We start from the raw sequence: 144,179 nt of genomic DNA, 5'->3' as shown, positions 1-144,179 counted from the left end.
TGAACTCTGTCTCCAGCACCACTACTGTAACACCACTCTCCCCACCCTTAACTGTGTCTGTATTTAAGCAGACAAGACAAACAAAAAAACACTGAGACCATTATTTTTGAAAATTGGAACAATACAGCCATACATAAATACAACCATAAAGCATACTGTGTACATCAGCATATATTTTGATAGGTTGAAGAGCACTAAATGATAGACATGTATCAAATTGCACATTTGCATTTCTGTTTCTTAACAGATCCTGCAGGGTGAGATAGTAGGTTTAAATGCTTTGAGATTAGACTCGCTGAAACTATTCCATCACCAATCGAATGTTAAAATGTCTCATCAATCATCACATGTATGGATAGAATCCTCTATCATTCAGAACATTAAATGAAGGGTCTAATGGTGCAGTGGTAATGACCCTACCTCTAAGCCTGGAAGTGTGGGCTCAAGCCCCAATGCTCCAGAGATAAGACCATACGACATAGGAGTGGAAGTAAGGCCATTCGGCCCATCAAGTCCACTCTGCCATGGAGACCCATGTTTAAGACCCACCAACTCCAGAAGTGTGTCATAACATTCCGAGACAGGTTGATTAAAAGAACTAAGAGAGTTAGATGGGCGAGTAAATCAGAACCCCAAGTTAATGCTGTGAAGGCACACATTCAAATTCCACTGTGGTAGAAACTGTGAAATTTAAAAATGATCATAATGGAATTGAAGGAGGTAAAAGGGCTCTTGTGGTACAGTAGTAGTTTCCTTACTCTAAGCTAGGAGGCCTGGGTTCAATTCCCATCTGCACTAGTTTTGGGTATCCTAAACTGTATTAAGGTAACGAGTCCCCAGAGCTAGATGAGATCTATCCCAGGTTGAGTGTGACAGACAAGGGAAAAAATAACTGGGGCATTAGTAGATATCTTCACATGTGAGTTTGCTCGCTGAGCTGGAAGGTTCGTTTTCAGACGTTTCGTCACTTTTTTTTATTTGAAAAAATATACTTTATTCATAGAATGTACAAAAAATAAAACATTTATACACCTACCCAGTCATGCAAGCCACTCCGGGTTACCTGGGGGTACGTACACCAACTAAAGGAAAAAAAAACAAAACTGAGAAAAAAAAAACAAAGCAAAGAAACCGCCCCGGCAGTCGTCACCCCGCACAGTCCCAGTTGGCCCCCTGACCAGTTGGGGAAGGCGCCAGCTGGGCCCAGTTACCAGATAGGATTCTTTTCCCTTTTCAGGACGAGGGGGCTCATACGGTGGTCTTTCCCCACCGCGCCTTGGCGGCGGCTGCCCCAAGCTTTAGCGCGTCCCTCAGCACGTAGCCCTGGACCTTGGAGTGCGCCAGTCTGCAACACTCGGTCGGGGTCAGTTCTTTCAGCTGGCAGACCAGCAAGTTGCGGGCAGACCAAAGAGCTTCTTTCACCGCATTGATGGTCCTCCAGGCACAGTTGATGTTGGTCGCGGTGTGCGTCCCCAGAAACAGCCCGTAGAGCACGGAGTCCCGCGTCACGGAGCTGCTGGGGACGAACCTCGACAAATACCACTGCATCCCCCTCCAGACCTCCTGCGCATAGGCACACTCCAAAAGGAGGTGATCGACAGTCTCGTCCCCCCCGCAGCCACCTCGAGGGCAGCGTGCAGTGGTGCAGAGATTCCGGGCATGCATAAAGGATCTCACTGGCAGAGCCCCTCTCACCGCCAGCCAAGCAATGTCCTTGTGCTTGTTTGAAAGTTCTGGCGATGAGGCATTCTGCCAAACGACTTTGGCAGTCTGCGTGGGGAACCGCACGACGGGATCCACCCTCTCCTTTTCCCGAAGGGTCCTGAGGATACTACGTGCTGACCACTACCTGACGGCCTTGTGGTCAAAGGTGTTTCCTTTCAAAAATTTCTCCACGAAGGACAGGTGGGACGGAACGGCCCAACTACTCGGAGCGTTCCGCGGCAACGAGGCCAGGCCCATCCTTCGCAACACCGGGGACAGGTAGAACCTCAGTAAGTAGTGACACTTGGTGTTTGCGTACTAAGGATCTACGCACAGCTTGATGCAGCCACACACAAAGGTAGCCGTCAGGGCGAGGGTGGCATTCGGTACGCCCTTTCCCCCATTTTCCAGGCCTTTGTACATGGTGTCTCTGCGGACCCGGTCCATCCTCGACCCCCAAATGAAGTGGAAGAGTGCCCGGGTGACCGCAGCGGCGCAGGTCCAGGTAATAGGCCAGGCCTGCGCCACATACAACAGTACTGAAAGCCCCTCGCACCTGACAACCAGGTTCTTACCCGCGATGGAGAGGCACCGGAGCGTCCATCTGCCCAGCTTCTGCTTAAATTTGGCGATACGCTCCTCCCAAGTCTTAGTGCATGCCCCAGCTCCACCAAACCAAACACCCAGCACCTTCAGGTAGTCTGTCCTGATGGTGAAGGGGATGAAGGAGCGGTCGTCCCAGTTCCCGAAGAACATGACCTCGCTCTTACCCCTATCGACTTTGGCACCCGAGGCCAGTTCAAACTGGCCGCAGATGTCCAATAGTCTACTCACCGACCGACGATCGGTGCAGAAGACGGCGACATCATCCATGTACAGGGAGGTCTTGACCTGAAGGCCTCCGCTGCCTGGGATAGTCACGCCCTTCAGGCTCACGTCCTTCCTGATGGAGGCGGCGAAGGGCTCCACACAGCACACGAACAAGGCAGGAGAGAGCGGGCAGCCCTGCCTGACTCCAGATCTAACAGGAAAACTGTCTGATTCCCACCCGTTGATCGAGACTGCGCTAACGATGTTGGCGTAGAGCAGCCGGATCCAATTGCGGATGCCCTCCCCGAACCCCAATTTGGAGAGGACGTCCCTCATGTAAGCATGAGAGACCCTGTCGAAGGCCTTCTCCTGGTCGAGGCTGACGAGGCAGGTGTCCACCCGCCTGTCCTGTATGTAGGCGATCGTATCCCTGATGAGCGCGAGGCTCTCAGCGATCTTCCTGCCCGGCACAGCACAGGTTTGGTCAGGGTGAATCACTGACTCCAGGACAGACCTGACCCGGTTGGCAATGACCTTGGCCAGGATTTTGTAGTCCACGTTCAAAAGTGAAATGGGACGCCAATTCTTAATTTCTTCCCTCTCCCCCTTCCTCTTGTAAATGAGGGTGATGATGCCCTTCCTCATGGACTTGCACATTTCCCCTGCCCGAAGCGCACTATCGTACACCTCCAGCAGGTCCTGGCGACCAGGCCCCACAGAGCAGAATACAGCTCGACCGGTAAGCCGTCGCTTCCGGGAGCCCTATTCCCCTGCAAGGACTTGAGGGCTCTGGCCAGCTCGTCCAGGGATATCGGCCGGTCCAGCCACTCCCTCGTGCCGTCGTCTAAGACCTCCGTGATAGACGACAGGAACGACTCGGAGGCCGTGCTGTCCGTGGGCTTCGTGTCGTACAGTCCGGCATAGAAGGATCTGCTGATCCTCAAAACGTCGGGCCGAGACGACGTCACCGAGCCGTCGTCCTCCTTCAGCCGGCTAAGCACAGAGCTCTCTTTGTGCACCTTCTGAAAGAAGAAACGCGAGCACGTCTCGTCCTGCGCCACGGAGCGGACCCTGAACCGGAAGATTATCCTGGAGGCCTTCGCGGTGAAGAGCGAGGCTTGCTGGCCCCTCACCTCGCGGAGGTCCTCCGTGACATCGACCCCCATCAACTGCAGAAGGAGCAGGTTCTGCACCCTTCTCTGGAGTCGCGACAGCTTTCCCCGCCTCTCTCTCGCCTTCTGAACACCCTTGAGGACAAAGAACCTCTTGATGTTCTCCTCCACCGTCTCCCACCAGTCGCCTGGAGACTCAAAGAGGGGTTTCACAGTTCTCCAACCTGCGTACTCCCTCTTAAGCTCCTCGACGTTCTCTGGGGTCAACAGAGTCGTGTTGAGCTTCCACGTCCCCTTGCCGGCCGGCTGGTCGTCCTGTAAGTGACAGTCAGCCAACAGGAGGCAGTGGTCAGAGAAGAACACCGGCTCGACACCGGTGGATCTGACCGAGAACGTCCGTGACACAAACAGGAAGTCTATCCTTGAGCGGATAGACCCATCTGGCCGCGACCAGGTGTACCTCTGCTGCGCTCCGTCTGCAGGGGTGCTGAAGACGTCGAGCAGCTTGGCGTCCTTCACCGTGCCCATCAGGAATCTGGACGTGACGTCCAGTTGAATCCCCCCACCCGCTGTCCCCATGCCGGATCTTCCATCTGCATCAATGATGCAGTTGAAGTCTCCGCCTAGGCTGACCGGCCTGGACGTAGCCAGCAGGGGTGGAAGCCGCTGCAGGACGGCCAACCGTTCACTCCGTACCGCTGGGGCGTACACGTTGATCAGCCTCAGGGGAGCATTCCTGTAGGTGATGTCAGCCACTAGGAGGCGCCCCCCCACCACCTCCTGAGCTTGAGAGATGGTGAAGTTGTGCCCCCGCAGCAGAATAGCCAGGCCCGAGGAGCGACAGTCGTTACCCCCCGACCAGATCGAAGGCCCACAGGTCCAGGCGCCCAACCATTTCCCGTACCTGCCGAGGTGCGGTATCCCGCACTCCTGCAGAAACAGGAGGTCCGCCTTGATGGTGGTCAGGTAGGCCAACGTGGACACACATCTCGCGGTTGACTTGACGCTGCGCACATTAATGCTCGCAATTCGTACCCCTATTGTGGGCAGTGACCGCAGTACCCTCCCCAAGTCCAAGGTCCAGCCCCTCCATCTGTCCCTTCATGCCCATTGCCCGGGCTAACTGCTGGACGCTCTCTGGGCTCAGGAAACCGTCCGTGCTGCCTTCCGGGTGGCATCCCCCCGTCAGGGGTGCGGAGGCAGGAGGGTCCGGCTCCGGGTCAGGCTGGGGACGTGCTGTTTCCTCCTTCCCGCCTGGAAGTTCCGGGGGGCCCTCCAGTGCTCCAGCGGCACTTGACTGGGTGTCGGAGTGAGCCTCAGGACGCCTCCCATCACCTGGAAGCGGGGTGCTGCTTTCCTTCCCCCTCGAGACCTTTAACTTCTGCTTTGGGTGGGCCCTCTCCGAATCCTCCTCGTCAGAGGAGCTCTTATAGCCCCCCTGTAGCTGCCTCTTCCCGCCTGATTGTTGCGGTTCCTGGGCCCGTCGACGCACCTTCCTCCTCGCTTTCCGGACTGTTGTCCACTCCCCTGGGTCGTCTGTCGCCGCCTCCATTGGCTCCGGGTTGTCGGGGGGGATCGGAGCCTGCAGGGGTGCTTTGCTGGCTTCGGGCCCATCCTGCAGCACTGGGCCCTCCTGCACGACCTGGCCCTCCTGCACATTAGTGGGGTCCTTGCTGGGCCCTGGTGCCTTCCTCTCCTCCGGGGGGGCTAGCCCCGCATTTCCCCTGCCGGCGACATGGGCGTAGGTGGTACCCCGCCGCGGGCATGCCCTATAGAAGTGGCCCGCTTCCCCGCAAAGGTTGCAGCTTCTCTCTCGTGGGCAATCCTTTGCAAGGTGTCCCTCCTCCCTGCAGTTCCTGCAGATGGTGGCTTTGCAGTCGGCCGCCATGTGACCTGACCTACCACAGGCATGGCAGACTTTAGGTTGCCCTGCATAGGTCAGGTAGCCCCTGCTCCCGCCGATCACGAAGCTGGACGGTGGGTGTGCGACATTCCCGTCTGCGCCCATCCTCAGCGTCACCTTGACCTGCCTTTTACTGGTCCAGATGCCAAAGGGGTCCATGATGTCAGTTAGGTCCCCTTCCACCTTCACATACCTTCCGAGGAAGGTCAGGACATCAACTGCTGGCACATGCGGGTTGTACATGTGTACAGTCACCATACGGCTCCTCTGCACTGGCATCACAAACAGCAGGACAGCGGTCAATACAGAGAGGGGGCCCTCACCTCCTTTCTCCTTGAAAACCTCCAGGAAGTGCTCGCAAAGCTTGGCACTCCTGAAGGTTACATCGTAAAAACCTCCTCCGGGGAAATCCTGCAGGCAGTAAATGTCCGCAGCAGCGAACCCACAACAGTCCAACAGAACCCTCTTCATGAAGAAGGTGCAGTCCACAGGTGCACCTTCATCCACCTTCTTTACAGAAACACGGATGGTGTTCCGGACCCCCTGACCTGGGGCACGAGCACTTGCCGCAGCCATCGTTGCAGGTTGGCTGCTCCCCTGAACCAGCGTTAGGCCGAAGCCAGCATTAAGATCCACTGGTCGCAAGGGTGCACAGCCAACCCGACGTCCTCCTTTCACCTCCAAGACAGCACTCTCCTCCTCTCGGTACACAAGAGAGTGGGTCTTTATTGTGTTCGAGATGTAAGCTGGTTCACTGAGCTGTAAGGTCTGTTCCCAGATGTTTTGTCACCATTCTAGGTAACATCATCAGTGAGCCTCCGACGAAGCGCTGGTGTTATGTCCCGCTTTCTATTTATCTGGTTAGGTTTCCTTGGGTTGGTGATTTCATTTCCTGCATTGGTGATGTCATTTCCTGTTCTTTTTCTCAGGGGATGGTAGATTGGCTCCAAATCAATGTGTTTGTTGATGGAGTTCCGGTTGGAATGCCATGCTTCTAGGAATTCTCGTGCGCGTCTCTGTTTGGCTTGTCCTAGGATGGATGTGTTGTCCCAATCAAAGTGGTGTCCTTCCTTATCTGTATGTAAGGATACGAGTGATAGTGGGTCAACTTGCTAGATATCTTTACATTCTCTTTGACCATGGGTGAGGTTCCAGAGGACTGGAGATTAGCCAATGTTGTTTTCTTATTTCAGAAAGGAAGCAGGCATAATCACGCCCGCACATTGGCAACATTTAAGAGGATGGTTACATGAACAAGGAGGGAATAGAGGGCTATGGACAGAATAAGGGCAGCAGGTTTGTTTTTTAGTTTAGTCAGGGAATGGTTATGGGCACAGCCTTGGAAGACCGAAGGGACTACTCCTGTGCCATATTTCTCTTTGTTCTCATTGTTCTTTTGAATGAGTTGATTAGAAAATATCTCAGAAGGTTAAACCATCTGGTGATGAAATTTTGCTGTTATAAATATTTTAGCAATACCCTGGAGAGATCAAGGCATGCCCTTCAGTTCTGATATCAATAAAGATCTAACTGTGATGGTGACGTTATTTACCATTACTGTTTAAACAGTAACCAGCAACACCTCCCATTAACAGTTAAGCCTTAACTTACTTAATACTGAGGAGCTGTACCTAACTTCCTACAATGGCCAATTCAAAGACATTAATTTTCTTTTTCAAGCAATTACATTTTGTTGAAATATATTACAACCTTGAAGACAGACAACTGAATAAATTTATTTCACATATTATGAAGGTTCTTATCAACAATTTCTGCTTTTGTTTCTGATTTCCAGCATCCGCTGTTCTTTTGTTGTTCTTTTATTCAGATATAACGCAAGGATTGTTATCGAACTAAACCAGTCTGAAACTGTGGTTATGAATAAACCACAATTAAAACAAAAAAAACTGTAAATGTAGTGATTAAAATTATCAGTACGTTTCTGAACTAAAATTAGTTGGAGCAGGGGGTTGATGGGGAAGGGTCAAAGTGCATAGCTCCCTCAAAAATATCGGGATTTTGGTGCACAAGTAATCCACTCTCCATCATCACATTGTGGTTTAACCTGTTAAATTGTCGGGGTTGAATCTTATGTTTTTTTTCAGTTAAGTGTCACTTTTGGTGAGTTTTTGAAAGGTTTCTCATTGTGGGGCTAAGTGAGATCTGTCACTGTATTTGACCACACTTATTATTAACTGCCTACCCTCCTGTTGCGATAACAAAGTGTAGAGCTGGATGAACACAGCAGGCCAAGCAGCATCAGGGGAGCAGGAAAGCTGACGTTTTGGGCCTAGATCCTTCTTCAGAAATGGGGGAGGGTAAGGGGTTTCTGTAAAATAGGGAGAGAGGGGGAGGCGGATAGCAGATGGGTAGAGGAGAAGGTAGGTGGAGAGGAGACAGACAGGTCAATGAGGCACGGATGGAGCCAGTAACAGCGAGTGTAGGTGGGGAGTTAGGGAGGGGATAGGTCAGTCCAGGGAGGACGGACAGGTCAAGGGGGTGGGATGAGGTTGGTAGGTCGGAGATGGGGGTGGGACTTGAGGTGGGAGGAGGGGATAGGTGGGAGGAAGGACAGGTTAGGGAGGCAGGGACAGGCTGGGCTGGTTTTGGGATGCGGTAGGGGAAGGGGAAATTTTGAAGCTTGTGAAATCCACTTTGATACCATTGGGCTGCAGGGTTCCCAAGCGGAATATGAGTTGCTGTTCCTGCAACCTTCGGGTGGCATCATTGTGGCACTGCACGAGGCTCAGGATGTACATGTCGTCTGAGGAGTGGGAGGGGGAGTTGAAATGGTTTGCGACTGGGAGGTGCAGTTGTTTAACTGCATAGGTGTTCTGCAAATGGGACTTCGGTCTTCCATCTGATTCAAGATCCATCTTACCAACGCACTGTGAGATAGTAGGACCTGCCGATGCTGGAGTCTGAGATAACACAGTATTGAGCTGGATGAACACAGCTGGCCAGGCAGCATCAGAGGAGCAGGAAAGCTGATGTTTCAGGTCAGGACACTTCTTCAAAAAATGAAGAGGAGGGGTCCAGACCCGAAATGTCAGCTTTCCTGCTCCTCTGATGCTGCCAGGCCTGCTGTGTTCTTCCAGCTCTACGTGCTGTTTCCATGCTATCAGTTGGATCTCCACTGAAAGCCTCCCTGGCACCTGAGCCATATTTAAAAGGCCATGCATCCAGGCAAGCAGTAGCATTCCAAAGCTGTCCTCCTTGGAGAGGAACATTCATCCATAAGCCGCTGGAGAAGGGGAAAATGACCCTGTGATTCTTTGACATGGACCTGGAGAAACTGCTAGAAGTGGCGGCACAGAGGACCAGCAGGGGAGGCTGCACCATCTGATTCTGCCAGTAAAGGTTACCATCCAGTGATTGCCTGATACCACAAGTACCATCTCCACCTTCCCTGAGGAACAGTCAGTAATGCTGAGAGTAGGCCAACTACATTCTCCACTGTTCCACTGTAAATGCCATTCTCTTCTCCCTGCTGCCTCTCATTTACCCTATCACTGCTTCTGCACTCACCTCTCACAGACAGTCATGCTCTACCACTCTCATTGAAACTCTTCCCTCATGTGCTCAACCTAACCTCCCCGAACCCCTGAAAGTCCCTATACTACTAACCCCACATGCCCAGAGTGTTGCCTACTTAGAGTAGCATGGTGGCACAGTGGTTAGTACTGCTGCCTCATAGCACCAGGAACCTGAGTTTGAGTCCAGCCTTGGATGACTGTCAGTGTGGAGTGTGCACATTCTCCCCATGTCAGTGTGGGATTTTGCTCGGTGTTCCAGTTTCCTCCCACAGTCCAAAGATGTGCAAGTTATGTGGATTGGCCATGCTAAATTACCTGTAGTGTCCAGGGATTTGCAGGCTAGGTAGGTGACAATGGTAAATGTGTGGTCATGGGGACAAATAGGGTGCTCTTCAGAGGGTAAGTGACTTGATGGGCCAAATGGCTTCTATCTGCACTGTCGAGATTCAGTGATTCTAGGGATTTTATGATTCATGTGCCAAGGATATCTCAGCCATCCAGCCTTTTGCACCGGCTGTACCACCAATTTCCTTTGCACCCAAACCCTCCGTTTCTCACATTTCAGGAGAAGGCAGACCACAATAGGGCAAAAGACCCTCACACCAGGCTCCTTACCCACAATGAGAGAATCCTCGTCCTCACAGGAGAGAAACAGGAACTCTTCTATATGGATTCTGTGACATCCATTTCTTGCCAACCAAAGAATTACCAAATATTCATTCTTCATTCCACTGTAACTCTCACAGTGATCCCACAGGCAGCATCATTCATTGTACACTACTTCTGTCCATTGGCTGTGACACCTTTCTTCCTTGAGTCATGCAAGTACCAGTGGGATGCCGATGACCTCTGTGGAGAAATGGCCAGCTCCACCGATGACTCCCATCCTCAATCATTGAGGAAGAAAGTACCAAGGCCTCAGAAAAAGCATTAGCAAGGCTGCCACCCTGCAGAAATTCAGGTACCAAAGATCCCAAGGGAACATTTTAGTTAGAAAGTTTGAGAGCACAATCTGGTGAGCACCTAACTGTGACAGCTCCACAGATAGCCGAGGAAGAGATGCTCCGAGCCCCTGGAACTTGGAGCTCTACCAGACACCATGCACCTGTAAAGCGCCAAGCAGAAAAGACCCTGGGATTTAGGTCTTCAGGGATTTGTTCATGTGCACCGGGAGGAGTAGGAGTGGCAGACAGATCTGTCGGAAACGATGGCCTGATGGCCCAAAAGGTTCAGGACTGCAGTTACGTTTTGGGGACCCAGCAGCCTCAAGCCTGCCATTATCTGGTTATGCCCATAGAGAGGTCGGTGGTTGCCGTGGAGAACCGGTCCAGCACACGCAGAGCTGTTACTTTGCTTTCTTAGTACTCACTCATTTTATCACGTACAGGAAGATTGCTAGCCTCTGTAAATGTCACATTGCATTTTTAGCATGCACTTATTGATGGCAGCCCTGATTTAAAAGCAGCTAGTGTCTGTGTGGGTCACATTAGCATTCAGAGTGGTTAGCAGCCTGTGACAGGCCACCAGTCTCCTTGGCTTGCATTGCTTTTTAACGGAGGGGCAGAAGCAGACAGTTTGTGGTGATGAGTAGTACTGAATGGTCAGTTGAATAACGAGTTATATCAGTCAGATAGGGAGTATACATGTTGATATGTGCCGTTGTGCTATGCCACCATCAGACCTGATGGATTTGCCAGCAGTTATGGGGTTCACTATACAGAAAACATACTGCAAGTGCTTCACCCAAGTGGCCCTGGGTGAAAATCAAAGCGGAGAATCTCTTCGGAGAGTGAAGGGGTCCAAAGTTAGTTAGTGGGTATCACCACATTCAGTAAAGGGAATACTCCTGTTTGTGCAGGGGTTTGGCCACAGTTGGGTGAGTACTTTGTCCGACCAAGCCTGGAGATCTTTGACCCTGCCATCTTGGGATTGGGTTGCAGTCAACCTGCAGGTCAAGTGCAAGCAGTCTCAGGCGAGTCAGTCAGGCTGCTATTGAGCCGAGAGCCTGGAAAGTGGGCCATGCTCAGTTGGGGCCGCTCTGCAAGTCAGCTGGTGTGGGTGACAGTCATCTCTGAAGGTTTGGTCAATAATGGTCAGAGGCAGCTCATGGAGTCTTGGGAAAACTTGCCAAATCAAGCCCCAGAATGAGCTTCATTGTATTCGGTCACTAACGCAGTAGCCACTATGATGTGGGAGGGGCTTAGCAATTGCAGATTGTAGGGTGGGACCTTGTAGTGAATAGAACTGAACTGGGAGCTCCATAAAAGAGATGGTGGGGATCAAATAGGTTACAATATTTTTGTCTTCTACATGAGTAGGGTGGAAGTCCAAGGACATGAGAATTTCCAAAGAGATGTTTTCTGCGAGTAACATGGGAACATCAATAAATATGTAAAGGAACTCAACAGAAGTGAGGGCAAAGATGAGGTGAGGCTGAAAGGTCCACAGGGGCACAGGGACAACAACACAAAAGGTAATGTGAAAGATTGAGGGAAACCAGTTTACCACAGACAGAGTCTGGAACTCGTTCGCACTGAATGAAGGAACAGTGAAACCTTGCCATGTCAGATTGAATGCCAACTGTGCAAAAACTGCAAAAAATGGCTGCAATTACATGCAAAGTGGGTGGAGTAATTTGTTTTTATTCTCATGAACTCAGACTCACTAATGTTTACACAAAAGAAGGAGGACCCTCAGCCCTTCATGTCTGTGATGGTCAACAAAGATCTGACCACACTAATGCCATTTTCCAGTTCTTGGCCTACAGCCCCAGAGCCTATGGCAATGTAGTGACTATTTAAATATTGGTTAAATATTAACAGGGTTTCTGTCTCAGTCCAGCACCCCTTTTCCATCTGTGAGTCTCATACTCTGTCACTGTCTGGGTGAACAAAAGTTTCCTCAACTTTTCTCTTGGCCTTTTACCACTCACCTGCAATCAATGCTGCTTGCTTATGGGCTCCTTTTTTAATAGTAAAGTGTATTCCTATCTAACCTATCCATGCCCCCTCTTATCTTATACATCTTTTTAGGTCCTCTCTCAACCTTTGTTGCTCCCTGGAAAACAACCCCAGTCTATCCAATCATTCTTCATAACTCAGACACTCCAACCAGGCATCATGCTGGTAAATCTCCTCTACACACTCTCAAGTTAATTCACATCCTTCCTTTAATGACCTGAACTGCATGCAGTACTCCAGTGGTAGTCTAAACAGCATTTACTTGGTGCCAGTATAACCTCCTTGTTCTTGTATTCTGTGCTACGGCTAATAAAGGCAAGTATCCCACAAGCCTTCTTAACCACCTTGTCCATCCTCCAAGGATCTGTGAAATGCATATCTTGGTCCCTCTGAACTCCAGTATTTTCCAGGCTCTGAGCTCATAGTGCAATCTCTTGCCTTGTTAGCTCTAGCCAAGTGCATTACTTCACACTTTTCTTCCATTGATATCCCAGTGCAGTTTATCCTCCCCACGACTGACCACCCTACCAATTTCCGTATCATCCAAGGGCAGAGTACAATTCTTGGAATAGGTTGCTCCCCGGGGCCAATTGCAGCAATCATGCCTTCACTGATTGAATAATGCCACCCATCTGCCTTCAAGTTGCACTTCATCAGCATTGTGCAAGAATACAAATTCAAAGTTATGACCTCAAGCAATCAGGATCATGATATTGTGCATATTATTTTCCTCTTGTCATGTCAGATAAACAACTGTTATAAGAACAAAGCATGTAAAAGTAGACCCTGGAATTCTCATTTCACAACCATGTTACGTAGCAAGCGGTGGTAGGCACGGCATTGCAGCTGTTGGATTGATGCACTAAGGCTAAGAATGCAGGCATTTAGTCTCTGATGTAGAACATAGACTTCACTTTGGAGGCAGGGCAATCATCAAAGGAGCGTACTGGAAAAATTCTATAAAAGGAGCATGAAAACTCTGGCTGTCCATAGATAAAGTCACATACCTCTGAGTTCCTTATGCCAACGGCCTCCTTAGAAAGCCTCCATGCTACACTTTGTGAGGGAGTATCATGAGGCTTCTTTGTGATGAATGTGAGTGTGCTGGAGTTCCTTCACTAAAGATTGTCTGCTTGTGTATCTCACACAGGCAAAGCTGCCATTAGAGTCAATGTGGTCTTGGTGCAAGGATAACTTAGAAGGAGACAATGATTACAACTTGGTCATCAAATCCAGCAAAATTGGTAATGTCTAGTGGGTGTCACACAGCCACTCAAGAGGGAAGTAGCAGGGTGAATATCCACCAAGGAGGCACCTCTAAGCCTTGCTGTCATTTCTTCAACTGTCTGAAAGATTGCTCATTCCAGCATCTCTGAGTTGTGTTGCCAAATGGAGGAAGACTTGTGCTCAGAAGGACTCTGGCAACTCTGCGTCAATTGTTGCCAGTGGTTCATTTCAAAGAACAACTAGGGACCTGTGTGGTTTCTTCCAGTCCTCAACCTAAAAATGTATTTATACGTAACAGCATATAATGCATGTGAAATACATATAAAATGCACTGTAACTGATGGTGTGTCTTATACAAATCACAGCTTCTCCCATGATAAGGAGTGTCAAGCGACTTGAGTAATGGGATTCTCCACCATCGCTGACATTCCCCAGGTCCAGGGCACTGTTGGATGTATTCACATTGCACTGAGAGTGCTCTATCAGCAAAGTTCAGAACATGTCAACTTAAAGGGATACCACCCCATCAATGTGCAAATTTGCATGAACATCGATGCCAGATTCTGGAGGTCTGTGCCGGGGGCTGTCATAACTCTTAAAAGAGAACTCACAGATTTCTGCCTCCTTCCAAGGTCCTCAGGCTATCCATGGATTTCTGCTTGGAAATAAGGGCAACTCCTTCAACAATGGCTCATGACATCGTTATGAAACCCTAAGACTGGCAAAGAACAAAGATACAACACTTTTGTTTCTACCATGGCCAATAATGCAACATACAACAACCCTCCTAAGCTGAAGTTTTGATGCTTGGGCTGCTCCAGTGGGGCCTTGTAGTTCAACATAGAAAGAGTGACCTGCATCATTGTGACCTTTTGGAACAGAAGCCTGCACTGCAACAATGAGAGAAATTAAGTATGATGGAATTGTGTGGAAGGGCCTTTTATGGTGATGCAAGAGCAGTAGAAACAGCCCCCACTGAGTAAGCAGAAAGTACAGACAGCAGAAGCAAATGGGTGCTTAATTATTGAGACTAAGGTTGCATGAGAAAAATCACTATGAGTCATGGCAGACAGGAAACATCTCATTCAATGAAACACTAACTCCAAATGGGAAAATTCCACCAAATCATTTTGGAGGCAAAGTGTCTGCAAAAGTATATAGTCAGGTTAAGTGAATTGTCAAAAAGGCCACAATGTAACGTAGGGAAACGTGAGAAGAATTGAAATGAAATATATCATTTAAATTCTGAGAAACAAATATTGATGAAGAGCAAGATTTTTATGTCCTAATATTTTAAAAAAAGCCAAAAATCTGACCATGCAGGTATACTAAACAATTCAGAAGGCGAGTGTCATGCCAGCCCTTATTACAAGGAGATTGGAGTACAGGAGGTAGAAAGTCTTGCCAGAATTATACAAGGCTTTAGCAAGATCTCCCTTGTAGCACAGTACACAGCTCCAGTCTCCTAGTTTAAGAAATTATATGTTTTCTTTGGAGGTGTAGCAGCCAAGATTCAACAAATTGATCCCTGGGATGAGGAATGTATTTTTCTGTGATAAGATATTGAGTAGGTTAAGTTTATGCTCACTGGAGTTGAGAAAAGACAGGGCATCTCATTGAAACTTGTAAGATTCTAAGGGGGCTTGACGAGCTGGTTGCTGAGACATTGTTCCATAGAAGCATAGAAAGTAGGAGCAGGAGTAAGACATTCTGTCCTTCTAGCCTGCTCTGCTATTCATTATGATCATGGCTGATCATCCAACTGAACAGTCTCTTCCTGCTTTTTCCCCAAACTCTTTGATCCCTTTAACCCGAAGTGCTAGATCCAAGTTTTTGGAATCATAAAATATTTTGGCCATGACTGCTTTCTGTGGGAATAAATTCCAAAGGCTTACCACTTGCTGGCTAAACAATTTTTTTCCTCATCTCAATCTTTATCCTGTTTCGTTAGAATGTAACTCTTGTTTCTTAGCTCTCTGCTATCCTTCCAGCATCCACCCTGTATTGTTCTGGTAGATTGCATAGGCTTCCATATTCTTCTGAGCTCCAAATATAATCCTAACCAATACAAACTCTCCACATACATCTATCAGTCCTACCATTCCAGGAATTAGAGTGGTAAATGGAAAAGTGGCTTAGTGGCTCAATGGTTAGGACTGCTCCCTCACAGCATCAGGGACCTGGGTTTGATTCCAGCCTTGGGTGACTGTCTAAGTGGAGTTTGCACATTCTCCCCATGTCTGTGTGGGTTTCCATTGGGTGCTCTGGTTTCCTCCCACAGTTGAAAGATTAGGTTAGGTGTATTGGCCATGCTAAATTGCCTGCAGTATACAGGGATGTGCCGGCTAGGTGGATTAGCCATAATAAATTTGGGGATATGGTGAAGGGGTGGATCAGTGTGAGATGCTCCTTGGAGGGTTGGTGTAGACTCAGTGGGCTGAATAGCCTCTATTCGCATTTTAGGGTTGATATGATTTACTGCACTCACTCTAAAGCGAGAACATCCTTCCTTGGTTAAGATGGAGACCAAAACTGCAGACAGCATTCCAGTCGTGGCCTCACCTAAACTGTGTACGTTTGCAGCAAGATGTCATTGCCATTATATGTGAATCCTCTCATTATAAACACTAACATACCACTTGTGTTCTTTACGATCTGTTGCCCCTGCACATTTACCTTCAGCAACTGGTGTAGGAGGACACATACATCTTGTTGCATATTCTCCTCTTAAATTATTGCCATTCATTTAATTATCTGCCATCTTGTTTTTGTTACTAAATTGGATAACCTCCACATTTATCCACATTACACTGCATCTCCACCCTGCATTCTCAACTTGTCCAAATCACAATGAAGCATCTCTGCATCCTCTTCACAGCTTACCTTCCAACCCAACTTGTGTCATCTGCAAACTTGGAGATATTACATTTAGGTCCTTCAGCCATATCATCAATGCATATTGTAAACAGCTGGGGTCCTAGCACTGACCCCTAGTTGTCACTGCATGCCAGTCGGAAACAGACCTGTTTATTCCCACTATAATAAAATGTGAGGCTGGATGCACACAGCAGACCAAGCAGCATCTCAGGAGCACAAAAGCTGACATTTCGGGCCTAGACCCTTCATCAGAGGCCCGAAACGTCAGCTTTTGTGCTCCTGAGATGCTGCTTGGCCTGCTGTGTTCATCCAGCCTCACATTTTATTATCTTGGATTCTCCAGCATCTGCAGTTCCCATTATCTCTGTTTATTCCCACTCTTTGTTTCTTGTATGCAAACCAACGAGGACAGTCTAGAACCTAGAGGGTAAAGTCTTGGGATCAGGGGGCAATTACTTAAGGCTGAGATGAAAGTAATTTCTTCACTCACAGGGCTGATAATCTTTGGAATCCATTACCCCAGAATATGGTTGCTCAATCATTGGGAGATCAAGATTGATAATTTTTTTGATCTGGAGGAGTTCAGGATGGGGAAAGAAAGTAGAGTTCAAATCAAAGATTAACCAACAATTTATTGAATAGTGAAGTTGGCTAAAGATCTACCGTCTCTAATTGTTATTTTATAACCTTGTAAAACTCCAGTTTGGATAATAAATGCAGGAAGCATGACTGTAAAACTATCAAAAATGATGTCAGAAAATCACCAGCCAATTATTGTAAAAACACAGAGAACTATCAAATTTTCAGGTAATAACCTGTTTGGAATCAAAGAAATTCAATGAATAGACTTGAATGTTCCAAAAGGTAAATGCTATTTCCTGAATATAGTTATTTTTCCCGTTAATTTTGTTACTATATACTTGATGAATATGTCAAATGTCATGGAAAGTTGATTGTTTACATAGCGTAACGTACAATCTGTTCTCTGGCTTACAATTTTGACCACAATTCTTTAACCAAGATAACTTAGAAAGGAGTAGGGAGAATTTCTGACTCACAGGAAAGCAATTTTCTGCAGTCGCTTGTAATTATCTGCTATTTTCAGTTGGTTTTGTTGAACATGTGTTGCCTCACTGACTATATATAAGAAACTTGAGATCAACAAGGATGGTTTCCATCTCAAAATGGGACACTTGGCACAGCAAAATAGTTGCCCTGTATGTTCCTTGTGGACTTTGTAAACTATATTATTAGTGTCCATCGAAAAGAACTTTTTTTCCCATTGATGATCGTATCCCAGATTGAAATTCCCACGGAAAGAAAGAGATACCAAACGTGGCACTACCTCCCTAACTCGTCAAACATGTACCAACGCAAAGAATCAACATCTTAGGAACACATGAAGAATTCTTAAAATATACAATATTCACACCATATTTCATAAGATATTCTGAAGTGGAACCTTGCAGGTCAGCATGTGGTTCTCGTCACTCTTATCTGCAACCACAAATGGTCACCAAAATCATATCTTCTTAGCAGTCATTATGGCTCAATAATTCAACTGTCTATCAGTACAACATCCAGCTATATTTCACCATCATTTCTCTCGACTTTTGCACTGTTGCAAAATTAATAAATTGCTTATGTGATATCTAGTATAGAAAGAGTAACAGCAGTATCTCCAACATGCACAGCAGAAATTCACCAAAGATCCTCAGACAGCACCTTCCAAACCCACAACCACTTCCATCTAGAAGGACAGGGTAGCAGATATGTGGGAACACCATCACCTCCAAGTTCCTCTCCAAGACACTCACCATCTTGACTTAGAAATATATCACCGTTCCTTCACTGGGTCAAAAACCTGGAATTCCCTCCCTAATAACATTGTGGGCTAACCCACAGCAGGAGGACTGCAGCATTTCAAAAAGGCAGCTCACCACCTCCTTTACAAGGGCAACTAGTGATGGGTAAGAAATGCTGGCCAGCCAGTGATGCCCACATCCCAAAAAGGAATGGAAAAAAGAAGAAATTCCCTCAGTTTGATACTGGAAAGACTGAACCCATTGTTTTCTGTAAAAACCGAAATAACTGTGGACGCTGGAAATCAGAAACCAAAACAGAAATTGCTGGAAAAGCTCAACCTATCTGACACTGTTGAATCATAGAGTCATAGAGGTTTACAGCATGGAAACAGACTCTTCAGTCCAACTGGTCTATATCGACCACATAACCTAAATTAATCTAGTCCCATTTGCCAACATTTGGCCCATATCCCTCCAAACCCTTCCTATTCATATAACCATTCACATAACTTTTAAATGTTGTAATTATACCAGCCCCGACCACTTCTTCTGGCAGCTCATTCTATACATACGGCAGCCTCTGCATGAAAATGTTGCCCCTCAAGCTGCATTTAATTCTTTCCCCTCTTACCTTAAACCCATGCCCTGAAGTTTTGAGCTCCCCTACCCTGGGAAAAAGACATCGGCAATTCACCCTATCTATGCCCCTAATGATTTTATAAACCTCTATAAAGTCACCCCTCAACCTCCGATGCTCGAAGGGAAATAACCCCAGGTTATTCAGCCTCTCCCTGTAACTAAAACCTGGCAATGCCCCTGTAAATATTTTCTGCACTCTTTCAAGTTTAACAGCATCTTTCCTACAGCTGGGAGACTAGAATTGAAGGCAGTATTCCAAAAGTGGTCTAACTGATGTCCTGTAGAGCTGCAACATGACCCCCCAACTCCTATGCTCAATGCACTGACCAATAAAGGCAAGCATTTCAAATGCATTCTTCATGACTCTGTCTAGCTGCAACTCCACTTTTAAGGAACTATGAGCTTGCACTCCAAGGTGTCTTTTGTTGGCAATGCTCCCCAAAACCTTACTATGAAGTGTATACATCCTGCCTTGAATGGCCCTACCAAAATGCAGCACCTCACACTTAACTGAATGAAACTCCATTGACCCATCAGCCCATCGGCTCATCCATTACCCTCCTGGTAGTGGCCTAAGATTAAATCTATATACCTGTAAACTCAGTTTGATCTTGAGATACTGTCATTTTCAAGCCAAAAAGAAAGTAGTTTTATGCACCCCAGCAATTATCTCCAATGCTGCTGAAACCCTTGATCATGTTGTTTTTAACTTTTAGATTCAACTATTCGATAAACTTAACATCCTCAAAAGTTGTAGACTGCATCATAATTCAGAGCAAATCCCATTCTCTTATCATCCTTGGCTTCACACTTCCTATCTTTGGAGTCTTCTCTGGCCCTGCATTTCTGACTTATGGATGATGCTATGACTCTTGTCTCTTCGGCATCCTGAATCATAATTTCTCCGCTATTGATGGTCACAACCTTGGTTGCCTAGGCCACAAGTTCTGGAATCATCCCACTTCATTGGCACTACGTCCACAAGCATTCACTCCCTGCACCAGTGACGCGCAGTGGCAGCAGTGTGTACTATCTACAAGATGCGCTGCAGAAATTCACCAAAGATCCTCAGACAGAACCTTCCAAACTCACAACCACTTCCATCTGGAAGGACAAGGACATCAGGCGTATGGGAACACCATCACCTCCAAGTTTCTCTCCAAGACACTCACCATGCTGACTTAGAAATATAATGTCCTTCCTTCACAGCCACTGGGTCAAAATCCTGGAAATCACTCCCAAATAGAATTGTGGGTCAACCCACAGCAGAAGGAATGCAGCAGTTCAAGAAGGCAGCTCACCACCACCTTCTCAAAGGCAACTAGGGATGGGCAAGAAATGTTGGCCAGCCAGCGATGCCAACATCCCACAAATGAATAGAAAAAAAATTCTCTCTAAAACTGCCCACTTCTCTACTTCACTTTATTCCTTTAGATCCTCCTTCAACACTACCTTGTTGTCCAAGTATTTGGTTATTGAAACAAATATGTAACGCAATTCAATGCCATAGTTTGTTTAATAAAGCTGTTATGAAGCACCTTGAATGTTTTAATCTCTGAAAGCTGTTATATAAATCTAAGCTATTGTTGAGTTGAATTGAGTTGAGTTCCAAGTCATGAAAATAGCTATGTTCACAGGAGGTACATGACAGCATGGATAATACACTGCACTACAGGGAAATCTGCAATCTAAGAAAACCCATAAGCTTGTTTCACCCGCCTCAGGTCTGAGGAAATAAGGTGAAACTGTATCTATGGACTTCCTGTGCTGCAATTTGCTGCAAGGTGCAAATGCTCCATCTTCCAGCACAATGAAAGGCCAAGACACAAGGTACTCTTTAAGCCTTCTCCTGGAAGGAAATGTTCCACTAAACTTTTCTCAATTACAGAAATGCTATTGTTCCTGTAGAAATATCCCCTAAAAATCAATTATTAGATTACATGGGATTCTTGAGGATAGATAGTAAGAAGTTGTCAAAGAATATTTTGCCATAATAAGATTGCTACAGTGCTTCCCAGATTAGTTTTTAATTCCCACTGACTCATTGACATTTATCTTCATTAAAAGATTTCAACAAAATATGAAAACATGCTCCTCTGTCTTTAATAGAAACGAACACAATGCATTTGCAATAAATAAATAAGGATTTATTTTCCAAACTTATATTTCCTGACCCTTTTGTGGCTGAATATGAAAGGTATTGGAACTGGAAAATGTTTTGCAATGTGTTGCTTCTATTTTCTCATGCTATCATTTGAGGCTTTTTATTTTTAACTTTTAGGAATTAGAGCAATGTATACATTATAAGTAAGTAACTTAGCATACATGTAATTGTTATGAACTTAATCTGGATTTCAGAAGCTAATAAATAACAATATTCTTAAGTTGAATACTTTGAAAAAAATTTACTAATTTTCTGAAATTTACAGATTGTTAAATATTTTTAAAATTTTAATTTGGGGACAATTATAATCCCTTTATGCTATTACAGAACAAGACTTGGCAGTAATTTGCAAGATGCATCTAATATGAAAGCATTTCTTTCTTCTGAAACAGCAATAGAAAATGACCTACAAAATTAGAAAGCCTCTGGCCTTATAACTCCATGTATTTAACCTCCCATTTGTCTTATGCTTTGGGCTTGATATCAATTAATCTAATGGGAATTCTGCATGGAGTATTTTGGAACATATAGAGACACTCTAATCTGTTACAAGTCCCTGGGGAAATCTTAGCAGCTAGTTTAGTCAGCATTGGTAAACAATTCCTTCCTATGAGTTGCATTTTCCAATATTTCAGTCTTGTCAGCAAATTGCACATTTTACATCATTAAAAGTAAAATGTTTTGTTTGCAATTCAGTAGTCCCATCAGTATTTGTGACCTTCTCTTGAGGCATTGGCGGTCAGCCTGTTTATTGAATCATGGTGCAGGCACACTCCCAATATTGTTAGGAAGGCAATTCCAGGATGTTGATCCAGAGGTGTTGTATACTAGAAGGTAACTGTACTTAAACAGAGTCAAAGTTTGTACAATTGGACACAGCTTTATTTGAGTTAACCAGACTCCATAAAAATCACACAGCTGCTTACTAGCTCCCCATATTTGTACAACCAATTCACACTCAATTAGTTAAGGTAAACTCACCATTGTCCCAGAGGACAAATTAGGTAGAAATGAGATTAACTGAGGGATTCAGGTGATGGGTGAGGTTGAGAAGGTAGTGCTTTCATTGGTAACCTCAGCCAGTATTGGAATTGAACGCACACTGTTAGTGTCAGTCTGCATCAGAAACCAGCTGTTCAGCCAACTGAATTAACAGATCCCCCCCTCGCCTTCATTAAGAGACCCATCAATTGTTCCCTTTTCCGTTAGATCTCAGGCATTCCTTCATGCCACATTAGAGGATAGCAAATTTCCCTTCCACTTTTTAAAACAATCTAAGTACAGAAATAATTTAAAAAGCAGAGAAAATGATGACATGTTATGCTCCTCTTTTCCTTTGGGCATTGAAGTTTCCAGTGTGTCCAACAGTTTCCCAGAAGTTGCTCTCTTCTTTGTGAAACAACCAGATATCCAGCTGCTGTTATCCATCCATTGCAGTTTGAAAATTCCCAATTCTACAGCATCAAGTAGCTTCTGATTTTCTTTTTCTTTTGTACATTTTATTTTGTGTGTGTTATTCAATAGTGACTTATTATCAATTTAGCACTTAATGGGCAGTGCTGCTGAATCCCTTTTTTTGAATTTCTTCAATGTTTTCATAAGGAAAAACACTATAACTACTGCCTCAACAAGATTGATTTGTTGTTGTTTTTTACTACCTCTTCTGATCTTCTTTAGTTTAGAAAGCTAAATAGCAACATTTACTTCAATTTCAAACAAGAAAAATATAAACCCTCCTGGTCTTGAGAACCCATCACAGAGATTTGCCCATGAAACATCACTAAAAATAAGTTTCACATATCTGACATCTTCTAGTGAAGCTTACTCCAAAACGCAATGTTCTCTTTTAACCTTTTCAATGTTTTGCTCACCTGAATAATACCACCCACCTTGAGGTTTTTCAGTCATACTCAGTTCTAAGACATCAAAGCTGACCTCTGGATATATTTATCTTCCAATTAGACTTTGTAATTTGTCTATCTCGGTTTTGGAAGCCACGGTCTCTTTTTGTAAAGACCTACATTAATTAAGAGCAACAGAGCTAACATTGTCCAAGTAAAATTGCTGATTCAAAGTGACACTTCATCTATTTTGCCTGATGTCAAATCCAACGTATTTAAAACCCCCAGAAGCCTGACTTCCTGACTTGAGTTCTGCTTTAAGCTAATTTATGACAATGTGCTCAAATTCATTGCTCTCACCCTCTGAGCAAAATCATCTACGTACATTTTAAATATACCTGAAAATTATATATGTAATTCAATGTTCCAGTAAAAGAAGACAGGATCTGCTTTTAACTGGAGACAATCCAATTTGATAAGACAGACTTTACTGAGAAGTATCAAACTTGAGAAGCATCATTTAGGCCATATGTACATTTAGTTAACAACCAGAGAGTCCCCCTTATGTTTTGTGCCTGTTTGTGAAGGAGGAAGAAACACTTCCCTCTTGAGCAAGATTCCTGCAAAAATGCAGCTTTAAAATCAGTTAATCTATACTCTCAAGCAAAAATCTTTTTTATCAAAATTGCTTCACCTGTCATTAGTTAATCTAATCCTATGTCTTGGTCCCTTATTTTTTCTTCAAAAATTTGTGCCACTGCCTTGTTTTAGCCATATTTTTGCCATCAGAAGGCACCTTCTCAGTACATGTCCACCTCTGTGATCTGGCTGGTTGTTGCCTATCTGGTATCTGTGTGTTACTCCCCAAATTCTTTCCAGCTTTGTAGATTGACATTTTTTATTAACTTGTCTTCTAGTTTGTTTGTGGCCAAATAGATACAAGTTCTTCCGTTCTTGGTAGAATTCCTGCCTACTGCTATATCTTGTCCTTGTTAAACCAGCCCTCTATCTTGCCTTCTATCTCTTTCTGGGCTGCTAATGTTTCTTCCGTCCCCTGTTAATGGGATTCCTTTCAATGATTTATGACATTTTCTTGGGGTATTTTCTTTCACAGACCCACTATTTGAGCTTACACTGGGTTTTCTTGCCTTCTATATTTATACATACTGCTCCCAACCCTTGGCTCTAACTGCATGCCCCTTCGCGTATGCATTTATCCAGCTTTAGAGATAACAAACTGTGGAGCTGGATGAACACCGCAGGCCAAGCAGCATCTTTGGAGCACAAAAGCTGACGTTTCAGGCCTGGGCCCTTCATCAGAAATGGGGGATGGGGAGAGGATTCTGAAATAAATAGGGAGAGAGGGGGAGGCGGACCGAAGATGGATAGAGGAGAAGATAGGTGGAGTGGAGAGTATAGGTGGGGAGGTAGGGAGGGGATGGGTCAGTCTGGGGAGGACGGACAGGTCACGAGGGCGGGATGAGGTTAGTAGCTAGGAAATGGAGGTGCGGCTTGAGGTGGGCGGAGGGGATAGGTGAGAGGAAGAACAGGTTAGGGAGGCGGGGAGGAGCTGGGCTGGTTTGGGATGCAGTGGGAGAAGGGGAGATTTTGAAGCTTGTGAAGTCCACATTGATACCATTGGGCTGCAGGGTTCTCAAGCGGAATATGAGTTGCTGTTCCTGCAACCTTCGGGTGGCATCATTATGGCACTGCAGAAGGCCCAGGATGGACATGTCGTCTAAGGAATGGGAGGGGGAGTTGAAATGGTTCGCGACTGGGAGGTGCAGTTGTTTATTGCGAACCGAGCATAGATGTTCCGCAAAGCAGTCCCCAAGCCTCTGCTTGGTTTCCCCAATGTAGAGGAAGCCACACTGGGTACAATGGATACAATATACCACATTGGTGGATGTGCAGGTGAACATCTGCGTGATGTGGAAATTCATCTTGGGGCCTGGGATGGGGGTGAGTGAGGAGGTGTGGGGGCAAATGTAGCATTTCCTGCAGTTGCAGGGGAAAGTGCCGGGTGTGGTGGGGTCGGAGGGGAGTGTGGAGCGGACAAGGGAGTCCCAGAGAGAGTGGTCTCTCCAGAAGGCAGACAAGGGTGGGGATGGAAAAATGTCTTTAGTGGTGGGTTCGGATTGTAGATGGCGGAAGTGTCGGATGATGATGCGTTGTATCCGGAGATTGGTGGGCTGGTGTGTGAGGACTAAGGGGATTCTCTTTTGGCGGTTATTGCGAGGGCAGGTGTGAGGGATGTGTTGCGGGAAATGGGGCAGACTCGATCGAGGACATTCTCGATCACTGCGGGGGGAATGTTACGGTCCTTGAAGAACGAGGACATCTGGGATTTGCGGCAGTGGAATGCCTCATCCTGGAACAGATGCGGCGGAAGCAAAGGAATTGGGAATGGGGGATAGAATTTTTGCAGGAAGGTGGGTGGGAGGAGGTGTATTCTAGGTAGCTGTGGGTGTCAGTGGGCTTGAAATGGACTTCGGTTTCTAGGTGGTTGCCTGAGATGGAGACAGAAAGGTCTAGGAAGGTGAGGGATGTGTTGGAGATGGTCCAGGTGAACTTGAAGTTGGGGTGGAAGGTGTTGGTGAAATGGATGAACTGTTCAAGCTCCTCTTGGGAGCAAGAGGCGGTGCCGGTACAGTCATCGATGTAACGGAGGAAGAGGTGGGGTTTGGGGCCAGTGTAGGTGCGGAAGAGGGACTATTCTGTGTAACCTACAAAGAGGCAAGTATAGCTTGGGCATTTTTCACTGACCTTCCTTGTTCTACATACAATGTTCACATTTTTCCATTGATTGGGCCTTCTAGTAAATACTTGGCTTTATTATCCACATTTGGTTGTTTTCCTTTGAGACCAATGGCCTCATATTGACCATCAAAACTTAACTGTTTTTCAAGAAAACTGTCAATTGCAGCAGTTTCATCCGGATAGCTGTGCCATGTTGAAGGTACCTGATTCCTCATTATTTTCTATAACTCCTTCAGAAGCTGCAGATTTGTAATCTGTGTCAAACAACCTCGAAGAATATACCAGACAGTTTGGTTTCCATGCTGTCAATTATGATTTTTCCATCTTTACTACAAACCATCCCCAGGTCTCTTCAGTCTTTAAGCCTCTGCCTCTTATAATAAACCATATCTCCTCAGTTGAAACCGGCTTCTAATCATCCTATCTTCGAACTTATGGATCGATGAAATCTTTCTGAAACATTTGCTTGAATGGAAGCCTTTCATGTTTAAGCCTATCTGTTTCATGTTTAGATTCAAATATTTTATTATACCATTTTGTACAGTTCTTGGCCTGATAATGTATTGAATTGCACCTGAAACTTTCACTGGGCATTTCTCGGATTCCTTCTTTTATTGTACATCTCAAATTCTATTTGTTTCTCAAAATTATCAACAACATTTCTGCTCTGATTTCAATTAATTGTGGTTTTCCATTTGTATTGTCACTTGCAGCCGATATGTAGATGATTTCAACTATTTGTTAACATTGTGTCCTCTGTTTGCCATCATTTCACCAATTGCCATGAGTGCAGCCAAAGAGGAATGTTTTTCAAGAGATTCTTTTTGATGGTTCTAGCATTTGTTCTAGTCTCATGCGCTTATTAAGAAGTTTAATTCTGTCTATATTTGATATTTTGGCCAATAACGTAAATGCCAGCAAATATTAGGGAATTTCCAGGCGAAATTTCTACAGATTTATCTACATGATATTGAATTCCATTGTTCTATCATCAATCTTTCTAAGCGCCTCAATCTAAGCAGCCACTAAATCACCTTTTTGATAAATTTTATCCAAGTAAGTTAACAATTCGTCAAACTGTTCAGTTCTGCTCTTATAAGAACTTTGTTTCTATTCCAGCTTCTGTGTGCCAATGTGCCAAGGACACACTTTGCTCCATCTTTGGTGAAGAAGTGACCCAAGTCCGCATTGAACCTTCATTCTTCCACTGGTCGTTATACTAATTTTCAGAAATCGGGTTTGGTAGTCATAGCTCAAGATTTTACATTTTTGACTCAACTATTCTCTGATACCAATGTTACACACTCAAAGATAACTCTATGTAAACAGAATCCAAATCCACACATTTAGTGAGGGTTTCATTTCAATTAGCCACTTCCATAAAACTCACACCACACTGATTACTAGCTTCCTGTATTTATACAACCAATGCACACTCAATTAAACTTCAAAGAATGTAATTATTCCCTGATGCCTCCTTCCATTAGCTCTCTGATATCCCGTCAGGCCATTTAGATAATAACAGCGATAGTAATATTTAGTTTCAAGTCAAGGTGGTGTGTCGCTTTTTGCTGGAAACTCTCAATATGCCTGTGACTTTCACTTCATAAACATTCCTGGCTACTATTTTAGGCAGTTTTAGATGTCAAAAGTTTAGCTCAATTACTTATCCTTAAGTTACCTCCTCAATGTTTGTTCACTCACCAATATTGCTTTTATTGTCCTGCACAGCATTGACTAACTCCATTCCATCATCGCCAGCCTCCAAGTTCATGCCTACCCTGTCAAGGTTTGAAGTAACAGCTTTACAAAGTTCATTTGAAGTAATTTGCTGTTAATTTTTATAAGATACTGTCTCCAACAGAAAATATTAGGATGATAAATCAGCATTTGTCTACTTCCTCTTTGATGCTTGCATTGCAGTTTCCCACGTACAAATCTTGTCAACTTAAGTGCAGCATTTGAAATAATAACATGTTTACAGAACCTCATTAAAAAAAGGCAAGTTACTTCAAACAGTATAGTGCTGTTACTTCAGAGGCCCAGAGACTTTGTGCAATTAGATTATGGTCAGTAACATGTTAAGCAAATATTAATTTTCAGAAAGTTGAAATGAAGAATCCAGCCAAGAAACCGTTGATGAATTCAAACCTTGATGTGATAGGCATGAACTAGGACACTGGCGATGATGGAGATTGTCAGTCCTGTGCAGAAGGATAAAAATAATTGTGGTTACTGAACAATATATAGAGGAGGTAGCTTAAGGGTGAGTAATCTAGTTAAACTTTTTGACATCCAAAGCAGCCTAAATAGTAGTCAGGAAGGTTTATGGGGTGGAAATCACAGGCAAATTGAGAATTTCCAGCATATTGCCCAGGTTTTGTCCCGTTCCATATTTAAGTCTTCAAATTGAACAATGTCACGAGACCACTACATCGTGAGGTACATCTCTTTGTTAATCATGTTATATGGCACAGTCAATACACGTAAGCTTGTTGTGCTCATGCGTACATCTTTACAAATCATATTAAGCCTTCAAGAATTTAAAGTGTTACTACTAACTGTAAAGTCCATTGAAATGACAAGTCTAATTCCTAGAGATTAATAAATACTTGCTTAATCTTTCAGTGCAGAAGAGACTTGACAGTATAGAGCACATTTTCTCATCCATTATTAGTCTTTCAACCTAGTAAGAAAAGATTTGCTTATTTGCTGTATTATATTTTTGGCACTTAATCAGTTGCAAATGACGATAAACATATATGGAGGTCTTAAAATTGATAGTCGGTCCAGGCACCACTCAAGAAAAATATAATATTTCTTGCCTCATTCATTGGAAGTAGCAGAGGTTATCTCTGATATCTCATCATAGCATATGATTTTGAATACTTTCTTTCTTCCATTATCAGGAGCCGACTGGGTGAAGCTGCATCTTTGAGGAGAAAATTCAAAGTATTTTTCATGTTAAGGAAGGCTGGTGATGTCGCAGAATCGTTTATTTCCTTTTGATATCCCTTTTCAAAAGTATAGTTTGTTTTTGGGATATGGTTGTTTTTATCCAGTACGGTTTGGCAGGGATGTCAGAGACCAATTGGAATTATAGAAGTGGCAATGGTTGTACGTAAATTAAGGGGTAATTGCATGAACACTTATTGGGTGTACAAATAGGGAAATACATGATCAGTGGGATTGGTGTTTGAACAGTATGATTGGAAATAAATATGTACCAGACAAGTATATGCCTGGGCTTTGCCTAACCAGTATTTACCCTCTGATGTTTAACAATGTCCCACAATGAGTTCAGCTTCCTAGCTCTCTGTCTAGCCAGAATAATTTTTTTTATTTACAATCTCTATCCAAAGCTTTTCACTTCTGCTGCACAAATTTTAAGGGCCAGTATATAGAAATGAAACATGTTCTCATTTCTTTTTAACCATTATGAAATGTAGGCTTCTCTTGGTGGGCTATCATTCATTACCCATCCCTAATTGCCCTTGAGAGAGTGGTAATGAATTCCATCTTGAACTGCTGCTCACCGTTTGGTTTAGATGCTTCCTTTGTGCCGTTAGGGAGGGAGTACCAGGATGTTGATCCCATGGCATTGAAGGATAACAATATACTTTCAAGCCAGGATAGCAGGCGGCTTAGAGAGGAACTTGCAAGCTATGGTTCTCCCATGCATCTGCTGTTCTTATTCTTCAAAATGATTTAGGGTTTGGAAGGTGCCATCGAAGGAGTATCGGTGAAGGTGCATTTTTTTAGGTTTGGAAGACGCTGGGTAGGGATCCTTGGTGAATTTTCACAGTGCATCTGGTAACTGGTGCACACTGCTGCTGCTGTGCAACAGTGGTAGAGAGAGTGAATGTTTGAGGATCTCACGTTATCAAAGCAAACAGATTTGTCCTGGCTGGCATCATAACTTCTTGCGTGTTTTTGGAGTCTCCACTCATCATGTGAAAAGTATTCCAGCACCTCCTGCTTTGTGCCACATAAATGAACATATTGGAATTGGCATCTATTACTGCTGACTACATATACATACAAAAATATCCTAAACATCTACTTATAAAATTGCTACCGTCAATTAAATTGTACATTCAGTCTACAAAGTCTCAATATAAATTAGTATTTTGTTTTTAATACAAAGGCAATTTTTAAATATTCTTAAAGCAACGTTGAAACCATCTGAAATGAGTGCTTAACTGTAAATGACAAAAAGGTAACCAAAGGACATTCACCTTAACAGGTATCTTGAGGAAGGTAATGTTCTAGCCTTTCTACAAAAAGTAATTTTTCAGTTAGTCAAGTGAGTGCAAAGATTCAGTATGAAATGTATAACAGTCACAGCCTAGGACACAAGGTTCAGACTTTAAAAAGAACATGCAATTTTAAAGTCTTACTGTCACGCTTCTATGAGGAAGTTGCTGTACTGGAAATTAATTGGCTGAGGAAAGAGTTGTACGCTGATAATAAGAGTGAACTACCTCGAAGAGAAAAGAGATTTATTTGACATTACTGAAGAGAAAGAAAAATAGAGCAAAGTGCTCAATTCAGTTGATACATTTTCCCCAAAACTGAGAGATACGTCTTAATAACCAGGTTGCAGGATTATGGTTCAGTAACATAAAGACAATGACCAGTGAACTGTGAAAAGGTCTTTTTAATAGAGACATTGGTGTTACAATGAAAGATTATTTATAACTGGTGAATTCCCTTTTCAAAGTTTTCAGACATATCACATATATGTTACTGTACTTTTTTATTTAAAGGTATATTTTTGAATCGCTAAGACTCAATTGTACAGTGTCACTATACATCATCTGCTGTAGGCACATTAGTGACATCCATTATATATGACACAAATTGGGTTGGTCTTTTTGGATGGTTTGATGATGACCTGATTGCTTTATGTTGGCATTTGGAAGGGATTGTTAGATATTGTACAGGGAGCTGTCAGTGTGGTACGGAGCATGTCTCTGGGACAATTCTGTATAGGATGTGCAGTATTTTCGGCTTCCATTACCATACTCTTGACACTTGCAATCTTCCTAACAATCAATTAATTATCACATTCCTTCTTGTTATATTGGAGTGGTTTTGTGGGAAATTTGTTTATCTGTTGTTGTTAAACCAGAATTTGAAGCATTTTTGTGCTGCAGCATCTATCAATTTTTTTTTCTACTTATTTGGGCATTATTCACAGAAACCTATCTATTCTGACCAAAAGGGACATTTGACTAGTCCCACAGGAGCACAATTCTGACACTTATGCTGAGGTCAGATTCACAATGGAACCCTGCTGCTGACTCCATCAAAGGTTGTAGTGTCTCCAGGGATGGAATTCCTATGGTTTGGTAGCTCATCTACAAGAGATTAAAAACTCTTTCCTCACTTCTCCCACCAAGAGGTTCCTTACCATTCACAGGCTGGCTTGGTGGCTGTCAAGATCCACCTCGCCTGCAAATGAAATGTCAGGGTACCCCTACAGGTCTCTATCTTGGGCTTCTATTTGCATTAGGTAATGTCAGACCTTGTAAAATGGAGGCCGAAGGTGCAGTGGAAATACACTAGAAGAATTAAAAGAACTGATTGAATCTTTACCAAGTCAAGTTTTGGTAATGGATTTCTCTCAACAGCTCAACCAATGACTTTGAAAAACAAATGTAAAATTCAGTTTAGTCTAAACCTGTTACATTGAAGGACAGTCAATATCCTGCCCAGGCTTCCTTTATCTTGTGCATAAATTTGTGCACCGATAAGATCATTGCTTCGACCCACTGCAGGATATGCAAACTCCAGTGCAATCTGTGTTCAAATCGCTTTGTGCACCATCGCTTAGAAAGGCTATTTATGCAAATTATCTGCATGTTTTTCTGAAGAGAGAAATCACAATCAATGCACCATATAGATGTGACTTCAAGCTAAAAATGCCGAAGCTCGTTCTTTCCGTTCAGCTCTGAACCAGCTCATTTCCAGCAAATCCATAGCAATAAGTGCTGATGTTATACAAACAGCACTTGAGTAATGTGGCTTTTGCAGCATATGTTAGCAGCTGGCGTTTTAAACATTTCTGGACTGGCCCAATTCTGAAAGAAGAAAATGAGGAAGGATTTGTTGTCAGACCATATGACTTTCCCAGCTGAAAAGGTCTTGTTTCAAATGATTTCAAACCCCTCTTATAGAGAATAACCTAATCTCACATCATCCTTGCATGTGGGATGCCTTTGTCCTGTTTCACAAAGAGCTAATTTGATAGACTGTCCACAAGACCAAGCTTTAGGAAGGTAGGCAAGCCAGCAACAGGACATGAGGGATCTTGTGAGTTATTAATGAGTTCTTCATACAATATAACCTGTCCTATGATCTCTCAGTTGCATAATGCTCTGATGCTTCAGTTAGTAAAGAAAACATGCTGCAAAAGTTTGGATATCTGAAATAACAACAGAAAATAATGTTGGAAACACAATGCAGGTCTAATTATGTTCCTATTTCATCAGCAATTTATTCAGAATTGGGTCTCTTCTATATTCTATACAAAGCATTCACTTTTCATGTTCTGCTAGTTCATCAAAACGAAGGACAATATTTTTATGAGTGCAAGGAGTACTTTGAGATTAGTATACGACTTCTTACATACACTAGGCTATTTTACATATTCTGGGATTGAATTTCTGAGGGTGTTTGTCATAGATACAAGCTCCAAACAAACCTTGGGAAAAAATATAAACGCGCTGTCCGCTTTCTTGTCACTCGGATCTTTATGTAACATTTCCCATTTTAAAATGTGCTTAGGTGACTAGTAAGTGTCATTCACATGTATGGGAGGATATATGTGAACTGCAGCACTCAGTATTTGATTCTTTTGAGTCTGTAAACTGATCCATGCCGACTTTGCTTGATTGCTTAATCCTGGCTAAGTAAACTGTAGAAGGAGCTGGATGCTAGTTGCAAATGTGTTGTGCACATTTTAACCATCTGAAAAAAAGAAGTTACATACATTAAAAATTGTATAGTGCACACATTTCTAACAAATGTTGAGACCTGAAGGAAGATTTGTGCTATTTCCAAGGCAACAAAACCTGCATTTATATGACATTTCCATTGTAATACACATTTTAAGAAGTGATAGCAAACAAAATTTGACACTAGACTACAAGAGACAGTATCTGGACACCTGACTAAAAGCTCAATTAAGTGGCAGGTTTAAGGATTGTCTGAAAAGACAAGAAAGAGGTTGAAATGTGAAGAATTTGGTTGGAAAATCCAAAGCTTGTGGACTAGACAGCTGAGGGCAGAGCCACCAATCATGTAGCAAAAACAATCAGGGATCTACAAGGGACCAGATTTGGAGGCACACAGGCATCTTGTAGAGTTGTAGGTCTGTAGGAGACAACAAAGATAGAATGGGTGGGACCATAAAAGAATTTAACAACAAAGAAGATGAATGGGAGTTTTCACAATAAAAGCTTGGCAGTGGAAGGCAATGTTGGCCATGGGCACAGGAATGGTTTGATGCTCTAGAAGAGCAAGGGCAACAGAGTGAAGGATGAGCTCAGGTGTGAGGCTGATCGCATTGAACGCATTATGGTAGTGGAGTTTAGAGGTATGAATAATGGTTTCAGTTACAAATAACCTCTGGCAGTGGTCGAGGCAACATGCCACAAAAGTAGAAATGGGTGGTTTTGGTGATGGACATGACGCAAATCAGAAGCACAATTCAGAGTCAAATATGGTGACAAAAAAACAGTCTGGTTAAGTATCAGATCATGGCCATTAGGAGGGACTGAGTTAATCATTAGAGAACAAGAGACTTGGAGAGGTGATGGTTAAAGTAATGACACTGAATTGGTAGTCCAGAGTCCCACATAATGTTCTGGGTAACTGGGTTCATGTCCCACCATAGCAGATAGAGTAATTCAAAATTAATAAAATTCGGAATTTAGAAATCTAGTTTATTATAAAGCTATTCATGATTACAGGAAATGCTCTGTTTAGAGAAGGAAACTGCCATGCTTACTCACTGCGAAGCCTCTTCCAGGATGCCTAACCTGAAGAAGTTACCCTCCTCCCTCCAGACCAGCCTCAGGGGATCTCTCTCCCACTGCAACTCTCTTATCATCCTCTACCCATCTGCGGTCCGCCTCCCCCTCTCTCTCTATTTATTTCAGAATCCTCTCCCCATCCCCCTTTTCTGATGAAGGGTCTAGGCCCGAAACATCAGCTTTTGTGCTCCTAGGATGCTGCTTGGCCTGCTGTGTTCATCCAGCTCCACACTTTGTTATCTCTACCATCCTTACCTGGTCTGGCCTACATGTGACATCAGACCCACAGCAATGTGGTTGACTCTTAACTCCCCTCTGAAAGGGCAGCAAACCATTCGGCTATATCAAACATAAGAAAAGAAAAAGGGAATAAAATCAGGCTGACCAACTGGCATTAAATAAGACACTGAAATGATAAACGCAGCCTTTCAACCTTGAAAAATCCTCCTGACTAACCTGTAGGGGCTAGTGCCAAAACTGGGATTAGCCATCTCAAAGACTATCTAAGCAACGGCCTGACATAGTGATGCTCACAGAACCGCACCTTACATATCATGTTGAAGACAACACCATCACTATCCTAAAGTATGCCCTCTTCTGCTGGCAGGACAGACCCAGCAGAGATGGTGGTACAGCAGTATACAGTTGGGATGGAGTCCTCAATATTGTCTCCAGACTCCATGACGTCCCACTGCATCAAGTCCAACATGGACAAGAAAACTCTTGCTGACAACCACATTGATGAATCACTATTCCTTCATGTTGAATGCCATTTAGGGGGAACATTGAGGACGGCATGGGTGCAGAATGTACTCTGCATGGGGCACTTTATGCCCACCATCTTGGCAGCAGCAGCACTAAGGAAGCTGGTCAAATCCTAAAAGACATGCCTGATAGGCTGGGTCTGTGGCAAGAGGTGAGGAAATCAACAAGAGGGAAAAACCTGCTCGCCCTCATCCTTAACAATCTGCCTGCTGCAGATACATCTGTCAATGACAGTATGGGTAAGAGTGATTGCCCCACACAATCTCTGTAGAATCAAAGTCTTGTCTTCAAGTTGAGAATATCCTCCATCACGTTGTGTGGCATTATCATTGTGTTAAAGGGACAGAACAGATCAAGCAATTGAAGACTCTGAACTGTGAGGTGCTATGGGCCATCAGCAATTAAATGTCCTCCAACACAATTTGCAACCTCAAGGCCATGTACATCTCCCACTCTAGCACTTTGCAGTGTGGTATTAGGGTGGATATGCGTTCTTCTAGACAAAGTGCTGTGCTTGTCAGAGAGCACCTGGGTACTTCACTAGAAATCCAAAGGTTTGATCCAAATACAACCATTGCTGTGTGCTACGTAACTAATACAGTATATCTCTCTCATACACCTCCATAGATGTTCTATGACTATGTCATTATTTTCAGCTACAAAAATGGCTCATGGGTTAAATAAAGGCTAAGGAGCTGTATCAAATGCATTTCTAAAACAAATACACATGTTTTCTTGATCTTGATTCCTCAGACAATAGTTCCAACTTAAGAATAGATCCACTGTAAACAAAGACACCAATTACTCCATGAGAGTAAACCGGTTGATGTGGTGTATATGGATTTCAGCAAGGTGTTCGATAAGGTTCCCCACAATAGGCTATTGTACAAAATGCGGAGGAATGGAATTGTGGGAGATATAGCAGTTTGGATCGGAAATTGGCTTGCTGAAAGAAGACAGAGGGTGGTAGTTGATGGGAAATGTTCATCCTGGAGACCAGTTACTAGTGGTGTACCGCAAGGGTCGGTGTTGGGTCCACTGCTGTTTGTCATTTTTATAAATGACCTGGATGAGGGCATAGAAGGATGGGTTAGTAAATTTACAGACGACACTAAGGTCAGTGGAGTTGTGGATAGTGACGAAGGATGCTGTAGGTTGCAGAGAGACATAGATAAGCTGCGGAGCTGGGCTGAGGGGTGGCAAATGGAGTTTAATGCAGACAAGTGTGAGGTGATGCACTTTGGTAGGAGTAACCTGAAGGCAAAGTACTGGGCTAATGGTAAGATTCTTGGCAGTGTAGATGAGCAGAGAGATCTCTGTGTCCATGTACACAGATCCTTGAAAGTTGCCACCCAGGTTGACAGGGCTGTTAAGAAGGCATACAGTGTTTTAGCTTTTATTAATAGAGGAATCAAGTTCCGGAACCAAGAGGTTATGGTGAAGTTGTACAAAACTCTGGTGCGGCCGCACTTGGAGTATTGTGTACAGTTCTGGTCACCGCATTATAAGAAGGATGTGGAAGCTTTGGAAAGGGTGCAGAGGAGATTTACTAGGACGTTGCCTGGTATGGAGGGAAGGTCTTATGAGGAAAGGCTGAGGGACTTGAGGCTGTTTTCATTAGAGAGAAGAAGGTTGAGAGGTGACTTAATTGAAACATGTAAAATAATCAGAGGGTTAGATAGGGTGGATAGGGAGAGCCTTTTTCCTAGGATGGATAGGGAGAGCACGAGGGAGCATAGCTTTAAATTGAGGGGTGAAAGATATAGGACAGATGTCAGAGATAGTTTCTTTACTCAGAGAGTAGTAAGGGAATGGAACGCTTTGCCTGCAACGGTAGTAGATTTGCCAACTTTAGGTACATTTAAGTCGTCATTGGACAAGCATATGGACGTACATGGAATAGTGTAGGTTAGTTGGGCTTGAGATCGGTATGACAGGTCGGCACAACATCGAGGGCCGAAGGGCCTGTACTGTGCTGTAATGTTCTATGTTCTATGTTCCAATTGTGAAATAGAAACAGAGAAGGATGGGTTAACTGTTGTTGAAGAGAAAAGATAAGTTGGTGCTTGGATGGAGATAATATATCAAACAAGAAGTTTACATAATCACTGGGCAAACAGGTTCAGAATCATAGAGATCTACAGCAAAGAGAAAGGCCCTTTGGCCCATTGTATCAATTCACTCGCAAACAGCCACCTCACTGTTCTATCTACATGTTTCAGCACTTGGCACATTGACTTTTCTTTCCTTTATTCATTAACAGGATGAGGACATTGCTGGCTAGGCAGCATTTATTGGCCATCTCTAATTGCCCAGAAGGCAGTTTTGAGTAACCACTTTGCTGTGGTTCTGGAGTCACATGTAGGCCAGATCAGGCTTCCTTCCCTAAAGGACATTAGTGAACATGGTGGGTTTTTTTTCTGATAATCAGCAATGTATCAATAGTCATCATTAGATTCTTAATTCCAGATATTTATTGAATTCAAATTCCACCATCTGCCGTGGTGGGATTTAAACCCGGGTCCCCAGAATTTTATCCAGGTCTCTGGATTAATAGTCTAGTGATAATACCACTAGGCTATTGCCTCTCCTGTGTGCCTTGGCTCTGCAAGTACATATCTCTTAAATATTATGAGGGTTTCTGCTTCTTCTACTCTTACAGGCAGTGAGTTCCAGCTTCCCACCACCCTCTGAGTGAAAAGGTTTCTCTTCACATCTCTTCATCACATTCTGCCCCTTACCTTAAATTTACACCCCCGGTCATTGAGCCATCCACCAAGGAGAAATTTTCTTCCTGTCTACCCTATATATGCCTGTCATAATTTTATACATCTTAGTCATTTCACCTCTTAATCTCCTCTGCTCTAAGGAGAATAACTTTTGTCAGTACAGTCTCTCTTCATAGTTGAAATTCTCGAACCCAGGCAACATCTTGGTAAATCTTCTTTGCACTCTCTCCAGTGCTCTCTCCATTCTATAACGTGGATTCCAGAACTGCACACAATGCTCTAGCCATGGCCTAAACAACATTTATGTATGTAATAAATATATTCTTAAATATTTCATTTATAATCATTTCTACAAACTATTACAACATTAAAAAACTTCAAACATTTATGAGCGTCTGTGTGTCATGAAATGTCACTAATTGTTTCTGCAGTGGCATAGCAAATTTTCAATAAGGTATTAATTATTGATTATAAGACGCTTGAATTATTAAACTGTATTTCAAGCAGTGTATTTGATTTTGTTAAATTCAGTGTAAGAATTTACAGTTTCACCAATTTACTGGGCTTGAGCTTAAATCTGTAAAAGCTAGGATTGGCTTTTAAAATGATGCCATATCGCTTTCTGCTCAATAACAGAAAAGCAACAATATAAATCCAGGCTCAACAAGAATTAGCAATCAATTTCCTGGAGAATTTTATCTTCGCTACATTAATTTGCTGTGTGATGTAGTAGCTCACTTGGCAGTTTGGCTGGTTTGCAATGCAGAGTGGCACCAACAATTTGCGTTCAATTCCTGCATTGGTTGAGGTTGCCATGAAAGGCTATCCTTCTCAAACTCTTCTGTTGCCTGAAGCAAGGTGACCCTCAGGTTAAACCATCACCAGTCATCTCTGTCTAATGAGAAAGCAGCCCTACAGCCCTCGGGCTATGACAACTTTAACGCAAACTCATTAGGACTTATTTAATGATAAGTTGCATTGATCAACACGTTGAACATAATAAAATTTCTCAAGTGTCTCACAGAACTAAAATCAAATGTTGAGAAGCAGGAGATGACCAAAGGTATGGGACTAAAGGTAGCCTTCAGGAAGCTCTGGGAGGTAGGGAGAGAATTTGCCAGGCATATCAGGCTTTAGGAAATTTCTCTGAGCATCTGACCAAAATGGCTAAGGAATCAATTACCAGTGGTATGATGAAGAGAAGGTTTTATACAAAGGATATGGGAGGTAGCTTCCTGAGAATTTGCAGTGAAGAAGGTTGCAGAGAATGGTCTAGGGAATTGTCAACAATTCAAAGGAATTCAAATTCAATACTTGAATCAACCAACGTTCAACCAACAAACACATAAATGATACAGGGGCAGCAATAATTGAGGGGCAGTATGTAGTTAGCAAAGATTTTTAGGAAAGCCTTTGAGTAGCCTTGATGGTAGCTTGGAAATGACATCAGAAGTTCAAGCTGAATTTAAACAGCTGACTGAAGGAGCACAATGTTGTGTTCTCCATGAACGAATAGGTAAGGATTCTGGGTCTAAAGTAGTTGTTGTCAGGAGTTGAACAAACTGACTTTCACTTAACAAGTGCTAGTTAAGAGTACGAGTAATTTTACAATTTTATGCTATGTAAACAGAGAGACAGCTTATGGTGTTAATAGTGATAATGATAATGAATGCAACATTGCACATCACGATACAAATTGGAGCTGGCCTCCTGGCAACCAATAATACTAACAACAGGCAGCATATAGCAGTTCAATAGGAAGGGGTTCAGTGCTGAATCCTGTGTGAGTGAGGATGTGCATGGAAGGAACATTTTTTCTGATTTACACTTGGGATGTGGGCATCACTGTTTGGGCCAGCATTAATTGTCCATCGCTAATGAAGATTTTGATTCTGCAATGCAACTTTGAGATGAAACACACTGCTGCTACTGAGTGTTGGTGGTGGAGAGAGTGGATGTCTGTGGATGTGGTACCAAACAAGTGGACTGCTTTGCCCTGTATAGTGCCAAGCTGCACTAATCCAAGTAAGTGAGAAACATTCAATCACACACCTGACTTGTGCCTTGTAGATAGTGGATAGGGTCTCGGGAGTCAGAAGTTGAGTTACTCACTGCAGTATTCCTAGCCTCTGACCTATTCTTGTGACCATCTCTTTAAAAGGCTAGTATGGAATATTGAAAGAGATGTGTTGACTATGAGGGAAAATCAAGAGAGCATCCAAATAAAGGATTTCATGGTAACAGAATATGCAGGGAAGACAGTGGAGAAGGATGGATTAATCATCGATATTGAACATGAGTGAAAGTTCTGGGCAAACAAGGATAGCTTGAATCACTTGGTTGTAATCTTACTCCAAGGTATGGCTGATGCTGGGGCACTGAGTAAATTTAAGGAGGAGATAGACAGATAGATTTTTGATCAGTAATGGGTTGAAGGGTTATGGAGGTGGGCAGGAAAGTAGAGTTGAACCTGAGATGAAATCAGCCATGGTTGTCCTAAATGGTGGCGCAGGCTTGAGGGGCTGAACTGCCTCATTTTGGTCCTAGTCCCTATGTTATTTCATTCTCAAAAGAAAACTGAGATTGTGGTCTGAAAATGTTGAACAACATTGTTTACTATGCTGTACTATTTGTTTGATGACTAGGATTTGACTAAGGGAAATATGAATTAAGTAGAACGTTCTCTTTTCTAGCAGATTGCAAATTAGAGCCACAGAGGAGCTAAGGATATGGTAATGATGGTCATTTGATAAGCTAGTGCAGGCAGGCTGGGTTGAATGGCCTCTTTCTACTCCATAACACGCCTGAGATTCTGTGAACATAAAAACAAAGTTCCACTTGACTGACTGGTTTCAGACTGATAGCTACAGTAGAACAACTTGCTATACTCCAGGTGCTGATTTGGCAATGAATTCTACTTTGAGAGCAGCAGATGTTATGTTGTTGGCTTAATGCCACTGTGTACATGAAAAAGTTCAGTCAGATTTCCAAATGAATCATGCATGCAGAGCATTGAAACTCCAATGAAGATTTTTAAGACTGGTCATTAGCGAATTGGTTTGCCCACTGTTTACTAATAGTTGGTTTGTTTTTACTTGAATGTTGGAGGCTGAGGGGGCAACCTGAGAGAAGTTTACAAAATTGAGAGGCATGAATAGAATGTATAGTTTCCCAGCATACAGATATCAATTACTATTTTATGTGAAAGGGAGGAAGTTTAACGGAGATGTACAAAGCAAGTCTTTACACAGGAGATGATAAGTGCCTGGAACACACTGTCAGAAGAGGTGGTAGAAGCAGATACAATAGCAATGTTTGAGAGGCATCTTGATGGATACATGAATAGGCAGGCAATAGAGGGATGTGTGTGGGGGTAGAGGCAAAAGGTTTTTAGTTTAGAAAGGCATCATGTGACAGTGCAGGCTTGGTGGCCTGAAGGACACATTCCTGTGCTGTACTGTTCTTTATTCTTTGTTCTTTGTTCTTTGTTCTTTGCAAAAACTCAAATAGCCTTACAAGAATATTTTACATGGGCTATAATAATACCTAATGATTTACAGAAATAGTGCATGCACTGACAGCAGTCTTCCAAGGGAACCTCGGATTCTTCTCAGAGGATTAGAAAGCTACTGATGCAGCACCTTTATTTACAAAGGCAAAGAGCCAACTAAACAGGTAACTATAGGCCAGTTAGCTTAAAATCTATTGTTGAGAGAGTGTGTGAGACTATTATAGGGGATATAATAGCAGAGCATTTACAAATGCATAATATAATGAAACTGAAGCAGCATAGCTTCATAAAGAGGAAATCATGCCTGACAAACTTATTAGAATTCTTTAAAGAGGAAACAAACAGGATAAAGGGGGAAGTAGTGGACCTCATATACTTGGATTTTCAGAAACTGCTTGATAAGAAGCCACATGTTCAACTAGGTAACGGGATAAGGCCCTATAGCACTGGTGGTGATAATATATGCATGTGTAAAGATTCGGCTAAATGACTGTCACCTTTATTCTAAGGAAATGGAGTATCAAAGTAAGTATCAAAGGAACTCCCCACCTATGTCCGTGACACCACCCACGCCCTCCACCTCCTCCAGGACTTCCAATTCCCTGGCCCCCAACACCTCATATTCACCATGGACGTCCAGTCCCTGTACACCTGCATTCCGCATGGAGATGGCCTCAAGGCCCTCCACTTCTTCCTGTCCCGCAGGCCCGACCAGGCCCCCTCCACCGACACTCTCATCCGCCTAGCGGAACTCGTCCTCACACTCAACAACTTCTCTTTTGACTCCTCCCACTTCCTACAGACCAAGGGGGTGGCCATGGGCACCCGCATGGGCCCCAGCTATGCCTGCCTCTTTGTAGGTTACGTGGAACAGTCCATCTTCCGCACCTACACAGGCCCCAAACCCCACCTCTTCCTCCGGTACATTGATGACTGTATCGGCGCCGCCTCTTGCTCCCCAGAGGAGCTCGAACAGTTCATCCACTTCACCAACACCTTCCACCCCAACCTTCAGTTCACCTGGGCCATCTCCAGCACATCCCTCACCTTCCTGGACCTCTCAGTCTCCATCTCAGGCAACCAGCTTGTAACTGATGTCCATTTCAAGCCCACCGACTCCCACAGCTACCTAGAATACACCTCCTCCCACCCACCCTCCTGCAAAAATTCCATCCCCTATTCCCAATTCCTCCGCCTCCGCCGCATCTGCTCCCACGATCAGACATTCCACTCCCGCACATCCCAGATGTCCAAGTTTTTTAAGGACCGCAACTTTCCCCCCACGGTGATTGAGAACGCCCTTGACCGCGTCTCCCGCATCTCCCGCGACACATCCCTCACACCCCGCCCCCGCCACAACCGCCCCAAGAGGATCCCCCTCGTTCTCACACACCACCCTACCAATCTCCGGATACAACGCATTATCCTCCGACACTTCCGCCATCTACAATCCGACCCCACCACCCAAGACATTTTTCCATCCCCTCCCCTGTCTGCTTTCCGGAGAGACCACTCTCTCCGTGACTCCCTTGTTCGCTCCACACTGCCCTCCAACCCCACCACACCCGGCACCTTCCCCTGCAACCGCAGGAAATGCTACACTTGTCCCCACACCTCCTCCCTCACCCCCATCCCAGGCCCCAAGATGACATTCCACATTAAGCAGAGGTTCACCTGCACATCTGCCAATGTGGTATACTGCATCCACTGTACCCGGTGCGGCTTCCTCTACATTGGGGAAACCAAGCGGAGGCTTGGGGACCGCTTTGCAGAACACCTCCGCTCAGTTCGCAACAAACAACTGCACCTCCCAGTCACAAACCATTTCCACTCCCCCTCCCATTCTCTTGATGACATGTCCATCATGGGCCTCCTGCACTGCCACAATGATGCCACCCGAAGGTTGCAGGAACAGCAACTCATATTCCGCCTGGGAACCCTGCAGCCATATGGTATCAATGTGGACTTCACCAGTTTCAAAATCTCCCCTTCCCCTACTGCATCCCTAAACCAGCCCAGTTCATCCCCTCCCCCCACTGCATCACACAACCAGCCCAGCTCTTCCCCCCCACCCACTGCATCCCAAAACCAGTCCAACCTGTCTCTGCCTCCCTAACCGGTTCTTCCTCTCACCCATCCCTTCCTCCCACCCCAAGCCGCACCCCCAGCTACCTACTAACCTCATCCCACCTCCTTGACCTGTCCGTCTTCCCTGGACTGACCTATCCCCTCCCTACCTCCCCACCTACACCCTCTCCACCTATCTTCTTTACTCTCCATCTTCGGTCCGCCTCCCCCTCTCTCCCTATTTATTCCAGTTCCCTCCCCCCATCCCCCTCTCTGATGAAGGGTCTAAGCCCGAAACGTCAGCTTTTGTGCTCCTGAGATGCTGCTTGGCCTGCTGTGTTCATCCAGCCTCACATTTCATTATCTTGGAATCTCCAGCATCTGCAGTTCCCATTATCTCAAAGTAAGTTAGTTTTGCTAAAACTGCACAGGGCATATGTCATGCTGCAGCTGAAGTACTGTTACAGTTCTGGGCCCTTTATCTAAGGAAAGATGGACCGGCATTGAAGGCAAACCAAAGAAGGTTTATTAGGTTGAACCTGGGTGTGGCAGGTCCATCCTATGAGGATTCGTTGCATAGATTAGGCCTGTACTCATTGACATTTTGAGGAATGAGAGATGACTTATAGAGTTGTAGAGTTGTACAGCATGGCAACAGACCCTTCAGTCAAACTCATCCATGTCGACCAGACATCCCAATCTGACCTAGTCCCATTTGCCAGCATTTGGCCCATATCCCTCTAAACCCTTCTTATTCATATACCCATCCAGAAGCCTTTAAATGTTATAATGTACCCACCTCTACCATTTGTTCATTCCAAAGACACACCGTAAGTATAAACCTCTACAAGGTTACCCCTAAGTCTCTGGTGCTCCATGGAAAAAAGCCCCAGCCTATTCAGACTCTTCCAATAGCTCAAACCCTCCAGTCCCAGTGTCCCTCCATTTCTGTGCCCCCTCAAGTTTAACAACATCTTTCCTGTAGAAGGGTGACATGTGTTCTAAAAGAAACCTTACCAACGTCCTGTACAGCCGCAACATGAAATCCCAACTGTTATACTCAATATGTATACTCCAGTCTGATAAACAACACTACCGTCTGTCTCCCTTCAAGCCAATTTAGGATCCAATTTTCTAGCTCCCTGGATTTCATGTAATCTAACCTTACTAACTAGTCTACCATGTGGAAAGTGATAATGGGAACTGCAGATGCTGGAGAATCCAAGATAATGAAATGTGAGGCTGGATGAACGCAGCAGGCCCAGCAGCATCTCAGGAGCACAAAAGCTGACGTTTCAGGCCTAGACCCTTCAGCAGAGAGGGGGATGGGGTGAGGGAACTGGAATAAATAGGGAGAGAGGGGGAGGCGGACCGAAGATGGAGAGAAAAGAAGATAGGTGGAGAGGAGAGTATAGGTGGGGAGGTAGGGAGGGGATAGGTCAGTCCAGCGAAGACAGACAGGTCAAGGAGGTGGGATGAGGTTAGTAGGTAGGAGATGGAGGTGCGGCTTGGGGTGGGAAGAAGGGATGGGAGAGAGGAAGAACAGGTTAGGGAGGCAGAGACAGGTTGGACTGGCTTTGGGATGCAGTGGGTGGAGGGGAAGAGCTGGGCTGGTTGTGTGGTGCAGTGGGGGGAGGGGACGAACTGGGCTGGTTTTGGGGGGGAGTGTGGAGCGAACAAGGGAGTCACGGAGAGAGTGGTCTCTCCGGAAAGCAGACAAGGGTGGGGATGGAAAAATATCTTGGGAGGTGGGGTCAGATTGTAGATGGCAGAAGTGTCGGAGGATGATGCGTTGTATCTGGAGGTTCGTGGGGTGGTGTGTGAGAACGAGGGGGATCCTCTTTGGGCAGTTGTGGCGGGGGCGGGGTGTGAGAGATGTGTTGCAGGAACCCCCCAACCCCACCACACCCGGCACCTTCCCCTGCAACCGCAGGAAAGGCTACACTTGCCCCCACACCTCCTCCTTCACCCCTATCCCAGGCCCCAAGATGACTTTCCATATTAAGCAGAGGTTCACCTGCACATCTGCCAATGTGGTATACTGTATCAATTGTACCCGGTGTGGCTTCCTCTACATTGGGGAAACCAAGCGGAGGCTTGGGGACCGCTTTGCAGAACACCTCCGCTCGGTTCGCAATAAACAACTGCACCTCCCAGTCGCTAACCATTTCCACTCCCCCTCCCATTCTTTAGATGACACGTCCATCATGGGCCTCTTGCAGTGCCACAATGATGCCACCTGAAGGTTGCAGGAACAGCAACTCATATCAACTGGTATCAATGTGGACTTCACCAGCTTCAAAATCTCTCCTTCCCCCACTGCATCCCAAAACCAGCCCAGTTTGTCCCCTCCCCCCACTGCACCACACAACCAGCCCAGCTCTTTCCCTCCACCCACTGCATCCCAAAACCAGTCCAACCTGTCTCTGCCTCCCTAACCGGTTCTTCCTCTCACCCATCCCTTCCTCCCACCCCAAGCCGCACCTCCATCTCCTACCTACTAACTTCATCCCACCTCCTTGACCTGTCTGTCTTCCCTGGACTGACCTATCCCCTCCCTACCTCCCCACCTATACTCTCCTCTCCACCTATCTTCTTTTCTCTCCATCTTCGGTCCGCCTCCCCCTCTCTCCCTATTTATTCCAGTTCCCTCACCCCATCCCCCTCTCTGCTGAAGGGTCTAGGCCTGAAACGTCAGCTTTTGTGCTCCTGAGATGCTGCTGGGCCTGCTGTGTTCATCCAGCCTCACATTTTATTACCATGTGGAAACCTGCTTTTCTGATATCTGTACAGACACTCTGCCTTCACCAATCTTCTTTGTGACTTAATTGAAACATATAAAATTCCTTGGGGACTTGACAAGATGGATGAGGAAAAGTTGTTTCCCCTTGTGGGAGAGTCTGGGACCAAAGGCATAATTGCTTATTTAAGATAGAGATAAGGAGGAATTTCTTTTCTAAGGTAGTAAATTATTGGAATTCCGTACTGCAGATTGCTGTGGAGGGTGACTCATTAAGTATATTCAAAGCTGAGAAAGACAGATTTTAAATAAGTAAGGGAATTAAGGGATAATGGAAGAAAGACAGGAAATTGAAGTTGCGGATTATTAGACAAGCCATGATCTCACTGAATGGCAGAGAACTCTAAATGGGTTGAAAGGTCTCCTTCTTCCCTGCACCTCATGATCTTATGATTTTAAAATTAATTTTTATATCATTGCCTGATTATTAACACAACGAATCCTCATGACCCGTGAAGTTATGCTCCAGCTGTACAAAAGCCTGCTTCGGCCACATCTGGTGTGTTGTGTCCAGTTCTGGTCACTTCATTACAGGAAAGATGTGGAAGTGTTGGAAAGGGTGCAGAGGAGATTTATCAGGATGTTGCTTGGAGTGGAGGGAAGGTCTTACAAGGAAAGGTTGAGAGAGCTAGGGCTTTTCTCATTAGAATGACGAAGGATGAGAGGTGACTTGATAGGTTAGCTTAGATTCCCTACAGTGTGGAAACAGGCCTTTTGGCCCAAAAAGTCCACACTGTCCCTTGGAGCATTCCACCCAGACCCATCCCCCTATAACCCCCACACCCCTGAACACTACGGGCAATTTAGCATGGCCGATCCACCTAGCTTGCACACCTTTGGACTGTGGGAGGAAACCGGAGCACCCAGAGGAAACCCACACAGACATGGGGAGAATGTGCAAACTCCACACAAACAGTCACTCGAGGCTGGAATCAAACCTGGGTCCCTGGAGCTGTGAGGCTGCAGTGCTAACCACTGAGCCACCGTGTTGCCCACAAAGGTGTACAAAATGGTCAGAGGTATAGATAGAACAGACAGCCAGAGATTTTTTCCTAGGGTGGAGGTAGCTTTTATGAGGGAACATAGTTTTAAAGTGAAAGGAGGTAGACATCAGGGAGACGTCAGAGGTGGGTTCTTTACTCAGAGAGTGGTAGGGACGTGGAATGCATTGCCAGAGAGGGTAGTGGAGAGCGCCTCATTAGGGGCATTTAAGCGGCTATTAGATAGGCATACAGATGATAATATAAGGTAGTGGTGCAGGTTAGATAGACCTTAGATTTTGGGTAAAAGTTCTGCACAGCATCGTGGGCCGAAGAGCCTGTACCGTGCTGTACAGTTCTATGTTCTATGAATCGCTATATTCAAGATAAGTTCTAGAAAGGCCTTGCATGGATAGCACATCTGAATTATGTGTCTCAGAATCATGCAAAAGTCCATATAAATGAATTACTTTGGTGTATAGTTGTTGCTATTTTGTAAGCAAACATTCCAGCAATATTATAGTCATGGTTGATCAATCAGGACAAGACACCAGTCAGCCTGCAAGATAGACTTTTTAATGAACAAGAGCTTCTGACTGCAAAAACTTGTAAGGCAAGACTGTTATTCGATCTAAAAACATAAAATGTTTGAAATGTTCAGCATGTATGTTAGCACTTATGGAGAGAGTAACTTAGATAGCAAGCAGAATTGTACCAGCCTTAAGGGGGTGCATTTCCCACTAACCACGTCTTTACGCTAGAAGGTGGGAGAATATCACCCAAAGCATTCATTGCTCAACTAAGGGTCAACTTCTTGGATTGCTGAAAAATAAGAGGAGCTAAAGTGAGGTTGGAGTCCAATTTATGCATTTTTGGTCTCAAATATGGGCAATTTTGTGGCAGCGCCAGCAGTCCCTGCCTTCGACAGGGGTGGCGCTGTGGCTCAAGGATTAGCACTGCTGTTCCACAGCGCAGGGACCTGGGTTCAATTCCACACTTGGGCATAGGTTTCCCTGTGCCTCCCTGTATTTGTGTGGGTTTCCTCTGAGTGCTCTGGTTTCCTCCCACAGACACAAATATGTGCAGGTTAGGTGGATTGGCCACGGGAGATGCAGAATTACAGCAGTAGGGTGGGGGGGGGGGGGGCGCGGGTGAGGTGTGAGTCTGAGTGGGATGTTCTTTGGAGGATCGGTGTACATTTGATGGGCTGGATGGCCCTCTTCCACACTGTAGGGATTCAATTTTATTCTATGTTGTGAGTAGCAGAGACCCACCCTCTCCCTCACTCCCATGCCCATGGAATGGGAAGGCTGCCAGCTGATTGGAGGAGGCTCAGGGCCACCTGGGGCCAAAGCTTCATCCCCAAAGAGAGGGTTGATGGCTGGAGAGGTCACACCCGATACCTGAATGCTTTCAGTGGATGGTGAATTAATTTCTAATGTGAGGGACATATGAGCTTGGCTCCTCGGAAAATAGTTGCCACTGAGGGTGCCTTCATACTGAGTAAATATTTGCAAAAAAATATCTAACAGAAGGAATTGAAGCACACTACTGCTTTCCTTTCCATGAAATATATGATCCACTGAGTAACTGTTTATTTGTGTTCACATTTTATGAACTTTTGAAATAAACAAGCAATTAATACAAATATGAGAAGCATGCCTGGAATGTCCCAAGGAGCTTGCTGCAAAAACTGAATGATCTGTTGCATCTGAACTAGTTCTCAGAAGGCATGACCCAAATCATAAATGGTCACAGCAGGTTTTGAAGGTGATGTGGCAGGAGGACATTTTTTCAGGGAGCAAGTGCAGACATCTTGGGCTGAAAAGACTTTTGTTTGTGCTGTTAGGTTTTGTATCTCTATGGATGTTTCTGCAAGTACTCTCAGTAACTGAAGAGCAAGACATGTTGGCAAACATGTTCATCTTGAAAATATCAGGATAAGTGCAAGAATACCAAATTGTAAGCAGTCATTACAAGTTATATCACAAGAGAAAAGTTGTGCTGATTGGTTGGCAAGTTGACTCTGATTGACTGAGAAATTTCCATGGAGCGAAAGACCAGGCTATCCATACTTTCAGCTGAGCATAAGTTTGAACATGCTCCTTTTAACTGGAGACAACACGTCTGTGTGTTTGTGTGTATGTCATTTCTCACAAGCGTATATGAGCCGCATTATGAGCTCAACTGATTCTATTAATTGGTTGTTTGTACTACTTTTATCACACTCAGAATTGTTCAGCAGGTGCTGCCCAATTGTAGAATCACATCTCACAATTGACGTTTTGTTTTGGGTTTTGCAAGCCTGGGCTGATCGAATGCTACCTATACTCTGCAAATCATGAACAACAGAAAAGATGTGTTTAATTTAATTTTCCAATCACTGGGACATATGACCCAGATACCTAGCATCAAACCAGAACCGAAATTCAAACATTTAATGAGATTTATTAAAGAAACTGAGGCATCAAGACAGTTGTGAACCTGGCTAAGGAAAATTTGCTGGAGTGACCATTTGAGTGAGAATTGTCTTCAGGGCACTCAGATGGAATGGAGTCACTATGATTGCATTTAGTTTTGAATCTGTGTTCATTCTTGACCATATGCATGTCCAGTCCATCATGCTGCATTTGGACAGAGGGGATATAAAGTATCTCTCTGCTTGCCACTTCTCCAGCTTTGGCCTGGACCCTCTGGGGAGCAGTCCTGTTCCTCTGACTATGACATCTTAAATTCAGTGATCTCCCCTTCAGACCAATTACTTTGAGCTTTAAAGATTGGAATTCCCACCAGCAGGTCATTGTGGGTCAAGCTAGAACACTTGGACTGCAGCAGTTCAAGAAGGAAGCTCACCTCCACCTTCACAAGATTGACTAGGGCTAGCCAATGATGCCCATGTTCCATGTCCCTTGAGTGAATAAAGAAAAAGGTGACTCAAGGATCAAATCCATTTAGTAGGAAAAGTGAGAGACACCAATACTCTAGAGATCAAGTCATAAAAACAGTAAGATTGTATGTAGTGTCATATTTATAAAGGATCAATCGGGATACTTGTAATTGTTGAAAATTCTTTATTGCATCTGCTATTCTTTGTGTTATGTATAGTATGCATTGCCTCTAATCTTCCTGTCGATTCATGTTTCATTTAGATGAATTTTGATTCATGTTAAAGTAGAAGCAACAGAGAAGAGAATCTTGTTGGATCATTCTTCATTTAGGAATAATAAAATTGGTTATTTCAGAAAATTTGCTTATTTTCATTTCTGCTTCCACCACAATGAGTGTAACGATTAGTTATAAAAAAAATTCAAGCTTCATGGTCATGTGATAAAATCTCCAGGAGTACATCCAGTCAGAGTAGACAACTGTGTGCATAGCAGCAGGTAACAAAGTTGTCCTTCCTTTAATTCAACACGAGAACCATGGATCTTATGAACACAATAGAGATGATACAGCCTATAGTCCAATAGAAATTCTCTTTTGGGATTCTCCAACTATGGAGTAACTGTCAGAGTGATTGGAAGGTACAACTTTTTTTAAGTTAAACTAAGAGAGCCAAACTCAGTTGCTGGTGTCTGCTCTGCAACAATAGTATTTCTTTCCAGAAGCATGAAGGAAAATTCTGCTGACATCTTTGTTTTTTTGTAACCTGGCTGTGTAATTCAAACAAATAGCTTCTCATCCCTGTTACAATAAAAAAATAGAAATTCTAAATGCTGAAATTTTTCAGCAAGCCTGGTAGCATCGCTAGAGAAAGTAAAACAGAATTAATGGGAGGATTTTTCTAGCAGCATGTATGATTAATAAAATTCTACAGTTTGTCAATGTTGTTATTCAAGATTAAGAAGAAATAGTTGGTGGCTACCAATCCTCTAAGGACGTACGTAGGACCAGTGGGTCTGGTGGTGCAGTTTTAGTGTCCCTACCTCTGAACTACAAGGCTCAGGTTTAAGTTCCACCTGCTCCACAGATATGTAATAATATCTCTGAACTGGTTGAATCAGAAATGCCCATTTCTTGGGAACACCTGTAACCTTGCAGTGTAGAAGGAGCTGTCAGAGTGAGTAATCAAACTCTCTCTGCAAAAGAAGGTATTTTGGACTCTCTCTCTCAAATGGTTGACTAAAACTGAAGATTGGGAACTGCTAATTGTTTGCCAGTTTTGGTGAAGGATTTTTCTGGGTGTGGCACCATGGCCAGTGTCAACTTTTCCAGCGCAATCTTCCATATTCACAACATTATTTATGCAACTGTTTCATGAAATTGTGTGCTGGAGAGGCAGACGTTCTCAATGCAGCTGGGATTTTGTGATTTTCTTGCTGCTGGCTCCTTATTTAAATACCAATTCCAAACATTCCTGCAGGGAAAGGCATTCACTCCCAGGTCCTGCACCATTTAGCCCCAGGGAATGACACAGAAAGACAATTAGTTCCTTGGTTTGCAAAGTCTTGTAGGCACAGTGGGCATGAAGGTGAGTAGTTTGGGAGAATGAACTGGGTGAAAACCTTTGAGTGGAGATCTTACGTGCAGCAGTGAGAGTTGTAGTTCATGGGCCTTGGTGAGATGGTTGTGTGGAGGCAAAGTTAGAGTGACTGGTGGCCCTGTGAGTGTAAGTTAGCAGAGAGAAGATTGTGGCATTGTGTGTAGATGTGTGTTGTACCTGTGTGCAAAGCAACCTCACAGAAGCATGCAAGTCATTCGTGCCCCAGAATTTCAAAGTCATAAAGTCACAGAGTCATACAGCACAGAAACAGACCCTTCAGTCCAACTCATCTGTGATGACCAGACATCCCAATAAGACTTTGTCCCATTTGCCAGCATTTGATCCTTATTCTCTCTAAACACTTCCTATTTATATACCAATCCAGATGCCTTTTAAATGTTGTTAATGTATGTGAGTTTGTCGGAAATGAAGAGTGTAGGAGGCCATGACAAGAGCAGAATCAGACATACCTAAAATTGAATTGTCAAACTGGTGAAGCCATAACACGGGACTTATACATGCTAACTAGCATAAGAGTCAAGTAATAGACAGCACTCATCAACTCTATAACTACCAGATCAGGTCTAAGCTCTGCAGTCCTACCATATCCATTCACGAATGGCAGTGACAGTTTAAGAACTCACTGGAGTATGAGGCTCTATAAGCATCTCATCATCAATGATAGAAACGCCTAGTGCAAAAGATAAGGTATAGGTCAGGAGTTTCATGAAAAAAAATCCCCAGATGCCTGGATGAATGCAGGTCAGCAATGCTTAAGAAGCTTGACATTATTCAGGGCTCAATAGCCTGCTAGATCGGCACCATATCCACAAATATCCACTCCCTCCACCACAAATGCAGATGGAGTAAAAGTACAGAAATTCAGCAAAGCTCCTGAGACATCATCTTTCAAAGCTATACCATCGAGAAGGAAGAGAGCAGCCAACACATGGTTGCAAGTTCACCTGCAATTTCAGATCCAAGCCACTCACCGTCCTGACTTTGACATATATTACAAGACCATAGACCATAAGGCATAGGAGTGGAAGTAAGGCCATTCGGCCCATCAAGTCCACTCTGCCATTTAATCATGGCTGATGGGCATTTCAACTCCACTTCCCTGCACTCTCCCCGTAGCCTTTGATTCCTTCTGAGATCAAGAATTTATCGATCTCTGCCTTGAAGACATTTAACGTCCGGGCCTCCGCTGCACTCCGTGGCAATGAATTCCATAGGCCCACCACTCTCTGGCTGAAGAAATGTCGTCTCACTTCTGTTTTAAATTTATCCCCTCTAATTTTAAGGCTGTGCCCACGAGTTCTCGGCTCCCCGCCTAACGGAAACAACTTCCTAGCGTCCACCCCTTCTAAGCCATACATTACTTGTAAGTTTCTATTAGATCTCCCCTCAACCTTCTAAACTCTAATGAGTACAATCCCAGGATCCTTAGCTGTTCATCATACGTTAAACCTACCATTCTAGGGATCATCCGTGTGAATCTCCGCTGGACACGCTCCAGGGCTAGTATGTCCTTCCATCAATATTGCCATAGCAAAATCCTGGAACCCTTTCCCTAACAGAATTGTAGCTTCACCAGAAGCAGTTCAAGAAAGCAGATCACCACATGCTCTCGAGGTCAATTAGGGATGGACAATACATCCTGACCCAGCCAGTGAAGCCCATTCCCTGAGGCATAGTTAGACTTTGGTAAATTTAGGAAAGAGCCTAGATATTCTATAGAAGGATGGATTGTGGAATTTAACAGACTGTATGCAAAACTGCAAAAATTATACTGGGAGATTGTAATTCAGTAATTGTCTTTCAGTTACTGGACTGTTGTTAGATTATGAATACGGAGAGAGTTCCAGTATTGAGTGGAGTTAGATATTCAGAAAGAAACATCCTTTGGAACAGATATCAGAAGCTTTCAAAAATGTCTGTGAAAACATATATTCCCAGCAGCTTTCATGGTTCAATGGGACATTTAGCAGTAAGACAAAGAAGGGAGGATTCAACAATAGTGGCAATGCAAGACTGCCCAAGGCACAAGACAGAAAATGCTGTGCAAGTTCTGAAAGTGAACATCGTTCTCAGAAAAGATTACAGATACGGGATTCTGGTCAGGGGAGGGGAAGATCTTGCAACAGTAATAGTAGTCCAGAACAAAACAGGGAGGCAAGCAGAGGTCATAGTTTGACAAGAATAAATATTATGGGACAGCCTGGAAAAATCATGAGCAGCTACAAGCAAATTAGAAGGTAGGTCGACAGATGTTGTCGGGGGGGGGTGTAATGGCCTAGTTTTATTATTGCTGGACTGTTAATCCAGGGACCTGGATAATGTTCCAGGAACCTGGGTTCAAATCCTGCCAAGGCAAATGATGGAATTTGAATTCAATAAAAAAAATCTGAAATTAAGATTCTAATGAAGACCAGGAACCCACTGTTGATTGTTGGAAAAACCCACCTGGTTCACTAATGTCTTTTAGGGAAGGGCACTGCCATCCTTACTGATCTGGCCTACATGTGTCTCTAGACCCACCGCAACGTGGTTGACTCTCAACTGCCCTCTGGGCAATTAGAGATGGATGATAAATGCTGCCTAGCTAGCGATGTCCTCATCCCACTAAAGCATAAAGGAAATAGGATTGGAATTCAATCAGATCAAGGCAGGGATAACAAGGCATAGAGCTGGATGAACACAGAAGGCCAAGCAGCATCAGAGGAGCAGGAAGGCTGACGTTTCGGGTTGAGACACTTCTTCAGAAATGGGGGTGGGGAAGGGGTTCTGAAATAAATGGCCGGGGGGGGTGCAGATAGAAGATGTATAGAGGAGAAGATAGGTGGAGTGGGGACAGATAAGTCAAAGAGGTGGGAATGGAGCCAGTAAAGGTGAGTGTAAGTGGTGAGTTAGGGAGGAGATAGGTCAGCCCAGGGAAGATGGACAGGTCAAAGGGGCTGGATGAGGTTAGTAGGTAGGAGATGGTGGTGGCGCTTGAGGTTGGAGGAGGGGATTGGTGGGAGGAAGGACAGGTTAGGGCAGCAGGGATGATCTGGGCTGGTTTTGGGATGTGGTAGTGGGAGGGGAGATTTTGAAGCTTCTGAAGTCCACATTGATACCATTGGCCTGGAGGGTTCCCAAGCTTAATATGAGTTGCTGTTCCTGCAGCTTTTGGGTGGCATCGTTGTGGCACTGCAGGAGGCCCAGGGTGGACATGTCGTCAAAGGAATGGGAGGGGGAGTTGAAATGGCTCGCGACTGGGAGGTGCAGTTGTTTCATGCGAACCGAGCATAGGCGTTCTGCAAATTGGCCCCCAAGCCTCCACTTGGTTTCCCTGATGTAGGGGATGTAGAAACCAAGGCAGGAGTGACTTTGGATCAGCAATCTTATTTACAAGAGATTAATGGCATACCCATAAATAGGACTTCAAATAATGCTGATCTTAATAATGTTGATCTTGCCTGGTGCATGCCTAGCGTGATATAATCTGTATGCTTCTGTCTTGTTTTGTTTTCACCCTATGATCTGTAAGTCCTTGCTTACTATGATCTGCTTGTACTGCTTATAAACAAAGCTCTTCACTGTACTTAGGTACATGTGACAATAAATCAATTAAAAACAAATCAAAATCAGACTAGGTTCTCACAGAGAAAGCAACCCGCATTCAAGCAGATTAGCAGATAGAAGCAGATTAGTTACGATGTTTTGTTTAGTTGTGAAATAGTTGTGCACTCAGATTAGTTTTGAAGCCAGTTATGATCTACTGCAACCGAGCCCACGATAAATTGGGATATGGGTGACGGTATCTTGAGAGCAAATAAAATAATAAAGAAATTAATTTCCGAGAATTGTGCACTTAATTTTCCAGCCTTATATGATCCAGAAGATTGGAAGTTAGTTATTTTTAGCATTACTTCATTTGCCGATTTTCCAAATGGATATTTTCTTGTAGTAGGCTTTCTCATGTACGTTGTGGAAAGAATAATGTTGTCCATTGGTCTGGAAAGCTGGGAAAATGAAAAGGGTGGTTGAAAGCACCTTAACTGCTGAAACACAGGGACTGGTGAAACCTATAGTTTTGGGTGCACACGGCATGTATTTTGAAGGAAATCTAGTCTGCAATAATTGCCCACAGAATCTTTATGGATAATTGTCTTCAGACAAGGAGCAGAGGTCTTTCAAAGGATCTCAGTGCAATTATGGACAACAATTAGTGGCAGCGACAGGATGCCCACCTGACCTGTGGATAGGCTGCCTGTCAGCTTTGTATGTGGATGATACCCAGTCATCAGCAAGAGTGGCAGTAGAGCCATGCTAGCACCTTCAGTAAGACAATAGTGGCTGTCAGAGCATCAGGACAAGAATCAACTGAGACATTAGCCTCCATTGGTGACCACAAAGTCATTCTCACTGTCTGGGGATTGATCCACTTTTTTTACTTATTGCCAGCAAATAAATCTAAACCCTGGAATGAATTGCAGCTAGTACCTCCTGCTGCACAGGTTTCTCCAACACATTTTCAGTTTTTTTGACACAGTGGGGTCCTTATGTAGCCCTGAGAATTTCTCTTGCCTCTTGGGGAAATGCAGTTGGATTTAGTAGACAAGATTTCCTTCAAAATACATGCCGTGAGCACCCAAAATTATTAGTTTCACCAGTGCCTGTGTTTCAGCAGTTAAGGTGCTTTCAACCACCCTTTTCATTTTCCCAGCTTTCCAGACCAATGGACAACATTATTCTTTCCACAAAGTACATGGGAAAGCCTACTACAAGAAAATATCCATCTGGAAAATCGGCAAGTGAAGCAATGCTAAAAATAACTAACTTCCAATCTTCTGGATCATATAAGGCTGCAAACTTAAGTGCACAATTCTCTGAATTTAATTTCTTTGTTGTTTTGTTTGCTCTCAGGATCTCCTCAACCATATCACATTTTAACATGAGCCTGGTTTAAATTCTACTGTATGTGTACTCAAGTACAGAAGTACAATGAAAAGTATATAATGTCGCCACACCATCTTAGGTGCCTAGGTACAAAACTTGTAGGTATAAAGTAGTAAGAGAAACAGATTTAAAAAGTTAAGCATTAGTTTCATAGAATAAGTTGAAAAATAAAGAAATAAGGTAATTGTTAACACTTAAGTCCTTACTGTAAACTAGAAAATTAAAGGAATTGGGTTAAAAGCTCAGCAGTCTTTGATGAGTCCTGTGCTTATCTCGCTGTTTAGGACAGCACAACTGTTTGTTCTCAAAGCCACTGCAGATACCGGAGACACTCCCTCGTCGCTCGCTATTTCTGCATTGGGCTGCAATGCCATTGCTGCAACTACAGCTGAAACTGCCCCCTCCTCAATCTCCCCCTGGTGCCTCTGGAACACGCCCGGGCAGGACCCACTCACATGCCGAGCTGGGAGGCTGCCATGAGCTGCCAAGGGACCGGGCCAAGACACCGCCACAGGTGTCCAGCTGGGCTCATGCTGAGGTCAGGAAGCAACACCAGGACAGAAGGAGGGAAAAAAGAAACAGACAAAAGAAAGGTAAGAAATGAGAAAGAAATGGATGGAGCAGACGAGCTCGGGCTGAAGCGTCTTACTCCATCACCATCTCGGATGATTTAAGTGACTTATGCCCAGCCTTGAATGGCATCTTGGCACAGCCTGGCATTTTCTGCTGGAACCCACTAATCCTTCTGCAGGCACAGATCTCAGAGATGCAGATGAGTTGAGAAGCTGACCTAGTGCGCATCTTCAAAACTTCTTCAGGCCCTCACTCCCAAAGCCACTTAACTGGGCATGGGAAAATTCAGTCCCATGTTTGAGGTCTGTTAACCTGTTGGCAGAACTGTTACATTTCCTTTGACGTGCTGGAGTGAATTTTGCGACCTTTTAAGACATCAGTTGAAATCAATTTCCTCGAAAATGGAAAACTTGACAGGAGCTGCATCTCTTGAAATGACGAGGAGACCACTTTATTCCAGAGTAAAATAGGGATGTTTTCAATTTGATGATATCACCAGAAAAAGCATTTTTAAAAATAGATATCAAAAGGTCAAAAGACTGCTGTGAAACTTGTGGATACCTCAGCGAGCACTTGATTCATTCTTGGAAAGACAGATGTAATACTGTTTCTGAAGTTGACTGTGCCTGTTTAATAACTGCCCAAAGGTGATTTTGGATGCCTATGTCTCACTTTGCCTTAACTAGCACATTTGAATCTCTTTGTAAAGGCCCAGCTTATTTTGTCCAATTCTCTGCATTTAGACTTTAAGCCTTTATATAAAGAGTGCACTGACATAGAGGAACAAAAAACAGCGTTGTTTTGACAATCCTGCCACAATGGGTGAGTGGTGAACAGCTTATTACCATCTGTGACTTGTGCTTTGGAGAACAGAATTAAGTTTACATGCCTTTTTTAAAAAAATTATGTTAGTCTAGTTGGACTGGATTCTGAACACAGGCAATGTGTGTTTGATTTTTAAAAAACGCAAGCAGGGAAATACTTGCAGATTGCAGTAAGCACAAAATTTTGGCTATCTGCAAATAATAGTGGGAAAGCTGGAAACACACAGCAGGTCAATTGGCATATATGCAGAACAGTCAGTGTGGAGCTGGAGGAACACAGGAGGTCAGGCAACATTGGAGAAGTAGGAAAATTAATGTTTCAGGTCAGGATCTTCCTTCAGAACTGGAAGGTGGAGGGAAGCTGGAAAATAAATATCGGGAGGAGGAATAGGGCTGGTGATATATAGATGCAGGAAGGGGTTTGTGGGAATTAGTCAGTGGGAAGGATGGGGTGCATAGATGGGAGAGAAGATGGACAGGTTGTGTCAGGTCAAGGGGACGAGAGGCAGGATGGGTGGGGTTGGGGAAAGGTAGGTGGGATGGTGATAGATGGATGCAGGTAGGGGGTAGTGGGTATTGGTCAATGGGAAGGGTGGGGTGGATAGGTAGGAAAGAAGGTGGATGGATTGTGTCAGATCAAGGAGGTAACGTGGGCCTGGAATTGTAATTGGTGGATGCAGATGACCCATCCATCTTCCCCACTGACAAATTCCCACTACTCCCTAACTATATCCACCTATCACTGTCCAACCTAATTTCCCTCAGCCCTACCCCTCTTTCCTCTATTTATTTCCCAGTTCCACCACCAAAATCCCGCTTCCCAATTCAGAAGAAGGGTCCCGACCTGAAACATTAAATTTTCTGCGACTCTGATGCTGCCTGACCTGCTGTGTTCCTCCAGCTCCACACTGTGTTGACTCTGATTCCAGCATCAGCAGTTCTTGGTATCTTCTGCAGAACAGTCAGTCAATGTTTTGATATTGTATGACTTAATATTCTGGATGTTTGATCCCTGAAAATGCAGTAAGGATTTCTATGCTTTAGGAGTGATATACATGTTTTGCCTGAAGGTTCAACTCAATGTTACTGGTTGTGTAGGCTCTTCTCTTTTAAGCTGTAACCTTCAACTGCAATGTCAGCCTGTGTTGCACCTAACAAAATGGGTTTTACTCTGGGACCTGGAGGCAGAGCTCCACCATCAAGATACAATACATCATCTGCAGGATAGAACCTGCTCGATTTGTTTTTAATGAACTGTAGGATAATCCGGTCTGAACACAAACAGGGTGGCTTACATAGCAACAAGAGCTTCGGGCAACAATGCTTCTTGATATAATTCAAAGACACAAGGCCACGATATTACTGAACAAAGGCATGTCCTTTAAAAGTAGGTTAGGCAGACAGTGGGAGCTGTACTTCAATTGCAGGTCCACTTTCATAGTTTGTACGAATCATGGCTTTCAAAGTGCCTTGAGTGGCCCAAGACTCAGTGCAAACAAAATGACTTAAACAGGCTGTAACCATTGGGTACAAGTGATTCAACTGCTTAGTTCACTGGTTGCTGAAATAACATAGCTGTCTCGGATCACTGGTCACTTTTGGGCTCAGCTTCCCAAAGGCTGAATGAGCTGAAAATATCCCCTTCTAATTATAAGATGTTAACTCTTGTAACCAGATCACATTTACATAGCTGGTTCACCACTGGCACAAGTTGTAGCCTAGGCAAGTGATACACAATCACTGGATCAAGCTATTAGCTTGTTCCACCTATTGCATACTATATTTGACAGAAGAGTGCTCATTATTTCAGCCATTTATTAAAATTAATTAGTAAGTTTTCACCATGTTATCAATTTTTGTAAATAATGACATTTTTTCATTCACGAAACCTAAATCTAGCTATCAATTCATAATTGCTACTGATCTAAAGCCATCCTTATTTGAATGGATAGGAAATTACTACATGGAAAACAGACTGTTCGTTTGAATCAGTCTGCATTGGGTTCTGTCATAGTTCAATTGGTGGCACTTTAGCCTCTAAATCAGAAAGTCAATTGGTTCTTGTCCAGAATGCAAATGTCTCATCTGATACAATGCTCAACTAATGGAGAGATGCATTAGTAGAGGTGTTTTCTTTGTTAAACTGAAATCCTGCCTTTTCTCTTAGATGATTGCAAAAGATCACATGCAATTATTTTGAAGAAGAACAGGTTGTGTGCGGTCAATATTTATCACTTAACCAACAGAATGTCTGGACCTTATGTCCTTCTTGTTTACGGGAATTTGCTGTGCGACTTGGCTTCAGCCTTCTCTCCAGTTCAACTCTGGCTGCACTTTAAATGTATTTGGTTGGGAGATGCTGAAAGATCACAAAAGGTGCTTTATAAATGCAAGTTTTTCCTTCCTTATTGGCATCTAACCGACAATGTGGAAAATCACTGAGGCATGTCCTGTTATCAAAAAGCTAAACAATTCCAACTCAGCCAATTATTGGCCTGTCGGTCTACTCTCATTCATCAGCTAAATGATGGAAGAGGTCATCAACTGCACTCTCAAGAAGGACTTTTAAAGTAATAAATAGCTCACTGACACTTTGTTTGCATTCTACCTGGACAATACAACACCTGACCCCATTACAGCCTTGGCCTAAGTATGGACAAAAGAGCTGGACACTAGAGGTGAGGTGAGAATGACTGCCACTAACACCAAGACAACATTTGTGTGTGGCACCAAGGATCTGAAGTCAATAGGAATCAGGAGAACTGTTTGCAGGCTGAGGTCATACTTACGCACGGGAGATGGTCATGGACAGACAATCAGCTTAGCCCAAGGACATAATTGCAGGCTTTTTCAGGTTGGTATTCTTGGCCCAATCACCTTCAGCTGCTTCATCAATGACTTTTCCTCCATGAGGTACTGGGTGGGGATGTCTGCCAATGATTGATTGTCACAAATGGTGCTGAACATTTTGCATTCAAAGTAATTATCATCATCAAACATTCCATGTCATCCTACCATAAATGTCTTGGGGATTACCATTGACCAGAGACTTACTGAATGGCCAATATAAAAACAATGGTTGCAAGAGCAGGTCAGTGTCTAGAAAATCGGCAATGAGTACCTCACTGTCTGTCTCTCTATAGTCTGTTCACCATTTATAAGTTGGGAGTGCAATGGAATTCTGCTCATTTGTTTGGCTGGGTGCAGCTTCAACACAGCCTGAAATTGTCCAGCAACTATTTGCTTAGCGCTCCACTCTCCACTTTAAGCATTCACTTTCTTTATCACCAATGCATAGTGGCAGCAATACATACCATTTATATGATTCACTGCTATAGCTTATTCAAGAGCATTTTTCAACCCTTGAACTCAACCACCAAAAAAGACAGAGGTAGCAGATACATGGGGACATAGCAGCCTATAAGTTTTCCTCCAAACCACACACTAACCTGAATTGGAACTATATAGCTGTTCCTTCACTTTTGCTGAGTCATAATTCTTAGCTCCACATCTAACTGCGCCAAGGGTGTCCTTAAACACCCAATGGCCGCAATGGTTCATGAATGTAGCTCACTCTCAACTTCTTCAGGGCAACTGGGGTCAGATTTGTTTTGCTTTTTGTGTGCACGATATAACTGGGTAATTTTCCATAGTGCTGGGTAAATGTCTGTGTCAAAGCTGTATTGGAACAGCAGGGAGTTGGATGCTTCAGTTGGCTGGATAATTGGATAGTTTGTATTGTGGTGTGATGTCAACAGCATGGGTTTAATCCCAGTCCTGGCTGAGATTACCATGAAAGGCCCACCTTTTCAACCTTACCCCTTGCCTCTTGCCTGAGGCCTAGTGACCCTCACATTTAGTTCACCAGCAGCTGTCTCTGTCTCTCTTTGTTAGAGATTGAGACTGTGGTGCCATTACCTTTATTTACTGGAGTAGCTTACCTGAGGCATGGCTACTTCTGGAGCACAAGTCTCCAGTGAAATTGCTAGGTTTTGTCAGAGCCCATGTCCTTTGTGGTATCTAATGCCACAAGCTGTTTCTTGATATTATTTGGAGCGAATTGAATTACCTGAAAATTGACATCAATGACTCTGGGGTTTCTGAAGGAGGCCAAGATGAATCATCCACTTAGGAGTTCTGGGAGAAGTTAGATGCAAAAGTATTAGCATTGCCTTTTGCACAGACATGCTGGGCAGCCCTGGCATTGAGAATGAGGATTTGTGAAGCCACTAACACCAACTCCTCCTGTGAGCTCTTTCATCATTCACCATCATTCATGAATTGATGTGACTGGACTGCAGAACTTTTAAATCTGATCACTTGGTTATGGGAATTGTCAGCTCTGTCAATGGCATCTGATTCCACTGTTTGTCACACAAATTGTCCTGTGTTTTAACTTCACCAGATTGAATCCTGATTTTTGGACAGGACTGTTGCTGCTCCCTGCAAGTTCTGCACTCTTCATTGTAGAAGCTTTAGTCTCTTGGCTTGCTGGTATTGGAAAAGGTTTCAGATTTTAGATGAATTCAGTATTCTTGCTGGAAATGGCCCACAGTGCCTCACTGATGCCAGCTTTGAATTGCTAAGCTTTTGTCAAATCTACCCCACAACAGTGCCAGACAATACAATGAAGAGTCTCCTCATTATAAAGACTTGAATTGTGTATAGGTGTCATGCCAAGAAACTCCCCCAGTTGCACTTTGTCTGCTTATGGAAGTTTTTGACGATCAGTTGGCAGGACAAAATGTCAGGTGCTTACTCTAGCTACCTTGTCACGCACCCACACCACGTTGAAACAATCACTATAAAATTGGGCTGGTCTGACACTCAATTATCAAAATGAATTTTCCATAGAGCTTGAGTCTGGCGTGTACTCTCATGATAGTTAGTGGAAGCACAATTAGGACCTGAAAGGCCTCGCTTAGGAGTTTCAGTATTGAGCAAGTCCTGAGAGAAGCTCACTGGGAATGCATCGTTGGCATAATCAAATCGCAAAGTGATGCAGGCTCTTTCAAAGGCTAGCATCTAGCAGAGGCAGAGAGAAAACACAACGGAGGAAGTTCTGATCCTGCAACATGTCCAAAATCATTTGTGTTACCCTCTGCTATTGGCTAAAGAGCTTCCTGGCTGCAGATCAGTCTCAGCAGTCACCTTTGTATTTATCACAACTTTAGTAAACCCCTCATATGATGCAAATAGTGTCTTCACTTTGAATGACAAATGAGAGGAGATATGTATGTTGACATTTCGATTTATGAACACAGTACACAAATTGAACAACAGGATGAATTGGAACTGCCCTTGGTTAACTTGGTAGAGCTTATGGCATGAATTTCAAATTAGCTCGATGTTATCAGGTAAATAATGAATTGTTGAACTGACAGTGTTAAATTGCACAATTAGCATTTGGGAAGGTGACTGGATACAGCTCAGGTGATGTCCTACTTTTGAAGGTCCTCTTTTAAATGTATTTCTAGTTTTTCTTTGGCAAGCTTTTCCTTCCTGTTGGTGTCTATTCAAATGCAATTCTGATTAGGGCGTATATCCAAAATATGAAAAATCTATGCAGCCATTGTCAGTCATTTTTTTATCACAGTGTCCCCATTGTTGCCTCTGGCCATTTCTGTGCAATACTTTCTCATTTGTCTCTCCAAGAGATGCCCAGGATCTTGCTTAGGAATGCTGGTGTGATATGTTCAACTAATATGATGTGTTTTCCGTTCTCTTCCATGCCTCACTGGAATAGTTTGCAGTTGATGCTGCAATAAATTGTAAACAGTCATAGCTTTGTCTCCATGTTTATGGTGACTTACAGCTATCATGAACAGAAGCTCAATAATGTCTCTCTATGGCATGTTAAGGGTATATCCCTTTAAAAATATGTGAATGCATATATTCAATCTCTCCGAGGCAGGGCTACCAGGTGTGTGGATACAAATCGAACAGGAGGAAAACTGTTGCATGTTTGATGCTGGTCAAATTGTCTTGTGGGGAGGGATGTGCAGCATGGATGTGGGGTTGTTAACTCAGCTTGCTTTAATAGCTGCTTTGCAATGTAGAGTAAGACCAACAATTCAGGTTTAGTTAATTCCCATGCCAGTTGAGATTGTCGTGAAGGACCCTCCAACACAATACAATACAGCACAGGAACACGTTCTTCAGCCCACCAAGCTTGAGCTGATTCCTACTCCTTATTTAGATTCTCCACTTACTGTCTATGCGCAATGTCTATCCCTCTATTTGCCTCACGTTCATTGTCTTAAATCATACATCTTAAATGTTGCTAACGTGCCTGCTTCCATCATCTCCACTGGCTGTGTGTTCCAGGCACCCATCATCCTCTGTGAAAAACATTCCCTGCACTTCTTCCCTAAACTTGCCTCTTATCACCCTCAACCTGTGCCCTCTTGTAGTTGACATTTCCACCCTGGGAAAAGTCTCTGACTAGCCAACCTAACTATGCCTCCCATAATTTTGTAGACCTCTATCGTGTCACCCCTCAGCTTCTGCCTATGCAGTGAAAACAACCCGAGTTTATCCAACCTCTCCTCATAACTAAAACCCTCCAGACGGGCAACATCCTGGTTAACCTTTCCTGCGCTATCTCCAAAGCACCCATGTGCTGCTGGTAATTTGGCAACCAGAACTGCATGCAATATTCGAAATGTGGCCTATGTAAAGTTTTGTACAGGTGTAACATAACTTGCCAATTTGCCCTGTCATCCAAGGTTCCCGAACCCTGCAGTTTCTGTCCTTCATTTTCACAAGAACATGCCTGTCCTGCACTCAAATCAATTGGTCTTTGAAAGACTCCCACATGTCAGATGTGGATTTACCTTCAATCAATGGCTCCCAATCCACATTCCCCATTCTAAACTTATTCAAGTATAGCTGGCCTTCCCGCACCCCCTATTTAACACCATCATCAGAGATCCACTCTTGTCCTTATCTATAAGAGTCTCAAAACTTATGGAATAATGCTTACTATTCCCAAAATGCTCCCCTAATGAAATGTTGATCATGTTCTGACTCAGTGCCCAATACCAGATTCAATATGGACCCCTCCCTCATTGGACGATCCACATACTGTTTCAAAAAGTCATCCTGGACACACCTAAAAAATTGCTCCCCATGCAAACCGTGGCACTAAGGGAGACGCAGTCAATATGGAGGAAGTTAAGATCACCCACCACAAAAGCCCTGTTATTTTCACATCTTTCCAGATTTTGACTACATATTTCTTCATGTATTGCCCACTGGCAGCTGGGAAGTCTGTAGTAAAACCCCAGCATGGTAATTGCACCTTCCTATTCCTGAGCTCTCCCCTTAATGCTTCTGTACAAGATCCTTCCAGGGTGTCCTCACTCAACACAGCTGTGATATGTTCCCTAACCGGTAATGCAACTCCCCCACCTCTTTTGCTTCCTTCTCTGTCTCTTCTAAAACATCAATATCCCGGAATATTAAATTGTCAATCCTGTCCCACTTTCAACCATGTCTTTGTGTTAGCAACAACATCATAACTGCGTGCAGTAATCCAGGCTTTAAGTTCATCCTTCTTGTGAGTACTTCTTGCATTGAAGCAAACACAGCCCAAGCTTCCAGTTCAACCTCTCCCTGACTGGTCTTCCTCTTAGCTATATTGGCCTTAGACTCAACCTGTTCCCCAGTGTCAGTATTCACTAACCTGCTGCTTTCATTCTCACCCCTCCTCCTCAACCTCTCCCTTCACTTTTTGGTGTGATGACTCTGAGTTTGAACTCACAACTGGTCGCCATCTCTAATGAGAGAGAAGCCCTATGGTCCTTTGAGACAATGGCAACTTTACTGAGTGGAGGTGTCAAGTTTGGTGAATCTACATTGGAGTTGGGTGTTAGTGTGTGTACAAAAACTGACTCTGGGAGTTGAAATTTAGGCTGTGCCAAAATATTCCTAGCCTTTACTTGTGAATATTCCTTTGTTTTTACAGCCTTAAATGCATGCACCCTGCTAAAAGCACCACACACTAAGGAATTGCTCATGCCAAGTACTTGTTTTCATTTCTGTTATGATCTATATACCAACACGCCTATTTTGACAGCCTCTTATACATTGTCATTTCAGCAGTCTTCTTGGGGAAAGGAAAACACCTAAATCAGATGAAAGGTTGAGGTGGAGAAAGCTTTGAAGATGTTTGTTAGGCAGAGACAAGAAAGTCAGCAGGTGACAGCTTCATTCTGTTTCCCCTCCTGCCATACAAAACACATATCCTGCCAGCGCATTATCTCATAAAATCCTCATGCTACTCTTCTATCGTGCACTTTGTTTGCTACAGAACTTATTATGGTCTCTCTCTTTCTCTTCCTGTTTTTTTTAAACTCTTTGTTTTTCCTCTTCAAGTGCAAGAAAGAAGCTGAAGGTGTCAATGATCTGTAAGGCCACTCTGCTTCTAACTCTAGAACATCACCAACATGCAGCACTATCTCCCTGTTCAGCAGCAGCTCAAAAGTACCTAGATGTGCCGTCAAAAAGCTGGAGTTAGAAGTTGTAGAAGAAGTTGCTCTATATATTTTTTTTAATGTAACAACACATCTGCACCTTCTGGTATAAATTCTGATTGCTTGAAATTTGTCATTCCTGCTTTAGGTCTGATGAGTGCAGGCCAGATTGCTTTCATAACATCTCATTTTAGTTTTCATTCTTTCACAGGATATGGCTACCACTGGCAAGTTTGAATTGTTTGCCTATCCCTATTGCTATAAGAACCACATCTTTAAGTTTTGTTTATTTTTGGGTTGTGGATCAAAATGGGAAAGAAGATACCACTTTAAACTAAGGTAACTGTGAAAGGAGATGTGGCAATATTGAAACAAGTTCCCGAAACTCATTTTGAGCTATAAATCAGTCATTCATATTTTGCTTGGCTTTGGTTAGAACTGATTTATTTGGAATATATAGTTGTTTCTTGTTAAGTATAAAAACTGGATCAGTTTTCAATTAACCTGACTTCAACAGACAGGAATATTGGGGATTTTGAGTAATTTGATTAAATTTTTAACTTTTTTGATGACTCTGGGGGTGGTGGGGCTTAAGTATTAACAGACTTTCTGCAGTGGGTTGTGAAACTGCTCTGGTCTATGTGAACCCAGAGTGCTGCTGGGGAAGGAGTTTCCATGACTTTGATTCAGCAAAAGTGAAGGAAAGGCAATATGGTTCCAAATCAGGACGGTATATGGATTGGAAGGGGATTATTAAGTTATGTTGTTCCCATATGGCCCGCTGCACTTGCCCATCTAGGCAGCAGAGAACATGAATTTGGATGGTGCTATCAAAAGTAGCCTAGGTGAGCCACTGCAGTCCATCTTATAGTGGCACACACTGCTGCCTCAGTCAGTGGTGGAGGGATTGAATGTTTAGTTCAATGGATGTGGTGCCCTCTGAGGTTTCTGAGTATTGTGAGAGCTATCTCTACAAGTGAACAGTATCCCATCACGTTCCTGGCTTGTGCTTTGTAGATTGGTTTCAGGCTTTGGGGAGGCATGTGAGTTATAAGACTCGGAATTCCCAGCCTCTGCAGCTACAAACATGTATGTATGTGTATTGCCCCTCCCTAATCACCTAGAGGGCAGTTTGGAGTCAACCACATTGCTGTGAGTCAGGAGTCACATGTAGGCCAGACCAGGTGAGGGACCAGTTTTCCCTCCCTGAAGGACATTAGTCAACCAAATGGGTTTTTCTAATCACTGCCAACAGTTTCATGATTGTCAATAGACCTATTGTTCCAGATTTGTTGTTAAATTCACATTCTACCATCTGCCATTGCAACATTCAAACTCAGGTTCTCAGAACATAACCTGGCTCTCTGGATTAGTCATCTAATAATAATTACTATTCGGTCATTGCTTCCCCTGATGGTCTCATTCAATTTCCAGTGAATGGTAAACCTTCGGATTTTATTAGTGGGGATTCAACAATGGTAATGCTATTGAATGTCAAGAAGAGGTGATTAAATTCTCTTCTGTTGAAGATGATTATAGGCTGGTACTTGTGTGACATAGGCCAGCATTTATTGCCAATCCCTAATTGTCCAGAGGATAGTTGAGTTAGCCATATTGCTCTGGGTCTGGAGTCACATGTAGGCCAGACCAGGTAAGAATGGTAGTTTCCTTCCCTAAAAGACATTGGTGAACCAGGTGAGATTTTCTGACAATGGATTCATGGTCTTCATTAGACTTGTAATTCCAGATTTTTCATCGAATTCAAATTCCACAATCTGCAGTGGTGGGATTCGATCCCAGATCCCAGAACATTACCTGGGTCTCCAGATTAATAGTCTAGCAATGATATCACTAGGCCACTGACTCCCTAAAATGAATGGTACTTGATATACTGGAGGGTCAGGAGACATTAACCTTTGAAGTGCATGGAGAAATGTTCCCTGGGCGCGGTCACGAAATGCACAGCAGATAGGAGGGCAAGTAGGGATACTGCTTCAAGCATTTACTGCACCTAGTTAAATTACATCACAAAATTCCAGGTTATCCCAGCATATTGTGCCTTAACATGAGTTGACAACACTGATCTCAGCATGGGGATCACGAGAACAGGGAGTTTCTGGCATGGACATGCTTGGAATACGACCTTGCAGAAATCTTTCCCTACCCTATCCAAGAAGTTCAGACAACTTTGTTTCAGGAGCATTCTGATCGATTTCAATCTGCTTTTCCACAAATCAGTGATAATGTGGAGTGTCTGTCCGGTATCAGTAGAATGGTTAGGTAATGTTCACATTGTACTGTTCCCTCATTGGTTAGGAGCAGAAAAGGCACCCTCTGACCAGCAAATTATCTGCAACAGTGACAGAAGGAAAGCAGGGCTGGGCAAGTGCAGCAACACAAGAGGTATGGCCAGCAGCAACAGACCTCCTCAGAATTCAGCTGCTGAAGGGAAGGAGGATCGTTGCCGTTCCTGCAATGTATCATTTGAGTAGCACCTGGAAGCAGCAGGATATTAACTTTCAGAACTTCTTGGCACCAAGTGGATGCATCATGGTAAGGAAAAATAGCAAGCATGACCAACAACTTTTGATAGCTATGATGTTGTGCATATAAATATTGTTTTTGGCAAGGTTTGGAGAGTGGAAGATGTTTGAGTTGAAATGCAGAGGGAGAGGTCTGGTGATATTGTGCAATGTGATGAGGGTAGATATAGACATGGCCAAAAGCATGGTCAAGACAGAGTCACAGACATCTCTTGAAACCAGTAATGGCTTGCTCTCTTGATCACCTTTTCACTGTTGATGGTCTAGCATAAAGGTATTGCTTAATGTAATGGTGTCCACTGGATATAACAATGTTTCCAGTGTCAACTCTGAAGTACACAAATGCATGAAGATTCAGGACAGTGATCTCATCCACAGTAGCATGCATTGCAGCTTGACCAGGGGATGTAGGCTACAGATTGTGTGCAGCATAGGACATTACTCATTAATTTTTTCAAGAAGTACAGTTTTCATAAATGCAAATCCTGGACTTAGGATTACCTTGTCTATCTCCACCCAAGTGACACATCTATGTTTTGGCAACAAATGACTCTTGTATAGACCAAATAAGCTGACCTCCCTGCATGAAACTTACATCAGAAATTTACAGAGTGTATAGCCCCACATTCCTGGCTGAAAATTCAGACGCAAGTCCATCTCTAAGTCATATTGACGACTGTCGGATTTCAAGATGAGAAGTGATTTTCCCCAGGACCAATCTCTGGGATCCCTGCAAAGTGATTGGGGTCTGTAATTGGTAGAGTTGGGAGGCAGTGATGTTAAACAAATGGAGGCAGGATATACTGCTGAGGAGTGGAACACAGAACCGGAAGAAAACCCAGAAAAAGGCTACCAGCATTCATCTGCAGACGTGTCACATGGCATGGGCAACCATTGCTCCAATTAAAATACTAATGGCAGCAGGAGGAGGCCTCTCAGGGGCTAATAATCAGTGATGTAAGGACTTGAATTGACCCAAAGTGGGCAGCCCATCCATCTCCTCTCCTGCCAGTGCTAAAAATACTATATTAACAGGTAGATGATGGCAGCAGTGCTGTCTGTCGTGCATGAATTTTAAGCACCTTCATCAACAAGCCACTTCCTGGTCATGTCAGTGAACGTCAACAACCTCTATTAAATATTTACACCTTTTACAGCGGATGGCAATAAGACGACACCGTGGAACTCTGCACGCTTGGGTTCCAGTTCCAGGTGATCTTGTTATCATGACATAACTCCTTCCTTGTATGCTTAGTAGCTATTGGTAAATTATAAGTTTGTTAACATTTTCTCCACAGGCTAATTCCAATCATACATACATAGGAATTCCAAATGGATCTCCCATTGTGGACTCTTCAGAATAAGAATAAATTGAAGCTTCAAAAGATAAATCGCAGCAGTGATCCGTGAGGAAAAATGAACAAAAAAAGTGAAAAGAAAATGCTGTGGAGAAATAATTACAATATCGCCATTTGTAATGTACATCTATGGCCCTTTAACTTTCATTCTGCCTTGAATGTAACCTTGAGCAACATTGGCCTCTTGGTTTTTCCAGATGTCAACTATCTTCAGTGTTATTGAGACAATGGAACATGAAACATAATATAAAGTGGAAAGCAAGATGCATAAAATACTATTTTATGCCAACTAATTTAAATACATTGTTCCACACTTGGCTCACTGAAATTTAGGCAGGACAAAGATAAAGACTCCCATCTCTGATATCATAAAGGAAATGCATCAATTGGGCCTGTAGTTGGTGCAAAACATAAGGGTTATGTGTCTGTGACTTCCACCTTGTAGCTATTTTTCAACATTCATTTGGCTCTTGTATGCTTATATTAAGATTGTACCCACACAAAGATAATAATGAATACAAACTTATATTAGAATGAAATTTGGTGCTACAATGCCTTGCTGGTGGAAATTTGCATTTTTAAAAAGGTAGGGTTCTGATGTTCAATGTTGTTTATATCCACTTTTGAGTTTTTAAATGTCTGAATTATAATGAGGAGGCCTGAGGACTAATTTAGGATATTTCTTGGGCTGTTTGGATCTGACACAGTTGAGTTTGCCCTATATGTGCCTTTGTATTTGTAACCGCTTCAAGTCCGTTACCCGGAAAAGCGTTGTTCATTAAGATATCAAGACATCTGTCCTATAATAACTGGTTTCAGGTGCATAGAGATGTATTAACACTGCCAGAAAGTGCAGCAGTTCTGCACTTGACAGAGCATATTTCAGGCTTCTCATGTGACTGTTCTGTATGGTTGCTTTATTCTGTATGTCATAATGTGCTAACCACAACTCGAACAAAGAAAAGCCACAAGACATCTGAACTTCCTTTTGGCATTTAGCTTTGTGATGATCAAAATTACAATTTTACTTGATTATCTTAACAGCGCAGATAAAGCTCACTTGGGCAATACACCCTTTTTTAACTTTGATGAAAAGTGAATAGTGATCAGTTTTGTTATTAACTGTGAAATTGTGATTACAAGGTGAAGATAAATAATTTTATGAACAGTGTTCTTATGATCCTCAAGGGTAATGGAAGCTGATTTGATGGGAACGTTCAAAATGGAAATTGGATGTTGATTTCAAGGAGCCAACTTAGGCATAATGGATTGAATAGACAGAACCATTTTATGATTCTATGATGACATATTCAGGAGCAAAGTTACCTTAGAAGTACCAGCTTGGAAGACTGAATAGTTGGCATGAATGGAGGAAACTTCTCTTCCTGATAATTTTCTGGAGAGTCAGAAAAATGTAAAATCTACATCCCACATCGCCACTGAACTGAGATGAATTTCAAATTAGCACATTAAATATTCAAGTATCAGTACCACAGTTTTATTTCAGGATCTAATGTTTCAGTTGCTGCACAACCAAAGTTCCTAGCAGTGGAAAATTGGGTAGCCTAAACAGGAAGATGATAACAAGATGAAAACTTGGATAAAGGAAACGAGAAACAATTAATTTTAAAGGCACCATCTTGTATAATGCTCTCATTCTTTTATTGCATGGTCTTCGTTATTTCCTGCAGACTGCAGGGTATAAACCACAAAAAGTCAGCTGTGTTAGATACTGTTTCAGCTTTCAAAAAACATTCATCTTGCTGCATTCCATGGGTATATCCCACTGGTTCTTCACTGAGAGCATTCCTGGATCCCAGTGACATTTTTGTTGAAGCAGGCTAGCTTTTTTGTCTGCTCTTTCACAAGATGTGGGTATCACGGCTAGTCCAGCATTTATTGTCCGTTCCTGACTGCATTTGAGAAGATGCTGGTGAGCTGCCTTTTTGAACTGCTGTGGGACCTGCATTGTAGGCACTCTGACAATGCTCTTGAGGAGGGGATTCCACGATTTTGTCTCAGTGGCCATGAAGGGACAGTGATATAATTCCAAGTCAGGATGATGTGTCACTTGGAGGGGAACTTGCAGGTGATGGCATACACATGCCTTTACCACCCTTGTCTTTCCAGACAGTTGAGGTTGCAGGTTTGGAAGGTGTTGCTGAAGGAGCCTTGGTGAGTTGCTGCAATGCATCTTGTAGATGGTACACACTGCAGACACCGGACATTCAAAGTGGATAGGATACCGTTCAAGCAGGCTTCTTTGTCCTGGAATGCTGCAGTGAGTGTTTATGAAGGGACGATCAAGGGAATAAATGAGTCAAGGCAAAACTTCTCGTAATGTTTGCTACCAATGTTCCCTGCAATGCTTTTTAGCCACTGCGTGGGCCTCCTAGGTCCATGTATAACAACGGCAACTTCTGGAAGTAGAAGACATTTATGGACAAGCTGATCAACCAAAATAGCATAGTGGACAATGAAGAAGATTATCTCAGACTACCATAGGACCTTGATCAGATGGGCCAAGGAGTGGCAGACAATGTAGTTTAGATAAATGTGAGGTTGCATTCTGATAAGACAAACCAGGGCAGGAACACTTAATGGTAGGCCCAAGGAAGTGTTGACGAACAAAGAGATCTACGGATGTAGGTGCATAGATTCTTGAACGTGGAGGTGCAGGGGAATTAATGAATAATTTATTGTCACTTGCATTTAAGAGAAAATACAGTGAAAAGCTTCAAAAGTCACCAAACTCCAGTGCCATTTTGAATAACCTAAAAAAAACTGAGAGTCCAACTTTGTTCTTTATCCAACACTCTGCTGCCGTCACCATCATTTAATCGTGCTCTGGACCCATAAAACCATCACTGCCTCATTGCCCTGTTGACAGGATTCCCATCAGCCACAAACTTGCTGCCAGACCCCTGCTCAGCGATCACTGCAGTGTCCACCTCGCCACCAATGCAGTCCCAAAGAGAACTCTCAACACTACCACTGATGAAGCCTCCACTACACCATTGCCAGAACTCAGGCCCACAATGCTGCCGCTGCTAAAGTTGCCTCTGAAGCCACCAAGAGTCTTATGTCAGACCCTGTCTAAACTGCCTTGCTACATCATTCCTCCTCCTACCTTCCTCCCTCCTCGATGCTGTCACAGCTGATGTTGCCGTGACTTGGCTCTTCACCAGAAAATAAGTATGGAAAAATGAGAAAACAAGAGGAAAAGGAAAATGGATAGAGTGGATGAGTCCCAAGACATAGGGGCCCAAATTCTGCCGAGTCCACTGCAGCCATCTTGGTTATCAGGAGGGTAGGGTAGTGAAGAAGGCATTTGGCATGCTTGCCTTCCTTAGTCAAAACATTGAGTGAAGGAGTTGTGATTTCATGTTGCAGCCATACAGGACATTGGTGAAGCCAATTTTGGAACATTGCGTATAATTCTGGTCGCCCTTCTCTAAGAAGGGCGTTCTTAAGCTTGACAGGGTGCAGACAAGATTTAAAAGGGTGTTTCCCGGACTGGAGGGATTGAACTGTAGGGAGAGGCTGAATAGGCTGGGACTTCTTTCCCTGGAGCGTCGAAGACCGAGGGCTGACCTTTACAGAGGTTTATAAAATCATGGCTGGCGTGGATTGAGTGAATAACCAAGATTGTTTTCCTGGAGTGTGGGAGTCCAAAATGAAAAGACATAGGTTTAAGGTAAGAGGAGCAAGATGTCAAAAGGACCTGATGGGTAACTTTTTCACTCATGGTGTGGTCTGTGCATGGCAGTGAGCTGCCAGAGGAAATGTTGGAGGTGGGCACAATTATAACAGTTAAAAGGCATCTGAATGGGCATATGAATTGGATAGTTTAGAAGGATATGAGCCAAAAGCTAGGAAATGGGATGAGTTGAGATTGGGATGTGTGGTTAGCAAGGATGGGTTGGACCAAAGGGTCTGCTTCAGTACTGCATGAGTCTATTTGTGGAGCTTTCCAGTGGCAGAAACATTGCCTGGGATCACTAAAATGCACAAGGGTGTCAGCACATACTTCGTTGAAATTTCACATAATAGTGACCCACTGGTCAGTATTTCCATGAAACAATAAAAATGTTTGATTGAAACATTGTGAGTCAACCTCCACAGTGTAATCAATGGGAACATGGAGAAGTGAATTTGAGGCATCAGAGGGAGTACATAACCCCGCAAACAATCATTTCCCCAATTCATCAAGCAGCACCTGGCCCATGTGTGGTAGAGACAGCAAAGTACCGATTGTGTTTACCAGTTAACTCTAAAACCAATGAACCCGAGTTGAAGAGATAGATTCTTGATCCAAATAACTAATGCACAGCCTCAGCTGTTGGTGCAACAGAATTCTGTTTGTTTATATAATTGGATAGATTCCATAGCACTTCAATTAACACAGAAACAACTGTTTATAAAGCTGCAGCTTATAACTTTATGATCCAACCTGTGAACTCTTTCTAATGAATGGGAATGTTCCAATGGGAAGCTGGATTTGGCCAGGACCATTGAATCTAAAGCCTTGTGTTACTTGACAATGCAATTTGCTTTGGCTTTGGTGCTGTTTCTGGTATTCTCAGTGAAAACCATTTGGAGGAGCCTGACTTCTTCCAGTGGCAGTAGTATCTCAAGTGACAATATTTTCATCAAGTACCTCTGCTATCAGTAGTAGAACTGCAAAAAGTCCTTTATTTAGATAACATTTTATCACAGCTCTCAAACATTTCATGCTGAATTACTTTGGCTGTTGTAAAAGATAAATGCTGTAGAAATGAAACCTCTCAAAATAAATGGAGTTTGAACTGGACACACCTAACTAAATGCATTCAAATTCTAGGCTGGGCCAACATTTGTATCATGGTTCTTGGGGAGTTGGGGTGTGCCATGTTATCGCTTGTCACTTTTTTCCAGAGTGGGTGGGGAAGAGGGGATTGGTCCCTTTCATTTCAATACTAGTTAGTTTTCTATGATCAGTCCTTTTGATTTGAAATGTAAAGCACACAAAAACACCATTTGGCTTGTTGTTCCTCTGCTGACTTTTTGGAAGAGTTGTCTAAGTTTAGTTAAAAATTTAGTTCCATACTTCAACACTTTCTTCCCAGAACCTGAAACTTAGTATGTTTCCATTGATTACACTTGGTGTGATTTTTAAGTGTTAGACCACCCTGTACTTTTTATAAGGCATAATAATGTCAAGTCAATAATAAAACAAGTAGAAAAAAACATGTTTTACAGTTAAAGAAAGAGAGCAATATCATGGAAAGGAAAGCCTGACAAAATTAGTCTTGCCTCATAATGAGAAAATAGCTTAACTATTTTCAGGTTGGAGTTCAGACTATTGATATTGGTTGTGATAAATTCAGATTTCAGGATCAGATTTGGCTTTGAGAATTCAATATTTGTATTTAAGCTCAAGTCAGGGTAAGAAGATAAATGTAGCAAGAACAATTGCAAAAACCATCCTTACTCATCTTGCACATATTGGTAGAATCTTAGAAGAGAAATAGAATGTTGGCCTTTATTTCAAAGGGAACAGAGTATTAAAATTCTCTACAAAAAAAGTTATTCAAAGATCTAGTCAGACCACAGCTGAAATACTATGAATATTTTGTGACACTTATCTAAAGAAAAGTATACTAGCATTGGAAGCAGCCCAGAGAAGTCTCTCTAGGCCGATATCAGGTATGGAGGGTCTGTCTTTGAGGACAGATTAAGAAGTTGGGCCCATATTCATTCGAAGTTAGAAATAATTTGAGGTGACCATATCGGAATACACAGATTCTTAGGAGACCTTTTTTCAGGGCAGATGCAGAAAGGTTCTTCAGATTAGATTCCCTACAGTGTGGAATCAGGCCCTTCCGCCCAACAAGACCACACCGCCCCTTGGATCATCCCACCCAGACCCATCCCCCTATAACCCACACACTCCTGAATACTACGAGCAATTTAGCATGGCCGAGCCACCTAGCCTGCACATCTTTGGACTGTGGGAGGAAAGTGGAGCACCTGGAGGAAACCCATGCAGACAGGGGGGGAATGTGCAAACTCCACACATACAGTTACCCGAGGCTGGAATCGAACCTGGGTCCCTGGTGCTGTGAGGTTGCAGTGCTAACCACTGAGCCTCGGTGCCATCCCTGCGGAAAAGGCTCGAGCCAGATGGCATAATCTCAAAGTAAGCGGGCACAAATTTAAAACAGAAGTAAAGAGGACTTTCTTATTTTAGATGGTAGCCACACCTATAAAATTCATTGAAGCAGAGATGGTATCATTGAGTACATTCAGGGCTCAAATAGATTTTTAATCATTAATCAAAGGATATGGGGAAAAGGCAGGGAAGTGGAAATGAGGGTTATCAGATCAGCCAGAATCTCTTTGAATGGTAGAGCAGACTCAAAGGACTAAATGGCTCATTTCTGCCCCCACATCTATGGTCTTTACTCAGTGAGAAAGATTTATGAGAAATTGGGACAAAATTTAACGTAAAAATAACTGAGCTAACAGCATTCATAACTAGTTATGCATGAAACAGCAAGTGTCTGTGTAAAATTAAAAATGGATATCTCTGCTCAAGATGTGTCACACCACTGCTCCTTAAGTTGTGTGACAATGGTTCCTCATTGTTTGGTTCCTCATTCAAACACGCTGAATGGTGTGAAGTTTCTGTCGTGATGTTATAGATATAGATCAAACTTGTCACCGAAGTTGTGCTAAGTAACATTTTTAACTGTCTTTATTACAGCCAAACAACTTCTGCGGCACTGAAAATTAGTTATTACAAATAAGGTACCTTTGTCTATCAGTATTTAATTATTTTTGAAGGTGTTTTAGAGGTTAGATTTCTTTTTGCCTTCTGATACATTTTTATCTCTGCTTTTGTATTTTTTTAGCAACAGAACTCACTATTCTACCTGACAACCCTCCAAGTTTCAATTGAATTTGTGATACATAGTTGTTTTCCCTGTACTTATAGATCCAGATGGCCTCTCACAGCACAGTATTGTTTTTAAGTCTCACTTAACAGCAACATGCAATGCAATGTCTCGTGGAGATTGAACTGTAAAGAGCAAGTCTAATTAATTGGACATTCCATTCATTTGTTGCCTTTGGCAAATTTTGTCCATTATGTTTTTGATATTAGTGTACTAATGCATAAGGGACATGTCGAAATATCAACCATCATTTTGAATGGTTCATACATTTATTCACACATTCATGTTTTAGTAATTTCTAGACACAATTTGCACTGCATGCTCATTGCTTTTGGTAAAATCTATCTCTAATGTAATGTATTCATCTCTGCATTATTTAGCAAATGCATATCCCAGAGCCAAGTGATAACCTCATCACTTATAGAGTCATACATCATGGAAACAGGTCCTTTGGTCCAAACAGTCCATGCCGACAGTAATCCCAAACCAAACTCATCCCACTTGCCTGCGATGGGCCCATATCTCTCCAAACATTTCTTATTTGTGCACTTACTAAACGTCTTTTAAATATTGTAATGGCATTCACGTCCACCACTTCCTCTGCAAGTTCATTTCACATATGAACAACTCTCTGTGTAAAATAAAAAGTTGCCCCTCATAACTTTTTAAAAATATTTCTCCTCCTGCCTTAAAAATAGAGGTTTATAATATCCTGAGGGGTATAGATCAGGTGAATGGCAGATGTCTTTTCTCTAGGATGGAGGATTTCAAGATTAAGGGGCATATTTTTAAGGCAAGAGGAAGAATATTTAAAAAAAGACCTTTATAGATATTTATCAGTTCACCTCTCAGCCTATGCAGCCTCTCCTTACAACTCAAATCCTCCATTCCCAGCAACATCATGGTAAATCTTTTATGAACACTCCTCAGTTTAATAATATCCTTCCTATAATGAGCCAACCAGAACTGGACACCGTACTCCAAGAGAGGCCTTAACAACATCCTGTAAGACTTCAACATGATGTCCCAACTCCTGTACTCAAAGGTCTGAGCAATGATGGCAGCGTGCTAAATGCCTTCTTAACCATCCTCTCGATATGTGCAGCAAACTTGAAAAAATTATATACACGAACCCCTAGGTTCCTCTGTTTTATGGCACTACACAAAGCCCTACTTTTAATTGTATAAGCCCTGCCTTTGTTTGTTTTACCAAAATTCAATACCTCACATTTATCCAAATCAAACTCCGTCAGCCACTCCTCAGCCCATTGACACAATTGACCGATTTCTCAGTGTAACCTTGGATATCCTTCTTCACTGTCCACTATACTACCAATTTAGGAGTCATTTGCCAACTTCCTAAGCATGCCTTCTATAAACTCATCTAAGTCATTCACAAAATTGACAAACAAAAGTGGACCCAGCAGTGATCCGTGTGGAACGCTGCTGGTAACAGGCCTCTAGTCAAAAAACAATCCTCTGCCATCACTCTCTGTCTAATACCACTAAGGCAATTTTGTGTTCAACTGGCAAGCTCACCCTGAATTTAATTTGATCTAACTTTATTAATTAGTTTACCATGCAGAATCTTGTCAAAGGCTTTACTAAATCCCAAGTAAACAACATCTACTGCACTGCCCTCATCAATCTTCTTGGTTACTTTCTCAAAAAAACTTAATCAAGGTTGTGACTTGATTTCCTTTACACAAAACCATGCTGACTAGCCCATATCACCCCTTGCTTCTACAAGTGCATACAAATCCTACCTTTCAGAATAACCTCCAACGACTTACCGAACACCAAAGTTAGACTGAAGGGTCTATAGTGCCCAGACTTATCCTTAATCCCTTCCTAAACAAAGGCACGACATTAGCCACTCTCCAGTCATTCGGTATTTATTGATGACACAAATATTTCTGCAAGGGGCTCTGCAATTTCCTCACAAATTTCCCACAGTGTCCTGGGGTACACTTCATCAGGTCCTGGAGATTTATTCACCTTTAGATTGTCTAGGACCTCCAGCACTTCCTCTTTTGCAATGTGAACTGTTTTCAAAACATCTTATTTTCTAGAGTTTTCTATCCTCCATTTCTTACTCCACAGTTTATTGAAGGCTTACACTTTTCTATAACTAATAAATTATGATCACACAACCCAAAATTTCTCCCCTTTGAGAACATTTCATCACCAACCCAAGGAAACCTAACCAGATAAATAGAAAGCGGGACATAACACCAGCGCTTCGTTGGAGGCTCACTGATGATGCTACCTAGAATGGTGACGAAACGTCTGAAAACGAACCTTCCAGCTCAGCGAGCAAACTCACATCCAGTTCCCCTACTATCACTTCAGTCACTTGCTCTGTCTTATTACCCAAAAGAAGGTCAAGTTTTGGTCTTTCTCTAGAAAGAACATTGACATATTGCTGAAGAAAATATTCTTGAAAACATTTAACAAATTCTTTCACCATCCAAATCTCTAACACAGTGGTAGCCGCAGTCAATGTTTGGGAAATTAAAATCACCTACCATTACAAATTTATTTTCTTATATGTACCTGAGATCTCTCTCCATACTTGTTTCTCAATTTTCCCTCTGACTACTGGGAGGCCGATAGTACAGTTCCATCAAGATGACTGTTCCTTTCTTATTTTTAATGTCATCTCAAATATTTTCACTGGAAGATATTTTTGAAATATCCTGCAGCAGTAATGTTTTCCTGAATCAAAAATGCTACTCCCCCTCTTTTGCCGCCCTTTCTATCCTGACTATAACATCTGAAACCTGCAACATTGAGCTTCCAGTCCTGTCCATCCCTCAGCTAAGTTTCTGTGATAGGTCTGATGTCCCGATCCCATGTTCCCAAATATGCTCTGAGCTCACCATTTGCTGAGCTCAAGATGATCAGTGTACCATGTAGGCTGTAGAGGAATAATCCTTTGTAATGTGTAGCATTGTCTCTCTCTTTTCAGCTCAAAATGGTATCCAATTTATCATCTGCAAATTGGTAGAGCTGCTTGATCATAATTGGCAATTATAAAAATTACATAATGCCATTCAAACACATCGCAAAATTAATTACAAGAAATATTTTCCTCACCACACTTCGCACAGGCAAGAGGCATGTGTGTCTCTACTGTGTCCCTTTGATATCTCTTAACACACATTTCTGCCCTGTCTTACCCTGCTCCATTCCAGGGACAACTTGCCACTCAGTGGCTATCTCAGGATCCACCAGAAACCTTTGCAGCTGTGCCATCTTTAGAAGCCAGGTAACCACTGTCAGTCTGAGCTGCCTGGGTCAGTTTGTGACAATGCCATTGGAAAACCAGACGAGAGAAGTGGGCGTCCCCCTTTACAGACAAGAACCTGGAGGATGAGGTGGTGCTGGTGTGGGTCTTCCTGCACCCCAGGGCCAGCAATGGAGAGAACACCACATGCCAGCGTGGTCTGAGGTAGCCACCTGATTTAAACCAGTATCAGCCACCTACAGGAATGCTCAGCACTGTAACAAGAATGTCAATGCCTTTGTCCACTCCACCAAAGAGTGTTCCATCACCTTTTCTCTGATACCTCACACTCACTCTATCTCTGCTACTACAACCTCCTCCCACCAATACTCATGGTCTATAGCTCTCACTATCCATGATGTGGAGGTGCCGGTATTTATCTGGAGTGGACAAAGGCAGAAATCACATAACATCTTCTTCCAGGTGATGAAAGAGCAGCATTCTGCAAGCTTGTAATTTCTAATAAGCCTGTTGGACTATAACCTGATGTTGTGTGAACTTTCCTTATTGCCTGCAAAATCTTCCCTCACTCACTGTCACGCACACTGACTCGCAACACCACTAACTCACCGTCCTGTCCGCACTGCCTCTGACTAATTGTCACTTGGGATAGTTTTCCACTTGCACCAACAGTAATAGCTCTGTTACCCACTTTCATCTCCTATAATACCTGCCTCTCTCTCATTCCAAGAGAAAAGCAGCCCAAAGTAGTGCACAAAGAAACAAGAGGAGAGGTGTGTTGCCCACCATTTCTTATGAGGAGAGGGTCCAGACCTAGCAAGGGTCAGGTATTGGAGACTGCCCTTGATTTTCTGTGCCAGGAACACCTGACTGAAGGCTATCCACCTTGACTTGGCAGAGGCCTGCTGACAATTTCAACAAGCTTCCTGGCTTTATGTCTGCAATAAATGGCACAACAGATAGTATTATGAGATAGTAGGAACTGCTGGTGCTGGAGTCTGAGATAACATAGGGTGGAGCTGGATGAACACAGCAGGCCAGGCAGCTTCAGAGGAGCCGGAAAGCTGACGTTTCGGGCTGAGACCCTTCTTCAGAAATTTCTGTGGATTTAGTAACTTTCCTGCTCCTCTGATGCTGCCTGGCCTGCTGTGTTCCTTAGGCTCCACTCCGTGTTATTTCTTATTTAAGAGTTCTAATCCCTTTATTTAACAGATGAGATGACACAACATACTGAAGTGACATTTGTGTTCCAATGTTAGATAGTGTTGGTCTTCTTACATTTCTGCACCAAATGACAATCTGATTCTGATTTTAATGAAAGGTTACTGAGCTGAAACATTTCATGTCTCCGGGAACTGAAGGCAGAATCTACAACAGCAAGCAATGGAATGCTACAGAGGGCATTGTACCTGCCCTGGGTATTATAAAGGAGGAGGAGAGGATCAGGATGCTGGGGTGCCCCTGATAAGGAAATAAATTTGTTTTATGTTTATCTCAGATTCTCCAGCATCGGCAGTTCCTACTATCTCAGAAAATTAATTAGTTTGGGATTTTAAAGTTTTTTTGTAAACTTTAACTTTTTTTAATGATTCCAGGGATAAAGTGGTTTGATTTCTGGTATGCTACCCTAGTGAGTTAAAACAAATGCTGCATCTTGAGCCACATTGACAACTATCATTGTCATGAAACAGCAAAGAGGCAAATAAACACCCCATGGACTGCATCTTCAGGATCTTTGCTTGTTGTCATCGGGTCATTCACTCTGAGTCTACCTGTCTTGCATTGCTTTACCTTGCCTTTTTGTACTTTGACCTCTCAGGCTGAGATACCAGGCTCATGCAACCAGCAGCTTCACTGTAAACACCAGCCCCCAGTCCTGCCTGGTCTTCACCATTCCCCTAGACCACCCCCTCACTGAGGGCAAACGGCCAGTTCTCCCCCTCTCTCCCTATTTATTTCAGAAACTCCTTCCCGTCCCCCATTTCTGAAGAATGGTCTCAAGCTCCTCTGATGCTGCTTGGCCTGCTGTGCTCATCCAGCTCCACACTTTAATTAATTTTCTGACCCTGGTTGATTAAAATCATGGACAAAGTTTATATACTTAATAAGAAATTGCCATTTATTTTGTTCATTAGATTCTACCTACAGATAAACAATTAAATTAAATGAACTATAGCCCACCAATGAAAACTCTAAAACGTTTATAACCTCTCCCTTAAAAATGCAGAGAGGCAAACTTAAACAGGGAAATACACATGGGTGGTGAGGAAACTAGAAAAAAGAAACAGTTCTGTAGACTTTGTAGAAACAAGATCTGTTGGGTTTGCTCTTGCTGACCCAAGGACTTCTCCTTGACTTTTCTTTATCTGAATGCTTCCACTGGTTTGCAAGAGACACAGGGTTGTTGTTTCACTCATAAAGGCTCTGACAATTTGCAGCGTTCACTGAAGGGATGGTAAGATGGGTTTCTTCAGGTTTAAAATGACTTTCCACAAATAACTGAAAGAACAGTTTTTATGGCTACTGCTGGTCCATTGGTTTCTCTTCTGGTCTGAAGCAGCTTCTTTCTGTCTTACTCACAGCCCAAACTGTTCACCTAACTGACAACTGATCACCTTGTTGACAGGCAGAGAACATTTATCACTGATAATTAGTCCCTCATCCACAAGCTAGTCAGTTTCCCTTGTAAACAGTACCAAGGCTTCAGTTCAGCTGCGTACTGCAGGCACTGAAAGCTTTAGAAGCAGGATTCACAGAAGATACATAATTCCTTCCTTTCAAGGCATGTAGCCATCCTTGTAAACCCACTGGGTTTAAAAACGGTTCTATCTCATTTCACTCCCTCCACAGTTTTAAAAGCACAAAAATAAAAAGGCAGCATATTTAAAAGTTGAAGTACAGAAGCATCTTGGAAATTAATTGGAGATGTGCCATGAATATTCTTTAGAAGAATATATCAGAAGCCAGTGCCCATGGATGTGAGATGTGTGTGGTGCCAATGCACATGGAGTGGGTCCTCAAATGTTGGTGCCTCAGTTGCAACATGGAAGTTGTTTGGAGCAAGTGGAATGCTCAATCTGCTAAATGCAGGAGAGGTGATGGCCTAGTGATGTTATCACTGGGCTGTTAATCCAGAGAACCAGATAATGTCTCGAGGAGACAGTAGGACCTGCAGATATTGGAGAATCTGAGATAACACGGTGTAGAGCTGGATGAACACAGGAGGCCAAGCAGCATCACAGGAGCAGGAAAGCTGACATTTCGGGCCTAGACCCATTACTGAAGAAGGGTCTTCTGAAGAAACGTCAGCTTTCCTGTTCCTCTGATGCTGCTTGACCTGCTATGTTCATCCAGCTCTACACCATGTTATCTTTATTGTCTTGAGGACCTGGCTTTGAATTCTGCCATGGCAGATGGTGGAATTTGGATTCAAATTAAAAATAAAATGGAATTAAAAGTCTAATGATGACCATGAATCCATGGTCAATTGTTGGAAAGTCCCATCTGATTCACTAATGTTTTTTAGGGAAGGAAACTGCCATCCTTACCTGGTCTGGCCTACACAAGACTCCAGACCCATAACAATGTGGGTGACTTTTAAACTTCTTCTGGGCAATTAGAGATGGGCAATAAATGCTGGTTGTGACATCATTTCCTGTGAATGAATTTAAAATAAAAACCTGGTCTCGTTTCTTTATCAAGATTTCACAATGTCTAGCTTATTTGGTGAGATGGGAGGCTGAATATTAATGAAGTGAGTTGAAGCACTAACAAGTACTGTTAACAAGCAGTAATCCATGTAAGTTGGCATCTCACTGCTACCCAACGAGAATCCTGCTATGCCACTTGCGAAAAGCACAAAAGATGGAGTGAGCCAATTTCAATGACAAGACGGGTACTGCCAAACTTCTCGACTGACTCTGCTCATCTTGCCATCAAGGCCCCTTTAAGAGTCTATCCTTGGTAGAGCTAGCTAGCATTACTGCTCCCATTTATCTTGCACCCCTGGTTTAAGTTACATGGAAACCCATTAGTGTAGAAACAGGCCTTTTGGCCCAACAAGTCCACACCAAATCTCAGAGCATCCCACCCACACCCATTTCCCTGTAACCCACCTAATCTATACATCCCTGAACACTATGGGGCAATTTAGCATGACCAATCCACCTAGCCTGCACATCTTTGGACTGTGGGAGGAAACCCATGCAAACACAGGAGGAATGTGCAAACACCATACAGTCACCCGAGGGTAGAATTGAACCTGGATCGGTGGTGCTGTGAGACAACAGTGCTTACCACTGAGCCACGCTGCGGCACTTCACTAACACAAGCCCCGAAGTCCACTTCATGATCCTAAAAAATGTTTTGATAAACTCATTATAGATTTCCTCAAAAATGTTGCCCTCTATAGGCATCTAACCTTGAGAATTAAGAAGCTGACAAATCTTGTTCAGCAGATGAGGTGTATTAAATGAAAATTTGGAAGGACTGAGTGTTCCCTTTATAATTTTACTCCTGTTTCTCCCTATTTATAATAAGGAAGGTATACAGCGGAGGAGGAAATGATTATGTCATAGTATCATCATGAGCCCATTTTGCACAAAAACATTTATAATATCAATAACACAGAGAATAACATCCTCCATGATACTCATTCCTGTTTCTCTTTCGTTTTCTAATTTTGTTGTTTTTATGTCTCATGCAAATACACACAAAGATCCTATTTATTCATCATCTTTTACGTGTTTACATTGATTTTATTTTCAGGAAAGACTACTTGTCTTTTCTTTTGAATATATGTTGGTGTGACTTGTTTCAATCGATTTTTTTGATAGTTTTGAAAAAAATCCTCAAAATTGAAAAAGACCTAACAACATTTTATCTGAATTCAAATGAGATCTTCCAAGCACATCGATGAAAATTACTTTTTATTATTTTTAAGAAGCTTTTATTATCTTTCTAACTGCCTTAATTTCCTCTGTTAGGTTACGGATGGCTGCAATAAACAATAATTGTTGAAGGAAATTACGAAAGAAGCAGAAAATTCAAATATGCTGAAAATGTCAAGGCATTTAATTTTTCTCCATTTCATGGTTCAGACCTCCTACACTTTGTGTGTGCTAATGGACTGGTTCAGCATGCAGTCATGTAGATGGCCGGTGAAGTTCACACTTCTGCAAGTTTTGACAGATTCGAGTTGCTGCAACATTCAATATTGCAGCTCCACCAGCCACGGTGCTATACAATGACCTCAAATCCAAAGATGGTTGAGCCGTGACTACTCAAAGTATTTAGTCTGTAGCACCCTTGTTATTAAACAGCTTCACTGAAAGCCATCAAGAGGAAAATTACTCTGTCTGCCCTCATATAAATCACTAGTTACTTGGTCCGTTTTAATTAAATTTCTCTGTTATTTCATTTAATGTATATGATTATTGTAACTTTCAGAGCCACAGGATTTTCCATTTTATTATCCTTATTACAGTTTTCAATTTGAAGAAGAATCCAATCATTGAACACCAATGGTTTTTAAAGTTGTTAAATGATTCCAGTGCTAATCCATTGGATTGCAGTTCCTACTCTTGCCTACAAATAGTATATGCCAAAGCGGAGATGCATTGACATGAACCTGTGGCTGATAAAATACAGCATGCTGCTTTTGCAAAGGAACTTGTTAGTCCCTTTGGGCCTGCAGCAAGACTTTCATTAACTGATCAACTGGTACCCTTGCCATTAAAGATATAGCAAAGTGACTCAGTTGTGTAATGGTTTGCAATAAGGGCATTCACCTTTGCCTTGAGAAGGAAGATAAATCAAGCCAGTTTGAAGAGTAGACAATTCCTCTTTATGATGCCTGCAGGACCGAGGACCTTAAGTAGGTTTGGACACTCAGTTTTGACTTTGGTAGTCAATGATCCATATCATAAGACTTTTGCAAAAATGTGTAAATTATGTGGCCCCAGTTTGCGTCTCACTTATTTAGTAACTCATCAGGACAGATAGTGGGGGGAGTTTTATGGAGGTCATGGGAGAAATGGTTACCAGTTGCCTCCAGTGAGAAGTTCATCTGAATGATGTGCCAATCAAGAAATTAACAGACCACTGCATAGCCTTCCAAATGATCAGAACCCTAGAGTTTGAATGTTCTGCCCATTGGATGATAACGGTCAATCAGAGGCTGATGTCCTCTTTTGCTCAGCATCACCAGCAAAAAGGCAATGGCAGCTCTGAGAAATACATATATAATAGGCCCAGGATGACAGAGAAACACAGGCCTGCAGTAAGTGATAGTAAGGGATGGGTTGCACATTTTGGAGGTTGGTGAGAGGATGTTTAGGGTGCCGTCAGGAAATGAAAAGGGGCATTTACAATGTGCAGCCTCTGTTTATTTGATGCTGGGCCCCCTGATCAGGCATTGACTACCTTTGAAACAGAGACCCCACTTCCCAAAGAAAGTGATCTGCACATGTTTCCTTAAAACATTCCCTACTTAATGTCATGTTTTAAGCCTGATACTGTCACCTGAACGTTGCAATCCTTGGGTTATGGCTGTCTGCTCAGATACTGCCCTTGAGGATGCTTCTTTGCTTTTCACTAAGTAAGGCACCTCAAGGACAATAATAATTCTTTATTTTCTTCTGTATGTAGTGGTTTATCAAATACAGCTCTGTAGTGCAATGTTAGGGACCTGCCTCTTCACATGCTTAGTCAAGGTGGTGTATTCTCTTTGACTGATACTAGAGTTATGGGATCAGTCACACCACTGTGATTTACATTAATCTCATATGCCACATCTTCCCCTGTGTTTCTTTGATCTACATCATTTCATTATCTCCATTATTCTATGTGCCATCTTACACATACTTTGTAATCCTTTACATCATTCTTACCATTATCCCTGTTAATTCCATTATCACCATCCCCTGCCCTCCCTCTCAAAGCCCAAACATCACAGGTTGAGATGTGGAACTCTGGAAGGAAGTAATCACCCCTTCTCGAGGGCAAAGGGGAATGGGCAATAAATGCTGCCCTAGTAAGTGATGTCACTATCCCATGAATAAATAAGGAAAAAAAAATCAGGTTTGTTTGAATTTAATAGTACGGTGATGATGTTGCATCATATGTGAAATATTTGATCCACCCTGCACAATATCTGGTGTAAGAAAGGTACGGTACTCCCACATAATGTGATAAGCACATTTGGTCTCACTTTTTGGCTTGAAGAAGATTAATGTTCTCCGGAAAGACCCTTCAGCTGTTCTGGAAAAAATAGGATCTCAGTTGATCCGTTTTTCTGAAGACCCGGGCTCTTTGTTTCCAGTGCCTTAACTGTACGTTTTGGCCTGTCTTTGAGGCTACATAGTTTTTGCCCTGTGTTTGGAGTTGCATTACTTATGCTGCTTTTCATCTGTGGCTTATCTTTTGTTGTTTTATCTTCTCATGGTCTTGAGAATTTAGGCTTGGTGTTATGTCCAGACCCTTGGTGAGATTCCATAATTTAATACAGTTCTAAACAGGATACTGCAGACCCTTAAGCTCGCAGTTGAAGAGCAAAAAAAATGGTTTTCCTTGGATATTCTTCCTCCCCCTCAGCTGGTCACAGCAAAATTAATTTAAAAAAGCATCCCTTCCATTTTGAATTTGTGATGAGCTAAAAAGGCAATGTTGCTGCTGCTATTGAATGGTGACAGTAGCTTTGACTTTGGCCATTGGACAGCTAATTTCAAGACACCTGATTTTGCAGGTTGGCAAAAAAACATTTTGGAAGTACAAGTACAAAAATCTATAAATACATTGGGGTTCTGAATTGACCACATAACATTTGACTTCAGGTTGTGTTCTAAGACTGATACATCCGTTTTTAATTTCGTGCCCACTAATAATTCTGCTGACAAATAGCAATTGTTCAATAGTGTTGTTCTGTTAATAAACAGAGTTAATTCCCAGTCCGCAGTCTTGTAGATTTTGGAAGGAGAAGAGAACTTGCTATCTAATGCCTACCTCCAATGTGAACTTCATGAAGTCCTTGATCTTAAATTTATGTTCATTGTTCAATACTGATTCTTCCTGGAAACCGTATGTTGCAAAGATCATTTTTGGCATCCTGATCACTGAGATTGCTGCATTTGAAGTAGTGTTACTTCAATCTACCTTGATTAATAATTGACTAGGATTAAATAAAGCTTCCTCTAAAATTGAATAAATCATTTGATAGTCTTCCTTATGTTCTTTCTGGATGAAATGATTGTTTCTGTTGGCACTTGGAATTGAATAGGCTACATTTGACAGTGAAGTGTGATCCAATATCTTTTGAAATGCCTGCCCTCAACACCAATTGTTCTGCTCTTTATAATACCTGAATGTACACCATGCAGTTTCTGTAGGATTGGTCTTTGTATCAGTCTTGATATAATCATTCATAAATCAATAAATCTTCCACTATTATCAAGTGTTGATTCTGTTGATTATATATTAACCATCTTTGTAGACAGAGTCAGTCAGAGTTCTCTGGCATTTGTGCACTTCTTGTTGGATTTTGACCAACAAACGCTTGTCTCCGTATTCCCTCAGTTGCTTGTAAAGTGTTTATTATTGCTGTAAAATAAGATTCTACATCTTCTACAAGAATAAGATTTCTTATTTTCTGCTTAGTACATTGCTGCTATCAACAGTATATTTGCTGCTGGTTGTATTTTGCCTGGAGTATGAGTTATTCCATTGTCATTTTTCATTACTCTAAGCCTGAATCTACGAATGCTTAAAAGCACTTTTGATATTTCTTTCAATCTCAGCCATGTCACTTAACGCACGTGGCCTCTCTTGACAGGAAACTTTGGTCCAATGAAATGGTTTGCAAAGCTTTCACGTCTGCAATTAACTGCTGACACTTCCTGTTCCATGATTGTGTACCTCAGTTCAGTCTCTATTGAAGTTCTTAATGTAATATAGACCAGCTTTCTAACAGTTTGCACTTACATTGGGAATGCTCCAAGTTCTTTGGATGAAGTGGCTATCATAGCAAATAAGGCTGGACTATTAGTAGAAAATAACTTTTCTGTAATCTGTCAGAAACCTGTGATCTGTTCTGATTGCAATGCCAAGACTGCCCTATTTTCAAAAGCTCACTTCTGTGCTGACTAGGACTGGTCAAGTTGGAAATAAAGTCCTAACTTGATTTGCCATTCCTCCTAAGTGCTGTACATCATTTATATAGTTCAGTGCCAAAAATGCATGAATGGAATATTTCTTCCCTGCAATGTATGCTAGAAAATGTACTTCTCATTCTAGAGAACTGGCATTTCTCATTTAGTGTGAGAGTAGCATTCTGCTGTGCACTTACCATCTCTCAGATTCTCTGGTTATATTCTTTCTTTGATTTGCCATGCACTAAGATGTCAGCCATATATCAACTTGCGCCCTATCAGCTTTCCAGAGTTGAAAGACCACAGCCAGTCTTGAACACATCATTGAGAATGAAACCTTAGTGTAATACTAACAGAATCATTAGACACGCCCTCTTTCCAAAGGTCGTAAACGTCTTGTCTGCTTTTGCAATATGTTTGAAGAGGATTACTTGAATGCTCCTGGTTTCCTGGATAACGTTGATCATAACCAAAATCAGTTACAGTGGAGCTAGATACTTAATTTACCTCCTTGTTCTTTATGGAATCTTGGTATGTCCAAGTTGGCTGTTATATATGTTTAAGCATTTTCATCCTGTTCTTTAACTTCAGGAGTAATTCAAAGAAGTAAATCGCTCAGGACATCCAGGGAAAATGAAATGTACTACGTCAATATAATCTTTATGATTTGGTCATATTGGTTAGGTATTTCATTTGATCATTTGAATTATGTTTGGAGTACATAATAGGCACAATTCACCTGTACCTTGAATGCCTTTTATATCATGTTTCCCTTGAAGTTTTAGTGTGTGCAGAGGAGATTTACCAGAATGCTGCATTGACTGAAAAATCTCAGTTATGAGGAAGGATTTTTGAAACAGCGGAGACGGAGGAGAGACCTAACGGAAGTGCATAAAATTATGAGAAGTCTGGAAAGCTCTATTCCATTTGATTTGATTAGATTTAAGATAAGAGATAGGAGATTTTTGAGAGGATCAAGTCAAATATATGTAACCCAGAGGATGGTGGGAAACTGGAGCTCTCTGCGTGGACAAGGCAGAAACTCTTGTAACTTCTAGAAATTCCTCGAATATTCACTTGAAGTTCAGCAACTTCCAAGAATTCAGGTCAAAAGCTGGAAAATGGGATTGGGCTGCAGCGCCTTGTTGGCCAATAGGAACATAATGGGTTGAATGACTTCCTTTAATTCTGTGGTGTAAATGTCTGTGATTTTACGAGGTCGTTTATTATCTATTTATTAACATTGAGGGATATTATCCATGATATTGGGAGTTTGATCTGTGATTCTGAAAGTAGAGAAAGAAGCACACAAAAGAAATGTAAAATAAGAGTAAATAGAAGACAAACAAATTGGGGAAACAGCCAAAGCTGCTGAAAAGAATGAGAACAACTGTAAAGACTTACATTGAGGAAAAGGAGTTGACATATGGATGGCAAAGTTGCAAATGGTTCCAGGAAAAGTGAGTAAGGACTGTAAAATGTGGCAAGAAAAAAATAGTTCAATAACCCTTGTACTGTCAACTCCAGATTTTCAATGAATGGTGGCATGACCCTTTCACGGGAATGTGATCTGCCTGCCGATTAGTCAGGAAGTGAACAGTTACTCTTTCACAGCAGCTGTGGATGTTCCCCATTCCAGGCCTCCATGGTGAAATATTAACAGGCAATATTATGTAGGAGAAAACAGCTGGAGAAATCATTTATCCACAAATTGTGAATTTTTTTTTAATGCCAGCATTGCATTCATTATCCAAATTCAATTGACACTTGGGAAGCCAAGAACAATTGGTGCTGTATTCGGAGTCCTGCATGTTCCTGTAAAACCTTCAATTTGTGATTTTTTGTACCAATTTGATCGATTAGGTGAGATTTTGCTGGCCCTAGTACACAGGCTAGGCTGGCAGTGGGAGTTGTGATTTGCAAAATGATAGGGAGTCATGCTGGGAGGGCTTCCTAATACGATCACACAACTCTAACCTTGTTACCATTGATGACAATGATAACCATTCCGAACTGCTCAGGAAGTGGGCCGCCAACTTGAATAGCTCAAAGCTGAACTGAGGGTCATTTACCCTGGCTGCTGATACTTTGCCACCCCTGCATGAAGATGGCCCCTGAGCAGCCATCTTCCTGAGGGCAGACCTTGGAGACAGGGTCTCCATGATTCACAGAATTTAGATTCTTGGCTATTGATATAGCCAAAGACAGTTAGGAGGGAAGTTGAGGCCAAAATTAGATCAACAATAAACTTATTAGATGGAAGTGCAGTTTCAAAGGATCAAATGCTATCATATTTCTGCTCCTTTAAGACCTATTTTATCACGTTTGAGTGTTGCTTCCTGCCAATAACCATCCCTCATGGCTTGATATTAATAAATATTAGGCATTAAATAGTTTTAAGGAAGAGATGGATAGATTCTTGATTACCAAGGGAATGAAAGATTCTCAGAGATACACAGGAATATAATGATAAGATTTGAATCAGAACATGATATTATTGAGTGGTAGTGTAGGCTTGAAAAGCCCAGTGATATCTTCACTGATCCCTCCTGCCACTGGTGCCTGGTTACTTGGCCCTGGCATAAACATGATTTTTATCCCTCTCCTGTAACAGCCCCTAAAGACACAGCAGCCTCTTGCTCTCCTTGCAGCATCAGACAGTTATCTGCCTCAGTGACAGGACTGAGGCTTTGTGTCTTCCTAATGGGCTGGCAGCATGGAGAGGTAGCCCTGACCTTTTTCATTTGACTGCGAGCTCAGAGGCTGCCAAGAAGCCGTGACTGATTGTATCTGCGATCCTGCTGCAAGTGATCCAGATGTCAGCAAAAATCCTAACAGTTTTCTCTTCTTGCCTTCAATCTCAGAATTTGTATTTAAAATCCATCAAACTCTAGCTTCATGTTTGTAAAATCAGCTATTAATTATTAAAAACCACTAATCTCATTTGCTAAGCTGTGAATCTCCATTAGCTGCAGCAAACAAGTATTATTTCAGGAAATGTCTGCTGTGTAAGGTTTTAGTAACAGTTTTTGTTGATAACTGGGGAGAGAAAAAGACCATTCAAAAAACAAACATCCTGTGAGCTAAGCAATTAATTATTTTCAAAAATAATCCAAGCATTGGCTGGACAAATTTTGAAAACAAATTTTCATTTTGGAATATAAACTCCAGTCATTGAATAATCCTTTTATTTAAACAATTCAAAGTGTCCTAAAGGCACATCAGAGTAAAGAATTATTGTTCTAGTTGTTCTATAATGATTTATTATTATCATGTTTTTGTTCTTTGTTCTGCACAGTGATATATGCCCTGATTATCTTCTCTAGTGTTTATACATAGCAGTACTTTTAATTAAATGGAACATAAATTTAAACAAAAGCTTGATGGAAATAATGTTCACTGGAAACGTTTAACTTTTGAAACAATCTAGCATGGTAAATGATAGAGTCAAATATGTTGAAACAGTTTGAAATCTTTTGGATTTTCAATTGATTGAGTTAGAGAACTAAAAAGAAGAGGTTTATGGACCATGAAACAAAGGTTGGAAGAGTGCGCCAACTCTCTATAGCCCCAGTATTCCATTGGTCACAGTGTAAATTTAAAAGCTTCACCATGTCACTGATGCTGCCAAATATACTTTACCTGTATTAGACTTTGGATAAAAAAAGGTCTATCAGTCAGTTTTCTTTAATAAGCTAAATTATTGATTTATTCTCAAACAAGATTTATTCAAAGGAGAAACAACTTGGATTATCATTCTGATTTATGTATGAAAGTATAAATATTTACCCTACTGAATAATCTACCACACACAGCAATAAAAACAAACAATAAAGAGCTCCATCTGCAGAGGTTAAGTTGGAAAAAAAATCACTTTGGCCGAAGAGTTGTTAGTTTTTGAAGGGAAAATATGCTAAGAAATGAAATGTTCAAGATGGCTTTCAGTCAACATCCTGGCACACACAGACAAGTGTCACTAAACACAGGCAGCTGTCACTGGGACCTTCACGGAGACAGTTCATTCAGGAAATATTGAGAAGAATGCTTTCAAGACATTTTCAGGGCAACAGCTGAAACAGTGTTTCATTTATAACACTAGACCCTCAAAAGAGTTTTCTTACAAAGGCAGAAGGTGAACCGGGCAACTTCTCCCCCTCAGCAGATTGTATCCCAACCAAACTCAAAATAATATGCAAAACAAACAATAGACTCCTGACAGCCATTAACCCAAGCATATGATTTCCAGGACAAATCCAACCAATTTGCTTAATCCACGACTTCCAAAAAGCACATTTTCAAAAGGGTCGCAAAGTATCATATTTGTAACCAGATTTTTTGAGAAATGTTCAGCTATCTCCCCAGTAGTTTGAAATGAACCAACATCCACAATAGTTTCAACATAAATTCTCAAAAAGAATGGAAAAGAGATATCTTCAGAGCAGGCATTTTCTTATGATTTTTTTTAATAAGCCTTTCCAAAGGAACTTTATAATTAACAGGTGATTAACATTAAGGCATGTGGATTCATAATTGGAGAACAAAATATAAAATGATTACAAAACAGCAAATAAAAGATAGTGATAAAAGATAGATTTGTAGGAGGAAGGCATTTTGAAAAGTTAATCTGCACCAAAGTAAACAGGAATTCACACAAACATAGTTGAATTAAGGAAATTCAGCACTGAAATTCATATTGAATTAATTGATTTAACATTTTGAGGTGCTTTGGAAGAGAGGGTAATGAGGTTTATGTGGTGTACATGGACTTCCAAAAGGCATTTGGTGAAGTGCAACAGAACAGAACAGAACTTAGCACTTCCAAAATATGAAGAAAGCCAGGGTTACAAACTCTCCTGGAATGGCTGGGATGTCATCAGATATACCCTTGAACTTCTGGTGGCCATTAAAAGTAAGATTTAAAAATGATGGTGTAATAACCTAGGAAGCCAGACTGGAAAGAAACATCATTTATTGTTGAATACCAAAACTGAGCCACTACACATGACATTTAGAGACTAGTCCCAGTCCGGGACTGACAGTTCTGCAGACCTATCCAAGGTGTTGCTTTATAAAGGGCTCAGGTGATGAGTTTTCATTGGGAAGGCCATTGCCTGTTGCCAAGGAACTCATACTCAATGAGCCTCATGGAAAATTAATCAGTGATTTCCCATGGGCCTTGTAGGAGTTACCACAGATAACGTTCCATTAATTGACTCTCAGCCACACAGATCCATAAAAAAGTGATTCTCACATGAGGGCAGCATGAAGGCTGTTTGTTTGTTTCGCAGATCTCAGAAAGGCACTATATCTTTAAGTCAGCTAGACAACATCACACTAGATGACACTCTAGTGTACAAGATTTCTGTTGTACTGCCTGCACATGCAGTCAATCAGAAATTGCTAGGACAACTCTGCATGTCTGCCAGCCTCCGTGGAGAGAAAGCAGAGTTAATGTTTTGGGTCCAGTGACCCTTCATCTGAGTTGTACATGATCAATCATCTGTCATATGGGATGATGACCTGGATGTTCATTGTATCATAACAGAAGACAACCATACAACTGTGATGCATGGTACACATCCATCCACAACTGCTAACAGCAGATCGTACAGTGAATCTGCATAGCTGAGCCTAAATAATCGTATAAGGAGTCAGTCTAGTCATTGCACTCGTGGAAAAAACATGATCTTAATGCACAAGGATAACATACCAATGTGCATAGTTATGAGGACAGATTTCCTGTTCTTCAAAGGGAGAAAAAAGAAGAATGTTATCTTATTGTACAAATCACAGTACTGGGTGTGGTGGACTTTTCCCTGCAACAACTACACCTGCCCCCACACCTTCCCCCTCACCCCCATCCCAGGCCCCAAGAAGAATTTCCACATCAAGCAGATGTTCACCTGCACATCTGCTGATGTGGTATAGTGTATTCGCTGTTCCCGGTGTGGCCTCCTCTACATCGGGGAAACCAGATGGAGGCTTGGGGACCGTTTTGCGGAACACCTACGCACAGTTCGCAATAAATAACTGCATCTCCCAGTCGCAAACCAATTCGACTCCCACCCCCATTCCTCAGACGACATGTCCATCCTGGGCCTCCTGCAGTGTCACAAAGATGCCACCCGAAGGTTGCAGGAACAGCAACTCATATTCTGCTTGGGAACCCTGCAGCCCAATGGTATCAATGTGGACTTCACAAACTTCAAAATTTCCCCTCCCCTATTGCATCCAAAAACCTGTCCAGCTTGTCCCCGCCTCCCTAACCTGTCCTTCCTCCCACCTATCCCCTCCTCCCACCTCAAGCCCTACCTCCATCTTCTACCTACTAGCCTCATAGCACACCCTTGACCTGTCCATCGTCCCTGGGCTGACCTATCCCCTCCCAACCTCTCCACCTACACTCACCTTTGCTGGCTCCATTCCGGCCTCTTTGACCTGTCTGTCTCCACTCCACCTACCTTCTCCTCTATCCATCTTCTATCCGCCACCCACCTCTCCCTTTTTATTTCAGAGCCCTCTCCATCTCCCCCATTTTCTGAAGAAGGGTCTAGGCCTGAAACATCAGCTTCCCTGCTCCTCTGATGCTGCTTGGCCTGCTGTGTCCATCCAGCTGTACACCTTGTTGTCTCAGATTCTCCAGCATCTGTAGTTCCTACTAATGCTGTGGATAAGTTGCATGGGCTAAAATATAGAAAACCACATGGCATCAAAGACATTCAACATTTATGTCACAGCTGTGAATGTCTATGGAGCTCTTTGCTAATTTACCTGTTTTATTTCCAACAGTTCGAAGCCTAAAAGCAACTGAGCCTCAAATTGCAAACTGAAGAAGCAACTGAAGAGGCCGAGTCTTAAGATAAAATAGGGTGCCACTTCCAGCTTTCTAATCGTTATAGCTCTGGATTGATAAGGATAACTCACAGAATAATTAACATGTGAGTGGAATGAAATCAGGTATGCTTCTGCATCCCTATCATTGTGCCGTTCCTTCGGCCAAAGTTCAGACAGTAGTGGAATAAGTAGACTCCTTACACCCTTTACCTACACACAAATAAAAAGTGTTGGCTTTATTGTGCATGGGTTATGAAATAACAGGTCAAAGGTCAATTGATGACATTATCATATTTGGGGAAAACAGCCTCGCGTGATAGCCTCTCACCTCAAAATGGCAAATCACATTTTCTCTCTTACCTGAAGTGCAGACTGCTCCTCCTTTTGAGCTATCAGACCTCCTATTGGCTTTGAGAACCCTCTATCTGGTGAATAATTATTCTTTGGGGAAGTTACTGTGTCAGACAGTGCTGAGTTGGAATTTCCATTTCACCCTGACATTGGGATCCTGACCCAAAGGATAAAATCCTACCCAAAATTTGCAGTGAATGATCTTTATTCAGAACCAGACTGCTTTTCATTGCGGCTTCACTCTTGAAAATTAAAGGATGGGCAATGTGTTTTGTTGAAAATCTCATTTGGAGTCACACATGACTACCTAGTGTTTTTCACGCAAGTAAAAATGCCTTAGAAACTTAAATCCCAATTTGAACAAAATCAAATCACACAAATAGCAAACAAATGAACCAGGTCTTCTGTTTTTGGTTATGTTAGTTTGGGAAGGAATGGACCCCCAGAAGAGGATTTTCCCTGAATTGTGATTTTCTTCAAACAGTGCATGGAATATTTTAAGATAATAAAATGTGAGGCTGGATGAACACAGCAGGCCAAGCAGCATCTCAGGAGGAATATTTTATATTGTCTCTCATGCTGGTAACTGGACATTGGCTGGACATCTTCTCTGTAAAAGAGTATCTCTGGCAATACATCAGAGTCAGTCAACAGTCAATTGGCCTACAGGAGGCCCATGAGAATGAAAGTACATGCAGCTACAAGTCAGGTAAGAGAGAATTTCCACTTTCTGAACAGGATTGTAAGCCACTAGGAGGTGACCTGCAGACACCTGTCCAACTCCGATTTCCAGGGGACGGGTGGGCATTTTTTCAATCAGTACTTGTAAATTAGCCTGAATTAGCCTTTAAGTTATCTAGGAAGTTACCAGTGAGTAGGTTGCTGTTCTGTCCCTAATTAATTATCAGCAAAATAAGCTGAGGACCAGATTTGTGCTAATAAACTGGCATGCTAGCTGTCTGCATAAAGTAATGAGCCTGCCCACTTCCAGTCAGGCTGTCAGAGCAAAGTAAAGATCCTTCCCATGTCCTGAAAAGACAAGCTGGAGGCAGATGAATACATCTCTTTTTTAATTCTCTCATTCTGAGCAGAGGTGCCTGAGATGAGTACTGTCAACTGGAAAGCGCTTTAACACTTTGGATCTCTCACACCAAACCTGCAGGATCCAGTGTGGTACAAAATCCCATGAAGGCAGGCTGAATATACAGAAAATAACTTTTAAATGTCCAACATGTTGTTGAGCATTTCATTCACTGAAGACACAAAAACAGAAGTTTCTGAGGAGGGGGTCATTGAAGCATTAACTCTGAATTTTTTTTCTTCACAGATGCTGCCAGACCTGCTGAGCTTTTCCAGCAGCATCTGTTTTTGTTCCTGATTTACAACATCTGCAGTTCTTTCGGCTTTCGTTCACTGAAGAGTTTGGCTTTGGTACCGTAATAACACGTTGAGACCCTCCTGAGAATCATGTGGCAGTAATCTGCAGTGATGTAATCCCAGTGGATTGTCTCAATCATTTGCATAATTCCACTTCCACATTTAGCTGTCTTTAGCATTTTGTTTCATTTAGGCAATGAAGTTTAATTTTTTAAAAATGCATAGAGCCTGAGCAGGCCTTAATTTAACCTTGAGGGCTCAGGTTACATTCAGAAAGCTCTGAGTTTTACGATTATGGCTAATGACTTCAACTGTTTTTTTTTGATCATTGCCGATTTCTATCACCCAATTTTGTTTACCTCCAGTTTCAGTGTTAGGAATTTGGCTGATTTCCCTCTCCCCAGCATGGGACACTGCAGTGAAGCAAATTGCCCATCCATTTAGCCCGCCTCAAATCTGCTCGTTTAATGCAAAACAGGTTTTGAACCTTGGACCTTCCCAGAATGTATGGCCCAGCTACATGTTAAATTACTAAGGGAGCCACATGACATCTTCAGGATCCCTGGACTAAATTACAGCTTCGCTGCTCAATCACTGTAATAATTCTATGTAATCTCAAAATCATGACTTGGATGCTTGACAGTCCCACAGCCACAACTTTTGAAGTTATTGTGTGTTTTTCTTTTCTCTCCCTCTTCCTCCCTCAATGTCTCTCGGACATCTTTCCATTTTGATATATACGAGAAGATTTATTATTTTTCAAGACCCACCCACTTGTACAGAATTAAAATTAAGTCGATCAAGTCCCGATTTTGCCACAAGACGTTTGGTCAATAGAAGTTTCATGACTCTACAAATAGCATATACTACTGCAGAAGATTCCTTAAGGGCATGCACAACCCATATTGGTAGCTGGCCAGTAAACTTCCACTCTAGGGGTTGCATCATGTACCTACATGATTTTAATTGTTTCCCTGATGTGATTTTCAGCTTCACATATCTTATTCATGTTGATGTGAATTTTAAACTTTTGTGATGAAATGGACTGGACGAAGCAGGATCTAGGGTGCCAGCCTTAATCTGACAAACATGAAGCAAACATACTATTCATGTTTCTCATTTTTTTAAAACTTTATGAAGACACACAAAGATGCATTGAAAATCTTAAAATGAATGTACATTTAAATTATTAAAAACAAAAGTAATTTGTAACAATTATTAAGAACACTGTATAGTCACCTGCTGAAACTGAAACCTACCTCCTGACTCTCTCAACCTTGTCTAACATCTACAAGGCACAGCAAAAAGTGATGCTGTGCTCCCCACTTGCTCGGTTGAAAATGGTTCCAACAACACTCAAGATGCTTGACACCATCCAGATCAAAGCAGCTGGCTTGATTGGTATCAGATACACAAGTATCCTCTCCCTCCACCACCAACACTCCGAATCAGCAATGTATACCATTGACAAGATGCACTACAGAAATTCTCATTTTCTTGACATCTCTGCAGGAGCTCCTGATGGTAGTGTCGTAGGCCCAACTAACTTTAGTTGCTTCATCAGTGACTTTCCCACCATCAAAAGGTCAGGAATGAGGATGTCCAGTGATGATTGCACAATATTTAGCGCCATTCGCAACTCCTCAGATACTGAAGCAGACCATGTTTAAATGCAACAATGCCTAGACAATATCCAGGCTTGGGCTGACAGTGGCTAGTAATACTTGTGTCACACAAGTGCCAGGCAATGACCATCTCAATAGAGATAATCTAACTATCATCCCCTGACTTTTGATGGCATTACTGTCAGTGAATCTTCCACTATCAACATTCTGGGGAGTAACATTGACTAGAAACTTAACTGAACTGGTCTTGTCATATAAATATTCTGGCTGCAGAAGCAAGCCAGAAGCTAGGAATCCTATAACAGGTATTGTAACTCCTGACTTACCAAAGCTTGTCCACCATCTACAAGGATCAAGTCAGGAGTGTGATGTAATATTCTTCACTGCCTGGGCAACAGTCAAGAAACCTGATCCCATCCAACACAAATCAACCTGTTTGATTGGCACCATATATACAAGCATTCACTCCCTACAATACCAATGCCTATTAGCAGCAGTGTGTACCATCTACAAGACACACAGCAAAAATTCTCCAAAGATCCTTGGACAATATCTTTCAAATGCATGACCACTTCCAACTAGAAGGACAAGTGTAGTGGACAGATGTGAATATCACCACCTATAAATTCCCCACCTAGCCACTCACCATCCTGGCTTGGAAATATGTTGGTGTTCCTTCGTCATTGTTGTGTCAAAATTTTGCACTTCTCTCTTGAACGGTATTGTGGGTCTACCGACAGCATATGGACTTGTAGTGATCCAAGAGAGCAGCTAATCACCACCATCTCAAGGGCAGCTAGGGATGAACAATAAACATTGGCCTAGCCAGCGATACTCACACCCCATGAGTGAGTTAAGAAAAAGTGACAATAATAGAAGTGACAATAAATAAATGAAGAACAGAACTTTGATTAGGCCACAGCTGGGATATGGTGTGTAGTTCAAGTCACCACACTGTAGGAAGGATGCAAATGCACTGCAGGGTATGCAAAGGAGATTTACCAGGATATTGCCTGGGATGGAGCATGAAGAGAGATTGGTAAGTGCAGGTTCGTTTCTTTGGCATAGAGGAGGTTGAGGGGAATCTGACAGAGCATATCAGATTATGTGGTGCATGAACAGGATGAATGTAAGCATCTGTTCTCTTTCAATGAAGTTCAATAACAAAGGGACATACTTTTAAAGAGAAAGGCAAGAGGTTTAGAAAGAATTTAAGGAAAACCTTTTTCATCCAAGAGGGTGGTGGGGGTCTGGAATGCATTATGTTGAAATGTGGAAAACTCACAAACGTTAAAAAGTATTTGGATGAACACTTGAAATGGTATAACATTTAAGGCTATGGGCCGAGTCAGGGAAAGTAGACAATGTTATATTTTGGCAGGCCAGACTCTTATAGCCAAAGGGCCTCTTTTATACTGCATGATTCTATGAACCTATTGTGATTTTATGAAAAAGAATTTAACTTTAAGAAATCCCAGAAAAGTAAATACTGAAAACATGAAGATACATGATCATTTTAAATACGCAAAGAATCTTTAACCTTTTTTAAGGGACCCAATAAAAGGGAATGATGCAAACATAAAACACATATATTGTGAGTGAATTCACTGATAAATATCTCCCAACCTTCCACAACCACCATTCCCCCCCAACCACCCACACCTCTCTCCGTCCCCCCCCCCCCCCCCCCCCCCCCCACCGGCCCTAACTATTGCAGAAATGCTCCTCCACACTTCACGTCAGCTCTGATGAGGAGTCATCTGGACTCGAAACATTTGCTTGCTCTCACTCTATTGATGCTGCCTGATAGAGTGTCTGAGGTACTTGGCTTCTTATTTAGGTCCTGCATTTTGTCCAAAATTTAGCTGTTCTGTAGCTCTTTGGTTACCTAGTCTCCACTTAGCACCTGAATGTTCAGATGGTGCACAAAGCATTTGTCCAACGTGTGCAGGAGAGTTTCCTGACTCAGTATGTTGAAGGGCCGACAAGAGGGGCGGCCACACTGGATCTGGTACTTGGTAATGAACTAGGCCAGGTGTTTGATTTAGTGGTAGGTGAGCACTTTGGAGAGAGTGGCCACAATTCGGTTATGTTTACTTTAGCAATGGAAAGGGATAGGAACATGCCACAGGGCAATAGTTATAGATGGGGGGAGGACAATTATGATGTGATTAGGCAAGACCTAGGAGGCATAGAATGGGTTAGCAAAATGCAGGGGATGGATGCAGTCGAAATGTGGAGCTGGTTTAAGGAACAGATATTGTGTGTCCTGCATAGGGATGTCCCTGTCAGGCAGGGAGGAAGTGATAAGTTAAGGGAACCGTGGTTTACTAAAGAAATTGTATCTCTTGTTAAGCGGAAGAGGGAGGCTTATGTGATGATGAGACGAGATGGTTCAGATGAGGCGATGGAGAGTTCCAGATTAGCTAGGAAGGATTTAAAGACACAGTTAAGAAGAGCAAAGAGGGGACATGAGCAGACATTTTCAGGTAGAATAAAGGAGAACCCTAAAGCTTTCTATAGGTATGTGAGGAATAAGAGGATGACTAGGGTAGGAATAGGGCCAGTCAAAGACAGAAGTGGGAAGTTGTGTGTGGGCCCTGTGGAGATTGGAGAGGTGTTAAATGATTATTTCTCATCTGTTTTCATTGAGGAACAGGAGAATATTGTAGAGGAGATGACTGAGTTATGGGCTACTAGAATTGAAAGGATTAAGGTTAGTAAGGAGGAGGTGTTATCAATTCTAGAAGGTGTGAAGGTAGATAAAGCCCCTGGGCCGGATGAGATTTTTCCGAGGATTGTCTGGGACGCTAGGGAGGAGGTGGCAGAGCCTCTGGCCTTGATCTTTGAGTCCTCATTGTCTACTGGTTTAGTACCAGAGGACTGGAGGATTGCAAATGTTGTGCCCTTGTTCAAGAGGGGCAGTAGGGATGACCCAGGTAACTATAGACCTGTGAGCCTTACGTCTGTTGTAGGAAAAATTTTGGAAAGGATAATAAGAGATAGGATTTATAATCATCTAGCAAGCAACAATTTGATTGGAGATAGTCAACATAGATTCGTCAAGGGCAGGTCGTGTCTCACAAACCTCGGGTTTTTTGAAAAGGTGACTAAGCATGTGGATGAGGGAAGGGCAGTTGATGTGGTGTTCATGGACTTCAGTAAAGCTTTTGATGAGGTTCCACATGGTAGGCTATTGGAGAAAATACAGAGGCACAGGATTGAGGGAGATTTAGCAGTTTGGATTAGAAACTGGCTTTCTGTAAGAAGGCAACGAGTGGTGGTTGATGGAAAATATTCAGCCTTCATTCCGGTTACCAGTGGTGCGCCTCAAGGATCTGTTTTGGGGCCACTGCTGTTTGTCATTTTATAAATGACTTGGACGCAGGCATAGGTGGATGGGTTAGTAAGTTTGCAGATGACACTAAAGTCAGTGGAGTGGTGGACAGTGTGGAAGAATGTTACAGGTTGCAGGGAGACTTGGATAAACTGCAGAATTGGGCTGAAAGGTGGCAAATGGAGTTTAATACAGATAAATGTGAGGTGATTCACTTTGGGAGGAATAATAGGAAGGCAGAATACCGGATCAATGGAAAGATTCTTGGTAGTGTGGATGTGCAGAGGGATCTTGGTGTCCATGTACATAGATCCCTGAAAGTTGCCACCCAGGTTGATAGTGCTGTTAAGAAGGCTTACAGAGTGTTAGGTTTTATTGGTAGAGGGATTGAGTTCCGGAGCTGTGATATTATGCTGCAACTGAACAAAACGCTAGTGCGGCCTCATTTGGAATATTGTGTGCAGTTCTGGTCGCTCCATTACAGGAAGGATGTGGAAGCATTGGAAAAGGTGCAGAGGAGATTTACCAGTTGCCTGGTCTGGAGCGACGGCCTTATGAAGAAAGGCTGAGGGACTTGGGTCTGTTCTCATTGGAGAGAAGGAGGCTAAGGGGAGATTTAATAAAGACATACAAGATGATCGGAGGATTAGATAGGGTGGACAGTGAGAGTCTTTTTCTGAGGATGATGACTTCAGCTTGTACAAGGGGGCATAGCTACAAATTGAGGGGTGATAGATTTAAGACAGATGTCAGAGGCGTGGAAAGCCCTGCCTGCCAATGTAGCTAACTCAGCCACATTAGGGGCATTTAAACAGTCCTTGGATAAGCAGATGGATGATGATGGGATAGTGTAGTGGGGGGGGGCTTAGATTAGCTCACAGGTCGGCGCAACATTGAGGGCCGAAGGGCCTGTTCTGCGCTGTATTGTTCTATGTTCTATGTTCTATGCAGTGTGGATACAGAAGACAAAGAATTAGCTACAAATGCATTGAGGCCTCACAGTGCAAAATGGACATTGAGAAACAAATTTTTGTCATAAACACATGCAGATATCTCTTGTAACATTCAGCTTAGTTGTTGAAAGACCCTCCTTTCAGTTTGTGTTTCCAATGCTCATAAAACATGGCATTGTCTGCTGGATGTACCCCAGAGTGTTTCTAATCCTCAGATTCCAATGCTCACATAGCCACACCATTCTCCTTTAAACACACATGCAACATTAGTACAGAAATAGCAATTGCAATTCTTCCAGCCACACAGACTCCTTTATTACACCAGAAATTTCTAAACAAAAACCAAGAAACTCTTAATACAAGAGAATTTTCTGCTGATCTTGAATGTTGATCGAAGACTGAAATCTGTATGGTATGTAGGCATCAAATGCTACGGGTTATGATATAAAGAAAACAAACATATTGAAATGTTTCAAATCATTTCCCAAGAGCCTCCCTCAGCCCTTCCAGTTCATATGCTACCATTCCTTCTGATCATGCCTGTGATGGCTCTGTGCCCACTCTGTCAGACGACCAACTCCGGAGAACATGCGATGTTTCGCTACAGGACCAGGAGTGATCAATAAACAAATAGTCAATATAATAACAACATTTATGTAGCAATATGGGGTGAAATATAACTGCTGTGGAATTGAATTTAAAACTACACCATGAAAAATGAAAGGTAATGATTTACTGTCTTGCCAGGCTGCTTCCAAACCTATAACCTCCGCCACCAAGAAGGCACTGTGGCAGCAGAAGTACGGGAACACCACCATATTCCCTTCCTAGCCACTAACCATCCTGACCTGGAACTATCTTGCTGTTTCTTTATTGTCACTGGGTCAAAAACCTAGAATGCCCTTCCTCACAACTCAGTCACAGTTCTCGTGTACCTGGCTGATGAGTAGATCGTCAAGTTGTGGTGGTCATTTGGGGAGGAGGGGGAAGCTTGATGACAAAAGGACCCACATCACCTCTGCAACATGCCATCCAAACAGTGATGCCCACATCCTGTGAATGAAGTAAATAACATGGCCCTAAATTGAAGCCAGCAGGAAAAAAGGTTCGGGATCGGCATTATAATTTTTTTTATTCACTCGAGATGTGGGTATTGCTGGCTGGTCAGCATTTATTGCCCATCTCTAGTTGCCCTTGAGAATGTGGTGATGAGCTGCCTTCTTGAACTGCTGCAGTCTATGTGTTGTAGGCAAACCCTCAATGCCGTTGAAGAGGGAATTCCAGAATTTTGACCCAACAACAATAATGGAATGGACACTGATATAGACAGTTTCTTTCCCTTTGTTATGTTCTTGAAATTGCGTTGCAACTGCATTAATTATATGACCAATATCACACAATTCCCACATAACAATCAGTTTATTCAACATTGACATAGCAGCCAGTACAAAAAAGAATCTATGGATTTGACATTTCATGATAAAACTGTAAGGTTTTGTGTAGTATTTCACATGTAGCTTTAAATGACAAATCTCTGATCTAAGCAGTTTTTCATTTCTTGATGGCAAAGATCCAAGTCAGATTCTGAGTGCAGTGCCTGTACTATAATCACCAGCTTTAATATCAGCTGTTCTGTAGCCAAATTCAACACACATCCTTGCTCCAACCCACAAAAATTCGGTTGATAAGTTGGCAGAGTGCACCGCACACTGAATGCTGGTTTAACCCTTTTCTGTTTGCAGTTAACCAAAGGAAATTCATAACAAGCATTTCTACAATCACAAAGCAATCACCAGATGGAAGGTGCTTTTATTTAAAATGTGTGTGCTGTAATTATACATTATGTGGAACAAGATATCTCTATTTTACTTGGGCCTTATTACTTTGTGAACAGTAAATCTAACTGACGGAGGTTGAGATCTTCATTTCCAGAAACAGGAAGGGTGCAGGTATGGCTGTGCTGACTTCCTTATAGACAGATCACAACAATCTCCATACAGCTCCATTATTACAAGAGCTGTAAAAAACATCTGCTGGAGCATGATTAAAGCATCAACGTTTCTGATCCCATCAACCTTCCTCTGCTTTGAAACATTGGCTTTTGCAGGCGACTGTAATGTTTATGTAGATAAGGCCGAAAAGAAAAGCTTACATTTTTTGGTTTTAATGTTGCCTTGATTACAATAAGAATCTCGACAGATTGGAATCATTTTGACAAGTCAGGCTTGTGAGACAGATTGAAAATGAAGAACAGATTGTTTTTGAGCCACTGAGTGAGAGAAAAGATTAAGGCAGACAGCTTGTAGGCCATTCAGGACACTTTGTGCCTTGGTGTTTTTCAATTACTTGTGATATGTGAGGGTTGCTTTCCCTGCCTCCTCCTTTGTTTTGGAGTAGAACAGTGCCCTCAAGGTAACTAGTATGGGCCTGTAAATGTAAACTGGAAGAGGAAAAACTAACATTCATATAGCAACTTTACTGTGGGTAAATCTTTCAATCCTCCACAGGAGTTTAAGAACAGGACTAGTTTTCAACAGAAAGAAGTAAATGTAAGAAATGGTGACAAAATGATTGGCCAAATGGATGGAATTTATGGAAGATAATAGAGAAATGAGTGATGGAGACATTTAGAAAGAAAGTGCCACCTGTGTGGCTTAAAAAGAAAGATTGGCATTTATATAGCACTTTTCATGATCATTACACATGTCAAAGTGCCTTACAGTCAATGAAGTGCTTTTGACATATTGATAAAGTAGGAAATGTGGCTGCCGCTTTACGATCTGTTTCGTAATGCTAATTAAAATAGAAATGTTAGGCTGGACCAAAGGGATAACTCCCTGATCTTCGTTTAAATACTTCCATAGAATCGTTTGTATTCTTTAGACAGAAAGAGCCACAATTTAGCATCTCATCTGTAAGATAGCACTTCTGACAATGCAATGCTCCCTCAGTACAGGATTGAAGTGAACACCTCCTGGGATGCTGCTGGGCCTGCTGTGTTCATCCAGCCTCACATTTTATTACTTTGGCTTTTGTGCTCAGGGTCTGGAGTGGAAGTGATTCACAAGCTACCAACTGAGCCACAATTACCACTTTTATGTGCCTAAACACATAGCTCAGTAATGGGTGAAGGGTGAGTGTAGGACAAACATCAGGATCAGGGGAATAGGGAGTTATCATACTGTGAATGGAGTAGGCATGAACAGATTTAAATACCAGGATGAAAATCTTGAAGTTTAAATGTTCAACCACTGGAAGTCAATCTGGGTAAGAGAGGGAAAGGGTGGTGATTGGTGAATGTGATTCTGTGTGAAACAATATAGAGGCAGCAGAGCGTTGGATGAGTTGAAATTTTCAAAAAATGAAGAGAATGGGAGGCTGGCCAGGATCATTATCTGGCAGGAAATTCCTTCACTCTCTGCCAAGACAGGGATGCTGCAATTTGTGAAATGCTGCATTATAATCTATCACTGATAATTAGTTCACACACCAAATAGTTACAATAGTTATATTTTCACACCTGAATAATTTATATATAAATCCCTGTAAAATGATCAGGCAAAAAATAGACAAACAGTTTTGATTATAAAATCTTTAAAACTGGCACACAAAGCCCGTTTGCAGAGGTACAATTCCACAGATAAAAATCTAGTTGTCATTGGCATGGCAAAAGACAGAGGGGTGCAATTCTTGACAGTGCGTAACATGACTTCCATCAAATTCATGCATGATATACAAGGCTTGTTCGGTGATCGTTCAACAGTTAAAAATGAACATATTGTGTTGTGGACTCCCTTTCATGTATTTCCAACACTTTTGTGGAAATACAAAAAGGTTTTTCAAATTCTATGGCAATGTTTCAGTCATCCCTTGAAATAAAGGGAAAATGTGGAAAAGTTTCTCTTTGGAACGTGCGGTTGAAAAGAGAGGAATAAAAAGTAAAGGCCAATTTAGCAACCTGGTTCCCTGGCCAATTCTCTCTTTAAGCATATTTCCCCACTGAAAACAGTGGGATATTCACCAGTGAGATAGGTGTAGTTTACACTTTGGTTCTCATTACAGACTGGTTTGCATAACTGGGTAGGCAGGAAGTTAACAGCTGCTGTCATTTTCACCGCCACAGAGAGAGCAGTTGGACTCACTAATAACCCCTTTAGATAATCTTACATATCACACATACATCTGTTAAAGCTTCTCTGGAGAGCACAAACCTCCATACATACTGCTTTATTAACAGATGATGCATTTTTTTTGTATTTGGACGCTGTTCCTTGAGTAAGGCTTCGTTATCATTAGTTTTGAACCTAACAGCTCCTTTTCATCCCTTTCTAAGACACATTCTTTTAGAGATTCATAATCTAGGCTGTCATCTCAATGCGGGACTGAGATAATCAGAGATGTCATCTTTTGGCTGACACATTAAACCAAAATTCCTGGCATGATTTGAAGAAGAGCAGAACTATCTTGTCCTTTCGTGGCCAACATGAAACTGTCAACCAACTAAAACAGCTCTCTGATGAAGGGTCTAGGCCTGAAACGTCAGCTTTTGTGCTCCTGAGATGCTGCTTGGCCTGCTGTGTTCATCTAGCCTCACATTTTATTATCTTGGAATTCTCCAGCATCTGCAGTTCCCATTATCTCTAAAACAGATTGCCTGGTTATATTTTATTGCTTGGATTTTTTCTTTAAAGTCCTTCAAAGTAATTTATTGAGAGTGAAGGGCCATGGAATATCCTATGGATGTTCAAGGTTTTTTATAAGTAAGAGTGATGCAATGTCATTATGGGGGAAGACTCAAGTTGCCCAGCAGTAGGCAACACCAGTTTCGGCAAATTAATCTTGCTTCATCCTATGGAATGAGCCAAATTTTGATGCTTCTTTCCATGACAGAAAGTGTTGGAGGAGTGGCAGGGGGTGGGGGGTGCGGTTTGTGTGGCAGATGTAGGATTGAATTCCTGGAGTCCTGTGCCTATTCCCAGCATCTGGGGTCAGGGTGTAGGTAGTGAGGCTTCACTGAGCACTCATGCCCATGCCTATTCCAATGGAATGGTTACAGGTTAGAGACCCCCCTGCCATTGGTATGGAGCTAAACTCATTATAGTAGGAGATAGGAGGAACTGCGGATGCTGTAAAATCTGAGATAACAAGGTGTAGAGCTGGATGAACACAGCAGGCCAAGCAGCATCAGAGGAGCAGGAAAGTTGACGTTTCAGGTCACATTTCTGAAGAAGGGTCCAGACCCGAAACGTTAGGAGATGTGGTTGCAGCATCTCAAAGTTCTTACAAATCTTGAGGGATGCCTGCTCTGAAATCAGGAACTTTTTTGACAGGCAAGTTTCAAAGATCTTGCCAACAGTAAAACGGATAATTAAACTTTTATTTTCTTTTAATTAAACTTTTATTATTGATCATGGAACTCTACCCTTAAAAGTTACACGACTATTAGATTAACCAGAGACATCAAGTCGTCACCATCACCTTACCAGACCATAAGGCTGTTCTCTCATTAGAGAGATACAACTGGTGATGATTTAACCTGAGAGCCACCACATATCAGGTGAGGGTAGAGGTTGAGAAGGAGAGCCCCTGGTGGTACTCTCAGCCAGTGTGGGAACTGAACCCACACTGTCAGCATCACACAGCTTCGAAAAACTAACTCCCACCATGGATATAATATTGTGCTGGCACCCACAAATGACACCATGCTTTGTTGATCTGGATAAATCTGGGGCATTTTGCAGTCCAGCCTGATGAAAGCTTGAAGGATTGTTGACGTACGCTCTGAGCCAAACTGCAAAGAATACCGATTAAGAAAGTTCTCTGGAGATGACAAAGAGGAGCAGGAAACAGACATCGGGACAGCGAGTGGGGAGGCCAGCACTGATTTGCATTACTTTGGAGCTGATTCTTGCAAACATTTCCACATTGAGAAAGTTGAAGCATGTCCTAATCATATCAATAGTGCCATTGTGTAATGGAGTATTTGCAAAAATCTCAATCAAATTAATAACCCCTGAAAGGTTTCAGTATTGTGTCACATTATAAAATTACACAACATCTCTCAGGCAGCTGCCCATTGCCTCTGAAGAAGGAAGTGACATAACTTCCCTGAATAAAAAAGGTTTGATTGACACTGGCTCACTTCCACTGGTATCTCCAGTGAAAGTCTAACATGATGACAAAGCAAAAGGTTAAGGGTAGCTATTGCCCTGAAGCCAATAATAGTTCTGAGCTTTAGGAAGAACTTAGTTTCAAATCTGCAAGGAATATGCAGCATTGAGCATTCACAGCGATGTATATAAACACTGGTTCTTTCAGGGTGAGTCACTTACCTAGAGCCTCTATAGATCTTGGAATATAAGGTAGGTGCAGATCTTCTCAGATGCAGACTGACTTGCCTGCATCTCTGAGCTGCTCTTCCTGAGGCTCACAGTTAGTGTTGTCATTGATGATTATATTTGATCCTGGAAGTTTCATCTCAGGACTTCACTGCCACTGTCTGGTAAGTGATGAGTCACACACCCATCTTGTTTTAAATTCACTCGTGAGACATGGGCGTCGCTGGCTGGCCAGCATTTATTGCCCGTCCCTAGTCACCATCTAGAAGGTAGTGGTGAGCTGCATCTTGAACTGCATCAATCCCTGTACTGTAGGTTGAGCAATTAACACAACTAAGTGGCTTGCTAGGAGAAAGTAAGAACTGCTGATGCTGGAGTCAGAGATAACACAGTATGGAGCTGGAGGAACACAGCAAGCCAAGCAACATCTGAAGAAGGATCCTGACCCGAAACGTTAGCTTTCCTGCTCCTCTGATGCTGCCTGGCCTGCTGTGTTCCCCCAGCTCCACTCTGTGTTATCTACGAATGGCTTGCTAGGCTATTTCAGAAGGCAGTTGAGGGCTAACCACATTGCTGTGGGTCTGGATTAGACCAGACCAGGTGAGGATGGCAGATTTCCTAAAGGACATCAGTGAGTCGGATGGGTTTGTTATCTATTCCCAGTGGTTTCATTGTCATCAGAGGATTCTAAATTCCAGATACTTTTTATTGAATCCAATTCCATCATCTGCTGTGGCGGAAATTCAAACCCGGGTCCCTGGATCGTTAGTTAGGTCTCTGGATTAATAGTCTACTGATAATAGTTTAAGCCATCATTTGCCCACATTGTTATTTATGTGGTACGGCCTTCTCAAGCCAACTGGAAATCAAAAAAGGCTCATTAACTACTTGGATAATTCTTGACATTCAGGCAGTTAGCCCTTTTCAACACACCCCCAGCAATTTCCAATGTTATTTTATCTGATAAAGAAATATTCTCAAAGAATTTAATAATTTTGATGTTTTTTCCCCAATATGTGCAATGCACTGCTTTAAATTATGCTTGTGTATTCAAATTGTTTCACAGGAAACAGAGAGAGGAGGCTGGTGGTGAGGATCTTGGTCTTGCTTTTTCAAGGAAGTTTTCAAGGAGGGAATGAGTCTTGCCAGGCTCCTGGTCTCCCCCTGCCTGGTGCCCTGAATCCAGAACTGTCTTTCCTCCTTTCTCGTCCTCACTCCCCACCTCTGACACCCATTTCAAAAGCATGCATACTTTCCCTGCACATACACGGTGTTACTTTTACATATGGTGGCATACGTAAAGTCGACATGAGAACATAGTGTCAGCAAAAAACACCTTCAGAATATGTCTTGACCACAGCTCTGCCCATGAAATCTTAAATTAACCAGATGGCGAGCCTTCTTCCCATTAGTCTGCACTTCATATATCACCCACTTACTTTGTAAAACACAAACCAGTCTCTGTCTTAAGTATTCCCTCCAGCAAAGTTTTGAAGAATAAAGACATTCATATGAATACCATGGAATCGTTCCTAATGTAGGGGTCAGGACCCCAAGAAGGGTCACATGCTCTGTGGCAGCAAGTATTGCTGAGTAACTCTGGCTCCTACAGGTACCCACTCACCCAGAGCTCAGTGAGGAGGCACAACAATGTTCATGCCTTGAAATGGGGTCACATTGGGAAAAGCTTTGGGAAGTACTGGTCTGTTCTTTTATTGATCATTGAAATCTTAGAAAGAGTTACAGTTTTTTTAAACACCTGAAGGACCTTTTTTATGAACCAGTCAGTTGAGCTGAGGTTCTGAATGACAAAGAACCAATACTACCTGCTACATATTCAAATTTGAACATTGGAGACTGTACAGAAAAGGGAAGTGTTTTGACCATTTGCTATCTGAATATTACACATGTTATACAAAGGAACTGAATCTCATTTTTAGTTGAAAATCACTTACTGCTGCAGAAGTTTCTGTCACGTATTCTTCATCAGTCATGTCCATAGTGTGGGAAGCAGATTTACTAAATACGATGTTAAAGCTCAAAATGTGCACTACTCAGCATTATCTGTGTCCATAATCCCAACAGGGCCTTACACAATCCAAGCTCTATGGCTTTTGCCAATGCTTTGTTTCAACTACACACTTCGCCCCTCCCATTCTTCATTCCATCACTTGTGATGAAACCTTTGACACATAGTTCCCTAGACTCTTGAATTCTCTTCATAAAACCCCTGGTATTAATCCATCTCACTCTACCTTCATATAAATTATGAGGACAGATTGGATAAATGATTCTTGTACACCCTTGAACATAGATTAAAAGTTGATCACATTGAAGTTTTCAAGATGATTAAAGGATTTGTTATGCTAAGGCTCTAAACTCAGGGATTCCTTCCCACTACACCACAACATTTCTCTACCTCACCTTCCTCTTAAAGGCACTCCTTAAAACCTACTCCTTTGATCAAGTTTTAGACAATCTGACCAAAATAGCCTTATATGGAAGCAAGTCATACTTTGTTTTATCATGTTCCTGTAAATGACTGGGGTTTTGGGATGTTTTATTACATTACAGATGCTTTACAAGGCACTACGCAAACATTCTTTTTTTATTGCTGATAGAGAGAAGCTATTCCCTCTGTTGGCAAAGGGAAGGGGTGCAGACAGGAGAGGAAAACCTTAAAATTATGGCTTGACCATTTGGATGCAATGTCAGAAAGTACTTCCATGCCCCAAATGGGGGTGATCATCTGGAACTCTCTTCAAAAGTCATTGAATTAAAATGTTCACTCAACTTACATTAAGCGAGTGTTGCTACATAAGGGTATTAAGTGTTACAGAACCAAGGTGGCAGGATGCAGTTAAGCTACAGATCAGCCATAATCGAAATGAATGACCGGACAGGCTTGAAGTGTTAAATGGCCTAATCTTACTCTTAAGAGTTCTTTCATTATGTCAAAGATCTGAGTGCAAGGAGTTGTTCCTCATTTCTGCAATTCTCCACCTCCCCCTGCCATCAAAGGGATTTTGTAAGACAGATATCAGGTGATCTATTTCAGGCATAAACTAGATTTTGAAATGTTGCCATGCATTGTGTAGTTTGAGTAAAATTGCCAATAAACTGCAAGCAAAATGACAAGCTTAAGTCACCTTCAATGTAGTAAAACATCTCAAGGCATTTCACAGGCTAATTATCATAAATGTTGATGCTGAGCCAAAGGTGGAGAAATTAGGACACGGTGACTCAGAGCTCTTTTAAACAGGTAGGTTTCAAGGAATGTCTTAAAAGGAAAGAGGTGGGAAGTTTACAGAAGGAATTCAAGAGCTTCGGGTTTAAATGTCTGAAGGTAGGGATGTCAATTGTGGGGCAAAAGAAGTAGAAGATGAACAAGAATCCAGAGTTGCGCGAACATAATATTCTGAAACTTCTATAGGGTTAGTGATTTGGAAAGCGCAAAGTAAATTAAAGCTAGTGATAATGTGAAAAGGATTCATTGCACCGCAAGACATCAGTAAGATAATGATTTTGTTTTATTCTATGTATTCCCCATCTCTTCTTGTTTGCCACCACTTTCTTCATCGAGGAGTATTGAAAACTGAAGAAAACTTGCTGTTCCACATTCAGCCAAATGGAGGCAGAAGTGGAAGGCAGATCACCCCACTCCCATGGTGAGGTGCTCCACCCAGTGGATGAGATGAGAACAACTGGCATAAGATTTAAATTCCAAATGAAGGTGTAAATTTGCATTTGAATGAGCACAAAATTGTCGCCGGGTGACCAAGAAATTCACCTGATGAAGTCATAACAACAGAAAACTTGAGCATTAATGTAGAATGTCTAATATTGTTTTGTAATAGGAAATCTAAATTAATGAAATCTTTGATGCCTTGACATTGTAGTGGAACTGTTATCAACAAAAGCCATGTTGATGAGTGGTTTTGCAGTGTTCAGGCTGAAAGTTTAATAATGGTAGTGGCATGTACAGGATTTTCGTTTATGAGGCTGTTTGGATAGGAACTTGCCGAACCAAAACTAATTTGTCGCTATTCATTCCCAATGATTCAGAAGCAATTAATCAGTTTTCCAACATGAATTTGAAGGACTCGCTAAGTCTATAAGATGTTTTGATTTTTATACGCTGTATCAAACGATCATCTTCTTTTGAAACTAGGAGTGATGCATAAAAAAGCAGAAATTCTGGCTGCTGTTTGAAACCCGTAATCACAACATTCTGTGGCAATAAATTCCTATCTCTCACCTTGCCCCAGAGGAACCATGGGGAGGAGGTGTGGAATTGGAGCACCACATCTGCTCATCTTAGCTTAGCAGCAACAACTCCTGCTGCATTTTTAAATGCTTGCAGCCAGGATAGCTGCTGAAGAAACAGGCAGAGGACCTGCTGCTCCTTTCATTCAGCAATTTCAGCCAGTTTCCCTCATTTGCAAAGGGAACAGGCCTAAGAACATAGTTTCGGTGGTACACTGGGATACCTTCAAAGCTACAATTACTATTATGGTTACATCAATGATACAGGAAGTTCAAGGGTAGGTTTTCACATTCCTGAAATGGGTATTTCGGTGCAACATTTGTACTTCGAAATCAGACCTAATAATTGCCAAATTCTATTCTTATAGTGTGAATGCTCCTAAAGGAAGCTTCTTAGCTATTTTTTTGGAAGGGCACTCGTCTAATGCAATAAGATAATCTGCAAACATAAGGAAATCTGATGAAATTCCTCCAAAATAGTCCAAACCACAGCCAGTTTGCCATAAATGTTTACTTTCATCTGTGGAGCTCTCAGTTGATTTATTTTTAAAACTGTCCCATTTTAGAACCAGTTGTGGAATGTGCCTCAATGTTTGTTTACAGTCTGCAGGAAGTTGTGCTCAAACCACAAATAAACAGGCAGGAGCCCCTGAGTATTTCTGTCAGATATATGGAGATGAATCTTGAAAGACTTTCTGTCACAATGCAGAGATTGCTGGGGCAGTCTGCACACTATCAAGCTGCACACTAGCAAGCATCACAAGTTCAACATTTTCTGAACTAAATTAAAACACTGGAAGTGAAGTTTCCAGAATAAACATAGTTGAAATCGTTTCCCAGTATGTTTTGTCAAATGCCAGTGGTGATTATTTCTGAAATATTACTGCTGCAGAAATAAGAAGTGTTGCTTTGTAGCATTTGGCATAAAAAATTAATTGCGTGCACTGGCAAGCTAGAGGCAGGAACAAAAGCAGCTAAGTTTTCATGCTCATGATTGCAATCAGAGACCTCTGCTGAAATATGTACATGTCTATGTGAGTACACACATGAATATGTGTATCTGTGTAACCAAATGTATATGAATGAGCAATTGAATGAGTGACTCTGTATCCCTGAGTGTGTGAACATGTTGAGGAGGTGAGGGTAGTACCAATATTTTATTCTCATTCCCCTCCCCTCATTATCAACACATTCCTCAGCTGTGACCACTGAATTGGCTCATAGAGAGCTACTAGTGGCCATAGATTTGTGTCCCAGTAACAGTTCAAAACCTTCAGAAGTAAAGCAGCGGAACATTTGAGGGACAAGTCTAAAACAGTGTTGTTGTGTACAGCGTGAAACATTCTATAGCCATCTGGTTTTTCAGAATAAGTCCATTAAAACCTCTCATCCTACAACCTCGAGTCTGGGGCATAATGTTACTTACACAGTAAAAAAGGACAACACCCAGAGCATGGATGGTGGAAGAAGGACTCAACTGTTACAACAGGCAATACAAAATAATTTTTTGCCAAGGTATTTTGATAGCAACAATATGACCTGGCTAGATATATCAACTGGATCATTTCACTGATTCCCTTGTCAATTAGGATTGCACGTTTAACTGAAGGGAAATTCAGTATTTGTCTATTATGCAAGCCCATTTTAACAATTAACATCTGCAATATCTGTCTTACACATATTTAGTGTATGCATACTATTTAACTTGAATTTTTCCAACCGTGGCATAGAAACATGCACTGTAATAGGACTTTATTAATAATGACAGCAATTAATAATGTACAAATTTCCAAACAGGAAGGCAGATTACTACCTGACAGGTTGTAAATTGGGAGAGGGGAAGTGTGCAGCAGGATCTGGGTGTCCTCGTGCACCAATTGCTGAAGGTAAGCATGCAGGTGCAGCAGGGGGTAAAGAAGGCAAAAGGTATGTTGACCTTCATTGAAAGATATTTTGAGTTTAGGAGCAGGGATGTATTGTTGCAGTTGTAAGGGTAATACGTGAGACCACACCTGGAATGTTGTGTGCGGTATTGGTCTGCTTTTCTGAGGAAGGATGCTCTTGCTCAACGGACTGCAGCGAAGGTTTACCAGACTGATTCCGGGGATGGTGGGTCTGACATAAGAGGAGAGATTAAATAGGTTGGGATTGTTTTTGCTAGAGTTAAGATGAATGAAGGAGGATCTCATAGAAAATTCTAACAGAACTAGACAGGATAGATGTAGGGAGGATGTTCCTGATGTGTCCAGAACCAGGGATCACAGTATGAGGATTTGGGTAGACAATTTAGGATGGAGATGAGGAGACATTTCTTCACCCAAAGAGTGGTGAACCTGTGGAATTCATTACCACAGGAAGCAGTTGATGCCAAAACATTGAATATTCTCAAGAGGTGACTAGATATAACACTTGGGGTGAAATGGATCAAAGGTTATGGGGAGAAAACAGGATTAGATTATGGAGTTGGATGATCAGCCATGATTGTGAAGAATGGCCTCCTCCTGCTCCTATCTTCTGTGTTTCTATATCTATTTTCCATTTAAATATTTTCTCATTTTCAAGTATTTCTGCTTTACTCTGGCAGACACCCTACAAGCACTAACCCATATTGAGAGGCTCCCTTTCAATATGGATATATTCCAAGACACCTTGTAAAAAATATTGGCCACTCCCATACGAATAAACAACCGATTCCAAAAGACCTGCAAATACTGAAACATTCCAAGGGACTCTCTCTCCTAACACCTAAGAAAGTCTCAGATACCAAAAGTAAATGACAACATTATCAGAAGGTATATTTCTATTTGTACAACAAGAAGATAATCTGCTACATTTCATTGTGATTGTGACACCATTTCATTGTGATTGTACATCATTTCAGATCAGGTATGAATTTGTCTGTCTGTTCTTTTTTCACCAGTGGAGTGCTTAGATATCTGGTACTCACATCAGCAGATTGTTGCCAATAACATGTATTGCAATGTTCAGCATGAAAGTGCTCTTGACTCTGTTCAACAGGCAACACATCCTCAATCAAGGATAACATGGCTGATGTTTGATACCGTACCAAAGCGACAAGTAACAAGCCACCTTGAGTGGAATGGTACCAATGGGAGAAGCAACCATCTTGATGATTCAGTGATAATGTGAAATGGAATACATTTGCCTCTTGTGCATTCCTGATTTTAATCATCCCACCACTAGTTACTACATCTTCAAGCTTGGTTCCTAGGTTCTGGAATCTGTCCCTTAACCTCTTTGTCCTTCTTTCCTTTTGATCCAGGATTTTGGTCATTTGTTCCCTCTATTTTGTGTTCAATGTCAACGTTTAGCAAAATAGTGCCAATGTTGGAAATTTGAATTTAAAAAAGCAGGACATACTGGAGAAGCCCAGAAACTCAGAGGGTCCATGCATGGCAATTGTCCAGCCAACATCATTTATAGCATCAACTTCAGTACAGGAACCTCAGAGGCTTACGTACATGAAATTAGCAAGAATAGACTGGCAGCATCTGTGGGGAGAGAGATAGAGTTAACGTTACAAGTTCAGTGTGACTCTTCTTTGGAACTATCACATGTTGGTTGTTACCACTTCTGAGAAGTAACTTGGGATGTTTGCCCATGTTAAAAGGTACACTATAAACTGCTGTCAGTGTTCATTGTATATGGTATATGATATCCGCCACTGGACTTCATCACGAATTAAGTTCGAGATAAAGCTGACCTTTGACTCCCACGTAGGTCATGCTAGTTTTACCTCTCTCCCTGGTCCTTCCCTTCCTTTAATGTTCCAGATGGACCTGGGAAATAAGTTCTTTTTCTGGATCTGTATCCCACAACATGCAGGTGATAAATACAATATTCCAAAACGTGCATCATCTCAGGGCTTACATAGTGAAAGGAAATTGCTAAGTCGGAGCAGCATTCGGGACCCTGAGGAAAGAAAAGAAGCTGTGCATTACCATCAAGAGCACAGAATTGGCAAACTTTCCTCAAATCTCTAAAAAATGTAATTTCTGTAATGTTACTACAGATGCAAGCTTTATCGCCTTTGAGAGTAGAACTGGTAAGAAATTTATTGCACTGTGAAATATTAGTCTGTACTCTCATCAAAAAGCTTTTTTCAGGGTGTAGGTGTTGAGGGGAAAAGGAGAAGGAATAAACGCATGTGTGGGATGCCTGACTTGCTCTGTAAGAACAAGGTCTAATAACCACTTTATTTTCTTGTTCATTGATCAGCATTAAAGAAGACAGGCTCACATTTAAATATGTTCTGAGCATAGCTTTCCCCTCAAAAGCAAAGATCACAACTCAAACTTATAATTTCCCATGACTGCAACTTGTAGAATTCTTGACTTTCCTTGATCTTCCTCTTCCCCATGGTAACTTATAACTGTATTAGCCTCACCCTGGAACCCTTCATTTTTTAAAAAAAAACTGCTGCATGACTTCCCTATTAAAAAAGAGTTAATAATGTCAAGAACTGCAGAACATTAAAGGCCCAAAAAGGTACATATTCCCAACATCGAGAATGGAAACAGAAGTTGCTGGAAAAGCCCCACATGTCTGGCAGCATCTGCGAAGCAAAATCAGAGTTAACATTTCGGGTCTGATGACCGTTCCTCAGAACAGTTCTGAGGAAGGGTCACTGGACCTGAAACGTTAACTCTGAATGTTTCTTCACAGACACTGCCAGAACTGCTGAGCTTTTCTAGCAAATTCTGTTTTTGTTCCGGATTTACAGCATCTGCAGTTCTTTTGGTTTTTAACCAAGGATGGAAATCTTTTTGATTATCTAACTGAACCTGAACAAGGACAATTTTATTTTACTTATGCTACACAGACCTTAACTATTAAAAATGATGGTATGCTTTGGAAGGATTCAGGTTTGAATCCTCTAGCCTAATTTATGTGTTTACAGTTTGCATTCTGAAGAAAGGTCACTGGACCCAAACTGCTAATTCTGATTTCTCTCCACAGGTGCTGTCAGACCTGCAGAGATTTTCCATCAATTTCTGTTTTGTTTCCGATTTCCAGCCTCAGTTTGTTTGGTATTTTTTAAAAATAGGTTTCTGCAAATTACAATCTTGAGGAGATCAGCAACTTTCAAAAAGAAATTCAAGCTCCATATTATTAACTGAAAGAATTACACCGCAAGATTAATTCACATTTCAAACAGAAACATTTAAAATATAGGAGCTTAAAAAGCAAGCACTGCTAACCTGACCCCACATTTTGTTAATATTAATACTTTACAGTTGAAAATCACAAGAAAACTGCTTGCTCAATTTAATTTCAAGCCACATATTTCTCTAAGACCTATGCAATTTTGAGGGTTCCACCATGTCCCCTGAGGACAAACCAAGATTTGTGCCATTTCAAAATTTCACTTTGATTTACTGTGGTGTTCTCACTATTCTTTGAGGTATTAGATTTCTTGGCATCCTTCCATTAACATTTAAGTGATCCTCCAATTCTCCTGAAGCATCACACAATTGTGGACAACCCAGATCAAGCATGTGGCTCAATGCAGTCTTGCCTAGTGACTCCAACTCAGAAATACTCTTGATTTTTAAAAGCCCTGTGCCCCTAGGTCACAGCTCCTTCTGATCCCTAAATGCTAACAGCTTTCTCTCTTTCACCTCCCAAGACACTAATTGCCTGTTCAGAGATAATAAGAACTGCTGATGCTGGAGTCAGACATAACAGTGTGCAGTTGAAGGAGCACAGCAAGCCAGGCAGCATCAGAGGAGCAGGAAAGTTGACTTTCTGGGTGGGGACTCTTCTTCAGAAATAACCATTTCTGACTGATTGCCTGTTTCTGTGAAAAATACTTACAAAAAGGTTACTTTGCTGCATAACCAATTTTAATCAGAACTTGGCACATCTGGGATGTTCCACAAGAGATTCAAACCCTCCCATCTTCAATTCCTAAACCTACCCCCTCATCTGAGAAACCATAAGCAGAATGCATGTTCCTCATGAAGATAACTGCAGACATCTTGTCTCCACCAAAAATCCCCGGGGGGGCTACACATTGCTTAATGTTTTCCCCCTTCCAACTCTGACCTTACCAATCACAGGCTACCCTTTTTAAACTGGCATTAATTTAGGAGTGTTTGCCAGCTTCTGGCCAGCAGTTTTCATTTTTCTTGGATTTAAAAAAACTTAATCCCCAAACTACAAGTTATACTCGTAAAATATACGATCACAAATAACATATTCAAGACATTTCATTGATTAATCGTCTCTGCACTGCTGTGGCTTGGGCTTCATTGCTATAACCCAGAAGAAAATGTTTCTGACATAACTGTTATATGGCATCACCAATGAGTCTTGATATGCATAAGAAAAATCTGCATTTATCTAGTACCTCAAACTATTTATCTGAGAAGTCTTAAAGCTTAATTTACAACTAATCACTTCAAAAGTGCACATCCCATTAATACCAATTTGATGCATATTGATGGTTCTAAAACCAAAAATATTAATTGGCATCCATTCTGATTTTCCAGATTGGTCTTTGGCAGCATTGGTATTTCTTCATTGGGATGTGGACAACCAGAATTCTCTACCCTTTGAGTGGAAATGAAAATGGGAGATTCCTCAATGGTCTGCCGACTGGTCGGTTTTATGTTAGGTTTTCAACTTGCTGCTCTGTCTTCTTGAATCCAAATATAGACAAAGAAGTTAATCTGGGACTTCTCAAATCTGAACCACAGCTGGAACACTAAGCAATTTCGGTCTGTGAAAGGAAGGATGTACTAACATTGCATTACAATTAATATTCATTGGATTGGTTCCGGGGCTGAAGGAGCTATTTAATGATGAGAGATGGAACAAATTAGATCTATATTTTTGAATTTTGAAGAAATACAGGTCAACCTGATTGAAACAGACTCAATTCTGAAAAAGGGCATGACAGGTTGCGCACTGAGGAATTGTTTCTGCTCAGGAAATCTAACTCACGGGTACAGTCTCAGGGTAAGGGGCCGATCATTTAGGTATCAGATGAAAAAATAAATCACTTCACCAAAGGATCGCAAATGTTTTGGAATTCTCTAGGATTGTGGGTGATCCATTGTTGAACATACTTAAGGCTGGGATCGACAAAACGTTGGTCTCTCTCAAGGGAGATGGGGATCAGGCAAGAAAGTTGAGTTGAAGCAGAGGATCAGCCTAAATGATTTTGAATGGAGGAGTGGGCTTGATGGGCCAAATGGTGTGCTTGAGTTCTTATGTCTAGTGCTCTTGAATCTGTGCGTCCTTTATTAATCACAGCCGCCATTATGCCATCAGACAAGCAAAGGCAGCACACGGTCCAACAGCAATCAATGGATAAGTTTTGTTCCTTGTGCTAATAAATCATGACTAAGGCAACTAATTCAGCACAGGCCAGCAAGCAAACCTTGAACCCTATAATCTGAATGGATCAGTTGCCACCTGTAATTCTTGCTGTTTGTGTCAACATTCTTAATTATTGATAAATTGCCTGGTTTGGAAATGCTTCTGTTTTTTAGTTTAAATAAATAAAGATGATAAGAATTAATGATGCCTCTCATTACGTCTGTCAAAGGTCTTGTGACGATTTCATTCTAGGCTCATAAAAATAACTCATAACCATGCCAAAGTGTAACTCGCAAATCCATGTGTTTGGTGCCTTATCTAACATCTGTCTTATTGACAATGCCTCGTCTGCCATCTGCTACTAGTTAAGTTCCAGAAACATAGGATATAAAAACTCAGGAGATCACAAGGCACATAATGCCCACCTATTGCGCAAAGGTGGCAATCATAAGCTGTCAATGTGTTACTGGCTGTTGCAGGTGGACTTGCATTAGATAAGACACTGTTTGGCTCTAGCTAGAAGAGAATACATGGGTATATGTTTCAAATTAAATATTTTCATTTGCCACAATTCACAATAAAATGTCCCCAAGGATAAACTAGGCATACCACCTAGAATGTTTTTGTGAAAGTACGTTGAATTTTAAAAGGAGATAAATTGCACTTGTTAACAGTGTAAAAATTAGACACTTGCCAAAACTGCTGTAGGAAATTATAAGGCTATATTTGTTAACTTAGCTTTTCTACAGAATTTGGGCATCCATTTTTTCATTTCATCCATGAATTTGGTACCTTTCATTCACAAACTGTTTTTCCCTTCTCTCCTGGAGTCCCGGGGAGACGATGGCCTCCTGGTATTATTGTTAGATTGCTAATCGAGGGACCCAGGTAAAGTTCTGAAGACTTGGATTCAAATCCTATCATGGCAGTTGGTGAAATTTGAATTCAATAAAAATTGGAATTAAGAGTCCAATGATGACCATGAATTGATTGTCAGAAAAACCTATCTGGTTCACTAATGCTCTTTAGTGAAGGAAACTGCCATACTTATCTGATCTGACCTACATGTGACTCCAAAACCCCTGCACATAGTTGACTCTTAAGCACCTGATGGGCAATAGATGCTGGTTGTGACACCCTCATCCAGTGAATGATTGAAAAAATCCGGGTTCACCAACGGCACACTCATCACTTTTGCGGTATGCTGAGCTCTGGGAGAGTTTTAACAGTCAGTATCTGATATAAATGCATCACTACTGAGTCCATTCTCACCATAAAGAGTATCCATTTGTAAGTATCATACCAGTAGAGGTCACTGGGCAGCAACCATGAGTCAGAACCTTTCTTAGAACGGAAAACCTTTGTCAAATTTCCAATCCCCAATCCAGAGGTACTTCTCCAAGTCAAGCCAAAAACAAACAATGGAGCCTTGCAAGCCTACCAGACAGATGTCAATTGAAAACATGAAGCATACTGTCCAATTGACTCAAAATATCCCTTGCCTCACATTTTGCAGCGTCTTGTCTTCAATCTGGTTATAACATTTGTGTAATTGGACCGAATAGTAAAACCAAATTATCCTATCAAATATTCAAAGCAAAATTTCGGACCACTGATGATTGGGAAATTCTGAAACAGAGGCTGTCCAATCTTGGCACAAGCTGCTTGATTTTGTTACTAATTAGCAATTATAAAATTGAGACTGATTTAAGCATTGTTTCTGGGTGTCTTAGCATCTGTAATGTTGTTTTGCCAATTTTTTTGCAACATGCATTATTGTGTGTATTTTTCTGTAATTGTAAACTGCAATTTCAGGAAACTTTTCATTATATTTCAGGGTAGAGAGACAGCCCTACTTCCTGACAGGATGATTGAGACTGCTCCTAGTTTAACACAGTAGGAGAAATTTTTCAAAGAATTTCATAGGTAGCGGCTCTTTTGTTCTTGAACAGAAGTGTGGGCCCAAACCCCACTCTAGAAACTTGAACCACAAAATCACAGAAGGTGTTCCAGTGGAGCACTGAGGAAATGATGCACTATTGGAGGCACTGTCCTTCAAATGCACCATTAAATCAACCTCCTGTCTCCCATCTTGTATGGACATAAATCAACTAGCACTATTACAGCCAATGGATTTCTCACTGATGTCCAAACCCATATTAATTCCTCACTTAACATGGCCAAACAGTTAATTATTAACTGCTTTTGTGGGATATTTCTGAGCACAAGTTTCCTACTGTATTTAAGACAATGGCAACACTTCAAAAGTATTTCATTGGCTCCATAATGTTTTGTGTTATCACAAGGTAATAGAGACTGCAATATAAATACAAATAAATCTGCTTTGCTACAACACTTGGGGTAGTTTTACAAATTCTCATTGTGTTGCTACAAAGAGGGTTGACCTATTTATTTCTGCCCAATATTAAAGGTCAGCCATCCAAAATAAGATGTCTCCCAGTGAAGTTTGAAGCTTCTGGTTGGTCAATTTAAATCATGTAATCATGATGCCAGCATTTGTAGTTAAGTCTCAGATTCTTCTATTTTAACAATGTGTACTCTTTCTAAAGAAAAGGTTATAGCTTATTTTATATAAGATATTAAACAAATTCCTTGTCAACACCACTGACTAGATATTTAGGCAATAATTATCCATCCTGCTGCATCGCCAACTCTAAAGTCTGTAATAAAATCAGTCTGAAACACTCAATAGTGTTGTACTTGATTTCTACTAAACAAAATTCCCTTTCCCCTGCCTCAAACAGTTGTGGATAATTGACAGGAGTCTAAGAGTTGGAATCATAAACTCCATCAGTAACTCCCAACATTAGTTTGTCTGGTTTTCTTTCATGCTGAAGGAGAATTGTTTTCCTAAGTGGATTATTTCAAAAGCAAGGCTGGAAAGATATTTGAATTATTTAGAATTAAGGATATTATTTAATGAGCTGAGTGGCGAATGAAAAGCTGACCACTGCAATCGACTTTGTTAACATCTAAATAGAGGACAGCTCTGTTTGGCAGTTAAATTCAACAATCATCACACACAGCAAGGTTTTTCTATCCTTGCAATGTCATAAGGAAAAAATTCATTTCTTGTCTGTGACAGGTACAGCTGATAAACCCTCAGCGCTCCATTTACAACTGTGTCTCTGTTACTACTGCAGTAACATACTATAAATGATGTTTGGACAGGAGAATTGTGTGTTTATGTACAATCAAGGTGACAGTTTTAATCATTCTAACTGGCTGCAACAATTCAAAAGTGTAACAACGTCAGTAAATTAGCTAAAATTCTTCCTTATTAACTTTGGGTTCTGCAGCCACCCAAGGTTTAGGCTCTGAACATCATACAAATGCTGCTTCCTACAGGGAACATAACACTTTCACAAACAAGATTAAATCTTGATGGCTTTGAACGTTCCCTGGGGATTTGCACGAACTAGAGTGGAGTGGGATTTTCTACCCACCGACTGATTTCATTCCTGTTTCAGTTCAAAACCCTATTGTCAGGCTGAATTGAAATATTTTGGGCAGGTAACTATTCTGACATAAAAACCGAAAGAACCTTGGATGCTGTAATCAGGAACAAAAATAAAGTTGCTGGAAAAAGCTCAGCAGGTCTGGCAGCATCTGTGAAAAAAAAGAGTTACGGTTTCGGGTCCAGTGACCCTTCCTCAGAACTTGTTCTGACGTAATTAGATTGCCAGCAAGATGAAGATTTTCTCTGCAGGATTCTGCCAGGCCAGCAGGACGAAGGGCATACGAAGGTGAGCTCGTGGTCCACATTTGCTGCAGGGTAGAGCAACCTCAGACATTGCAAACTTGTCTGGGATTGCCAGCCTTCCCTGTTACATCAGGACAGGAAGAGGTGCCCACAAGCACTTATTTCCAGCTTGGGTTTGAAATAGCAAAAGCAAGTGATGGTGTCATACAGAACTCCAAACAAAGTACTGCTGCATGCTTCATATGTTCAACCGATGTACCTCCCAACCTCAATCCAGGATATTTACATATGAAAGAATTAAACTCAAAAATATTCTCAGTCCGTTGATTTGGGGAGGCAACGGCCTAGTGGTATTATTGCTGTACTGTTAATCCAGAGGCCTAGATAACATTCTGGGGATTCAGGTTTGAATCCCGCTACAGCAGATGGTGGAAGTGGAATTCAATACAATATCTGGAATTAAGAATCTAATGATGACCCTGAACCCATTTTTGATTGTTGGACAAACCCATTTGGTTCACTAATACCATTTAGGCAAGGAAACTGCCATCCTTACCTGGTCTAGCCCACATGTGACTTTAAGCCCACAGCAATGTGGCTGACTCTGAACTGCCCTCTGGGCAACTAGGGGTGGGCAATAAATGCTGCCTAGCCAGCGACACCCTCATCCCATTAATGAATAAAACGAAATGAACAAAGAGGATCTCACCTAGGTTTGATAAAGGACTGTAGTGTCTCCTGGCTCACTGAAAATATCCAAGAGATATTCATTCAGTGGCAAAGCTGCTAATTGTTGTGTATTCGTGCCTACTGGACATTGGATGAATACAGGCTGGATCCTCTACATTCTCTTAGCCTGACGTTTCGGTAGATTGACCATAATTTGCCATTGATTGTTTACAGTATTTACCAGATACATGCAACAACGCATTTGCAAGATCCCCTCCAATCTACCCACTATCCTGATCTGGTGTCAAAAATCTGGGAGTTCCCTTTCTAATAGCACTGTGGGTGAGTCAAAAAAGGGAACCTAAGGTTGCCATAGTCTTGCGGGATCTTGGGGCTGCTTATTAAACAGAAGCTACTGGTGGTGGTTTAACCCGAGAGTCACGATATCTCAGGTGAGAGAAGAGGTTGAGAAAGGAGAGTCCCTCATGGTTATATCTGTCAGTTTACCTCAATTGTTAACCTCAATTGAGTCTACATCTCATTGAACACAAAGGTTTATAAAGAAGGCTTCTCACCAGCACCTTCTTAAAGGCAGTTAGGAAAGGACATTAAATACTGGCTTGGCCAGCAAAATCTTTATCTTGTGAAATATTGAAAAAATGCAGTTGTTAACAGACTTACATTTGTAGCTTTGTAGTAGCTGAATTTCCAATACCAGAAGCTGAGGTCTGGACGCCGTTTTATCAAGTGACTCGACAAAGTAAGAGGTAAAAATGTCTCTCTTAAGTGATTATCTCTGGAGTCTCCAGGCGTAATTCCAAGTATTTCCATACATTTCCCTAATGCTAGATCCTCAACATGAGAAGAATGATTGCAGGTCTTATCTCTGAAAGCAACCACATACCTACTCAGAGCTTCTCTGCTCAAAACATAGCCAGCTCCTCCGCTCATGTAACCGTGTTTGAGGAATGTTTTAAAGCGCCTGCCCAGGTACACAGGTTCATTGGGGCTGTACTTGGAGAGAAGCAATCTGAGATTGTCAATGACAATATAAGTGTCGTCATCAGCCTTCAGAAACCAATCAGCCTCGTTGATGTGGTGTTTGTGCACATAATGGAAAGCTTTAATGGTTTTCCAGTACAACTGCTTCCTGCCCTCTTTTGTTTCCAGGCCAATGGTAGGAAAATCTGGATTGCTTTCTGAGCTCATGAACAGCAAAATGTTGCAGCGCTTGCCCCAGGTAGCTTTGACATGCTTGGCTTTAGTTTCCAGATTTTTGGGTGCGGTCATCACCCAGCAAAGGATGCGCACTTTCTTGCGCAGATCATCCGCTACAGACTCATTCCTTACTGTCAATAAGAAAAGCAGATGGGAACACTATCAGTACAATCTAAACTGAAGGTAAAGCTTTTGTTATGTTGTGAACACACTTAAGACAAAAAAAATGGCCATTATGTGACGTGATATGTTACAGGGCAAAACCAGGCTGGATCCAGTCATATACATTAAACATCAGTCAGCAAAAAGTATTGCTATTTAAGTGTTCTGATCTTTGCAATAATTATGCATCCCACTCAAAGGTCAAATGTACATTGTGCTCAAACCATCAACAGGCTTTTAAATCCTATTTACGTGTCTTTTTGAGACTTTTTTCTCTCGTTAACAGCTCTGAATGGGTATACTGTTTGCAGATACGTCCTTGTGGATTCTTGCAGTGCAATACTTAAAATAGGCACTCTTCATTTGGATGTCTAGACATTGAATGTTAGCAGATGATTCGACTGCGAGAGCATCACAAGGCAGCTCCAATGCTCTTCTCATTGAACCTGCGAGTGATAAAACTACACCAAACAGGAACAGGAACTCTGGCTGATTGTTCCTTTCACTGGTCTGCAATTCAAGCTCTGAACAAACAACTTAGGACAGGTCAGGTCAGGAGCTAAACCTGCAACTTGTTACTCTGTAGGAAATTGCAGCATACCAAATGGTCCAACTGTCTGGCCAGAATGCAAGGGCATTCTTTAAATTTCGATCACTCACTTTAGCAAGCGATTTGATGTTTTGGATTTGAGGTCTGTGCAGAAGATTCTAGGATTATGATAGGTCTTTACCATTAAGTTGTTTTATCCTGTGTTCCTGATGGCTATTGAGTGAGCTGACTGGACCCAAGAGGGTCACAGTATTATGCAAATATAAAATAGTTTGCATAGTCCTGTTCCTGTGTAGCATTTAATGGTTCCTCAATAGGGACCATGACAAAAAATATATAGATTGTCTTCATATTTAGTTTGCAATCTTGGCCGAATCATTGAAAACGCCAGAAGTGCTGGTCGTTGGGCAGGTGAAGGTATGCAACAGAACAACCAGCCTTTTACAGATGTTGTAATGCGAGGCTAGACAGTCAAATCTATGTTACAATTTGACTAAGGACAAATAACTTTTATGAAGTATACAAAGTGCAAGATCCCAAGTACTCACTCAGAATAAAGCCACTGGATTCCACAGTTTTGAACAAAAATAACTTTACTGTACAAAATTACACCAATATTACATTTGACAATACAACATAGTACAAGTAGAATAGTACGAGTATTCTAACATCCAGAATTGACGTGAGGTAAATATGGGTAACAAACTATAGTCAGAGCACATGAAATCACACATCAAGGCAGATCCCATTAATTTTTTCAGCAATCGTGCAGATGTTTGTAACACTGTGGTCATGAAATCTTATTAACACTTTATAAGGGGTTCCAATTATTCAATTCCAAAGATATGGGATGAAGCTCCCTCAAAATCTACTCAATCATGAACTATCACAATGATTGCTCACATCCTGACAGTTCATGTTTCTTTTATGGGATGATGCTCATTGGATTCTGGAAACAGCACTCCAGTAACTACCCACAGGCTCAACTCTAACTTTTTCTCAGAACAGCTAAGTTCACCAAGCTGTTACTTCCCCTAGATTTATCTGAGTTCTAATGCTGCTCAGGTGCACTAATACTGCTGTGCAGGCTTCTTTCGCTGCACTCTCTCCTGTGCTGAACCATTAATGACTCACAGGCTTATTCTCGGTCCCCCTGGCTTCCATGACATTTTCTCAGTCTTGGCTCCAACACTTAGCTGCACCTACCGGCTCCCAGCAGTCACTTTCTCAGCAGTACAGACAACAGCTGCACATTTTCTGCATGGAATTTATTCCTTTTCATATATCTCTCTCTCTCTCTCAGTCCAGCTAACCCTCTTAAATAAATGGCTCTTCAGTGACCTTTGACTTGTTTTAGGTGATATAATGAAAACCGCATAACAAGCCCTGCATCCATTGTGTGGCAAAATTGAAAATAACTAATACCAGAACATCAAGTTCCATGAATGTTTCAATTTTCACAGAATATTAGCTTACACTGTAAAAATAAATAGGAGGTTAAAAAAAAGTAGAGTTCATCACTTGGATTAAACAATAAAAGAAACCTGTGAATCCCACATTGTGGCAAATACCTCAACAAACTCCCAGTTGAAGAGAAACTTGTAATTGTGAGAAGGGACAGAGAGGCTATGGAAAAATAAATATATCCTCAAAATGTGGAATGATTAAAATTAAATTAGAACTACAGCAGCTTTACCAGCTAAAAGAGCTAAATGAACAGCAAAAATCATGTCAAACGACGATTTTGATCACAAGTAAAGGATTAGTTACTTACTTGAAGTACAATTCATCATTCCTTTCACAAGGGAATGGTAATAATGGAAGTTGCGATGTTTGTAATTCATCTGTATGCGATGTTGAAAGTGTGATGTGGCCTTGTTGACAAAATAGGAACAGATGAAAACTCCGATCACAATTCCAATGATAAAGTTGATAAAAGAGCTCACAGACCTTGGAACTGTCATGGTGTTCTGAGAAAAGCAAAAACAAATTACCACCCAGTTTGAGAAAAACAATGAATCATGCCACAGTCACCTTGACAGAGGTATTTACCTCAGCAGTTCACATTTTAAATGACCTGCTCAATGATATTTGCAAGTTTAAATGTTTGTTTTTTAAATGACATGCCTCAATATACAGCAGTGGTTCATAATTGAGAGTGCAGTGATAGTGGTTAGGAGTGATATAAAAAATGACTTCCTGTACTTTCCAGTCAGATTAAATTCAATCTCCATTAAATACAAACTTTTGTGATATTTACCCATGTTAAACTGATACCTGGATAGTGCAAAGTCAGCAGACCAATTAAACTGAGGGGATCTGGCTCGTAACAAAAGAATTCATGTGCATATTTGCACAAACACAGTTGTCTTTCAATATTAAGACAGAGTCAATGACAGCAGTAGGTCACTGTTAAGATTAGAAGCATTAAAATATCTATGTATTGAACCATTTGATATCACACTAGTGTAAGACTATAAAGTAACAAATGCAAACCCCAAATTATACCATCTTCTGGAAATACTGTCACAGCTCTTGGTTTGAGTGCGAACAGGCATTTAATCAGCTTGCATTGATATACATTAAATACTTTTTTGCTATAAAACATGAAGATTTGCAGAACTCGTACATTAATGTCCGGGCTGTCTGAGTTGGATCATTCAGCATCCTCTTAGCAAATAAAGACAATTATACCCTGAGTCATAAAATGTCACACCAAGCAAAAGAACTGTGCATCAGGTTATGCTTTGTTTGTGACCCTTGACAGTAAGGGTTAGAAGGTTAATTGACCTTAGAGCGAACCACAGAAAAGGCTAATCATGGGGCTGACACATTTTACAGCAGAGTACACAGGACGCCAATCATGAGAAAATGCCTTAGCTACTTCTTTGCACTTGTAGGGCTGGCAAAGCTTATTATAAAAATTCTAATGTTGCTTAGCTAACTAACACACACCAGAAATTTATTAAAGTTATGAGGTTAAAACGTGAAACTTTCTGCTACCACTAAAGCTGTGATTTGTTCCTTGCATGACTTCACTCCTGTTTCAGTGCATCTGCTAATGAGACCCTCGTTCATCCACTTGTTACTTCCAGATGAAACTTTATAGTTGAACAATTGATGGGGAGGGGTGGTTCTTGGCTTTTGCAGTTAGTTGACATCCGTTTCCGTTGTTCCTTTTGGTGGTTGGCTGTCAGCACTCAGATCGGGACTATGCAACGCACTCTGGCTGGTCTCCTACCAACTGTCGTAAGCCCAAAGTATTCCAAAACTCTGCTACCTATTTTGACTTGCAGACAGTCCAATTTTGCTATCATCTCTGGGCTCCCTGATGTGCATTGTGTCATGACAACAGATCACAACACCAAAATACTCTTGACATTTTTAAAAAATTAGGTCGAGAATATGGACTTTTAAAAAAAAAAGGGACTGCAGGTGTAAACTGCTCTCTGGTAAGGTCTGGATAGGAGGCACAGAATGCTGCCCTTGCACAGTGTCAATGAAATTTCAGCCAGAGAGAGATGCAAAACGGGAAGAGATAATAACGATGTCAACCTTCTCTGCAGAAAGCCATCTCTTACAGTTATTGAGATAACAAGGTGTCAAGCTGGATGAGTTCATCAGGCCAAGCGGCATCAGAGGAGCAGGAAAGTTGACATTCAGGGTCTAGATTCTCCTCCAGAATATCTCTCTTATAGATATTGTTTTGTGATTTGCCTTTCCAGCAATGTGAAAAAAGGGTTAAAAAGCAAATATAACCCTGATCTGTGCATGCTAGTGAGAGAAGATGCACTAGTGAATGGAGGGATTTGTGTACACTATTTGGGTTTGTGTGCAGGTGTGCTGTGACGATACACAGTAACCAAATACTATGCACCCCTGAATTGCAAGTAATTGCTTTCTTTCACTGAGTGCTGGGAGCTATCTAGTCAGTCAATTGGACGTAGGTCAAGGAGGATTCTCCCGATCTGAGTGCTGACAGCCAACCTCCAAAGGAAACAACAGAAACAGATGTCAACTAACTGCAAAAGCCAAGAAACCCCACATCAATTTTTCAACTGTAATTTTTTTTAAATCTACTGATCAGAAACTTGTACATACATTTTAAAACTCTTTTTAGAGCATTACTTACTCTGAATCTGTGACTCTATGTTACATCATTCTTTTTGCACTTAGTATTACATAAACATAAGTCTTTTATTGACTCAAGAATGCCTGGTTTAATTAGCTTGTTAGTGAGTTTTGAGAAGATTTGAAGCTCAGGTTGAGGTTCTGAGGGTCTTAATTAGCTTGATTTAAACAGATTCATTTGATCTGGGAGAAAAGTATTTATAAGGAATGAATCCACTATAAATTGGACTTGTTGTGACCAAACAAGCAGATGGGTGAATAAAGAAGGGAGGCAGCTGATCCCCTTTCACCCAGGAGTTTAAAGACTTAGGGTGGCTATCCAGAACTGTAACAATTTGGGGAAACTTGCCTGAGGTCTAACCATAATAACTGGTTTGTGGTCAAACAACAAGGGAGGTGATAGCATGGTGGTAATGTCAATGGGCTTGTAATTCAGGTAAGTTTTGAATTCAATAAACTTCTGAAATAATTAAAAAAACATAATAGCAACTTTTATTGCTCATCAAAAAGCCCATCTTGTTTACTAATGTTGTTTAAAGAAGGAAATCCATTGTCCTTACTAGGTCTGACCTTCATATGAATCCAGACTGATAAGAATGTAAAATAACAAGGTGTAGAGGAGCAGGAATGCTGATGCTTTGGGCCTAGACACTTCTTCAGAAATGGGGGTGGGGAAGGGGATTTTGAAATAAATAAATGGGGGATGCGGATAAGATAGATTAGAAAGAAGACAGGTAGAGAGGAGACACACAGGTCAAAGAGGTGGGGTGAAGCCAGTAAAGGTGTGTTTAGTTGGGGAGTTAGGGAGGGGATAGGTCAGTTCAGGGAAGAAAGACAGGTCAAGGGGGTGGGATGAGGCTAGTAGGTAGGAGATGGGGTGGGGCTTGTGTTGGGAAGAAGGACAGGTTCGGGAGGTGGGGACAAGCTGGGCTGGTTTTGGGATTTGGTTGAGGGAGGGGAGATTTTTGAAGCTTGTGAAGTCCACACTGATACCATTGGGCTGCAGGGTTACCAAGCAAAATATGATGTGCTGTTCCTGAAACCTTTGGGTGGCATTGTTGTGGCACTGCAGAAAGCAAAGGATGGACACGTCATCTAAGGAGGGGGAGGGGGAGTTGAAATGGTTTGCTACTGGGAAGTGCAGTTGTTTATTGTGAATCGAGCGTAAGTGTTCTGCAAAGTGGTCCCCAAGTCTCCACTTGCTTTCCCCAATGTAGAGAAGGCCACAACTTTATAAAGCGGATGCAGTATACCACACTGGTAGATGTGCAGGTGAACATCTGCTTGTTATGGAAAGTCTTCTTGGGGTGTAGGATGGGTGTGAAAGGGGAGGTATGGGGGCAGGTGTAGCACTTCCTGCAGTGGCAGGGGAAAGTGCCAGGTGTGATGGAGTTGGAGGGGAGTGTGGAGCAGACAAATGAGTCACGGAGAGAGTGGTCCCTCTGGAAAGCAGATAAGGGTGGGGAGGGGAAAAATGTCTTTGGTGGTGGAGTTGGATTACAGATGGCGGAAGTGTTGGAGGATGATGCGTTGGATCCAGATGTTGGTGAGATGGTACGTGAGGATGAGGGGGGATTCTGTTTTATTACTGTGGAGAGGGAGTATGAGGGATGAGATGTGGGAGACACGGTCGAGGGCGCGCTCGACCACTGAGGGGACAAGTTGCAGCGAATGTAGTTGACACTTAACCACATCTCCTGTAATCTCCTCCAGCTTCTTTCCACTCTGAGATATCAGTGCTCTTTTACTTCTGGCTACTCCCAAATGTTCAATTTTAGCCTACAACCTTCAGTTGCCTTGGCTGTGAGCTAGTCAATACCCTCCAAATTTTTGCACTACCTTGCTGTCCCCCTTCCAGACACTGGTTGAAATTTACATTCATCTAATAAATTTCCTATGTGCATTGATTTTTTAAAAAATGCTTGAATGGAGTACTTTGAGGCATTTAATTAGGATAAAGGCACTACATATAAAGTGACTTTGAGACTCTTTGTTTCCTGCTTTCTAAGAAGTCTTTCACATCCACCGGATGTGCGCACTCTGTCTCTTTTGTTCACCTGATCTTTATTGAATAACCTCCTTAGCCAGCTTTCTCTTAATTGTAGCATTGTGCCAGTTTGTTTACTTTTGGGCGAGAAAACCACGATAATGAGAAGTGTCCTTGGTGTTTAGAGAGGAATATCACTTAGTTTTGTGTTAATGAACTTTATCTGAATTCTTGCTGAAATCTTAAATCACCACATAAAAGATGTTAATAAATGATACATGTTCAGTAAGTAAAACATTCTTTTTGAAAGACAACTTCTACAACCAGAGATATTTCTGATGAAGGGTCTAGGCCTGAAACGTCAGCTCTTGCGCTCCTGAGATGCTGCTTGGCCTGCTGTGTTCATCCAGCTTCACACTTTATTATCCACACTTTGTTAACTTCTTTAACCATATCTCTGCCAAACTTTCAATATGCAATTCCATTAATTGATTAGCAAACAAAACATTGGATAAACAGCCTGTATTGTATGGTGCAATAAAGTTGAGCAGCATCAGTTCACTGCTCAGACTGCTTTAATCCTTCGTTTCTGCTTCAAAATTCCTGTTATATTAATATTTACTGCTGAGATGAGTATACTGTATATCTCAATGTAAATATCCTTAAGTATGTGTTTTACAGAAGGAATATGAATTTATACAATGTTGCAGTTGTGCTTTAGTCATTTGCATACTATGAAGCACTCCTCGCCCCATCATTCTTGTAATGTAGAAAACAGACAATTTGCAGAGAGCAAACTTCCACAAACAGCAACGTGACCAGACTGAGTTGTTGGCTGAGGAATTAATATTGGCCCTTTGCTTTTCTTTTAAAAAGTAGAAATATTTCTACCCCATAGCCTTGGTCTTATTTGAAAAATAAGATTTCTCAGGATTGTACTGGAGTGTCAGCCTAGATTTTTGGGTTTACTTGAAAAGAAGGGAACAGTACCAAAGTAGAACCTGGGTTGTAAAATAATCTGAAATACCAAGGAAATGAACAGTCTACTTGAAAGCAACTGTCTTCTTTCCCTTTCAAGTGTAGATGCATCTTCTGAATTTTCAGGTTTTAAACACTCATCCCTTCTGTTTTATCAACGCTTACAAGAGCTTTAGCAATGGATATATATATAAAATGAGTAGCCTCGGGAGTGGGTGAAGGTGGATTCCCTCTTTGTCTTCACTGAATGAAATAGGGCACATTCATCTCCGTTGAAGAGCAACCTATTAAAAATAACTTTAGCTCCAGACATGTATTCTCTCTTCTCTCCCTTCCTCAAATTAATTCCGTTGTGCTCGTAAATAGGATTTCCTTCAGCTGCCGAACACCCCACTGATCACTTCCCTTTCGCCCGTCCTGGTCCATTAACAACCAATAGACCAAGAACAAAAGTGCTTGAATAGCCCATTGTTAAAAGGTGAGTATTGCCTGAAGTGTCGTTTTATTTAACGGCTGAAAGTTCTTCCCACAGAAGACTGGGGAACAAACCGCCAGTCAGTATATTTCTATATTCTGTGACATAGAAGGGGATTGGCAGACATGGGTCAGAATAACTAGAATTAGTGGCTGAAGGGAAAAAACCCAAACAACAGCTGTTGAGCGTTAACAAGGATAGAAAATGAGGTCTAAATAAACACCTTACGCCACATATACAACATCATTATCTCCTTGCAAAGTTCTCTCATTTGTTTAAAGCCACGTGGTTATCTTCCCCCCCACCCCCCGGAATACAAGCTTATTCTCATGCGAATTTACAAAAAGCTTAATTTTTTTCCGGTATTAATCTGAGCGGTTTGGTCAGCACTCACCTTTTAAACAATGGGCTAGTCAGACATTGACTGATCCTCACTGCAGTTCTGGGGACCGATTGGCAACTATTGCCACTCCCGAGTTAATTGCGTGGTCTCTGGCCACAAATACACACATTTCCGCGAAGGGACAGTTTTCCCCACTCGTAGCCCGCTCTCCTTATTCCAGTTACTGGTATAAACGTTCACTTGTTTTCTTTGCGTTTACACACTTGGGCCCTAGTCTCTTTCTTGACTGGTTTCCGAGCTCAAAGGCGGCACAACTTGTAACATTACAGCATCCAGCCATTGCAACGTACAGGAAATTAGGGATCAACGCAGAATTTATTTAATCTTTAATCAATTTACGCAAGCACTCAATGGTACTTGAGTCACCTATTCCTTATCTTTTGTTACCGGGGTGAGTCAGCTCCAGGGGATTTAAACGGTCGATTATTCTTTGGGTAAAACAGGGGATTAGAGGACGAAATTGACGAGAGGAAGGAGACGTGGACTGATGCAGTTCGTATTTATAATGTATATATTTGTAGCGGGGAAAAAAAGCTTAAACCACAAGTTTGGACTATCTTCGATACTTACAGTTATGGATTTGTGGAGAGAAGTTTTTAAACCACAAAGTTGGACCATCTTCGGTTCTGCTTTATGCACAGGTGTTGAGAGTTAGAACGTTAGTGTAAGAACCTAGAATGCACTTTTTCTTCCATTAAAAATACTACACGTTCCTTGGATCTGTGGGTGGGTGACAAGCAGATCAGTAAAAGTAGCCATGCAAGTTAATGACTAAATTGTTTTATTTCTAAATAAGTAAAACGAAAAAAAAATTAAACATGTCAGAAAACATTCGGGGTACTCGCATGCAGTTTTGGTCTCAATGTATAGATAAAATTGCGGTGTAGGGTGTAACAGAAGGCTGTTTAGAATGATACACGAACTAAGAGGTTATAATTGATCTGGAAGGGCTGGCCAGGTGATTTTTTTTCTGGAAAATTTTTGATTATGTTTTTAAGATTGAGATGGTTTGATCAGGTTGCTGCAGAAATGATGTTAGAGACCAGAATTAGGGGTCATAAATATAACTAGTCACTAATAGGAAATTAAGGAGAAATATCTCTACCCAGAGAGTTTTAACAGTGAAAAGCACTTCCATAATGAATAGTTGAGGTGAACAGCATTAAGGCACAAAAAGGGAAGCTAGATAAACACACGGGGGGAAAAACAGTTTAAGTTGAAAGGGTTGATGAGAAAGTGCAAGAAGACTATAAAGAACTAAAACAGCAACATGGTCCTGTTGGGCTAAATGGCGTATTTCTATGCTCTAAATGATTTGTATATATTAATTTGTTCAAATATGAATGCTTGATTTGTTCAAACATGCCCATTTGTTGAATGAGATTTCATAGGATAGGCATAGATATACAAACAATTAGCGTCTTTTCACGTGTTACCCTCGCGCCCCCCCCCCCCCCCCCATATTCATTTCATGGGTATTTTTGTAGAAGATAATGATGGAATTGAAAAATATTCAAATTACTCCGAAGAGTCACCTAGTGTGCAGAAACTGCAACTTCATCAGGATAGCTGATGTGGCAAAATTGAAGAGCAAGATAATAGGCACTTCATTATAAGTAACTGAAATATTTATCATCTAAAATATGTAATGAAATGAAACTTACAGTTGAATTAAAACTGTAAAGTTTTTTTTGGATCTTAATATATTAGATAACATGAATATATAACTTTTTAAAAAAAAACTTTACTGTAGTTGGTTCTATTTCAGATAGAAGCAGGTCATTTAGCAGACCCAACACCCCCCTCCACTAAAGCATACAGAACCATTCAGTAAGATTATGTGTGATCCCAAATTAATCCACTCCCCTTTACTCTAGCTCCTTAATACCCTTGGTTAGCAAAAATCTGTTCTATTTTAAAATTGAGCCAGCATATACTACACTGTTTTTGTGAAGTTAACAGCCTTCTTGAATAGCCTAACTCTGATACTAATAATATTACCCATTATTTTCACCTTCCCAGTAGCATAGTTTTTCATGTATTGAATCAATTCCTTTCAAAAATCTAAATGGCCTCAAATCCTTTAATATTTCAAGGGGTATTCCAATGTATATTTAAAAATAACAAAACATCCTCCACAATATAAACTGGCCCTCCAGAATCTAAGGTTAATGTTTTGTTAGCCAGTTCAATTTTTTGTTTTATTTCATCATTTCACTTTAGTGATCTGTGTCTATGGACCTCAATATCTTTTTGGAACTTTATTGTTCTCAGTGCCTCAACATTGATCATTCTTTAAAATCTTAAAACAGACGACCTCACACTTACATGAAATGAGGAGATCAATTTCATTGCATTTAATCTGTCAATGTTACTTTGCAATTTTATGCATCTGACTCAACAACTGCTGTGTCACCAATCCATGTATTGTTGATTTGGCTGCAACTCTATTTTCGCTATTTATTAATAAATACGGTGAATAGTTGAGGTCCTAGCTTAAAATTTCAATCATTAAGTATATTCAAGGATGAGATAGACAGTTAGATTTTTAATCACCAAGGGAAACAAAGGGTAATGGGGAATAGGCTGGAAAGTGAGGTTGAGGATTGTTAGTTAAGCCAAGTAGTCCATTGAATGGCAGAAAATATTCAATGTGCTGAATGACCTACTTCTGTTTGTATGTCTTATGGTCTTATCCTTGTAGGAAATTGCTAGTAATTTCCTTCCAATTCAAAAATGCAACCATTATTCCTACTTCCTGTTTACTGCTGTTGAAACTAATCTCCCAGTCAGGTAAACATTTGGTCTTCAAGTCAAGGCTTTAATTTTGTGTCTCAGTTTCTTCTGCAGAACTGTGTCCAATGCTTTCTGCAAGTCCATGTAAACTACACCATTGGTTGCTGCTTTTGTAACTTTCTCAGGAAGTTCTATCAGGTTCATTCAACCTCAACTAGCATTCACATTTCCATGGGCTGGATTTTACATATTTCCACTGGACGTGATTTAGTGGAGGCTAGGGCATCCAAAATAGATTGGATGGCTGGTCCAATGCTTTCCCATTCACTCTTAGCTGACCCCATAATACACTAGGTGGGTGGATTCCAAAAGCCACTGCCCACTTACGCTATTTAAATAAATACTTAATTTCTGAACAAATCTGTTCACCTGAATAATACACTGCACATGCCATAATATGGCTGACATGGGCAGGCAGCTCGTTTACAAAAATATTTAGAGGAAAGAAGAAAAGAAAACACTGCTTTGGAAGGGGGAACATCAGGTGAGTTCTGAAGAGAGTAACCATTTCCCCTTCCTTCCTTTCTGCTACCTCTTTTGGTGGAGGGATGTCACATGGAAAGGAGCTCAGAGGAAAAGGTTGGGTGTGGTTTTCAGAGGTCTTCCCAACTCTCCATCAAAGCCCCCAGCTGCACCCAGATTGGAGCAATGGAACCATTCCCCTATCCCAGAGAGTAGCCAACTTTTCTTACCTCCCAGGGAGGTGGTGGGTTGAGGCCCTTCAGTGATTGTAAATTGAGTATTTAGGAGCCTTTATTGTAGCAGTTCAGGGAGGTTGACCATGGACCTTTCTGGTCATAACTTAATTGCTGAGGTGGTGGTGGGTGCAGGTATGTCTAGGGTGCCAAGGAGCTGGATTATTTGTCCCTTTTGCCATCTATCTCACTATGTCTGGGGAAGGAGAATTCTGCACGTACATGATGATTCTTCTAGAAGTGAAGGCAACACGTAATTACATCTGAAGAGGATCACCGTCTCTTTCATGGTAGGCTTGTAATTTCTTTCGTTAGTTGCTTGATAGGTTCAACATAGACAAGTTGAAATAAAAAAAGTCTTGCAAAAAGAGGACTTTAGTTAGCTGTGAGGCTTTTTAAAGTTGAATTTCCAGGAAATTGGAACAGGCAGGGGGTAGGAGAGGATGTTGCAGTCCTTTTCCAATTTTCAAAGTACTACTGTTCACATTGACGACTTAGATGATGTTCAACTAGATTGATGCATTCTGAAGGAGCTGTCTTTTGCAGAATGGCTTCTACTGTTATTTTAAAAGCAGATGACAAAATGTCTTCCTCATCATGTGACTTCCACAAGCGCAAGGGATGAGGAAATTGAACATATCGCCAAGCTTGCAGATGACACAAAAATCATTGGAAAGGTAGAGCTGAAGGGGTGACGATAACAGTGTCTGCAAAACGATGGATATAAGTAAGTTAAGCAACTGAGCAAAATCTTAGCAGATGGAAAATTATATGGGGAAAATGTAAGTTATGCATTTTGGCAGGATGAATAGGGAATCTGAATATTACTTACGTGGAGAAAGACTGCAGAAAGCTACAGAAAAGAGGGACTCGGGAGTCCTCATGCATGAATTAGAAAAAGCAAGCATCCAAGTTCAGTGGATTATAGGGAAGGCAAATGGAATGTTAGCCTTTATTTCAAAGCAAATGGAATGTAAATGTAGTGAGTTCTTGTTAAAGCTGTACAGGGCACTAGTCAGACAATAGCTGGAGTACAATGAACTGTTTTGGGCCTCTTGGCTAAGCGAAGATATACTGGTATTGGTGGTAGTCCTGAATGGTTCACTAGGCTGATACCAGATATAGAGGGACCATGTTGTGAGGAGAGGTTGACCTTGTACTTATCGGAATTTAAATGAATGAGAGATGAGCTTATTGAAACATACAAGATTCTTGGGGGACTAGACAAGTTAGATGCAGGAAGGTTGTTTCTCTTCATAGGAGACTGTAGAATAAGAGGCCATATTCTCAGAACATGGGGTTGCACACTTAAGACTGAGATGACGAAAAATTTCTTCTGAGGGTACTGAATCTGTGCAATTCTTTCCAGCAGAGGACAGTCAAAGCCTGGGTCATTAAGACAGATTTTTGATCAGTCAGGGAAAAAGGTAGGAAAGTGGAGTGAAGTGTTATCAAATCAGCCAAGATTTCATTGAATGGCAGTGCAGACTCAATTGGCTGACTTCTGCTCCTGCACATAATGGCCCTTTTCCAAATATGGTCGACAATTGAGTCAATAATATATCTTTTGTGTATTTCACACCTAGACCCAACCTATCTTCAGCTGCCTCAACAGTAACCCTCCCTTCATCACAAGGTCAAAAGTACAAATATTCATCAATTGCACAATTTTTAGCACTAGTTGTGACTCCTCAGATACTGAAACAGACTGTCGCCAAATACAGCAAAACCTGGATAATATCCAGGCTTAGGCTGACAAATGGCAAGTAACATTCACGTCACTGAGTGTTCAGGTCCATTGTACCCTGAAAGTGGTAATGCCGGTCGATAGTGTCAAGAAGGCAGAGGGCATGCTTTCATTCATCGGACAGGGTAAAAAGTTGGCAGGTCATGTTACAGTTGTATAGGAGTTTGGTTTGACCACATGTGGAGTACTGCATACAGTTCTGGTTGCCACATTACTAAAAGGATGTGGATGCTTTGGAGAGGGTACAGAGGAGGTTCACCAGGATGTTGCCTGGTATGGAGGGTGCTAGCTATGAAGAGAGGTTGAGTAGATTAGGACTATTTACATTAGAAAGACGGAGGATGAGGGAGGACCTGATTTGAGGTCTACAAAATCATGCGGTGTAGACTGGGTGGATAGCAAGAAGCTTTTTCCCCAGAGTGGGGGACTCAATTACTAGGGGTCACGATTTCAAGGTGAGAGAAGAAAAGTTTCAGGGAGATATGTGTGGAAAGTTCTTTATGCAGAGGGTGGGAGTGCCTGGAAAGTGTTGCCAGTGGAAATGGTAGAGGTGGGCGTGATAGCATCAATTAAAAAGTGTATCTACATGGATACATGAATGGGCAGGGAGCAGAGGGATCCAGATCCTTGGAAAATAGGCAACAGATAGAGAGGATCTGGATTGGCACAGGCTTGAAGGGCTGGTAATTTTCTTTGTTCACACAATTACCAGGCAATGTTCAGCTCCAATAAGAGACAGTCTAATCATTATCCCTTGAATTCAATGGGGTTGCCATCACTAAATCTCCCACTATCAACATCCTCTGGAGTAGCATTGACTAGAAACTGAACTGGATTTGCCACAAACACTGTGGCTACAACAGCAGCTCAGGGGCTAGGAATCCTGCAGCAGAAATTCACCTCCTGACTCACCAAAGCCCATCCACCATGCATAAAATTTACTTGGTGTGTCATACCCAAATGTCGAGAACAAATGTGACAATTGTATCTGTAAGACTTTGGTCTAAAATAAACATAGCTTTGAGGATACTTGGCAGTCTTCTGACTTCCGCTGCCTTTTTCTCAGTAATGTGTGTTCAAAACCAGTTCATATTGAAGCAGAAGCATGAGTAAAAATGTAGCCTCAGACTCAACTTGTATTGCACACAGATGGAATCAATCAAGTAAAATAAATGGCTTCCAGGAGTATTTGAGGGCAGTTTGTAAGTCTCTGGAGGTAACGAACCCTTTTGTATTGATGTATAAAGCTGTTTTCCATCAGTGTGGAAGTGACAAAATAGCTGTGCCCTTGAGTTCAATGTATGTTCAAGGGTCGATACTTCTCAAGCTCAGTCCTGCTTTTAAATAAAAATCATCTTGAAGCCCACTTTCATACCAGTTCAATTTTTCTCATGAAAAGATCCTCTGCTGGGATTTTATTTGCTATCAGACATTTATGAATAAAGTTCTATATTTTCCTGTTGGTAAATGGGTAAAATGAACCTGTGTAATTTCCACCACCGTCCCCACGGCCACCCCCGCCCCCCATTTTTCTTCCTTTTGTCCAAGGCAGAGAGCATCCGTATCTAAAACATGTTGTATAAAAGCCAGCCATTTTTATAGTTCACACATTTAGGATGTCCCCAAGTGCCTCACAGCCAATTCAATATTTTTGAAGTGTAGTCAGCATTGTAGGAAAGAGTACATGTAGGATATGTGCACACCAAATTACCCACAGAAAGCAACTGGATAATGACCAGATCATCTATTTTCAGTGATGTTAGCTGTATCAAATCAACGTGTGTATTTAAATTTTTAAATGAATTTCCCATATGCTAGTTTCTTTTCAGTCAAACCAAATCTACGTTCAAAAATAATAAAATGTGAGGCTGGATGAACACAGCAGGCCAAGCAGCATCTCAGGAGCACAAAAGCTGACGTTTCGGGCCTAGACCCTTCATCAGAGAGGGGGATGGGGGGAGGGAACTGGAATAAATAGGGAGAGAGGGGGAGGCGGACCGAAGATGGAGAGTAAAGAAGATAGGTGGAGAAGGTGTGGGTGGGGAGGTAGGGAGGGGATAGGTCAGTCCAGGGAAGACGGACAGGTCAAGGAGGTGGGATGAGGTTAGTAGGTAGCTGGGGGTGCGGCTTGGGGTGGGAGGAAGGGATGGGTGAGAGGAAGAACCGGTTAGGTAGGCAGAGACAGGTTGGACTGGTTTTGGGATGCAGTGGGTGGGGGGGAAGAGCTGGGCTGGTTGTGTGGTGCAGTGGGGGGAGGGGATGAACTGGGCTGGTTTAGGGATGCAGTGGGGGAAGGGGAGATTTTGAAACTGGTGAAGTCCACATTGATACCATATGGCTGCAGGGTTCCCAGGCGGAATATGAGTTGCTGTTCCTGCAACCTTCGGGTGGCATCATTGTGGCAGTGCAGGAGGCCCATGATGGACATGTCATCAAGAGAATGGGAGGGGGAGTGGAAATGGTTTGCGACTGGGAGGTGCAGTTGTTTGTTGCGAACTGAGCGGAGGTGTTCTGCAAAGCGGTCCCCAAGCCTCCGCTTGGTTTCCCCAATGTAGAGGAAGCCACACCGGGTACAGCGGATGCAGTATACCACATTGGCAGATGTGCAGGTGAACCTCTGCTTAATGTGGAATGTCATCTTGGGGCCTGGGATGGGGGTGAGGGAGGAGGTGTGGGGACAAGTGTAGCATTTCCTGCGGTTGCAGGGGAAGGTGCTGGGTGTGGTGGGGTTGGAGGGCAGTGTGGAGCGAACAAGGGAGTCACGGAGAGAGTGGTCTCTCCGGAAAGCAGACAGGGGTGGGGATGGAAAAATGTCTTGGGTGGTGGGGTCGGATTGTAAATGGCGGAAGTGTCGGAGGATGATGCGTTGTATCCGGAGGTTGGTAGGGTGGTGTGTGAGAACGAGGGGGATCCTCTTGGGGCGGTTGTGGCGGGGGCGGGGTGTGAGGGATGTGTCGCGGGAAATGCGGGAGACGCGGTCAAGGGCGTTCTCAATCACCGTGGGGGGGAAGTTGCGGTCCTTGAAGAACTTGGACATCTGGGATGTGCGGGAGTGGAATGTCTTATCCTGGGAGCAGATGCGGCGGAGGCGGAGGAATTGGGAATAGGGGATGGAATTTTTGCAGGAGGGTGGGTGGGAGGAGGTGTATTCTAGGTAGCTGTGGGAGTCGGTGGGCTTGAAATGGACATCAGTTACAAGCTGGTTGCCTGAGATGGAGACTGAGAGGTCCAGGAAGGTGAGGGATGTGCTGGAGATGGCCCAGGTGAACTGAAGGTTGGGGTGGAAGGTGTTGGTGAAGTGGATGAACTGTTTGAGCTCCTCTGGGGAGCAAGAGGCGGCGCCGATACAGTCATCAATGTACCGGAGGAAGAGGTGGGGTTTGGGGCCTGTGTAGGTGCGGAAGATGGACTGTTCCACGTAACCTACAAAGAGGCAGGCATAGCTGGGGCC

The 144,179-nt window shown here is 42.2% G+C and overlaps 1 protein-coding gene across 2 annotated transcripts; it reads right to left on the bottom strand.

Annotated features, from left to right (window-relative positions):
* Positions 1–31,825: 31,825 nt before the first annotated feature.
* On the bottom strand, positions 31,826–135,763 carry LOC125466350 (glycoprotein-N-acetylgalactosamine 3-beta-galactosyltransferase 1-like). 2 transcript variants are annotated; one of them, XM_048560743.2, is made up of 5 exons: positions 135,482–135,763; positions 129,291–129,486; positions 126,268–126,935; positions 117,604–117,779; positions 116,496–117,358 (listed from the first exon to the last, which is right to left on the bottom strand). In XM_048560743.2, exons 2-5 carry the CDS (start codon positions 129,478–129,480, stop codon positions 117,313–117,315), a joined length of 1,080 nt encoding a protein of 359 aa, XP_048416700.2. In that variant the 5' UTR covers positions 129,481–129,486; positions 135,482–135,763; the 3' UTR covers positions 116,496–117,312. The 2 variants fall into 2 exon arrangements, with proteins under 2 accessions (XP_048416701.2, XP_048416700.2); XM_048560744.2 differs by lacking the exons at positions 116,496–117,358; positions 117,604–117,779 and adding an exon at positions 31,826–32,313.
* Positions 135,764–144,179: the final 8,416 nt, after the last annotated feature.

The sequence above is a fragment of the Stegostoma tigrinum genome, chromosome 31 (assembly GCF_030684315.1).
Source record: "Stegostoma tigrinum isolate sSteTig4 chromosome 31, sSteTig4.hap1, whole genome shotgun sequence".
In the NCBI taxonomy this organism is placed as follows: Eukaryota; Metazoa; Chordata; class Chondrichthyes; order Orectolobiformes; family Stegostomatidae; genus Stegostoma; species Stegostoma tigrinum.
This window is presented reverse-complemented; position numbering and strand designations above follow the sequence as displayed.

Coding starts and splice junctions, on each gene's coding strand:
- LOC125466350 (XM_048560743.2), bottom strand. CDS start 129,480: ATGACAGTTCCAAGGTCTGTGAGCTCTTTTATCAACTTTATCATTGGA. Junction 126,936..129,290: donor AATGATGAATTGTACTTCAA/GTAAGTAACTAA, acceptor TCTTATTGACAG/TAAGGAATGAGTCTGTAGCG. Junction 117,359..117,603: donor GGGAAGGACCAGGGAGAGAG/GTAAAACTAGCA, acceptor CTCTCCCCACAG/ATGCTGCCAGTCTATTCTTG.